Below are 137,563 nucleotides of genomic sequence, written 5' to 3'. Positions count from 1 at the left end.
ATGTGCTTTTCTATTCCTAGCTACTCTATTAGAAATTAAATTCCTCTTTGTGCAAGTATGCCCTCAGACAATATTTAGACTGTACCATATAGTGACCTGGTGCAGATTGCTTGCACAGAATAAATTTTCCCAATTTTGGAGAAGATACTTGTTTTTCCATTTCTTATTTTTCATCTGGTAGTTCAGTTGTTTTTTATTTCTTGTTTGACATTCAAATGCAGTACTGTTTAAGCTGGCTGAAGCAGATGTGACTGTTTCCATCCTCTGTTTCTTCCTCTGTTGCATGGCAGGACTGTTCATGTGGCTACACAGTGAACCAGATCAAGGAACTGGTTTTGGCTGGAGAAAAGATTTTTTGTTTGTTTGTTTTTGCTTAGTCTGCCCTCTGGAATCCCTCCACCTCATGAACAGTTTGATGGCTACTTCTGTACCGGGGGAGTTCTCCCAAAGAGTTACTCTGGCTCAACAGGTTAACATCCAGGATTCAAGGAGCTGCACTGATTTAGCACTTCACCTTCTCCAGTGTTTCCCAGCTTGTGACTATAAACAGTTCCTCCGCTGCCTGCCAGCTTTCATTGTTGGAATAAAATGCAAAGGTGGCTTGTAACCAAGCTGTACTTTCTCCTTCAAAGAAGGAGGCTCTCAGGAAGTTGCATGTAGTCATCTGCTCCTTAATGGATGTAAAATGGATGTAAGTGTACATGTCAGTTGTTGAGAATCCTTAAAAGAAAAGTAGAAGTTGTGGGACTGGTTAAGTAGATCTGGTTTGTGGAGCTGTGCACCATTAATGGTCATTAGTGCTTTGGGTAGTTAGGGTGGAAGATGAGCAAAAATAAGACTTTTAGTTTAATTTCAAGGCTAGATTTTAAACCTGAACAGTGATGAGAAAAGTTGTGTGGGTGAATTCATGTGCCAAAAGTATAACTGATACATACTGATGTTGTGGGCAAAATAAGTAGCAAAGAGCACACAAAATATGATGCATGACTGTACAGAAGACAACATTTGTAAGTAGAGGTAGCACTTTTTTCTTTTAGCTACTGCAGTTGCAAATGTCTAAGTGCTTTAGGGCACAGGTACTGGTTTCTCTGAAGTTCTGTTGCATAGTGTATAGCATAATTGGGGTTGTATAGTAGTTATAAATAGAAAGCCTCCTGAAGATGATCGTGTTTCTTCTATAAGATTTGGAAGTAGATGTCATTGTCTTGTTTGGTTTTTTTTTCCTTCGATGTCCCATAGTCCCCATTAAAAAGGGAGCCAGAGAGCCTTGGACTTTAAGGAATTGGGTAACTGGTCCTCCAGTAATTGTCAAACCAGCAAATCCCAGTGAAACAATACTTTCCTTTGTTTAATTAAAAAGAAACTTGAATCACTGTTCTGTTGTTGGGTTGAATTTATGACTACAATGTATGCTTCAAGGGGAGGCTGCAAGACAAGCTAGTGATGTGATAAATCCCTTGCTAACTCTTTTTGTCAGAGAGTGAATACATATTTAATCTTGCTCTCCATGCTTAAGTGCTGAAATAAATGCTATCTTAAAGTCTTAGAATAATTTTAAGATAGTAATAGGACTCTCTTGAAGCAGGCTGCCGTTCATCTTTATTGCTGAAAATGTCAAGATTTACAGGGTTCTTCATCAGTGGAAAAGTCTGATTAGCAACAAGAGTAAAAAGGAGCTGAATAAGGATGATGGAAAGCAAACCAGAGTACTTGGAACACAAATTAGGCGAAAGAGGGGAAGTCATCCTCCTGCCATTCTGCTTCGTTCAGGTGACACTGTAACCTGCCAAGGCTGATGGGGCTCTTCCAGCCTTTCCCAGGAGAGTAAGGGAGTGACAACAGATTTTTGACTCTAAGGTAAACAAGAGCTGTCAAGAGTGCTGTAGCTTGCAGCACGGGTGATGGTTTAGCCTATGTTCAGAGCACTGCAAATGCATTGGTGCATCATGTCTTAGACTCAGTATTAGGCAGTGAAAATGGTTATTTTAAGTCTGATGTCTCTTGGCTGCACTGACTAATTCTATGGGCATGGATGATTGTCTTTGCTCTTGAAGGCCATCTATGTGTATCACAAATGATGCAAATCAGCCTTGTCCTTGAACAAAATGGTAGAGGTGCATTGTCAGTGGGTTGCACAAATGTCCATGAAGGTACAGCTCAGGTCTTTAATTAACTTGCTTGTTCGGAACATCTGATACCTGATTTGTCTTCATTAAAAAGGACAGATTTTGCCTCAGTTTGCATTCTCACTGAGTCAGAAAAGCAGGTCAAAAACTTGGGTGATAGAAGCTGCGTGTGGTTGGTATCAGTTTTTCTATAGGCTGATAAGCAGAGTGTTCTTAGTGCGGTCTCGCAACTTGCAGATACAAGTTCTCTTGTACATGCAGCACCTAGATGGGCATTTTTGTGCAATCTCACTGTCATGAAAAGAAAAAAAAAATTAAGAGTCCTGTTGCTTTGGTATGATCTGTTTTACACTGACCTGTGATCAGGTCTATGTAAGATACTACATCATGCAAACAGTATGGAGGTTGCTTTGTTCTGGGCTAATTATATTGTTGTGACCACTGGTCCCAGTACTCAAGTATCACCATTAGTATATGTGTGATATAATTGTCTTTCTGTGTGTTAGCTGTGATTGCAAGCAGCTAGTAATTGGACAGTTTCTGGTGAAGTACTTTATAGTCACAAAGTAATCAAATTGACTCTGGTTTTGGTTTTATTTTTGACATAAGAATATAAAAGGTTTTGCTAAGTCAGACCAAGAACAAAGTTTTTATTTTAGCAGGACTTTTTAATTTTAATTTTCTGTATTTAAAAAAAACAAACAAACAAAACCAACCAACAAACCAAACGACCTAACTCTCTCGGCCAAACCATTTAAGTAAGAAAGACTTACTTGTAAAACTGGGAAACAGCCATTGCATTTGTAAAGCTGTATTAATACACAGGTGTATCCAGATAATCTTCATCCGGTATCTGGATGAACCTGTGGGGTTCATATAGGCAAGAATACGTGTTTACATAATGAACATGTTTGCACACTGGCACTGGGAACACTCAAGAGAGTGCTTGACCACAGGGCATAGAGTTTACAAATTATAATCTGTCTGCTGGTTGTTCTGCAGTTCTGCAGATGTTTCGTGCATCTTGGCAGTAAGGTTCATGGCACCAGTAGCTTCACATCTCTAACACGTATATGTATTTATTACTGCTACTTTTGACAGATGCAGGGAAGTGTTCTCAGATGTATCTCTTAGTGCAGTGCCAGTCTGAACAACAAAGATATGTTCTATGTTTCCCAGATCAATCTGTAGCTTTTCTCTATACTTGTTATATAGTGATCATCTTTTTTTCAACATGAGCTGTTAGGGCTGTTGCTGGTATTAACACTTAATGATGCTATTCTTTTTCTTTCACTAGAAATTCTTCTGATACTTCAGAAGATCACATTTTACGTTTTCAGTCATGTTATACTCGCATTTTATAGTCTTCATGTGATCAGCTACTGCATTCACTTTCTTCCCTTTTCAAATTTAGAAACATCTTCTAATAGAATAATTATTTTTTGGTTAATCAGCACATGCATGAGACGCTTTGCTGTGTATGACTGGATTTCATTTCATCTCTGATATAGAAATTCTGGAGGCCATCTGATCCATCATCTGTGATACCCAGCTCTGTCTTTCCGGTGGCTTCTAATTCTGTTATCGGTAAAGCTTATTCCTGCATCCCTCCTGTTTTTATAACAGGACCATTGATGGTCTTTCCCATTTTTGATACTTTACTCCTTTTATGACTAATCGTACAAGAACACTTTAACCTTATTTAAATCTGATTCTCTCTCTTCTGGATATTTTACCCTACCTCAGTGGAGTATCTGGATCTCAGTTCAGACTCCCATAATTGACCTGGCCCTATTTTATCTGTAGTACTTCTTTATTTGCTGTCTCACATCATCATGTTGTACAGGCTCAACAACAAAATCAGTTGTGTTGGAACTTCTACATGAGTTAATAAATGATGTTTGTCCTTTGGGATCTAAAGTTTATACCAGTTTATACCAGCCTTTTGCCAGTGTGTCATGGTTTAAGCCCAGTTGGCAACTCAGCCATGCAAATAGCTCGCTCATTCCCCCCCCTTCCCCCCCCCCCCCCGAGGGATGGGGAGGAGAATCAAAAGAATGTAACTCCCACGGGTTGAGATAAGAACAGTCCAGTAACTAAGGTATAACACAAATCACTGCTGCTACCATCAATAATAATAATGATAAGGGAAATAACAAGGGAAGAGAATACAACCGCTCACCACCTGCCGACTGATACCCAGCCTGACCCGAGCAGTGATCTAAACGTTCTGGGTAACTGCCTCCAGTTTATATAGTGGGCATGACATGCTGTGGTATGGAATACCTCTTTGGCTAGTTTGGGTCAGGTGTCCTGTCTCTTCTTCCTCCTGGCTTCCCCTTCTCCCTGGCAGAGCATGAGACTCAAAAGTCCTTGGTCAGAGTAAACATTACTGAGCAGCAGCTAAAAACATCGATGTTATCAGCGCTGTTCCCAGGCTGAAAGTCAAAAACACAGCACTGCACCAGCTATTAAGAAGGAGAGAAATGACTGCTACTGCTGAACCCAGGACAACGTGTTACTAAAATATGCTCGGACCAAGAGAGAAAGAAAAAATTTCCATGTTGCTCTGCTGCAGCTGCCATGAGCAGATACTCTCAAACAACATTATTTTCTACATAGCAGAGAAGGAAGATCACTGGTGTGTTTGCCTGAGCAGCCCTCAGCTCAGAGATCCCATTTCCATATTAAATATGTCAAATGACAGTGATTCTGTCTTGCCTTTAGCTAGGATCTCAGTGGTTAATTACCCCTACTTTAAATGTATGTGTTTATTCTGGAGTGAGTTTACCTAACTTTGACTTCAAGCCATTTAGCTTTGTTTTTCTTTTCTGCTAAAATAAAAATCACAGCTGTCAACCTGTTTTAACAAAAACATCAGATGGCACTAGTCTGATGCTTTTCAAAGGTTTAAGGATATGATGTGGTATTTGATTTGTAATAGGATTTCTGACTGAATAAAGGAGTACACCTGTGACGTTGTGTGACTGGTATTTGTGGTGCTAATACCCTTTAACTCTTTCACATCTTCCACTTCGGTCTGCACTGATGTCCGATTAATCCATCCATATCTCAGGTTTTTCCTCTGACCCTTTAAAAATATGATTACAATATTAGGGTTTTAATTGTTATCTGAGGCTTCCATAACTCTCAGCATCTTGAATAATCTCTTCAATCATATGTATTTGAAAGAATGGGGAGGTGGAGTCATTTAGATAATAACCTGTAATTATTTTTTGTCCTCTGTTTCATTGCTTTAGAGAAGTGCCAGTCTTTGTTCTTTATTTTCCTCCACTTTAAGTCTAGAGCCAAACCAGATGCTCAGTTTCATTTTAATAATAAATGAAAAACATTTAGTCTTCTGGACAGGGAATTCCCAGTGAGACAAATACACCACTTGCAATTTCTGATAAGTAGGGGTTTTAATCTAGGATTTAACCTAAAAACTGTCCAGTTTCCCATGAAGATACACAGGTAGATTTTGTTTCAACTTGTCTTATTTCCCCACCTAAGAACAGTGTGCCAGTTGAACAATTAAAAACTGTAGGAGATCTCTTTTTTTCATGGAAACGTTGCACTCTGTGAGTAGTACTCTGCTGGAGCTGCTCCTATTACTGTATTTCCTTAGTGTTGGAGAATAGAGAAGGCTGCATGGAGACCTCATAGCAGCCTTCCACTATCTGAAGGGGGCCTATAGGGATGCTGGGGAGGGACTCTTCATTAGGGACTGTAGTGACAGGACAAGGGGTAACAGGTTAAAACTTAAACAGGGGAAGTTTAGATTGGATATAAGGAGGAAATTCTTTCCTGTTAGGGTGTTGAGGCACTGGAATGGGTTGCCCAGGGAGGTTGTGAATACTCCATCCCTGGCAGTGTTCAAGACCAGGTTGGATGAGGCCTTGGGTGATATGGTTTGGTGTGAGGTGTCCCTGCCCATGTCAGGGGGGTTGGAACTTGATGATCTTGAGGTCCTTTCCAACCCTAACTATTCTATGATTCTATGTTAAAAGTCTGTCGTTTTTAGGGTGTAATACAGAGATGGTCAAGCTCAAGCCTTGCATGTAGTGGAGGTTTGCTGCCTATTTACAGTATTCTACTAAGTATTTTCTTTGCCAAGAAGGCACAAACTGTTTGGAGAGTGACTCAGTCGCATCCTCCCTCATCCCCTGGAGAACTGGCAAGGTGGCTGTGCTTTTGAAGAAAGCTCCTTTAGATGACATGGCAAAGTGAGTTCTTGGTTACTTGAGAGTTATTTTTCTAAGTTTGCATAACTTCTCTCACTTATGACTGCTTTAATATGCAAGAATGCTCAAAATAACGTGGTCAGCTCAGGTGAAGGGAAGAAGGAAAGGAAATAAATCACATAATGCATCATTCACTCTCTTAAGACAATGAAGGTGTGGCACAGGAAGGTGTTGAAAGGATCCCTGTCCGGTTGTGCTGCTTTGATGTGTTAACTTTGTATTTTAAATGTTAAATAAATTATGCCTTAGCTTCACAGGCACAAGAGATTGCTGTGATCTGCCAGGGAGTGAGCTCATCAGCAGCATGCTTGTGCAGGGAGGGTATTGCAGCAGCACTACAAGCTGGTGAAGCAAAGAAGGGCAAGAAAAGCAATCCAAGGACCAGGGCTTGTCCTACAAGTCTGCCTGTTAGCAACATCATAAAGTAAATGTGATTCTGCAAGACTTCTTCACTGGAAACCAAGTTCAGCAGCTGTCAAGAACAACTACTTATTTTTAAAAATTGATGTTTGTAACTGTACAGTCACAAAACTTTAGTGGGGCATTTCCTGGCCTAACACCACTGAGGTGTGTATTTAGTTTTCCAGTTTGTGACTGCCCTGTGAAGGAAAAGCCCCTTTCCAGTTACTCTCTCAGTGACACTACACAGGTATTTTACTCCCATATTCTACATTCTGGATTTTAATGCTGGGAAAATAAGGCAGGGAAGCACTGATTTACCCTAAACATAAAATTAAATAAAATCCGGATTATGTTTGCAATGGTTTTTGTTGTGTATTTTTATTCATGTATTTTATTCAAGGGAAAGTATGGGATCATGGAGGCTTGGATGCCTCTCTCTTTCCCTAAATAAAATTCTGTGTTTCTACAAAGAATATAAAATTTGATCAAATGGAAATTTTCTTTGTTTCACCGCCCACCCACACAAATGCATTAACGTTTCAGGAAGAGAAGTGAGCTTTGCTTTCAGAGATGAGAAACTTTGTTCTTGTTATTTAAAATCATCAGTCTGATGAAAATTTGAGTGGTGAAAAGCAAGGTTTCTGTCAGTAACAATTCATTACTGGGCATTTCTCTCACTCCGACATTTCAACAGTTTGATCATGAAGTTTGGAATGTGCTTGATGGGTGTTTGCTATTTAGAGTGGTCTCCAGTCTTCACATCGTGCTTCTTATGTTAGACATAGTAATTAATAACTGCAGTAAGTACATCTTGCAGATAAGCATAAAAAGGTCTTGCCACTTACATGCTTTATCTTAAAAGGCACCATGCCAGCATTTGTGAGAACAAAATCTCTGTCTTGATTATACTTAAGTTTGGAGCTAATCTCATTAAAAGCTTTGGTGCTGCCTGTACTCAATTAGGAGCATATGACCTATTCCTTCTGGTTGTTACGCATGCTTTCAGTGACTGTAAATTTAGTTTTCGAAGTTTCACACTGTCCAAAAAATTTAGTGTTCTCCTATGACTCAGAAGATAATCTGGGAAAGAAAACGCCAAACAAACCAAAAAACTAGTAATTTTTGGCTTATGCAAGGGGCATTCCACCTCAGACTTAATCTATGCTTAATTCAGCCTGCCAGATGCCTTGGGAGGAATACTGCAGCATGAATTTGTTGCAGATGCATTTTATTCATTTAAAGGCTTCAGTCTACAATTTCTGTTGTGTTGAGCATCCTGATATCCAGAGGTGACACTGGCCTTCAGTTCATAGGCAGTGGAATTGCAGCTGTTTGCCTTCAGCTCTGTAATTTTTTTCACCCTGTGTTTCTTTACTTTCTCTCTTGACAGCTGAGCAACTTGATACACTGGAGATGCAACTCCACAGCCGCACATGTTGGCTGAAGCATATGCGCAGTGTGGTTTGGTATCTGAAGGTTCACTAGCCTGTTTTTATCCTCACCCAGTGCCAGAATCATTTCTTCCCCTCTCCAGATACACTGCCTAACATATTAATCTAGATTTTCACTAGAGGTTTCTTTGGGGTTCCCCATTGAATATTCAATTCCCAGCAGTGGGTGTAACTGCCAGTGTTGACAGCTGGTTTTATTTGCAAACGTAGACTGCTCCCTTAGGCACAGTTCCTTTGTTAAGGATGTTTCCAAGCCGTATGGAATTATGCAACAGCCATGAGAGTAACTAACGTCTTATGTCATATTTTAATCCTTTTTCTAATTTCTAATTTGTCCTTACATGTGCTTTTGGAACACCAGTCTTTACACTTACCTGTACGCTGAGCTTACTGTAAGCAGATGAAGTTTGCATCTGTTTCATAGAATGCAAAAAGGCCACTGAGGAGAAAACAACTGGATTTTGAATTGCACTTCAATGTCTCCATGCAGGAAACAGTATCACAGCAAGCACTACTTTTGATAATAAAGGGAGCGTTCATATAGAAGCAGTTTTTTAAAGTTAACCCCCCTCCCCATCTTATTGAGTATAGGGATTCTTTTAAGATGTCATGGATAAAAAAAAAGAGTTAATTTGCCTTTGTAGAATGTACTGTTTATTCTGCTTTTCTGTCAAAAGAGAATGAAAGGATTTACCCCATCTTTATGCTTCACGCTAGCAGTAAAGCTAACCGAATTGTAGGAGGACACATACCTACCTGTCATATACAGCATAGTATTATTAGGTTATTTATTTGTATTATGAACATTTATGATCATCCACTGAGCCTTCAAATATTGCCTTCTGCCATATGAAGCTTAGAAGTTCTCTGAGTGAATAAATAATCTGAAGTGACCATTGCTGTATTCCCAGGATCCAAAACAACCAGCGTCATTCATGTAACTGCAGAGGCTTGCCCAGCTATAACATCCTCAGCTTTCTCTAAAACAGAAGGGGCTTAGCAAAAAGAGAATAATATTCCTGTCAGTTTTAGCAACAGAACTAATCACTAACGAAATGAATGCGGTTGTTTTCCACCAATTCAACTGAAAACAAATTTGAAGTGCCTGCTTAAACCATGCAGCTCCTCTGAAGCAACCATAGGACAGCATTTTCCAAGGGCAGAAACTGTAGCGGGCTATTTTCAGTTCTAAACATAAGCAGTTGTAGTTCCACTGAAATTAGAGCTAAGTTTTATTGCTTTGTGCAAAAGCCCAATTTGATTCCTCGGCTGGAGTTTAAAATTTTCAAAACCGTGAAGATTTGAAGTTGCATTTCTTCTGTGACATTTCCAGCTCGGTAGTAAACTCATAGTGAAGAGGAGGAAAAATAGCAATAGTGGGGTTTTTCACCAGTAAAATTCACATACTGTCAGGTTGGGGGGTTTGTCCTGCATGTTCCAGTGTCAGGAGTACTTTGACCCAATGGCTTCACATACATAGCACTTTTCTTTCATTGCGTGCCTAGTTTTTACTAAAGCTTGAGGTTGGGCCTGTGTTTGAGGGTCAGTAAGCCTGTGTTGAGCTTTGCGCTGGTATGGCTGTGCTAGTACTTGGGCAAGGCAGTCATGCACTGGCAGGGGTATTTTTACAATGTGACTAATTTTAGAGGCACATGAAGCACCATGTAGGTTTAGCTTTGAAACTCCTTTCTTAAACAAAAGCCCATGCTCAGCTTTAATTATTGGTTCTCCTCCCTGATACTTTGTCCTATCATTAAGAAACCAGACTGGTTTCCTTGAGAATTTTCCATGGCATGTTTATGCTCATGATACTTTATTGCTTAAGGCTGGCAAACAATAGTGTTACTACAGTGCAGTACAGTCTCTGTTCTGCCTTTCATAGCTTTGTGGGGTTTTAAGCTTTTTTCACTTCAGATTCTGCATGTGGCTGCTCAGGAGAATGACAGTTTTTTGCTTAAGCATGCTCAGAGGAGATCTATGAATTCAGATGTCAGAATGTTTGAGTTGTGAGAGGCTGGGAATTGAACAAGTATCTGGAGACCTGTGTAGTTTTGATGCTTCACCTCACGCAGGAAAGGGCTGTGCTTCTCATTTGTCTGTCTGATGTTGAGTTCTCCAGAGGGAATCCCTTTTCGAGGCAGAAAAAAGAACTGAAAACTTCTTCATTCTGCAAGTGACCCTGCCACTGCTATGCTGATCAAGAGAAAAATCCTTTCCTCACTTACCCTACTTCTGCGCTAGTGAAAATCCATTTATTTTGAGAAGGATTTTTATTTTTTTTTTTTAATTTCAATCCCTATCTTTAACAAACCAGTCAAACTTGTCAGCCATGGGATTTAGTTTACTCATCTGTGAAATCTGACAGCATGTTTCATCCTTAGCCGAGGAGTGTGGGTGGAGGGGAGTTATTTGTAATGTAAGGGAAAGAAAAAAGTTTGTGCAAAGAATGATGGTTTCTGAGATACTGTTATTAAATATAATCTGATTTGAGTAAAATGCTCGGTATGTCATACGGCTTTGTTTCAATGACTAGTGCATATTTTATGGACATTCCAGCTTTTGAACCCTCCTATCAAGTTACTGGCCCTGCAGCAGTATTCCTAAGTGTGTGCTACAGGAATATTATGTTGCTTATGCAAATGCTGTCAAAGCCATGTGGATATTATTCTGGTTTTGCTAATTGTTTCAGACTACAATGCCAGCATTTGAGAGTGCAGTGATACTACTCAGTGGAATTTCACCGTTCATACCAGCATGAGCTTTTTTCCTTTCATATCTTTTGTACACCTTAGTAGTGTTACTGTATTTTAACTGTGTGTGGTATAGTTGAGTCCTGTCTCTAAATACCAAGTGTGAGATTAGTCACTGGTGTACCACCAGAGCCAGGTTGACATCATGCCTTTAGTGTTTGGAAACAATTAGGTCATTGGTGTGTTTCGCTATTTAAGCTGATGCCTTGGTTGTTAAGTGTCTCCCATAGTTGCTGCTGCATGGAACATAGTGCCAGACTGTGCCAGGTTCTTAAGCAAGACATGAATCACTGAGACACTGTCTTTTCTGCTGTCTTCTCTGGAAGCTCAGTTTCTCAGTCAGCTTCTCAGAATGTTAGCCTGCTGGATTTGGAAGTCATACCTTCCTGATTGGACTTCCCCACTCTTGACTATAAATGTTTGTTTGCAACCTCAGAACTCCATACCTCAGTGGATATATGATAAATGATTTTTGTGTCATTGCCGTAAAGCAAACACAATTACAAAAGAATTATTACTAGTTGTGATTTACAGAGTAGTTGTGTTTCCCCTTTCTTTTCTGTTCATCAGACTTCTCCATGGCAATTAAGTGCCTTATGTGCGTATCTGTGTATCTTTCAAAAATGAAACAACATTTCTATTCTTTAACTGTGCAACAGTAAATAGCAGAGATCAACGGTGCTTGGTGTTTTGCATATACCTATTGAGATTTTCCCTGCACAATTTGCTCTATATAGACTGCAAAAAAGGAGACTTGCTCGTAGTCAGACTGGAAATGTTTAGCAGAGCTAGGGGCTGTATTGCTGCTTCTCACTAGAATTGGCATTAAATTCATCATACAGTCTTCACGAACCTTGCTTACCAAATGAAAAGAATACCTCACACCAACGTGAAAGTAACATCATCACAACACAGACGAAGGAGTTTCAAGTCAGTGCAGGTATTTCTGAGTTAGCACTTGCATTATGTCCCCTTAGGAGTGATGTTCTGCCTGTTGTGGTTTAACCCCAGCCAGCAACAGAGCCCCACATAGCTGCTCACTTCCTCACCCTGAGTGGGATCAGGGAGAGGCTCAGAAGCCTCAAACTCATGGGTTGAGATAGACAATTTAATGGGACAGAAAAGGAATAAGATAATGCTAATAATAATAATGATAAAATAATTAGAATGCACAAACTCCCAGTTTCTTGTGCACCTGCAGCCTGCTCGCTGGCCAGGCATGAGAAGCTGAAATGTCCTTGGCTTAGTATAAACACTGCTTAGCAACAACTAAAACATTGGTGTGTTACCAGCATTGTTCTCAGACTACATCCAAAACACAGCACTGAACCAGCTACCATGAAGAAAATTGACTCCATCCCAGCCAAAACCAGAACACTTGTAAAGTCAAACTTAAAATTCAGGACAGATTTTTCTGCACAGCAACACTGCTATTTGGGTACCTAGAGCTAATAACCAATTGAAATAAAAATCCATTCAGTATTTCCCTAGGCTATTATGTCAGAAATTGTGATTGACTCTAAAGCTATTTTTGTGTATTTTCAGCTGTAATTAGTACTCAGTTACAGAGCAGGCAGCTGGATTTGCAAGAAAGCTGGGTCCCCTGGGTAGTGATACTTGCTAAGGTCATTCAGGTGGATTTGAAGAACATAATAAAGGGTGCAGTAAGAGATTTGAAAGCTTCCTCAACAAAGTATCACTTACATTGCAATATGCCTGCAAGAAATCCTAATCACAGGAGGTTCCCCCCCCCCCCCCCTCCCTTTTTTTTTTTTCAGTTCATACTTCACCATCAGGGCATGCATCTGCCTCTTTGGCTTTGAAATTTGGTTTATTGACATTATCCATGAAAACAGAAAGTCACCTGAGCATAAGATGTAATTTATGCATTTTTTCCAGTTGGTTGCAGTCACGTTGTTCATCACTGAGACAGTCTTGTTTCAAAACCCTGTGACCAACCCGGTCTCTGGGAATAAGCTGGTTTTGTTCTGCTAGCAGCTATTTTCTCCCTGAAATTGCACCAAGTCATCAACTTGAGATAGTGTTAGGACATTGCAACACCAGGGGAGCTGATTTTCAGGCAAAATTTGAAATTTGTGTCCTCACAATTTGTTTCAGTAGTGCTGCAAATGTCATTAGTGTGACCTCATGGCTACGTCTTCAGTTCCTTGAGTGTTTCAGGTAGCTACCTTCAGCTTCTTCCCACATTCACCTCATTTTGTGGGAGTAGTGAATTTCCCTCTTCTGCAGCGTAACTGTGGAATTCTTTTTTTGATGGACAGCATCCTGGTAAATAGTGGATTGTAACCAGCTGGTGTACTAGTCTGAGATGCTTTGATGGCAAAGTAGGTTAAGGGCAGTATTTTCCCCTGTGCTGTTGTTAAGCACATGGATTTGATTTTCAGAGCGCACATTTTACATATGAACACGTGTGTATACGCACATATATGTATGTATATGTACATACATGTGTGTACTTTTTTTCAGCAGGCAGGACCTCTCTTCCCCCCTAAATTCCAAACTTGTCTGTGAAATTAATGATGTCATTGAAACTGTTTTTATTATACTTTTATTTATTGAGATCCAAAGCCTAGAAGAAATGCAGACTTTGTGAAGCTTCCAGTGGCATACTGAGGAAGATGGATATAAGCATGTGGAGTCATGTTGTTTCGATCTATTCTTGTAGGTCATGCAGGTACTCTAAGTCATTACATACTGGTGAAGGGACTCCCATTGCGCTGCCAAGACATGAAAGAATTCCTGGAGGAAGACCATGGACTGCTGCACTCTAAGGTCTCAGAGAGCCAACAGTGCCCGGAGCCATCGACTTCCCCAAGCAGTTCAAGACACAAGAAAACTGCTTTGAACTTGTTTGTATGTTGCAGTGAATCATTTGTGAGAGATGAATTACTTGAAATTTAGCAATTTGTGCTCATCCAAGTGCACAAATGTGACTGGAGATGTGACCATGCCTGGAGTTCCCCAGAGGTACAGCAGTACTATCCTTGGGGTGCACCATGTGGAGCAGAGTCCTGGTGTCCTAGGCAATTCATCTAGTGGATTTGGGCAGTAGAAGAGTCCACACAGCTAATCAGGACAGAGAAGCCTGGGACAAACCACATCTAAGGAAGCAGGACAGGTGAGCCACCAGAAACGTGTTTCTTACCTGTAGTCAGCTGAACAAACAAATATACATCAATCCGTGACATCAGACAATGCTTAAGAACACTGATGTAAAAATGAGGTCTTGGGTGCTCATTTATGGTTCAAGTAGCAGTTTATATATTTATTATAATTATACACAACCTTGACAATCTATATTGCCATTCAAAAATAAATTGAAGTATTGTCAATTTGCACATGGTCTGTCACTAATAAGAATCCCATTTACATACAGAGTAAACTTTTTGCATACTTAAAACACTGCTTTCAATTCTGACACTCCCATCTCTTCCCTCCCCCTCTTCTCTGGAGCTATATTTAGACTAGTAAATGAATGTTTCCAACTATGCAACATTCAGGGACTACCACCTTTTAAAACTCAATTTAATTATATCATTCCAGCACTTTGTGGAGGTGGCCAGTGGGTAAAGCTCCTAAAATAAGATATACAATTAAAATTATTCTTAGATTACACTGCTGCGATTCCTGCTTTTCATTGCTTATTTTCCTTCTAACCAGGAAAGATGGAAAATAGGGTTTAGTATCTGGATCAGGTAGGTCACATGAGCACACTCCTGGTTTAGTATCTGTTAACAGTCACCTTCGCTGTTTTCACTGTTAATTACATGTGTAATAAGTGGCTGAAGCCTTCAAATTTCAACTGTGGAGAATTAAAAATTTGGCTCAGTCAGCCACCATACGCTTTCTCTAGCGACTGAGTTTGTATTTATAGCCCAAATGTTATCTTGGGAGTTGAAATTAAAATTGATGAGGGATTAACTGCTTTTTGTTATGCAACATAGTTTTTACTACCTCTTTTGACAGTGAGTTTGTATCCTCTGGTGCCTGAAAGGCTAGAAAGCTCAGAGGCAGCATAACATTCTTTGATCCAGTTAAGGACAGCTCACAGCTCGTGGTAGCCAATGTAAGCATCCTCAGAACAGGTAAAACTGTGCTGACCCATAACTGAAGTCTGGGGTTCACTTTAGAAGTTAACAATATTATTCTGTGTGGTAACACAGAAATGAAAATCCTGTTTTGAGCGATGAGATTCCTCATGATGTTAATTTATGGGAATTGAATTTAGCTTCTTTTCCTACAGCAGCTGGCTAGGTGCTTTGGATCAGCAAATGCAGCGTATTTGTCAAATGGATCGTGTTTGTGAAAGCCACTGTCTGAGACAAAAATACTCAGGAAGCAAAGTCTCCTGACAGCTCCTTGCCTGTTTCCTGTATTTAACTTAAATGTAATCCTTAACCAGAAAAAAAAACATGAAATATGGAGTATTTAGAACAGTTAACAGGAACAATCTGTAGCAGGTTAGAGTTCAGCACACTGAGATGCTTCAAAAGAATATGAAATAACTTCATTTACTAATCATACCAGTATTTACCAAGAAATAATATCAGTGGACAGATTGAATTATTTAGATTAACAGCCTTCACTTGTAAGTGGAAGAACCAAAAACCTCACCCAGTTCACCATGTACCCTCTGGCTGCCCATGCGGAACACTAGTTTCAGGACCATGTACTTTGCTTTCCCCTCCAGTGCTGACATACCAATGGAGACAAGGGCAACTTCCCCTTCTGCCGTGTCTTCTTGGGATACCAAAGTGGCAATACAGGTTAGGTGCTTCACCCAAAAGACTTGGGGAGATTCAGAATTCATCTGCCTACCTAGGTTTTGCAATCATGCCCCAATGGCAGCATTTAAACAGAGAAAGGAGGACAATGCCAGGGGCAAGCAAGAAAGAGGGTTTTGCATTCAAATTCAGGCCAAACAAGGCAGACAGCTGTACTGGGTTATTTTGAGCATGTAGCACCCTTGTCATTCTAAAGGGAGTATTAACTTCAAGAGACTGTTAAAAATCTATTTAGGTTTTATCTGACTGAAGTTCAAAGAAAACTGCTGCTTAAGCTACTGTAATAAAAAGACATGGAAAGAAAGCCATGAATCAGTTGTGAAAGAGCTTAGCAGCCACTTTAGTAAAGCAAGTAAAATTTAAAGCCATTTCTTGAGCAAGCATTAATGCCCGACAGGAGGGAATCAGCCCTCTTTAAAGCAAAGAGGATGTTAGTGGTAAATAAAACAAAGTATTTATACTGTTTTGTAACTAAGCTTTTACAAACCCAAAACCCAACCCAAAACTGTACCACCTTTACCAATAGTTCTGCTACCCAGTTTTTGTGTGGGATGGAGTGAACATTTTCAAACACTTGAACATATCTTATCCTCTATTAAAATTTCAACTAAGATAATTAGGGACAAATACCTGCTTTTAAAATACACCAGATGCACAGTAACTGCAATTGTGGGTTCCCTAACAAAACCTGTTAGCTTATGTTGCAAGACACTAATTCTGGGGCTGTTGGGGTAGCCACAAGGTACCAACTCACTGAGTCTGATGCACAGAATTGTGCATAGCTTACGTAAGTACTTGAAAACCTTAAATCTGTGCCCTGGTAGGATTTTCTTATTGTAGCAGAGAACAAATTACATATTAACAAGTTATGTGTTCACATGTTCATGTGAAGCTCTGTACAAAGAACAACTTCGCCCTGCCAAATGGAATTCTTCACATGTACGGCAGGAACCAGCTGCAATGAGCAATCTGTGGGCAATACTATCCCTCTTCACCAGGGATTTAGAGACAGAGCAAATGCATAGGGGAAAAAAACCCCACACCACAGAAAGCCCTATTCTAGTAAGAAAACCTTAGATACTGCTTTGTTGTATCTGGTTTTAAGCTTGCTGTGTAATTATTCTAGCCTTTATACCTAAGAATTTCCTCAACTATTTGTAATGTAGTATTAAACATCTGATGATCACAAGCAGAAGAACTACAGTTGACCTTTTATCTACGGGAGGGCTTATGCTGGACATTGCCAGTGTTTGAGCTCTTCTGCCAGGTATCAGCAAATCTACTAGACAAATTAATGTGTAGGAAGCCAATACTTCAGAATGCTGCTCATTATACTGATGTGGTAAATATTCATACTGTTGAAGCCTAAAGGACCAAATGTAGCTCAGTCCTGTACTAACCCCTAGGACAACGGACACTGAAGTACTGTCACCCCCTTCAGTGCCACAGATGTGTGGCTGGAACAGCAAAATTTAGGACTGAGGTTGCAGAGTAGCTGCAGGTCTTCAAGGTGAGTTTTTATTCAAGGGCTTTAAATAGAAAAACTCAGGGTGCCAGACCTTCCACAACTGAATGCACAGAGGAATATTAGAGCAAAGTATGTGCATCTCTGTCACCCAATGTCAATCATGAGGGTACAATTCTAGCACTTGAGCCTGTTTAGCAGTTTTATATACAGCTGTACATGATGCTTCCTTTTCCTGTGAGAATATTTAAGAGTACAGTTCACCTCTACCCACTTTAGCCTGGGTGACAGACTACTCTTTGCAGCATGACCAGCAGCGGAACATGAAGGGCATGTCTGGAGATAAAACGTCTGCCAAAGCTGGAAACAAGAGCACAACCCCTCACTTGTTCACAGTTAACAGGCTTGCACAGAACTGCTACAATAATGCCTGACACCTGAATACATAGGGCAACAGAGTTCAAGTCACTAAAATGTTACATTGCAAATAGTTTTGGTCTCATATGCCAGCTTAGAAACCACTTCAAAGTGGCTGAAGTAGTCTATTACTCTTCTGGTAATAGAAGAGTTGTTTGAAGTCAAAAGTGACTTGCACTGGCAAGTGCTACAGCACCTTGGTGACTTGACAGAAGCATTCAGTATACAGGAACATACACTGGACCATGACAACGTCCCAGATGTGCATCCAACACGTATCAAAGAAAACAGTGACTCAACTGTGTAATACATTACAGACATTTTCATTAGGTCAACTAAATGACCAAAGATAACTGGTAAGCTATGCAAGTTCATCAAGTAGATTCCACCTTTGGGGTAATAATATCCAGTTTTTAAGTTCTTTTGTTTAGCTCCTTGAACAAAAGGTTTATACACCAAGTACTAAGGCTTAGATTAAGCTCTCAGGATATCTTTCAAGTTTGCAACAGCATTTAAGCAAATTCAAAACCAGGGTGCCCATACCCAGCTCACATAACACAATTTTTGTTGTTTCCCCTTCCCAGCACAAGATATAATCAAGATGTAGATTTCATTCCAAACAACAGAAGTGAAATAGTAACATGTGCAGTAAGTCATTTTCAAGGGAAAGCCATCCAACAGTCCTTGTATTTTCTACCCCTTTGTACTATTATCATTAGCATCATCCTATCATAAGCACAGTACATTATGTACAGCAATGTGCACCGAGACCATTCACTTAGTTCAGCATGTGGCAGAGCCATTATGCTGCATTATTTTGTAACTAATATTGGTAGTGGTATGGGAATCTCAAATGTTTAAGCTTGTATTCTGTTTATATGAAAAAGACCAAACAATTCTCATGGTACATCAATGAGATGGACTAGAATGCCAACTAACCTCTATTTTAATGTTTAAATTATAACAATACAGTAACTAGAAAAGGTCAGTGCTTCAAGTGACAAGTCTTGCCACTTCAATTCCAATATTTTTCCAAAATAAAGATGCAATTAGATCTACACTTGAGCATCAGTAGTGCAATACAGTATCCTTTCCTGAATAAAGGGGCTGAGGTTTATCCACAATAAAAGCTTTAAATAAGGTAGATTGTTGCCATTTATATATCAATTCTGTATGTTTGATATAAAATATATTGGGAAAGCTTAAACTGACTTATACAATCTACATTTGGCTAAAGCTCCACATAAGCAGCATCAGTGGAAATGAACATCAGAGATGTACTTAATATAAAACACTTTCAAAACTACTCAGCAACAAATGACAGAAGGTTGACTAAGAATAACTGAACATCCGAAGTGTGTACCAGACAAAAAGAATGGACCCTGTGGTTACTTGCACTATTTTAATTGGGTAAAAGAAATGCAAGATTTAGTCCACTTCCATTTCTCCAGGGGGTTTGGTCTGCGGAGAATTGTCCTTGGTTGGTTCAGGTTTTGTTTCAGTACCGCTCTGTCCGTTCACTGGTCCATTGTGTTCACCATTAGCTTTTGACTGCCCATCACTGGGAGGCTCTATCTTCGGTCTGGGCTTGTATATAATGGGGTTACAGAAGTTATCCAATTCCTAGTTGTAACAGAAGTGAGACAGTAAGTTCATTTGGTGGCACAGGAATCATATTCAACTAAAATGTCCTAAATTTGCTTCTGCTTCTTAATGACCTGGAATTTAATTTTCAAGGACTAGAACTTTTCAGTTATATCAGCTTAAAATAAAACCTTTCAACTAGCTAAAGAGCTGCCAAACTGTTAAAAGCCTGTATGGCAGTGCAATTTCTATTAAGACTGGTGCTGTAACTTGGGCTATTTTAAAAAGGCTTTTAAAGAGGTACTGCTGTAAATCAAGAACCACAGCTGAAGATCAGTAAAACTACTGCTCCCTCTATATGGATCTTTTTAATAGCTTTAAGATCCCTGCAGATATAATATTCTTACTCGATACAGAGGCCAGAATCTCATTTAAGGACAAACTTACTAGAAAGCAAGAAGTACAAGAACTTTTTTACCTTAGATTTTGTCACTATTTCTGCCACTTTGACAACTGGATCCTGAGTTAGACTTAGTTTGTTCTGGGCATTCATTTTGCTGTTCAGCCAATTCATTGCCTCACTAATGTATTTTTCCACCTTCTCCATCTCAGCAGGATCTAAGTGATCATATTTTTCATCCTAAGGAAAGATGTATAGTAATTAATATACGTTTCTCACCCAATTAAGTATTTCATGGACACATAATAAAATAGGGTAACATTGCTACAACCTGATAGAAGTAGTTTTTAAACAAGCTCAGTAGCAGGAGCAACTGCAGAACACCACAGACAGGACTCTATTTTTAGACATTTGAAATGCTGATTTTAAGTACATACTGTTCAAGTGCAGGACAGTAATGAAGCTTTAAAACTGACCATAATAAAGTGACTGTTTAATTTATGTTCTCATGAAGAAGCCATTTTTGCTAGCAGCTCAGAACAGTTCTACAAGTTCTCAGGAGGAAAAGCACAACAGCCATTTTAAAGCAGCTTAACAGATAATCCTATAGGATCCTTTTTAAACACAAAAAACTACAGCCAAACTGAAACACCCATAACAGCTCATACCCCGATGAGTTCGCCCTACCTTATTTTTGTATGCTTCCACTGCTTTCATAAGGAGCTGAATCTTCTTTCCCAGGTCATTTAAAACTTTTGGTCTCTCTGCATGTTCCATGTATCTTTCCTGAATAGGCTGTCCAAATTTCTGGAAACAAGCACAGAGGTCTTGATAAAAAAACAAGTTTACTTTACTCTGGGGTCTAATACTAAAACACAGCACTGGAAGGAAGGCTGCCTTTAAATCCTTTTCTCACCCATTCAAGAGATTAACCTCTGCATTTTACTTTAGAGCCACAAAAAAATCCCAGATGTTTTAACACAAGTGACTCTCCTTGTTTGGCTTCTTATTTTGCAGTTATTTTCACCAAAATTAGCATCTGGAACAAGGCATTCAGAAAAGAAACAAGGCAAGATTTACACAGATGGTTTAATTTTGAAGTAGTTATCCTGGAATGTTCTTGTTTTCTCTTTTTAACTCTTCCCTTGAATACTGGCAACCCAGGCAAGGCAGCAGGTGTCAGGACGTATACTGCTGTTTGCATCAGTTAGTCTTCCCCCAAATGAAATCTGACTCTTCAACCTTTATCATTAGATATTAGACCAAAAATTTAGTTTTATGATACAGGTTTAAAAGACCACTGAAAAAAAGGAAAACCAGAGCATATATTGTGGAGCGCAATTCTGGATACCTGGGAGAGGAGTCAAACTACTCAAAAGCCTCTCTCAGACTGTAGCAAGACTGACAGAGAATTACAACAGCAATTACTTCATTGTCACTAGTGACAGTCTGCTTCATTTTGACTGTTTTCAAATTTGGAGCACACCCGACATTAAAGCTAAATTCTAGTTCCAAATATTCTGTTCATTTCATAACTCAGCTACATTCAGATAAAACCTGAATGTCCATACTTAAAAGTTAAGGGATTTACAAAACTCATGCATGGTGTGCACACACACATCGATCATTAAAAGAGCTTTGGTTACTTAGCCATATGCTTATGTAAATGCCCCCACCCCTAAATAGACACACATTTTTCTAGAAAATATCTTAAAATCCTACTCTTAATTCCTGAAGCTTATCCATGTACACTTGTTTAGGCTGGTCTTCTCCATCTTCATAAAGCCAGTTTTCTGTATCCTCCAACATCAAGGTTAGCTTGTTTGCATCCTGTGAAGCAAGTTAGGGACATGCTATGTCAGAGGAGATCATGACAAATGAGCCTTACCCTCTCAGCACACAAAGAAAGCCCCTGCTCAAAAAAGACTGTTTCATCACTTCAGGGTATTCAAAGTCACAGTGAAAGAAAACAGTGATTAACCTACTTCAAAGCCAAGATTTTACAGTATGATAGGAGAACCCTTACTAATCTGATTTGCAGCTGAAGTTCATGGGAGTTACACAGCTTCAGGACTGATTTTAGAAGAAAGGACATCAACATTCTTGCTTATTATCCTTACAGGGGAAGTACTGCTTCTCAGGTTCTCTGATCACAGGATGAAGACGACTAGACAAATTTGGAAACTATATACATAGTTGAAGGCAAAATTGTTTTAATTGGACTCCACTGGCTATAAACAGAGATGTTTAATTGTTCAGAAATAAAGGATCTTACCTATCCCCATAATTTACCCAAGAGATTGTTTTGAAAGTGGTATGGGAAAGACAGCCTCACACCCTTGAGTTTAGACTGGAAGAGCATCTGTGCTGCTGAACAGGTAATCCAGAGAGCAGACCTTAAAACTGCTGCTGGACATTAGCTGTTTCAGCTGGTGGCTTGTGTACCAGCCACTTTCTTTTAGATGGCTGTTACAGAGGCACAACTGTAGGACATGTGTTCTTTCAATGCTGCTTTTGCAGAGGCCTAGCGTACAGTTTCCTTCATTACCTTTACCTGAAATTTCAGTAACTTACCCTGCTTGAAAGTAGACAAACCACAGAGCTACAGGCACTCCATTTCTGTTCTTTTTAATGCTGTCCACTCACACCATTTAGAAGCTCGTAGTGATCTGTCTTGCTTTCCTACCCCACCACAGGGTTTTTATTTTCCACCTGCATTCTAATCTTTCCTTGCTACTGAAAAACTTCTCAATGAAGAACTCTGCATGTCAGCATGTCAAGTATCAGGTGCAAGCACAGTTTGAACTTAACTTCTGTGAAGTTAATCAATTTTATATTCCAAACATATTTAAGAGATCCCTGCAGCCTCATAACCCATGCTGAGAACTTACAAGTACAAAGGCATTTTTTTTACAGCAGTTGAAACACAGGCAAGTCTTACTTCTTCAGTGATGAATTTCTCAAAGACTCCACACAGCTTGTCTCTGAAGTCATACACATACTCTTCAACAGCGTTCTTAGCATCATTTCTTTCTTTCTCAAGCTTGTCTTGCATCATCATCTTCCCCTAAGGCAAAAAAAAAGCTTACATAAGAATTAAAAGCATTTCAAGTATCAAGCTTAATGATTACTCTCTTGACACTATACCACAGAACTCTGCAGATGCAGCCTGCTACTTCACAGTTACTGATTATAACTTTCACTTTCGTGTAGGTCATACTTACTGCAAGCAGAACTGGAACGGGGTTAAAAAATGAGTTCATATTTGGAAGCTGTCTGGCAAGTGCTTCAACAAACTGATCAAATATTAATAATGATCCGACCACAACAGGCAGGACTCAAAGTAAAGTGCAAGTCTCGACTGTGGTTTGGCAGTCACTAGGAATCATTCTGCCCTACAAAAATTATTTAAGACTTTATTCTTCAGACTGACCATGTTTCAGAAAAGAGCTTATGTTTGTGGGATCTTCACAAACATGATAGCTACACAGTTCAGAAAGGACCTTCCAAAAGGCAAGTTTTCTGCATGTTATAAGACTTCCCTACTGATATAGGACTTCATGGGCAAAAATATGATCTAGTGAAGCACACAGTTTCTGCAGAGCACCAAAAGGTGTAAGTGCTACTCCTGACCAGTATCAGGTCAGTCAGCAACAATTAGCATTCCTGTAACATACTGTGTAGCCTTCACTGGCTGTCTGCCTGCCTGAGGACAGAATTGACACTTTGACAGGCTAATAGGTCAAACTTGGGCAGTTCAGTCTAGTGAAATTGGAGAGTTTCACAAAAAAAAAAAAAAAGGAAAAAGCCCCACCAAAACCCAAAAAAAAACCTAACCAACCAAACTAAAAAAACAAAAACAAAAACCCACCAAAAAAATAAACACAACCAAAAAAAACCCAAACCCAACCAAAACAAACTCCAAAGAATTCTAAATTAGGCAAAAAGTTTATGGCTTCGTATACTTTCTGGATTATTATTTCCAGGGACATTCATTTGAGTACTCATCTGTTTTAAGCTGCTTACCTCATTTTCAATATAGCAATTGATAAGATCTTGTCCCAGCTGTCTATAGAGGCTTGCCTGTATAGGGAGGTCAATACTCTTGACTTTTGTTTTAGCCTTTGGCTGGGATGGATGTTCATGCACGTCTCCAGAAACAACCTGTAGAAACACTTACACTATTAAGAAACTTAAGAATAGAAATATGACCACATTTGTGCTCAAAAAAAAAAGACAAAAATAGTAAGACAGCTACAGATTAATCATACGTAAATGAAGCCCCTAATTAATCCTCTGCTATTCATAATCACCACTACCTTAGTTTTGAACCAATTTGTGGAATTTAGTTTCTTTAAACATTAGGTAAAGAGCTGTTGAGAAAACCTGTTCAACAGCTAAAGACACTGCATATTCTCCTTGATAATGTTTCCCCATATTCAATCTCCATTATAAAACTACATTAAACAAGCTTACTTCAAAGCCTTAGTCACATACTGTGTTGAAAATGAAAGCTCTAAGATAGGATTCTTAACTTAGGCATTTCAATATAGCTGTACTTCTCTCAATAAAGTCCCATCTTTTGCACCTAGGAAGATTAGCAACCACACCAGGCAAAACAAGTCTCAGGGAAGCCACATTACATTTCCTTATCAATACTGAATACAAACTTTTGCTTCTGTTCCTGCATTTTCAGTTTCCTCATCTGCTTGGTTCTGTTGTTCAGCTTGACTTTTCTGAATGCCTTCCTCTTGATCAACCTGCATTTTATCCTAGAAAAAGAGTTACATAACTGAATGCAAGGGTTTGCTGTAAGATTTATGACTGATGTCAAGTACAGTAGATCACAGACAACATATGGACGTACAAGGCAATCTTAAGACTTTCTGAATTACTATGTTTAAACAGGCATTTTGATTTGAGTACTTGTATTCATAGCTTTCCCAAATTACATGAAAGTTCTGTTTTGCCTGTCCACCTTGAAATAATTAAGTTGCCATGTGTCCTTATTATAAAATTACATTAAGCCTTATGAATACTCCACTTTAAACTAGAAATAAATAAAAATGTAAGCAAAGAACATTCTAGAAACATACCGCCACCACAGGCAACAGCAATAGGTTCTCTATGGAACAGACAGAACTTTTACCTCATACCATTTTCAATCTAAACTTTAAAGTTTGTAATCCAAAGCAGAATTTAGTAACTGTTAGCTGCATCTGTCTCATGGGACCATAAAAATTAGTTTCTGTAGTAGCCTCTTGGAGCACAAGACCAACTGTCTTCCTTCCCTGTCACTCAAAATTAACTAAGTTTCACTTAAACTTATCTGTAATTCACCTATGCTTTAGTCTAAATTTAAGGATCTTAAACACATCACCAATTATTGCGCTGAGCACTTGGTTTAGTTTAAGTAATACAATTCCTTGCCATCGTTGCAAAACACTTTTAACAACACAGTCAAATACAAGCCTAAAGTTTTCAGGATGACTCCAATACTTGGGACATCCAGAGTATCAATGACTAAGGAGCTGTAGCCAAGGTCTCAAAGGTCTAAGATTACTTCCATTACAAGGAACTACTGGATTCACAAAATACATACGCATGCAAAATAACTTACTTAGTTCTGCAAGACACAAGAAATAGTTATTTAAGGATTTCAAACTCAAGCACAGGTGCCTGTGTTAATTTTAGCTATATTAACTGATTCAGCAATCTTTTAATGATAAAAGTTGAAATCAAGAAGACTAATTTTACCAGACACACATTGTCACTTCAGAGTAGGAGAAAAAATAAATAGCCTCATATACTGTTCTTACTGTTCACACAGAAGAGGCAACAACTGGAAGGATCTATTTTGCCTACACAGAAAGGCTAAAGCGGGGGGGGGGGAGGGGGAATAATACATATATACACCACAAACCTCCTCCTCAGAGTCGAGGGTATCATCCTCAGTAATGAAAGGTAATTGCTGACAAGCACCATTGTAAAACAGAAGATGTGTTAGTTGAATGCAAGTACTACAGACTGAAAGCCTGAAGATGGAAGTGGTTACTCTTGTACTCAACACACTCATCCTAGTAATGTCCACATGCAGGACACCTACTGCATTACATGCCAGCTGTCACTCTGAACTGTTATTCACTTCCAAACAAGTATCAGAGGCAGAGCACTTGTCCACAAGGAACTGCATCATGTTTGGCATTATAAATACGCTGAACTTCCTGGAAAGCAGTATAGTATTTCAGGAGTTGCTTACACCAATTATGTAATGCTAATTGTGTAACCACTTGCTCCAATTCCTGTAGTATATGCACCTGAAGTGGGAAAAGCTGCTAAGGACATTTTAAAAGATAATTAAAGAAATGCATTCACCCCTTCCTCCAAATAAAGCTGCCCAATGTTTGTTTTCTGTCCAACCTTACTCAAGGGCACACACCCTCAGTATATGCCTGACAGCCTGTGAGGCTGGTCACTCTGCTGAGCGCTTGGCAATCTCCAGGACAGCAGGAATGCGAGGCAGCAGCTTGCCCACTGCTTTATCCTCTTTTTCTCTACACTGTCATCTCTCTCCCCTGTGAGCTGTGACATAACCAGAATCCCAAGCTGTAGGAGGGCACAAGGGAAAAAAAGGAAGGCTGCTGAGGCCATGGCATGCTGCAATATACTCCCTGACACCCAGCACTATAAAGTAAGTTGATCCTCCTAACACTAGAATGAAGAGAAGTTTATCTTGCTAATTTCTCAGTATTAATGACAAAGGTGCTGCACATTTATTTCCAGTAATTTTCCCTTATGAGCTACCAAATCAGTCTGTGAGAACTTAATGTACTTCAGTACTGGTAGAAGTGCCTTTAGTGAATGAAAGGTTACCAAGAACAAGTTTTACACATATACAGAAATACCACATATTTTTACCAAATGAAAATGTAGTACCTGAGGAAAAACAAACCTGCCATTTTATAGCATCACTAAATAACACTAAGACTAGTACAGAGGTGGTAAAGAACACTGAAAAAAAAGGTGTTTTTTGGTTTTTTTTTTAGAATCTGGTTTAACATTCTTTTTTGCTTTTAGTGCCACATGTCACCAGTAGCTTAATAATGTGAAGAAATGTGTTACATAACTGAAACAATAATATAAGGGTGGAGAAGCAATAACTGTCTAAAGCTTTACACTATGATTTAATCTCTTACTATTGGCTCTTGTCAGAATTACAAGGAGTGTAGATATTTACAAGTTTACATACCAGCTCATCATCTCTGCCTTGGTTCTTACTTGATGATTCAGTGTCCATAGGAGTGTCACTGTGATCTCCCTCTATGTTCTGCCTCTCTATTATAGAAGCATTAGCCACACTGAAAAGGCCATGAATATTGACGCGCACTTTAACTTTCACTTTGGAATTGTCACCATCATGTTGGGGACCCACATTCTGAACAGTGAAACGCCCTTGCAAAAAAAACAAACAAAAAGATGGTTTTAATTTTTGTTCAAAAAAATAGTGAAAGAGAAAAAAAGGAAATAAAATATAACTCCTTAAGGGTGTTAATTTACATAGTAACTTCATGTAACTTTAAACTATATTTGGAAGCTTTCTACTTAGTTATCGATTTTACAACATGAACTGTAGCTACATAAACTAGAGCCTGCTTAGTTAAGATGGTTTTGCTTTATCTGTATTTCAGAAAAAAAAACTTAAAACCAAGCTATGACTTTATTAGGTACTCTACTTCTCTGTTCTTCTCTAACCATTGCTCTAAAGAGCCTACTCCATCTTGAACAGGTCCTTTGTCCCCATAAAAAATGTTAACAGAGATAAAAGACTGTATCTGAATTTAGTTAGCACTGATGCACTACACATTTTGGAGCATGAACAGCGCTTATCAAGGCTTCTAGAAGCAGCAAGATTGATACTTCGTCTTGCAACTTCCTGAAAATTTGAGTGTAAACAACACAGACTGCATACACAAAAGAGAATGTTTTTTCCTAAAAACAGACTTATTGCGTAGACAGCTAAATAGGCAGCACCAAGTTTCTATCCAATTCATAAATCAGTAAATAAAATTGTGTATTAAAGACCCTTAGGAATATACTATAACTGCAAGTAAGGTAGTATCAGCTACCAGGAAACTTATATCATCTAACACTTTATAGACTCTACAACAGATGCCTATTGAATTCATCTTGTACATTCAGATTAACGGCATGAGACATGCCAGGTATCTGTCCGAACAGGTAACTATCTAGTCTAACATATCTATTCTCATCTAATTTCTTTGAAAAATCCAGGCTGGAAGGCATACAGCCACCTTATCCATTTTACAGAGGTGGGGAAAAAAAAAAACAAACCAAGAAAACAAAGGCACCCAAAAAGCAGGCAATAGAGCACTACATTCTTCGTACATACATTTTTGGAACTAGAGTGTCTCTAAGGTCTCTTCCAGCCCAAGCCATTCTGTGATTTTTAAAGCATTCAAACAGTGACAATTATTTTTTTTAAGGAACTACCGAAAAAAAATGTCAATACCCTTTGATCAATGCATCTAAACCAAAGCAGCAAAGTTGAGCCTTTCTAAAGAACCTAGGCTGTTCTATAACCTAGGAAATACAGAAGTAATAGATTTTAAACAGGAGAACCACTTTCATTATCAACAGTAGTTCTGTGTAAGGGTTTTATTCAGATGTCCGTACCTATTCTGGAATCAGGATAAGGCACTTCATGTGGATGGGTGTAGTAAGCTTCCAGGTCAAAAGGTTCTTTCTTGTGAAAAGTAATGACTTTTGAGAATGGAGCAGCATGGTTCTTACTGAAGACTTCGCACTCCCTAAAGCATTAAAATATTAAGTATGGTTAAACCACTGAGCATAAAGATGATTAATCAAAATCAAGGGATGTTAATGATCAGCAGTCATATTAACCAAGCAGATACATAGTTTAGTTTGAGTCAGTTTACGACAAGAGTAGCAGGCTGAAGGCCTGTAGTTCCCAAAGCTGGACTAAGCATTCTGTGTCATACTTAAAGATTAAGCAACTCTACACAAACGTTTTTAATTATATTTAATTAAACATATTTCCAATTATTAAGCAATTATTAATAAGCAATTATTAAATATCTTTCTAACTATTAGCTGCAATTCAAAACTTGTAATGCAGGAAAAAAAAAAGAATTGAAACTGTTTGAGTGGATGACAGCTTCAAAGGCTGAAGCCTTGTCTTTTCCATAGCTCAACAGATTTCTTTCTATACACAGACATACTTTCTAGTAGGCACCATATAACTTACCCTGTTCCTTCTTCATAAGATGATTTCCATCTCAACGTTATAGAGTAAGGAACAACATCTGTGATGGAAAATTCACGCACTTTAAAAGCTGGGGAAAGAATTGCACACTAGAAAACAAAGACCAGAATTTTATTATATCCATGTAGTCAAATAAATAGCAGGTACAGTAACTAATACCCAAGTGCAAAAGGGTTACAATTAAAAGAGATCACATGGAGGTCCTGCTTATGACAATTTTTAATAGTAGCTTCTTATGCTTAGTAGAAAGTTAACTAAACTGATTGATATAACTAAAATAATAGTAACAGATGCTACTTCCAGTGACTGTCAGTAAAGATACACAGCAATGGCTGCACAGAAGTGGAGGGCAGTTTGAGTCACCAAATTTAACAGGTCTCTAAAGAGACCATCCTCCTAACAGGAAACAAATTATGCACATGTAATTTATGTTATTATTAGAATGTAACAACCATTTATGACATGGCCACTGTCATCAACTGCTGAAAGAACAAGCAAGATTCTACATCTTATTTCAGCTTCTGGTTAGTTGTATTCATTAGTTCATGATGTTAAAGAAGCAATACTCAAGTTGTATTGCAGTAACTATACCTGCAAGGCACAGCCTCTTGCAACAGCTTCGTCAGCATTTAGCGTGGTGCTTATCTCTTTACAGAAAAAGCTAGAGATCTGCTCCTTCACTGCTGGAATCCTAGTAGCCCCACCTACTATTTCTATACTGTAGATATCTTCACGTTGAAGTTCTAGAAAACAAAGTGCATGGCCTTAAGTTATCAAGACATCAAAAAGCTGTCTTTGGACAACCAAAAAGAGGGTAAGAGTTCTCTTATTATCTTGACACTGTGACAAGTACTGAATATACTCAGTGGCCAACAAGGTATTTAAACTAGGTTTGTCATGACCTTTTTGTCCCTCCTGCAGATTACAAAGTTTTCTGGTTACATAAATCTGGATAATACAGAAGCCAAGCATTAACGAGGACAGCTCTTCTTTAAAATGCATTGTCTTTAAAATGCATCCTCTTCCTGGTTTGCATGAACTCAGGAGTGTGAAATTTATTTTTTTTTTTTTGGCAGCCCTGCACTACTGGACAGTATCTCACCCCTCCCAAACATTAACAACAAAACTAAACCCAAGTATGCCTCATTTTATGTCTGGTTTTATTTCGGTTGCCAATGAAGAAAAGCAAAACCCTTAACTAAAAGTATTTAACAAACATTAGACTGTGCTTGCAGGGTAGCTTTTTAATTTCAAATTCAAGATACGCATATGAAATAATCACAAGCAACTGTCAGTCCTTGAACCACCTCTGCTCAGGAGTTATTCAGGTCCTTTCTTCCTGTATTACCTATCTAGACAAGGAATAAAGATAAGCAGAATTCTTCCCTTCTAGTTGAAGATGCTGAAATTAGGTGTAAACCCTTTTCCTCCAGAAGTCTAACTCTCCTTTACACTATATTAGGCAAAAAATATTAAAAAATAAAATGTTATTTGTACATGCTTCAGATAAATTATTTCAAGAATATGCTGCCAAATTCTCGGGTCAGTGAGGACATGTATGGATCACATATGGAACAGGCTGGCCGGTGATCCGCAGTAAAGAGTAATACTTTTTCCCATCATGGTTTTGAATTGGTTGCTTTGTATTTTTAACTAAAATAACCTTTTGGAGTGCCAACCTTTTCCATTGCATAGGGTGAATGAGGGTCAATAAACCAAGGCTGCAGAGTGGTATGTGCACTAAATGAGGCAGGAACGGGATCATGCATACATGACAAGCATACGAATGGAACTTACATTCAACTTTTCAGTACTTAGCTTTGCAATTCTAATAAATACAAAAATACATTAAAAAGATAATCATTAAAGAGATCTAGGATAACTGGATTACTAGTTATGTTCTTGAACCAAAAGCAGTACCTAAATTAGCTCCTACTTACTAGCTTGCTCCATGGCTGCTCTTAGGGGAGGCTCCACCCTGGACAGAAGGGCAGCACACAACTGCTCAAACTGAGCTCTGCAGGAACAGGGAAAGTGCTTTGCATTACAAGACAGCTTAGAGGCCATGGTTCACTGCACACTTCAGCAAATGTTAACATACAGTACCTGTTCATCTTACTGGAGACATCAAGGTCATTCATGAAGCATTCAATATTGAGTGGAAGGTCAGAAGCATTTGCACTCATAAGCTTCTTGAGTTTTTCACATTCTTGATACAATCGTAGCAGTGCTCGGGGATTCTCTTTTACATTCAGCTTGTATTTTGTCCTGAATTCCTCAGAGAAGTAGTCTACCAAAGCCTCATCAAAATTCCTACCACCTACAAAAGGGTCAAAGGTAGTAGCCAAGACCTGCAACGATGATAAAGAACATATATTAATTAGGCAACATTTGGTTAGAGATAGCTTTCATATAGACACCGGTTTCAGAAGGTCACACCTTTAAAAACAGGTTTGATAGTGAAAAATTCTTTGTGGTTTTCTCACCATCTTCTATGCAGTTGCCAGGCAGAACAGCTGAATTATTGAGTTTCTACCCCCCCAGATAAAATATTATAACATCTACCCTGTTATTTTCTACGATGCTGCAGCCCCTACCCAGTATAATAGCTGACTACAGAAAGGCAGACTACAATAGCTATTTTGTCACGCCATTACTAGTTCTGTGTCATTTACTCAAAGCAGAAAAACTTGCTATCATCTTCTACATGACTTCAGACAACATTCTGCTACCAAAGACAAGTTTATAAAAACATTCAGCTATCAGCAGCTCACAGACAGAAATCTCCAAACCAGGGAGTGAAGACTGTCCCATTTTGCTTCACGTCCTACTGAATTTAGATTCAGAACTGTCACAGATGGCAGGAAAAAAAATATCACAGAACAATTCAGGGAGTTCAACAATTTCCTGTAAGTCAGTTGCACGACAATGCTCATGAGACTACCAGAATATGCAAATATTTCAGTGATACAACTTGGCACAACAACTGTGGAGTATGCTTAATTGTCAAGTGCTTTTCAAAATACACCCCAGGATACATCATTACTGCATTTTCTAAAAATGGGTTTGCTGGAATAGGCAAAACAAAAATTTTTTGTATTCAGCATTTGCTATATACATTTATTCAGTTAAAAAAACTGAACAAACAAAAAACCCCACAAACAAAACAACTTCCACAGAACACTATTCTGAGTACTGTTCAATTAAATACTTCAGGAATATGGGATTTGACTGTACAACTTAAAAATATTACCTTCAGTTTTCCCTTGTTAAAAGCACAGATTGAAACCTGATATGCAGAGTGCCCCATATCTACAAAGACCACATTTCTTGGCTTCTCTTCCAAGGCTGGTAGATCCTGCTTGTATATTCCATATGCTAGTGCAACTGAAAAACACCAGGCCACAGAAGTTAGAGGACAGCTGTGCACATCTGTAAAATATGCACTAAAAGCACTAAAAGAAGACAAACACTACTTACATTTATTCATTCTGCACACCTCCATTACTTTGCTCAAACACAACATAAGGATCAAAAGTCACAAGTTTTAGACCATTATGAGTTGCCACCTTCTTAGTTTTTATTTCTGATTTCTAGCTTTACTTGTAAATTACCTCATTTTCATTCATTTGACATTCAAGTATTTTGTCTAATCTAACATCTTTCCAAGAACAACCACATGCTGCACACCTTCAAAGCACTAACTTAAGTCAGCAGTGTATGTGCCATCATAAATTTAAATTTCTAGATTAAGAGGTTAGCAGATTTGTTACTTTTCCTTCTGCTTAAGAAAGCCTGTTCACATATAAAGCAGCTCATCACAAAGCAAGTTAATATGTTGAAAACATTTTGCACTGACAAAGGGAGGAAACATGTCATGTGAAGGTTTAACACTGCTACAGCATCACCTGGCACTTCAGTTTGGCTTGTAGCCCAATTCACATTATCATCTATGAAATCACAGATTAGCCTTATGCCTACACCCTTCCTTTGAAACACCTGTCAGTGCTTTTTAGCTCAGATTTAAAAAATTCAACTATGCTCAAAAGCATGCTCTCTTGGAAAGTTGGTTGACAATTCCTAAAAGCAAATATTTAAATCAGATAAAAATAAGGTACAGTTTTAAGAGCTCCACCTTTAGTTCCCATGAAGTATAACATACTTCTGTACTCTACCCTGGAACTGACCAAACCCAGAGGAGGGCACTAAACAAATTGCTTTATAGAAACAACAGCTGTGCCAATGCTAGAGCTGAAATGGTTTCCACACATTTAAGCTGCCATGATCCTACAGACTTAATTTGGATATTTTGGAAAGCCTCACAGTTCAAGTCATTTCCAAATACGATCAGCAAGTTTGCTTCCAAAAAAAGCTCCATAAAAACACAGTTTATATAGAAGCAGCTTTTACAGCATACAGATTATGTAGTTCAAAATGAAACTTACACATTTTCCAATTTCCCTTCAATGTATCTCACTTCAAATAAATATTAGCTTATGATAAAAAAAATTCTCTAATAGTTCCATGATTTTTGTTTTACTCCAACACACCCATCTTCCAGTAAGCTCAAAAGAAAAACCTAAAAATCCTCCCCAAACACCACGTTAAATATTTACTGTAATCTGTCAGATGCAGGTTACATCTGATAATACTGTCCTATACTACTATTTAATACAAGTGCTGAGAATCTAGGTCAGGTGCACACCGCAGCTGGATCATGAGGAGATTTTGAAGTTAGCTCAGGCCTTCCCAATATTGCTGCTGCAGCTCCACGGGACAGCAGAGGTAGGTAAAGATACCAGCTCTATTTCAGAAGCAGAGTAGCTGTTTTCAAGTGGTACTGTAGTCAAGTTAGCAAACTCGAACTCTTATTGTCTCCTAAATGCTGAACACCACCCCATCAAAACAGCTGCTGAGTTTCCAGTTCCCAAGCTGGATCGGGCAGTACTAGCTGGGATAGCTTCTTCCCAGGCTCCAAATTGTGTAACACGAATATGACATCACCCTCACAGATTCAACAGCCTGAATGGGTGAAATAAAATAAATGCTGTCCTTTACCTGCAGTAGTTTCATTCATCAACTTCAGACAATTTAATCCTGCAATCTGTGCTGCTGCCATTACAGACCTTCTCTCAGCATCAGTAAAGAAACTGGGTACCTGTTTCCAAAAAATAATTACATAGGATATTGTGAAATATGGACTTTCTAATTTAAAGAAGTTAGACTTACCCATTAAGCAACCCTGTAAATTTCAATACCACAAAAACCTGTTAAAAACTAACCTCAGATTAATAGGCAGTCTGAATGTAACAGCTAGGTAATTTATTTTAGTGCATATTTCAATTAAATACACAACACAACCAAAATTAAATGAGAGGTAGGTTTTTTGTTTGTTTTTTTTTTTTTCTTAAACAAAGCAGATTTAAGCACTGAAAAAAACCCGAAAATATTTTCTCAGGTTCTTCTGATGAGTATTAGCTCTTAAAAATCATTACCAATTTCTGACTGTGCTGCACAAATATTTTCAACACAATACATATTCAAACAGAGCCTAACAATAAGTTGCTGCAGAAGTACTACAGTGGTGCTGGAACTAAACTTATTGCTGTTTCCAGTGGGAAAATCTGTGTTCCAACTGAACCTGTATCCAGTTTTCAGTTATCATCTACCACAATGCCAGCTTACAGTGTACGACATTATTCAGCTCCACCAAAAACAGTCAAAGCATAATCAGAGCTCATTCAGAAACTGGCTGTGATCAGCTAGCATATCTTCAACTCCAGTTAAGCTTAAGACTTAGAAGTATGTTCATAGCGTATTTCGTTAGCTGCCATTGTGGTGCATTACCCAGGATCCTCCCTGTGTGGGGGAGGTACTCTCTGTGTGTTTATATACCATAAGGCAGCAAGGAAAAAGATCAAACCAGATTTCTAACAGCTAAAGTACACAGCTTTCCAATTTCCATGTGTCTGACAGAAGAAATAACCACAATATTTCATGCCCAGACTTCTCACCAGAGAAAGAGCAGAAGTGAACAGTAAAGAGAATGTGAAAAGCAGGCATTTAGAATTTTAGATCAGAAACAAAACCTCATCTACAATCTCCCCTTCCCTACTCCCCCACCATGTGTAAGGACACTAGCTAAAGAAAACCAACCTAAGTAAAGCACCCAAATAAAAAGCCGTTTTTAAACATACAGGTAACTCTGAGCTTTTCAGACTGCCAATACAACCCTCAGAGAAAAAGAGTTCAGGCAACTCTCATATACACTACAACTCATCAGTGTTAAACCACATAACAACAGAGATTTAACACAAATTTGGGAGGTTCTTTGGAACTGTGGAAGCTACGCTTACAGATCCCATTTGTAACAGGAACTGCAGAGACTGGGATTACTTTATATAGCACTTGGAGTCAGCCACTCTGGATCAGCTTAGGTAGCATGTTCTTTCTGAAAACACCCTCTTGATTTAACAGATGTGCCATCTTCTCATACGTGATTACAAAAGTATTCTCATTTTAATAAAGTCCCATTTTCAGGGGGATGCAGTTTCTATCCACTACAGGTATCTCTCACCAGCACACCATGGTGCAACTAATACTGGCTTACATGAACATCTCTGTAAGAAGAATTGCAATATATATATTCCAACTTACTGAAATCACACAGTCTGCCACAGGTTTCTTCAAAGCACTTTCTGAAGTCTCTTTAAGTTTGGCCAATAACATCCCTGTAATTTGTTCAATTGCAAACAGTCTCTCTTCATCTAGATATCTCACCTGAAACAGAGAATTGCAATTCTGTAATAAAACATCTCAACTGAACAACTCTTTTCCTGACAGGCCACCATCTCTCCAGCAATCCCAAGCACTCCTGTGAAGGGAAACCCATAAAGATGAGCAGCAGCTATATTTACCCTGGCAATTAGTATGATATGAGGAGGTATACAGAACAAAAGCTCACTTTCTGTGGTGAATTGCTTTCTCCTAGGGCTTTGAAGTACACTAAGTGGGAATGATTGGGAGATACGCTGCAGCAGTGCAATCCTGGTCCAAATTAAAATTGTAAAACATAGACACATTCAGAAACTGAAGCCAGAAAGCCTGAACTTTGAGAAGAGCAGTTTCCAGCTACTCAGTTTGGAGTAAAATGAAAAATAGCTTACTCAGATTACATCCTGTTCTCCTGAAACTTGGTCTCTGCATGTTCCCAAGACCTAAACTCAGGTGACACTAAAAACCATACACTGTGGACATAATTCAGGGTCACTGGAGTAAGTTAAAGTGAAAAGCTACCAATGTGACTGCAGAAAGCTAACAGAATTGGTGAGAAACCTCGATGGCCATCTCTGAGAAAGTACAGTACTCGAGCACATGTTACTTCAGAGAATAAGATACTCTTCATCTCTTAGTAACAGCAGATTTATAACTCTGTCAATTTTCCTGAAGATAAATGAAACAAACTTAACCTTTCTTGGGGTGAGGGATATTAACATTTTATAGTATACCTACATGGGAGACAATGCAATTTTTTCACACTACTTGATTACTAAGAACAAGTATGTAATACAAAATAAGTACTCTAGCTCTTCCTGAACATTTAAAGAAGAGAATTAAGTTGCAAGAAGTGAGAAGCACAGCAAAACCATGCTAAGGCAAGCTCTGTGGAAAATAAAAGGTGTTACTGTACTGGTTATCACTTGAGACTTCTTTTCAAAATGATAGGAATATATCGAGTTTTCTTAAGGAAATGTAAGTCAGTTCAAAAAGGAAGTTAAGTGACAAAGGTCAGAAGTGCTCATCTCTACCACTCAAGATACTCTGCACAAACTCACCTTTACTCCTACGGAGCCATTTGGCATCTTCTGAAGCTCATAGGGAAGCCTAGCCCTTTCAGCTTCTATGTAAGGATCTTCAAATGCTCTTCCATGCAGTTTTTTGAAGCCATGCAATGTGTTTTTTACATTTGTGACAATCTGTGGAAAAGATACTTTAATTACCCATGACATAACCAGACATGCATAGAAGACCATCCAGAAAGGAACTCTTGTTATGTTGGGCTTACTGCACCTCCTGAAAACCCATGTCAAGGGCCACACACTTACTGGAATAGAAAGAGTGGGGGGAGACAAAGCAGCATCTTCTTTTAATTTATGGTCTCCATTGAAAAAAAAAATAAAAATCAAATTTACTTCCCTCTTTAATATCCATTAGCTTGCTACCATCAATTTTCACAACTTTTTATTTTAGAGGAGTTTTCTGATACAGTATGCAATATTTGAGACCACGTTACGTACTGTTGCAGTGGCTGTATGCAAGAACAAATGAGGCTATTACCTACATTAACCTTAAACAAAGGTTCAAACAACGAAGTCATTTAATTTCCTTTTAAGTTCTCCTCTAATTCAGATCCCATCTGGACATAAACCCTCCTGACAACTCAGTGTTTCAACCTCGTTACTTTAAGCACAGACTTTTAAGTAAAGAAAGGACCAGAAAAAAATCCCAATAAGCACAGCATTAATGCACTCAAAGGCAATTATTCCAGGATAATCTTCTCCAAGATAACCTAGTTTACTAGTCTAAATAAACTGGGAAGAGTACTGACAGGACACCTTCCCACTACCAGAGTACAGGGCTTGAGCTCAGATAAAGAGTGTAAAGTTTCTCTGAATGGAAGTGATACACTGTTGGCATGTACTGACTGCTCATGGTACCAGCGGTAAGGTTCTATTACTTTGATATCCTCCAGGCAAATTTACAGTTGCCTACACACTACACTAAGGGGAGGAAGTCCTCAGGGTGCAAACATGATGCACAGAAAGAGGGCAAGACCCAATCTAGTTTCAGTGTGTAGGTTTACATATTTTCCTTCCAGAGGAAGGTTTTCCCAGGTTGCAAGTGAATTTACAGAAGATCAGAGAAACTTTAGTTCTGTTCAAGGTCCCAAATTGAGACAGTAAGGTAGTATGATTCACCCCCTTTACATTAGTGCAGATACAAGTTGCTGCTTAACTGCCATTTTCAACTTCAACTTTTCTAAAACATAAGCACATGAACTCCTCACCCCAGTAGGGAATTAATTATGAACTCTCCTCTCACTGTCAAAAGTATGCAAGACAAAACAAGTATCTTTTAACAGAGCTTTTTGTTTCTTCCCATTTTTTACTCTGACAAAAAAAATACAGAATACAGTTTCAATTTTAATACAAGGAACATACTTGCTGAAGCAGTAACTAATTCTGTAACATGTACACTTATCATAGACATTTACTTTCAATGAGAAAAACATCAAATTCATCCATTTTCTTCCCATGGTTCAACAGCAAATAAGTCAATAAGCAACAGAAGAGATTTCGATCCATTTACCTGGCTCTTTGCTGCATTCCCAATGGCCCGGGTCTTGGATCCTAAAGATATACATGCTCTAAGTAAAAACAAGGAAAAGAAATTCAGCATTAAGAGAAAACATAATGAAATAATTCCACAGTAGTTTAAAACATTCACAAAAATTAAAGTAGCAGAACATAAATGTGGTATTTAATAATAGTATTTTATGAAGCGCCAGTTGAGTTTTCTTGACTCAACAACCACATTCCTACTGTAAGAGCCACTGGCAACAATAATCAGGGAAAACAAAAACAACACAAAAAAGAACATGTAAGCTCAGTTCTACAAACTGTTGAGTGCTTCCCATGACTGAAGGCTACCAGGAACAAACTGCAAATAGGCAAAAGTCTGCGAACAGCTCCCAGCAACAGGCGGCTTGGGAAGCTGCATAGTGCACAGCCTCTTGCAGCTTCACAGGTACTACTGAGCATCTCTCTCAGCCTTGCCTCTGGCTTTAGCAAAGGCTATCCCAGGTCCACACCTTCATTTCACTGGTATGAAATACAACTTGAAATACAAATCCCCAGAAGGGAACTGATCTGGCTAAGACCATTCAGCAGTAAATAAGAGATGCAACCCGGATTTAATGTTCAAATTTAATTATTTAATGAATGCATAAAGGTCACCACAGTAGATTGCTTCCTGCCTCCCCTCCATCATCTCTACAATGAGGGCACTGTATGTAATTTGAAAGTATTATCTAGCAACCTCTTCTGCTGTAACACCACACTGAACAGACAAAACCTTCTCCAGACTGAACTGCTGCAAACAGACAATGCACTGCCCTACATTTGCAAATATGCAGTTCAGCTTTCACAAACAGTTTTTACAATTTTTAATGTCACTTAACACTATAGTTATCAATTATGCTTATTAATAAGAAAAGTCAGGTAACAGGAAATTAAGAAAGGAGCAAATGGTTTACAAGTAATTTATTTTATGGATAATGTGCTAATACTATTCTATCACACCTTTTCAGTGTTGGAATTTGAATCTGTCGACAAACAGCATCACTTGCAAATACCCTTATGCAGAGGATGAAGCACCAAGTCAGCCCACTGACATTCCTGCCATGGTTTACTTCAATCACTGAATTCCAGTACAGGGGAATGGTGGTTTCTTCCTTCCTTGGCTGGGAAGCAGAGATGTCAAAAAATAAAACATGCTCTCTTTGGCTCTGAAGACTTCAATTATATCCATGGCAGTCCTTTAGGAAGCACATCCAGCACAAGGATACACATGCCTCAACTGGCCTGTCTCCCCCACTACTACCCTCAACCTGCTCTAAAGTGAGCTTTGGAACAGTACACAGACTTTTCTAAAGTAGCAGCTCTTCAGCTAAAGGACATTTCAGTACTCTTCAGCATTGTTTTGGAGAAGCCACTACCATGTCATTTTACTTAGTTTGTGATTACACTAATTACACACTATCTGAAAAAAGTTACTGAAGAATTATGAGCTTATTGATGATCAACTGTTTTTTCACAAAACCACAGTGGTGAGGCACAGCACCTGAAAGGGCCATTTGCCACTAGTTTAACAGACCAGGTGTTATAGAAACACATGAAACAGACTAGCTGGAGTTCCCAGTTCTGAAAAAGCCAAGCATCAGTTCTCATCCAAAGAGACACTATGGCCAAAGCCCTCAAAAAGCGCAAGGTCTACTGAAATGGAAGGTCTAATGGCAGAATCTTTTTCCTTTCTAATTACCTGTGCTAAAACTTTAAAGATTACACATTTTAAGGAATGCTAACTATCCCATACCTTAGATTACAGAACGTAGGTTTTAGGCAAGATGAACATTTTAACAACTGGAATGCTGGATTTATGAATTACTAGTGCTGTATTAAATTGTGAAAATATAAATCTTCACTGCTTTAGTCTGTAGCACTGAAGTGTGCTTATACTACTGCTGTACTGTTGACAGGTACCTGAACCAGCTCAGAAACTGGAAGCCAGCTGCACTAATTTGTTCTGCCCAGAAAGAGCAATCAGCCTGACAGAGCACAGCCAGGACTGCCTTATCTTTAGGGCCTAACTCAGTTTACATGGGTTAATAGCAACACACTGCACTTGAAAATGTACTCATCAGGAGCTAGTTCAGGTGTTTTTATGCCATGCTACACAGCCACAACAAATCTTAATGCTTTGTATTTCTGGGAGTAAGTCCCAAATGTTTGTGACATATCTAATCAATGCTAACTATTTGTTAACATTAAATATCTAAATGACATAAGTGCCTCTATAGGAACACATAAATAAAGAGTTCATTTACTGTGTCACTGTGTGTAGTAAGCATAAAAGTTTGATCTGCCTACATCAGTCAAATCCTGTTTGAAGCAAGGTTTAGTTACTATGATAAACTTTTACAGCAGTAATAAACCTGCTATATTTCCATTAACTTCTTTAGTTTCCCTCAAGACAACAGCATTAAAAAGGAAGCTCCTCATTCTCCTATAGTGCATTTTGGAGAAAGAAAAGAAAAAAGCCAGGAAAAAAGTCACTTCAAGGGAGATAACTACTGCCTTTAAGTATCTGTGCACCCCAGATGCTATCCTGCTAACTGTGCTTTTAAACCCATTTCATAACCACTTTGCAAATATTTTGAAAGTATAACTGCTCCAGCATTACTGGGAGAAATACTAAATGCAGAGAAACCTGTGTGGAGCCTCCCTGCAAAGAATGCACTCCAAAAGTACCTAAGAATTGGAAGTGCTCTTCATCATACAGGGGCAGAAAACTGCAGCTGCCTGAAGATTCTTGAAGCAACAATTTCAGGGGCTTCCTTGCACAGAAACTTGGAAGGTGCGAGAACTTTGGCTCTTAAAGGATGCACAAAGATAATGCCTTCTTGTGAATTAAGGTGACGGTATATATATATTTTAAGTAGTAATTAAAGATATGCCTAATACAGAAAACATGCATTTTAGCATTCGACTTTGTTCTTTTAGAAAAGAACTTTTCAGAAAGCAAATAAGCCCTACATTTCTCCAAGATCAAAGAGAAAGCAATGCTAAAGTTGTATAGCCTCACATAGCAGAAAACAGCGTTCTACTGTTGTCTACAAATTCTTTTTAGAAAAGCACCATCCAAACCCCATTTTTATGAGCATTATACGAATTCCTGACTTCTCGAAAATTACGCACAGATGGAGCTCCAAAACCCCTAGACGTATCCCATAGAAACAAAGAATCTCCACCTACTCCTGCGTATCCCATCATCACGGCCGCTGCCCGCTGCCCCCCCTTCCTTGCAAGACCTCGGTTTTCCACGGCCAACAAACGCAGAACGGTGCGAGTAAGAACAGGTTTACGGAGAATCATCGCGCCACTTCCCCGTTTCCCACAGAATTAACGTCCTCCTCCCTCCTACCCTGTCTCACATTCACTCCATCATAAAATTGTTAATGAAAATGCTCCAAGCCCCGACAACGGCTCTAGAGTTGGGGAAACACACGCTCTTATCCACATCGACAATAAACTAAAAGTATTAAAAGGGTAGAAAACAACTCCCCATAAATCCACTGTGCCCCGAGAGCCGTGTGGCACATCCAGCACACCGCGGTCCTTCAAGGACACAGAGGAGTCAAAAGCTGGAGGCGGGGGGGGGGGAAGGGAATTGCTCTTCGGGCAGTCGCCTGCCCCGACACACGCGTTTCTGCGCCTACTGAGCACACTGCCCGTGTGACCGGGAGCGGGGCGGCCGGCGAGAAGGGCCGCACACAGCTCCCGACCGATCGCCAGGCCTCAACCACTGACAGGTCCGGGCGCCGGCCAGCAGAACCCCTCTCCTCGCCCGCAGAGGAAGCAGGAGCGGCTGCCGCCTCAGCACGGTCAAGACCAAGCGAGGAGCGTCCACGAGCCGCGGAGAGAGCAAGGCCTTGCGGGGATACACGCGGCTCCGCCCGGTCGCTCCAGGAACCCAGGACGCCGGGGAAAGGATTGGGGGAGGCGGGGAGAAAGGGCGATTGGGTATGCCGCTGAGGCAACGAGAGCGAAAAGTGTCCGGAGGCGGCCCAGGAGCGCCGATACTCACGGGGTGCAGCGGTCACTGTACTCATTGGCGATAGTCTCGATACCGCCGCTGCGAGCGACGCCGATGTAGCAGTTGAGGAAGCCGAGATCAAAGCCGACCACGGACATGGCTGCACCTGGGCACTCCCCGCCGGCCTGCGACTGTAGCGGCAGCGGCTCCGGTCTAAGGTGCTGGAACGCAGCTCCTCACCCTCCTCTCTCCCTACTGCGGAGCACCGGCCACCAACCGGCAGTTACCGTCCTCTGCGCACGCGCGCTGAGCCGGCCGGCGGGGAATCTGCCGGGCGCCGGGCGCGACTTCGGCACTTTCCGGAAGCGCTCGGGTTGCGGCCGCGGCGGGCGAAGCGCATTCGAGAAAGATCTGGAAAGGGAGGGACTAAGGCGTTATCTAGAGAGACACCCCGTACGCAGACGTCACCGCTGCGGCGGGCCACGCCCCCGCCCCCATTTAAAGGGCCCGGCGGGCGCGCGTAGCACTTGAGGTGACGGTGATCCGTAAGGATGTGCCTGTGGGTGGGTACTGCTGCCCGCCTTGACCAACTACATGTAAGCGCTGGTTGCAACACAGTATAATTTAATGTGCTTATAGCAATTCAGAGCAATTAGTGCTGGGAGATTATTAAACCGGTTAATACAACCGTCCTCGGCAGCTGGAGCTGCCCGCAGGAGTGGGGCTGGCCAGTTTTCTCTCACCTGGTGGTCCCTGGCCAAGGCCTTGCAGCTCGCCCTGAGGTGAGGGGCGGGGCATTGACCCGGTGGCCTGGAGGAGGCAGTTGGAAATTCCCAGGGCTTCAAGGCATGGGCTTAACCCCGCATTGAAAAGCCTAGAGAGCATTGCGTATAAGTCCCATGTCCAAAACAGGTGGGGATTGCTGCAGGTGCCAGGGAGAGGCGGAGGCTTCCAACCTTCAAGCTGTGTCTTTCTCCCATAGAAGAGCTGTCCCAAATTTGTGCCTACATATCCCAGAAGCACACTCACCTTTGTAATTTTTCTTTCTTAGGAAAAAAAAGATGTCATGAAACTTGAGTTACCTCTACTGCAGCTGCCCCATTTTTTATGGGTATCATTTTTACAGCAGGCTGAATCTCTACAAGACATATGCTGGAAAAGCTCTGTAAGTATGTATTTGCTTCTAAAAATGCCATTCTGAATTTCACACAGTGATGACATCTTTCTGACACAGCATGTGACATTGCTGCACAATTTGGTTCTTCTGGAGAGGCTAAAAATAAGCATTCAGCCACTAAACTGGATTCATATTTCGGTCAAGAGTTTTAGTTGTCTCTCCATTTGCTACTGTTTCAATGGTCTAGTGCAGGACTAGAATTTTCCTAGTGAAGATGACAGATGCCATTTCCCTCTCAAACCTGCAGGAGTAAGACAAGCCGCTGCTAGAGAGTTATTTGTAACATGACTGCTGTTTATCAGTACAAGCAATGAACCACCTCATTTTCCTTACTAGTATTAGGATATGAAAGGTAAACCAGGTTCAGTCCCATCTGCAGTAGCTAAGGAGACAAATCCAAACTCAGGGTTCTGCTCTGCTTCTTCAGTCCCTGTTACAAAACCAGTTCTCAGTAATTCAGGGTATTGCAGCATCCCACTTTTGTGGCATCACCGAAGGCTAACTCCTGACAGAAAAGAAACCTTGGGCCAAGAGATCGTATGCAAATGCTCTTGTGTAGCTATGCAACATTACTAAGCCAGACCCAGCAGAAATTGTGCAACCTTGCAGCCATCGCTGCAGAAGCACTGGCGTGTCTCACATCTCAGTAGAATAAATCAGACTGTGTGCAGCTTCCTACTGCCACTGCAGAGTTATTTCTGGCAGCCAAGCCAGCTGGTTTCAAGCAGCAGACAGGAGCGCAGATGTGTGTAGACTTTCACGATAGCAACAAGAAAGCGCCAACAGACTTTATTTGCTTTGTCAACAGTAAGACTGGGATGAATTGGAGGTGAGATTGTAAGCAGGATAAGCCAGTAAAGTCTTTCATGAAAGTCTTGCGTGTGTGCTTCCCTGCCGTATTGATTGCCCAGCCTGTGAGTATGAACAAAACATGGTCAAGCCACATCAGCCACAGACTTGCCTGAGCGTATCCCCCCAGTCGTCTACTGTCACTGTAGCAATCTCAGAATTGGGGTTGTCTGAGTCTTTCCAGTTCTTGGCATGTTGGTCACATCTGCATTTTTAGCAGCTAAAAGAGATTTGTACTAAAGGAACTAAGGTTTTTTTTTTGTGAAACTTCACTGGTTGTGGAGAAATGTTAGGAATGCTGCTAGCCTCAGTTTCTTTGAACATAAGCATTTTAATAAAGGCTGCCTAAATGCTCTGTTTGGTCCCCAAGATACCAATATTCCACAAGGTTTGGTTTCTGTTTTCTTTCCCCATTGAAAATTATTAGGTAAGAAATACAAATAGGAGTCTCCTCATTTACGTACACTGCAATATTGAGAAGAATTCTCAACCATTTTAAACTTTCTAAAGAAATAATGTATTGAGTGTTCTGTGTAGGTGTGTGGGTCTCTACGTTTCTGTGCTGTTTCTGCTTAAAATGCTGCCAGCCAGGCTAATGTTCTCAGTGGTGTTTGAGTGATGGAACAGAGAGAAAAGTGAGTTGCTGTATTTCCTAATGCAAACTTAAAAACAACCAACCAAATATAACCTCCTTTGCTGTCTTGACTTGTGCTTTAGAATACCATGAAAACACAAGCTAGAAATAGGTTTTCTTTATAGTGTGGTTCAGGTAGAAGCGGTAGCAAGCTGATGCCTATGCATTTTTAACAGTGGGCTCTGCTGACAGGCTAGGGGTACTGCTGTTTACAAACTATACTCAGGTACATGCCATGATTTGAAAGTCAAGATACGTAACATTTAGTGTGAATAAAGCCAGAGCATTGAGAATTCTAAACAAGAGGCAAATATTTTCTTGGCTGCATTTCTTGAATGAAGTGAAAACAGTGGTCTTTAGTTCCCTGAAAACAAATTATTTAATTTAGTACATTCTTAGTAACAAAAACACCAAATGATTTCTTTAAGGTATTGTTTGCATAACATTTAAACTAAAAATATGCTATGCAAACAATGAGGATTCTAAAATGGACACTCAACAAACAAATGTTCACTCACTGTTTTAATCAGATCCTGGACTCCCTGAAACATTGTAGTTAAAAACATCCTTAATTTTGTCATAAAGGACTAGCAAAGGACATTGGAGGGTGCTCCACATAAGAAAGCATTAAGCCCCTCTCATGTGCGTATATTCATAAAGCAGTCAGTGGTTCCTTTATATTGACATTCAGTTCCCCCTCTCTGCACGCAAATAACAAGGACAAATCGTCACTGCACTGAGAAGGAAACTCAGATGCCTAGCAAAATTTATCTTTCTTTAGTAAAGAGCACTAGAGAACTTTTCCCTAATGTTTCTCATACTGCAAAAGTGTGATCTTTTACCTAATAAATATTCATCTGATGTAGTGCTCTGTTAGTTGGTTCCTATAGCTAAATTTAGAAGGGCTGTGATCCTTCTTCCAATGCTGCTTTTAAGCTTTACTGGGCCAGTAGAAGGCTTAGGAATTAAATGAGGTCACCCCAGCCAGTCCTAAGGGTGCTCTAAATTGTTTCAATGCTATTAAAATTTCCACAGCTCATTTTTTTCCTTCTTTAGTACCACTGAAATATTTTTACACCTTGTGGAGTTCAGTTCATTAGTAATCAATAGAGTCCTCTAAAAATTGTTAAGGTCTTGACTAGCACAATAACATTTATGTTATTGGAAGGTTAAGATGAAGCACAGTTCAGTTTTCATCTAGCCCACCTTGTTTCTGAGCATTAATTTGCCTGACAAATAAAAACAAAGCAGAAGGGAGGGTTTGTTGGGTAGAGATCTCAGCACTATCTTCACTAAAACTTGCTTCAGGTGCTTACAGATGAAGGAACTAATGGGTGACAAGCAGTGAATGCTCACATGCACACAACATCATCATTTCTGTACAAGTTAGAGCTAAGGAACTTAACCCTCCCTTCAGCTTTTCTCAAGCACAGTGGGAGTGACAACCAGGCCAGCTGCTTTAAGTCTTGAAAATCTCAGCAGTGGGCCAGAGACAGCCCAGAGGAACCATGTGTGGCCATGCTCTGCACAGCAGAGTGCTTGGAATGGGTTGCCCAGAGAAGCTGTGGCTAACACATCCCTAGCAGTGCTCAAGGCCATGTTGGATGGGGCTTGGAGCAAACTGCTCTAGTGGAAGGTGTCCCCGCCCATGGTAGGGGGTTGGAACTGGATGAGCTTTAAGGTCCCTTCAAACCCAGACCACTCTGGGATTCTATGAAATATGCCCACTCTGGAAGCTGGCATAGTGAAAACAGCAAATCTTTCAGATACTCTTGAGTAACCCCACAGCTCTGACAAAGCATTTTTTTTGTAGATGTACTTGGTAAACTGTCAAACAATTCCTTTTCTGGAACTGCAGTCTCTTCAGGATCCAACACCTATGTTAGGAACTGGCACTGTTTCTTGTCTTTGCTAGTGAAAAACACGTACACTTTTTTTCTTTTTTTGGAGTGGTTAACTAAAATCCCTCTCTTCATGTGAAATTCGGCTGAAGACACTAGTTTTTACTTATTTTTTTTTTAACTTAAATCAGCTACACTGTAAGCTGAATCCACCTGTAATGTCAAAGTAAGGTTTTAGACTGTCTATAATGTCAGAAACATAACCTTGCCTACTTTAGGCCTTTGTGATGTTCTCTGCAGCTAATAACATGATGTTTGAAATTTCTGATGAAGCAAGTCTCATGTTTTATAATGTCCTCTGTTAGGAATTAAGGTATGAGATCACTACAGATTTCCTGAATTTAATGCATATAGGAAATAAATCTGTGGTAAATACTCACATGAATCAATATAAATAAGCATAGTAACATAGCTAAAAAACATTTTAAATATGTTGGTTTGAATTGACATGATATATGCAAATTAAAAGATACTTGGTTGTTACTGCTTAGTTGAGAAATCAATTTTGCTGAAGGCAGTAACTGTGCTTATTATTTCAGGAAGTTACTCCATCTGGCAAATACACTTTCAAGGAATAAAAGGTGCTATATTTAATTCAGGGCTTGCTCTTGAATCAGAAGCAGCATCATTATAAGAAATTGATAAAAATCATACTAATCAGCTTTATTTGTACCTGAAACTTCAGAACAACATGAGACACCACATGAAATATATTTATACATCCACAACATATATTCGTCCTCTCATTCTCACCTTTTGCGCTAGTAAACCCATTATCTTACTCCAGATGATTAGAATTTATGTTTTTAATAATCTTGATACTATCCACTATCCTAATGGAAAGTTGATTACCAGAAATACAGGCAATTCTTTGTGAAGGTCTCAAGAGGCACAGGACTTGGGAATAAAGACAGCATTAACTGTGGGCCTGCTGCTGATTAAGCAGATAAAGCGGAATCTGAAGACAGTGAAATCATATTTAGTCTGAAAAAAAGAATTCTAATGGTGCTAATGGTCTTTGCTCACTGTGAGCTTCAAGGTTCCTGTTATTTAGGACAGATTACCAGTGGTATGCAGGCATTATGCAATAATCCCAATATCCCTTGGGGTATTTTTGAAAGCATCTAAACAAGTTCTATGCCAACATATATTATGCTTTTCTTTAGAGTTTCTGGAATATCAAGAGAAAAGATACTCTTGAAACAAAATGTAGAGACACTTCTTTGGAACTCACAAGTCCTTTCTAGTACCAGATGGCACAGCGTCCTTAGGGATGCAGGGGACAAGGTCCTGATTTTTCAGTAGTGTATTTGCGGGGTTTTTATTTTGTGTTTGAGGATGATCTTCATAGCAAGAATTTTTATTCTGAAGTGTACTTCTGAACTACCTAGTAAACTTACCTGCTGCAACAAGATCCAACATTAATTGCTCATAACGCAGTGTAATAGCAATCACATGCTCAGAAGTAATTCTCAGCTTGTACTGAGCTTTGAAGATCACTGATCCTACCTCACACCTGGGGAGCAGCTGTGTGCCACAAAGGCTGTTCTTACGACCCCATTAGCTGAGATAATAAAGGATATTATTCTACCCACAAACTTGTCTTACTCCAGATATCTGGCTTCTGAGTGGGAAAAAGAAAACAGATCCTGTTTTTCTACTAAAAGCTCTCACCAAGCTGTGAACATACTTTTACCAGGCTCCCACAATATTATTACTTCATTTTACTTCTTGTCTTTCTGGAGATGTTTCCACTTTTCTCAGTAGAGTCTCATCTGCTGTAAGGCTAGGCAGGGCTTCAGTTACCACAACCAACTTCTAAAATCTCAGAAGTAATTTTCAGAAAAGGGTTGCAAGCTAGACCGTACGTGCATCATCATGTCTCCTGACAAAGAAGAAGACAGCATTCTGGAGGATGTAGTCACAACTTGAGCAATGAAAAAAGAAAGAATCAATGGAGTTTCTTTTGGGTTTGGCAATAATGAATCCAAAATAAACCAAAAATGGACACCTGTACAAATTCTATAAAATGTTTGCCAAATCCAGGGCATCTTTAGTATAATTTTGATAATTTCTCTCAATTCTACTGTAAAATGATTTGGCTCTTCAGCCATATATTCTATTGACCACAAGTAACTGTCAAGACAAAAGCTGTAACTAACATTCTCACTAGTTCCCAATTGTCCTGGTTTCAGCCGTAACAGTTATTTTTCTTCTAATAGCTGCTGCAGTGCTGTGTTTTGGCTTCAGTCTGAGAACAATGTTGATAAACCACCAATGTTTCTGGTTGATGCTAAGTAATGCTTACTCCGATCAAGGACTTTTCACTCTCATGCTCTGCCAGTGAGAAGGGGCAGGAGAAGCCAGGAGAGAGCAGAGACAGGACACCTGACCCAAACTAGTCGAAGGGGTGTATTCCATCCACAGCACCTCATGCCCAGTATATAAACTGGGGGGGTTACCTGGAAGGGCAAATTGATGCTTAGTTTGGGGTGGGTATCGGTTGGTGGGTGGTGAGCAATTGTATTGTGCATCACCTGTGTTTTCTGAACTTACCTGTCTTCTTTTGTTGTTTCCTATTATTATTGGTATTCTATTATCACTTTATTTTACCTTAGTTATTAAATTGTCCTTATCTCAACCCATGGGGTTTATATTCTTTCAACTTTCTTCCCCATACCAGCTAATGGAGGAGGGGAAGGGGAGGGATGAGCAAGTGGCTGCATGGTGCCAAGTTACTGGCTGGGCTTAAACCATGACACTAACAAGTATTTCAAATACCGTGACAAAGATTTTAAATGTGTGCATTTTCACTTTTAACTTTAATGGTGGCAAAACATCCAAAATAGGAGGCTTGGAATACAATGATTCTCTGCACTGAAACACCAAAACCCCAATGCAGGCCAGGAAAGTCCATCTCTGTTTCCAGTTTTAACAATACAGTCACCAAGTCCTTGAACTGTTGCTCACCAGCACCTAATGTAAAAGAAATTTATGCACACTGTCAGACATTACAGAAGATCTTTTAGTACAAACTACTTCACGTGACTGAAACGTAAACAGCACAGACAATTGTTTTGGCCACTTATGAAGAAAGCATAAAGAAATACAGCCACATGGATGGATGAAGACAGTTTATTCAGATAGTGGTATCCAGTTTCTGAAGCACTTTCAGGTCGAGTAACTGCTATTCCAGTTTTGTCCTCATTCAGCAGAATGCTTATGTATGAATTCTCCTGCTCTTTCTCCAGAAAGACTTTTTTTTTTTCCCCTGTGTAATACCATGCTTTCACTTCCTCCACACACATTCTTACTCATTTATTAGAATTTCTCATTTCAGCACTTTGCTGTAGTCGATCACAAGCCCTAAGCTGTGACGAACTTAAAAAAATCCACTTATATCCATAGATTTTTCATATGTTTCTGCATACAATGGGTAACTTCACCCAAGCTCTTATCATTCTTTCTCTACAGCTGAAAACACAGCAAGCAATAAGCTAGTCTTTGAAGGAAGAATTACAAACTGTACACCTTCTTGTACTGAAGATACAATGAAAATATTAATTCAGCACAAGTACAGGGCACAAAAAGCAATGGGTAAACTCAAGCTGCCAATTCCTAGGACAACCTTGCGCAGCACAGACAGCAACTAAAGTCACCTTGTCCCATTGCAGGTGCACTAGGAAAGCCAACAACAATACAGAGATTTCTCTCTCTGCTGCAGGGCCTTACAGGCACTGTTTTAGGGACATTAGTTTTATCTTTGAATGAATGAAACATATATCCAAAGACATATGCTTTACCAAAAATCTTTGTTGAAAATCTTCACTTGATAACACAGAGTGGTCATTAGCTCTTTAAATGATACCACATAAAACCGTAAGTTAGCAAAAAATAAACTCCTCTAGTTTTTGGCATCCACAATTGGCAAAATTCAGGTAAATTTTTCTATATAGAATCTAAAAATAACAGTCTTAAAGTAAGACCTATGCTGGAGTATTTCAAAATTTCCACTTCTGAAGATTCTCTGGCTATTCTTATATTTATTAAAAATGTATTTGTAAGCCATTTTCTTTTTTCAACTTTGGGATTATTGTGTGCTCTTGTGACCCAGATAGCTGATAACATCTTTTGCATCTGTAATCATCCAGTCCTTCACATGGATCTCCCTGATAGAACTGTGCATCAATTCTCCATGATGAGGGAATGAGAAAACATAAAAATCAATATACTTACTTTCACTGTGGCCCATACTGTTCATCAAATAAAAAAAAAAAGCCTACCACAGCAGAAGAAACATTTTGCATCACATTTGTAGGTGGTGATCACAGCTATGATGCTTAAATGCTTTGATGATTAAATGCTGTGATGATTAAATAGCATTTCAGGTACACTGTGTATAGTAAATGCAGACTGTGTAGATGTACCCCAAATCAATTTTTATTTGCTGGTTCAGTAACAGCAGTGATGTAGCTGTAGTAGCGTGGAGTCCAGCGTAGCTTAACTGCACTAATATTTTATCAGCTGTACAGAAGGCTTTGCAACCTGCCCTAGCTCATGTTGCTGTATGAACAGTTGCTAGTTGTAGAAGCAGCAGAGGGGGCAGCTGCAACCTCAAGATGCTTGGCTGTGCCCATACTACCTTCAATACAGTGTCTGGTGCGTAGATGTAAACTATCTTCTTTAACAGAAAGTCCCATGTACTTTACAGTCTAAAGGTTTTAGTAATTATTATTTGTTTTAAAGATAATCCAGCTAAGCAAAATCTAACACAAATACCTATAATGTCTTCCCATGTCCCACCCTGTACAGAACATATAAGAAAGCATCCAAAGACTCTGAGCTTTAGGAGTGGAATTCCTACATTGCTAAATGCTGTACTTCTGAAGAAATTAATCTTGAGTGCTACTCATGGAAGGTTTCTAAGATTTTAGTCACAAGCTCATACACATGTAAACCATCTGGTAACACTTCTAGGAGATGGCAAGGAGATTTGAAGAACTATAAACACTGTTATTTACATCATGCATGTTTTCCACTGGAAGGAAAGAAGGAGAACAGCAACCTTAAACTCTTTACATACAAAATGACTGTAATGGAAGATGGACCACTTAAGAATTGGCTTGCAATACAAGGAGATTAATCAAACTTTAATGACTGACAGCATTCCTTGTGGTCAGCACCACCCAAAAAGCCTGTGGCAAAAAGTTTCTGACATTGCAGGAAAAAACTGCCAACAAGAGAAAGCACAAAACACTGGACTTTTGTTTAAATTATCAAAACCAAACCAAAGAAATCCTAAACCAGATAACCTAAGAAAGAGAACAAATAAAGCAGATTTTCAGATAATTTCACATCACAACAAATTAAATAGGAAGCACTTATTTTCCATTCTGCTGATATGAGTTAATTTTATGTAATTTGTCAAATGCCAATATCAACATTTCATGTTCCAAGACCAAGATTTCTTGTAATTAATTCCATGGATGTATTTCTCTGTATCTCCTAAGAATCCATCCAAATTAGGGAACTTGTCCTAAGTACACAAAATTGCAAAGTAGGGCAGCATAGCCCAAAACCTTAATTGCCTTTTGAACTGTAGCCTAATCCTGCTCCCTTTCTGGTGCACTGTACTAAACTTAAATGTTCTTAAAATGCTTTAATCATTGGTAAACAACATTTCTAGCTTTACATGTAGCAAGAAATCAGTTTTCAATGTGAAGCATCACTTATCTACAGCAGTAATATGCACTGTATTATCTGTAAGTTTTTTGAACACTTGCAAACTAATGTTTATCACAAAAATACTATGAAAAAAAATAAAATGAGAGACTCCTGGTTGAGGGACACAACCCAAGAACTTCATCCATTAGAATAAAAGCAGCTGTAATTTCACGTGAGTGAAATTACAAACATAGAATTCATAGAATCACAAAATGGTTTGGATTGGAAAGGACCTTAAGATCATCTAGTTCCAATCCCCTGCCATGGGCAGGGACACCTCACACTAGACCATGTCACCCAAGTCTCTGTCCAACCTGGCCTTGAACACTGCCAGGGATGGAGCATTTACCAGTTCTTTGGGCAACCTGTTCTGGTGCCTCACCACCCTCACAGTAAAGAACTTATTTAATCTAAACTTCTGTTTAAGTTTGGAGACTAGAGTACCAGTTAATGCAATATATGAAAAGGCAGTCAGGCTTTTTGACAAAGCCCAGTGTCTGAATCCAGGATTTTTAGTATCTATCTTAATACTTGCACCAATTAACTCCAAAATAATTATACATCCTGAACACAACTTTGAAAATTCTGACTGCAGTTAGGTACGCACATCTCACAGAACTATTGAAGATCAAAGCCCAGATTTCATTACCTTCGATAGCAAGATTTACAGTAACCCATGTTTGTGCTTTCTCGTTATAAAATAAGCCATTACAAAATTTCATCTGTACTACTACTGATTACCAGTCATACTCACAGAATTGCACAGCTCCTGACCACATCTAGTTTACTAAACAGAACTAATACACAAGACATTATTTACCTGTTTTTCTTTATCCACTTTGGATGCAAAAAAATCTGTTTGCATTTGTCCTTAAAAGCAAAGTTTAGAGCCTGTGTTGGGAAAGTCTGTGTGACATTTGCAAATTGCCATGCCAAACACAGAAAAATCCTATAGAAAAAGAAACATCTTTAACATTTCCAAAGTTTATACTACACCAAGTATATTATACGATATTCCTTCTATTGTTTCTACTTCAGTATGAGCTGTAACGAAGGTCAAACGCATTCCTTTTCAGGTCCTTTATATTTCAGGCATTTGGTACTTGAAATCTGGATTAATTCTGACACTTACTAAAAGGTACGTGCATTATGTGTTAGCATGACAAAATCTAAAACTGCAAGTGAAACCATCAATAATGCTGAGAACTATGTAAGATTTTCAACTTCCTGACCTCATACATTTTTAAGACTAGGGATACCTATGGCAAGTGCAGAACAGAAGAATATTTCAGAGAACTGTGTAGAAGTTTTCCTGCAGTAGTCTCCTATTTCTTTATTGCTTCCATAGGGGGTGCTCACACTCCATACTAAAAAAAAAAACAACAAACAATGAACGGTGTATACAGGTGTTAAACTTGGTAGTGCTTCTGTAATGATATTCTTCTTAAAAATTAATGAAAGGATCCCTTTGGACTCAAGGATAAGAAGCTAGATGAAGCTGAGGAGGTAGTGCAGGAGCAAATCTGATGTGGATTATGAGAAAATATGGCAACGTTAGACTTTGCTAAACAGTGAGTCTTAATGCTACCGTTTTAACTCCTTTAGTAGCTTCTGTGTAGTAGTAGGAACAGTAGTATCTGTTCCTTTTAACATTCATTCTAGACACTGATTCACAGTGTCTGTAATCTTGCTGAAAACTAAAAAGCTACAAGATTTGTATCCAAGATACCTGATAAAAGTCTGTGTTCTGTGGGAAATGAAATCCTGTCATCCTTTGGAGCTTTTTTTAAAACATACTCTTGAAAAAATCTGCCAAATAGAGTGTCTGCTCAGTTGACTAACAAAGTAACCACTGAAAATGTCCTTCAGTATAGTATCAACATGATTAATGCAAATTTTGCAATGCTTTGTTTTTGAACTACATTGCTTTGAGTATAAAAGTTTTACCGTATTCAGATGCCCTTAACACTGTTTAAGGTACGGTTTCTTGTGAAGGAGCAAGCCCATCTGAATAGCTCATGGGTTCCGAAGGAGTCCCAGCTTCCTTCGGTTGTTCTTTTCTTCACACGCAGCTGTGCATTCACACTGTTTCTTCTGCATTGACTCAGTTGTGTGTTTGACCCAGCTGAATTCAACCCAGTACGCTAGCAGCAGACTGGGCAGTCTGACTAAACACAAGGATCTAGATAAAAGTTAGCTGTCTTCTTTTTAAAACACTTAAATAATCTTTTTTTTAGCACTGAAATCATATAACCCAGCATTTAAAAAATTGAAACGAGACAAATCTGAGCAAAACCACCCTTTTCCATACAGAAACGCTTCTGTGCACAAACACATTTTCAAGTTCTGTAAAAGGTGTTAAACTGGGTAAAAGCAGTGCAGCAGAGACTGCTCACTTTCCTATGTGCCTTCCTCCATCTACTACGATATCTAATACTAGACTTCTAAAAGGTGCTGTTCAGGTGTCATCCATACCAATACATATTTTTATTTTTCAAACAGAATAAATCTCGCATCACTTGATTTACAGATGAGGAACAAATCTAAGGCACTATTGACATAACTCAGTTTTGTAGATTTCAAGTTGAAATTCTGCTTTTCATTTTCTAGGAATCATCAATGTTGGAGAAGGCTAATTTAATAAAATCTTCAATCATAGAATCATAGAAGGGTTTGGGTTGGAAAGGACCTTAAGATCAAGTTCCAACCCCCCTGCCATGGGCAGGGACACCTCACACTAAAACATGCCACCCAAGGCTCTGTCCAACCTGGCCTTGAACACCACCAGGGATGGAGCATTCACAACTTCCTTGGGCAAATACAATGGCCAGTGGCTTAGGAACTTCATTTGCCAGCTCCTTCAGGACCTGCGGATGGATTTCATCAGGTCCCATGGACTTGTGTACATTCAGGTTCTTAAGATGATCTCGAATCAGATCTTCTCCTACAGTGGGCCTAAGGTCTTCATTCTCACAGTCCCTGCATCTGCCTTCCAAGACTTGGGTGGTGCATTTGCCAGTGAAGACTGAGGCAAAGAAGTCACCAAGAATCTCAGCCTTCTCCAAATCCAGGGTAGCCAGTTCTCTTAGCTTCTGGACAGAGCCCACCTTGTCCCTAGTCTGTCTTTTATTCACAATGTACCTATAGAATCCCTTCCTGTTATCTTTCACATCCCTAACCAAGTTTAATTCTAACTGGGCCTTAGCTTTCCTGACTTGGTCCCTACCTTCCCAGACAACATCCCTGTATTCTTCCCAGGCTGCCTGTCCTTGCTTTCACCTTTTATACGCCTCTTTTTTCCAAGTTTCCTCAGCAACTCCTTATCCATCCAAGGTGGTCTCCTGGCCCCCCTGCTGCACTTCCTTCTAGTTGGGACACAACACTCCTGAGCTTGTAGCAGGTGATCCTTGAATATCAACCAACAGTCTTAGGCATCTCTGCTCTCTAGGGCTATATCCCACGGAACCTTACTAAGCAGCTTCCTGAAGAGGCCAAAGTCTGCTCTTCTGAAGTCCAGGGCAGTGAGCTTGCTGCATGCTCTTCTCACTGTCCTGAGGATCTCAAACTTGACCATCTCATGATTGCTACTACCAAGGCTGCCCTGGAGCATCACATTTCCAACCAGCCCCTCCCTGCTGGTGAGCACAATGTCAAGCATAGCACCTCTCCTTATTGGCTCCTCTATTACTTGCAGAAGGAAGTTGTCTTCCACACAGTATCATATGCTTTAACTTCAGACCTAAGACTTTTACTACTGCTTGGATTTAAAGCAACTGTGGGTGATTCAAGGCAAGCTGTGAATCAGTCTGGGGGAGTGGGCTGTTATAAGCATTGGATTGACTATTTTAGAAGTACTCTAAACAGTGTAATTTACTAGTGAAAACAAAATCTACAGATTTGATCATGAGAGCCAATGGGGCTGCCTTTACTTCCCTAAATACTTGAATTTTTTGATCCCATTGTTTAAAAAGCAATTTTAGTCATACATTTTATGAAAAGCACTCAGAAAAAGTAAGTAAAATGAGCAGAAAGGAACCTGATAAAATGCTGTGCAGATGACCAGATCTAAATGTGCTGGCGGGGGGCAAAAAGACACCCAAAAATCTCTCATTTTAAGCTAAACTTTGGTTAAAAAAAAAAAACATTTTAACAATTTATAGGAAAGCTGAATTTTGTAGAAGACTTCTGATTTTGCAAACATCTTGCCTTATACAGATGCAACCTCATTTTTTGTAAATCCAGCTGCAAACTGTGGAAGATCTAGCTAAACAAACAGTGTTTAAATAAGAAAATGTGTTAAGTAAAAAACTAGAAGAGTGCTTTACTAGTCTTTAACAAATATATAATTTTTATTACGAAATTTTGAATATAAAATAAGCCATCTCCATGCTTAAAACCCTCATCCTCCCTGCCCCATTTTCTTTTATAACTTCAAAATTATGTTTTAACAAATATAACCATTATTTATATCACAAGTTAAAACTCATGAAGTCAAGTAAAACATCAAGCACACTATAGTCCTTGAGTGTGCAGGAGACCATACTGTCAAAACCAGTAAGCCATTAGCGCTGGGCAGCCAACTGCCACGAATTGTCTAAAAGATTTCTTTCTGTTTTGATTACCACAGTGTTACTGAAAACATTTGCTATTTTTCATGCCCTTAGGGGAACAATGTTTTAATTAATTGGAATACTTTTTTTCCCTCCATCACCAATTGCCAGATATTCAGAGAGCACTTTCGGGATATCAGCTTATCATGTTACATTTCATATTATACACTGAACAGCATTGAATGTACAAATTATGCAATGTTTTCATCTAATAAAGTTATAATAAAGTTATGCTCAGGATAAATAATTCACCAGTATATAAAAATAAGAACTCTGGTTCTCTGAATTCTTTTTAAGTATTCAGTTGATGAGATCATCAGAATCATCACTGAAGTTTTACCTGTGTCCTACCACAAGGTAGATTTATGTTTTTTAAAAGCATTTCAAGGATGTGGGCACCACAATTAAGTAGTTTTTCTTTATATTGAAGTACTTTCAAGAGACGACAACATCATGAGGTGGGCTGAGTGTTCAGGAAGCTCATCTATGTCACTAAACCAAAGGACAGTTTAAAGGCCAGTTCAACAGCAGCTTCTGTGACTGAGTCATGGAAACAGACATAACACTCCTGAGGTTTGGGATGCAGAATGCGTCTCCTGGGGAAAAAAAGAAAGTATTAAAACAAAATTATCGTATGTGTCAGCTTTTTCTCCTTAACTGTTTGATATATTCTGGTTGTACTCTGAGGTGTCAGTAAGATGTTAAAAACAACTACTGTGTAACACAGGAAATACCTGTGCCTCTCCTTCATCACCTTACTTCTTTCAATACATGAGATTTCTAAATTCAAGTTATTCTCTGCTCAGGTTTCTCATGACTGCATGTGTATGGAAGAAACTTCAGGTTTTCAGGACCTATTTGTATGGTAACTAGTTGGTGTGCTTGCAGTAATCCACATTTCCAGGTTGCAAGCTGCAAAAGGGTATCTGGGAGCAAGCCCCAGTATTCACATATTTACTCATTTTTAGACTTAATACATCTGGGTAGATACATTCCCACAGGTTAATCTAGTAAGCTCTTTCAGGGGAAGAGCTAAGATAGGAAAGTTGGTAATACAAACTGCAGTTCTGGACATTCCCGGTGAGAAACAATTGTTTTTCTTTTTAAACATCTGACTTGAAGGCAAACAGGTTGAACAAAAGCTCTGTCAAAGAATTTTTATTCCTGGCTAATATAATTACCTGTGGATGACATTTCCTCGCCTTGTAGCAGAAAAAAAGTTCTTAGGCCACATTCAGAAATGTATTTTGCTGTTTTCTGACTTTCCTATTTGGGCAATAGTTGAACTAGTAGAAAATTATAACCCAATGAATTAATCAAGTGTCATCATTTATCTTGCTTTCAGCCCTTGCCTATACTGAATTTCTTTTCATATGGTGAAATCACAACTTCCATTTAACTGGGCATTTTAATTTTTTTTCTCTATTTATCTAGTAGGAATACCAAATAAAGAAGATAAATGTAGAAAAGAAAGCGTGCTGTTGACTGACACTCCTGATATGATGGTCTACTTACTGCAGCTAAAATGTAGATAACACAAAATACAGTAGATGGAGGAAAGAGCAACATAGAAGCACTGGCTACAGAATAGGGCTTATTGGCCTGGACTTACAAAATTACAAGCTCTGATTCATTCTGAGTTGCAAAGAAATGATACATACTACTTTCTCATTACACCTGACTTTAATTGCTTCAAAAATGTATTATTTTTAGTATTTAATGCCTAGGGCAGTATGCTGTTCAAATAAGGCTTAGCTATGTAGCAGTAACTATATGCATCATTAATAAATATCACGTAAAATCAAGTTTAAATAACACCATGAACCACAATGATAATGGCAGAACTTTGAAAACACCCTTTCTAAAATATCTCCAAGACTGGTAGATTGGTTTAATCTTCCCAATGGAAAAAAAACCCCAACAACTAACCAACCACTACAGTTGCTCACCTTCCTTCTTTGTATTACTGAAATCAGCGCTGTGTGTGGAGGAGAGACAGGTGGGAGTGACTTGCAGGGAATGGAGAGGTGAGGAGGTGCATGAGGAGCACAAGGGAAGGGTCTGAAGAGGGTAATGAGAGCGCTCCCACATGTCTGCATTAGCACAGCGCAGCACGACAGAAGCTGCCAGCTGTGATGTTAACACGCTGGTGTGGTGCTCCCGAGTTAACCAACACGTCTATGCTTTACAGTGGGTGCAACAGCACACCAGTGCAACTTCCCAAATACCAAATCAAAGCCACCTCACTGGGCTCAAGTGTTTCTGTGGTGTGCTGCAGTTAAATTAATTCTCAAAGAATACAGCAGTATGTTCAAAATGGAAAAACTCTGGGAAAAATAAGATTCGCCTTTAAACTCACCCCACAACCCAGTAATTCACTGTTGGTGGTGGTTTCTTCTGATCAGTCCAGTTTTCAGGAGAGCACTCAAACAAAAGTCCGTGTTCTGTTATCAGATCTAGGTCCTCGGCTGCCTTACTGAATTCTGAAATCCCACTGCCTGCTTTTAGTTTATTCTGTAAAACAATTGGAGAAATGCTAGCATAGATTGAAATATTTTTACATAAACACTAGCAAATATAACTGTGATTTCTTCAGGAATCTCTAATAAATGATATTGCTCTCAAAAAGCCAGACTCAAAAGGTAGAACTAACATGTTTACATGATTCTTTTTTCCAGTTTTGTTACTTTGGCATTAACAGGCTTTCCATTGTTATACATTGGAGGTAGACACATGCTCCCCCATTTTTTTTTTTCCTTCTAGCTGAACAGTTTCTCTAATAAGACATCTGAGATAACACAGGTTCTTTATAAAAGCGTGTTACAACAGCTAAAGGTCTTATTTTTATTTCTCTGTGTGCCTCCCTAATTATGAACTGTGATAGTAAAAGTCTACTGAATAAACTTGGCCAGGCAGGAATTTTTTGTAAATAAACAGTTGAAGCACTTTGCTTAAGTGCGTAAGACGTACAGAAAATCAAGACATTTTTGTTTAAAGACATTTGAGTTTTTAGGACTATATTTTGTACAAAGCTTTTGAATAAACCTTGCAAAAGTGGTTTTTAAGTGAACTCCTGGTACCTCTTTGGTGAGGATCAAACTGCATGCACAAAAATCATTTTACTCTCTGGCCCTGGCTTGGTGCTCAATAGTCCTGTGAATCCAGTAAGGCCATGGTGTCTTTCACCAGGAAGGTGAAAGGGAAAAAAGACCAGAATGAACATGGAGATAAACAGAGAAGGAATTCTTTCAGAATTTCAGACACTTGTTACTAGTTTAACTCTTCTCCCACTTAAATCAAGGGAAGTTTATTACTGTTTTGTAAATGTCTATGTAATAATGAAAATAACAAGCTTTAAATTTTTTCTTTTTTGAAGCATGATAAGTAGGATGAGATTATGGAAACAGGAGTGGAAATCCCTTTGAAACAAATCTGTTTTAAGAGTGTTGCTAAACCAGGGCATCTCTGGGTCTGCCAATGAAACTTCTGTTCCAAACAGCTGCTTCAAAGGTGAAAGAAAGGGTGAAAGGGTTTTTCTTGAGGAAGAAAAACCCCACAAAAACCCAATCCCATTCCCCCTCCCCCCGGAAGATCTGGAAAAGACAGCAGAAACATCACAACTATCTTAATTTCTCAAAAATGGTAGAAGAAGTAGTGACATGAACCTCAGAATTTGAGAAACAAAATGACTAATATTCCCCTGAGAAAATATCTTTTTCTAAATTTCTCTAAACATGCTTTGGATTGAATTCATAAAGTATATTCTAAATGACTGCTAGTTCATAGAGTGGAAGAAATTTCAAGATAGACAACTTAACCTTTCCTGTATCTTTCCTTAGTACGTAAAATGGTTTCAAACCCTGTTCTTGCCAATAGTGCTACTGTAAAAGACTTCAGGAATATGTTAGTACTCAGTCTGATAATCTTCACCACCAAAACCATGGGGTTGTTGCCATGCAATTTCCAAGCTTACATTTGTTTATGTTTTAGCACATCTTAATATTACGCTATTCATACTGAAAATATTGAAGAAAAATTATATATTAAGGGGGGATATCTGACAGGACTACAAGAGTCTATATTTTCATATACATTAAAACTTCTTTTCTTCTGATTTTATTTAGGAGTAAGAAAATACTAAGGTGATGATGAAGGAAATGAGGCCAGGGCTGCTTAATACCTATAGTGACATATTTTTTAGGGTTTAAGACTACAGACCTTGTTTTTGCTCAATTTAAAATTTCTTCAAAATTTCTGTACACATTTAAAAGTTAAATTGTGAATCTTCAAGTCTCAGAAAGTGAGGCAAAGCCAATTATTGATCAGTTTACAATATTTTTGCATTATTGGCACAATTTTACAAATCCTAAACTATAACAATATTTAGCTGATGTCAAAGAATAAGCAGTATTATTGTACATTTATATATTTGACCTTCTTGTGCAGTATGAACAAGGAAAACTTCTATTGATTCTTTCACATTCTCCTCATGCAACCTGCCAATTTCAGTATTAATTGTTAGAGCCAACCTGCAAAAACTGCCCCAAATTTCTCAAAAAGAAAAACTTTGTTCTGCAACACATGTTCATCATGTGGTGATTTTCTGATTTTCAGAGCAAAATGAACCCAGCTGCTGCCTACTGTACTCGCTTCTTAAGCCTCCAGGAAAACATGTGCTGAGATAGCTGTGGCCAAAACAGAAGTTTTGACTTTCAGGCGTGAGTTTTTCACTTTTTATGATCTATCCTTAATAGTTGAATGATTTCTTTCTTCAGATTTTTTGGTTTGAACTGTAAACTGTCTATCTAACAGTTATAACCAAAGCACTTTGGTGGTAAGAAGTATTTGTGCATTTTGTCTGCTTGCTTTTGCGTTTGTACATCATCCAACAAAAGTGCCCAGAATAATGGCTCAATGCCAAAGTTCTCAGCCAAACCTCAGGGTTGTAAGAAGTTAACAAAACAATTCACCAAATTCCCTATTTTTCTAACACTTAAAAATTCCTAGAGGATCTACAAGGCACATCAGTCTAATGAGAAGTAACGTTTTTGGTAACTTCAAGAAAACATTAAGAAAAAAATATACTGCTGTTTGCAAATGATGTTCATTCAGTTTGTACTATTACTTCCTGTTTCTCGTTTAGTTTACTTGGATCGTCACTTTAGGATCTAAAAATTACAACTGATAAGCAATTATTCCAACTGATAAACAGTACTCCATTTAGGTTTGTAGTTAATTATTTCTCTTTTACAAAATAACTAAACAGGACACAAATTTAGCAGGGACAAAATGTTATCCTAATTTGGCTGATGTCAGTAAAAATTAACTCTGCAAGTAACAACACAGACTTTTAGCAAAACAGTGTACATTGAACACAAAGTGTTTGAGCTGAAGGGAGTATCTCATAAATGGATTCTTATACCTATTGTTTAGATTTCTGCATTACTACTACCACCTTACTCTAGACGGATTGTTGGGAGTAAAGTCAAACACAAAGCAATACAGGTGTTGACATCCGATCTGTCCATTTTTAAGTCTAATCTAAGTACCCACATAAAGCTCTGGCAGCTGGGATCAGACTTCAGCCCAAGCCAAGAGCAAGTCTTGGACTAGTGTCTTCAGAAAGGGAAACAGCCTCACTATTCTGGCATCCCACCTAATCTAAAATCCAAGAGATCTGGCAGCATAATTAAGAGGAATCAGTGGTTATAGCCAGACTTCTTTTAGACCAATATCCCCATGAACAAAGGATTACAGACATTAGTGTATGGTGAACCTGTAAGCAATCTTGAGTAGTATTAGAGACCAAAGACACCAAGAATGACCATCTCATTATCAGAAGCCCTCTTGAGGTCACTGTTCAGACACTGACTGCACAGTGAGGGAAGACTGCACTGTCACTGCTCACGTTTAACATTTTCTGTGAAAAAAGAGGGACTAAATTTCCTTTTGCTGCCAATCTGAAATCCTGTCCCAGCATTAAAATGGCTAAAACCCCTCTCTTACTACTTACAGGTCTTGAAATCAGAGTGTGAAACTTTTAGCTAAGTTACAAACAAGAGTCCTAATATGATACTGAGTAAAAAAATACTATACTGGAGACATGGACTACTTATTTTGAGGGCATCTTTAGCAGGAAAGAGTGCCATAATTGCATGCAAATTTGGTTGGATGGTCAGAGAAAGAACCTGCCCATAATTAAAAATATCAGGAGCTTTAAAAACAACCACACACATGCAAATACACCTGTTAATGAGCTACTTAAATAATGAAGTGAAATACTGTGTTGAAATACTGTGTTGAGATTGTAAATAGAAAACCAGAAAACAAAGCTTCCATACTTCTTTCCTCATGGACTGCTGAAAAATGTCTCGAATTGAAAGACAGCAACGATAGAAATTCTCAATTAACTGACGGTGGATGGAGCCACCGAGCCGTGCTACTTCTTTGTGAGTTGGAGTGATAAAGATTCCTTGCATCGTTTCCAAGGAGAGATAATGGAAGAGGGTATTCTCAGGACCAGATGTCAACCTTAAAATTAAACATAAAAATAAATAGGAGTATTCATTTAATAATAAAATATTTTTGAAAGAAATTTCAGTTAAACAAAATATACTTTTGTTTCTTAAGACAAATTGTTTTTCTGGTAACTGCAGTACAGTACAAAAATGGAAACAGACATTCAAAAGGTGCTTATTTCTACATGAAGGAAATCCTGGTAATCTGGACTGTTAATACTCAATTTAAAAATAAAGCAAAAAACTATGGTACAAGGTAGGTATTGCATGTGTGTTCTCAAAAATTCTCACCAAAAACAAAGAAAAGGAGAAATAAAAGCTCTTTTTTGGGGGAGTGGGGCAGGGAAGCAAACCTTTCTTTGGAGCTCAAACAAAACCCCAGAGCAGACTGTGCTGTCACAAGCAACAAGTGAGACCTGGGAAGATCATGGATTTTTTGTCCTATGTAAAACTATGTAGAGATACCAGGGAGGCAAGAAGGTGCATGTATGGTCCAAAACCTCTTATATTTGAACTTCCGAGGTCACATATGTATAGACAAGTACATACATTCTATTGACATATTCTTGAAAAATAGTGGTCTTTTCTAATTAAGATCTCCATTTAAGAACTTCACTTTTGAGAATCCTTGCATAGCAAACTTTTGGTTAGAATAAAACGACACAGGAATTTCAGTGATCTGTGCATATTTAAAAAAGATCCAAGTCTGGCCTTAAAAATGAAATATTTAAAAAAGTCATTTCTTACTTGACAGCATTAAGAAGTTCTGTATCTTTCTCTGAAAGGTTCTTTTTGAGGCTTCCTAAATTAAATGGATTTGGTAGGGTATGTTTTTTTTTAGTGGCCTGAAAAAAAGCATAGATATGAACTAAGAGAGGAAAAAGCGGCAAACAGAAGAACAGAATCAAACAAACAAATCACCTGCTCAGAAAAAAAAAACAGCATTTTCTTTTTTAAAGGCCTAAACAGTTAATTTATATAAGTGTATTTTGCAGCCTATTTTAGACTAAAATGGGTTAGAAGCATGCACAACTGTGCAGCACTTTGTTCTGGTAACTTATTATTAACACTATTATTATTTTTGGGGTATTCCCCAATCATTTCTGCTGCTTCCAATGCAACTATGCCCACTTTGACTTGTGACAACCCCCCCTCAAATTTACAAGCAATGATAAAATAAAGCAATGTGATGGCTTTGAGGCTGACCCAAAGCTTCCCAAAGCAACAGAAGTATTTCCTACTGAATTCAGGGCTCTTTAATTTAGTCTTAAGAGTTACTTGAGTGAGTTTTCAAAAGAACTGCCACCTCTCCCAAGCCCACCAGAACTTTATGGATACACTTTGTCTTTGTTCTCAGACCTGATCCGCTGCAGACTGTGGATTACTGCTTTCATCTTCCGCAGGACCTTCATTACCATGGTCAGGTCCTCCACTGCTCCTCGTCGGGCTGGGCTTACGTGTCATTAAAGATGAGTCACCAAACAGGGTCCTTTTGCTTGCTGGAGTGGTTCCTGATTTCAAAGTATTTTGTAGCTTGCTGAGCATGGGTGAGGTGGTCAAGTTCTCGGATTTGTCACGTGTTGCAGGAAGGAACCAGTCAGCACAAGATAAAGGTGGAATGGAAGGAGAATCTAGCCTTTCCTCTATGCTGGCATCTATTCCTTCCAGTTGAAGTATAGTGGCTTTAACCTGATCTACATATACACAGTCTGGTCCTGGATTCCCAATTGCTTTTGAAGCACAGCCTCCCGCCTCTAGCAGGACACACAGCATAAAGTATCTCTGTAAATATGGAAGTAGCAGTATTAGAGTTTGGTTTACACTTAGCCTTTGGAGAATTTATACTCAAACTTGCAAGTTTTACAGATATAGAAATAGTGCTACTTTCTGAGAGGTTCTATCCCACAAGACAGCTACAATAGAAATATTTTGTAAAGTTACTGAATAAAATGCATGAAAGTGTTGATCTTACTGAACAACAGACAACACACAACAGCCGAAGAGAGCACTGGAGAACAGACACACTGCAGATGTTAACTTACCAAGCCAACTATCAGTAAAAAGTATCTTGCTTCAGGTTCCCTGTATGCTGTAATAGCAGAAACTTCACATGGCTGGATATGATGATGTGGAAATACTTCCCGCCATATCACTAACTGACTGATCTTCTGTTCTGCTGCCAAGGGTAACAGACAATAGTGCCGACAATATAAACCTATGTCAGTAAGATCTTCCTTTGGCAAGTGATTACCAATCAAGTAACCCTTAATTGAACACAGAAAAGGAAGTGTATTCAGTAAGAAATACAGCATCACCACTTATCACTTAAGAGTGCTTTTCGCATAGAGATATCCACACTCCACATGCATTGAGACTGTAAACTTTCTGGCAGAGACTGTCTTTTTGGTGTACCTTGTACAACAGATAACAATAAGCTTTTGAACCACATCTGAAGAATCAGAATACTGTAATATAAAGAAAACATCAGCATATATGCAAGTTCCCAAAGGCAAGCTGCGAAACACTATTTTTAACAACTTGCAAACCAGCTACAGAGTTAAGCTGCTTTAATTCTCATTTAATTCCCTCTCCAAAAATACTAAGTTATCACTGGAATTAATAAAATTTCCAAAGAAGATATATAGTATAAAACCATTTCTAGCACTAAGGGTGTTATAGTTAAAAAGCTGCCATGGTAGATACTGATCAGTTCCATCTGTGCCAACTGCTTAGTTCCATAACGCTACAGCATAAAGAGCAACAGCATGATAAAATCCTTAAAATGTAATTTTCTTAAAGGAAAGGTTGTTACCTTCCTATTTATATTGTTAAATATACTGTCTATATTTAATAACAATACATAAATCTACAAATGAGGCCCAAGTGAAAAAAGCTGTCAATACAATTCCTCAAGTCTCTGATTTAAAGATAGATTAAGGATAGATCACCTGTTACCTTTATTAAAGAAATGGCAATGAACCAAAAAATTCCTATTAGAATCTCATACAGTCTCTCTTGAATTGACTCTTACTACTTTCTTACTACCGTCTCTCCTTGGATCATAACCTGCAAAATTCCCATGAGACAGTTTCAAACAAGCATTTTGTTCTTATCATACAGCACCTACCACTTTCTGACACTGATTTTTTTCTGTTATGGTGTTTGAGTTGTAGGTCTCATACTAGAAATACATATTTAAAGCCATCATACATTTTTTCTCATATTTGTGAGGGTCTTAAAAGAGTTATTCCATGACTGCCTTAGATTTCCAGACACATTTTCTAAATCTTTAGGCCTTAATCACTGATACTACCTTGTAGAAAAGACAAGAGCCCATAATCATATATAATCTTCTCATGTCATAATAATCTTCAGACTGTGGGGAAGAAAGCATAGTATCATTTTTAATTCAGAATTTTTGCTTTAGTTACCAAATGCAAGTCACCTAATTCCAGTCAACTGTCATCAGAATCCCATGTAGTACTTTCATTTTTGACCTCCTCTTATCAGTGCAACAGTTAATACTGAACGGTTCAGTGAATTACTAAGTTTTTACCCTCCATTGTCAATTTTCATGTCACTACTATCTTCTCTAAAAATTTCCAGCTCAAAAATAACAGATTTCCTATTTAGATCTACTCTGTCCATAAGCTATTTTTGTTAGGATATGCTATTTCTGAGTTCTTAACAACAAAACAGGTGAAACGTAACTATCGACACCAGAGGCCCTCCTAGAGTAAAATTTCCAAGTCAAAGCGTTCAGCCCCCCTGCCGCCCCCCAAATTTGATGTTTTACCCGAAATATACCCATTCCTTGGATCTTTTCATCTAGAAGTCCAGTACTCTCAGATTAGTAAACTACCTTTAGGTGGATATAGCGTATTTTACATCAAGTGGGTGCAATCAATTTCTGTCCCATGAACCACAACTTATGAACATTGCTTTCTGTAAATAATCATCCAAGTTGTTTAGCACAGTGGGTTTACTTATTTTTTTCATTTCTTTTGCAAGATGGACTGTATGTCTGCCTACCTTGTATTTTAGGTTTTAAGAGTCATTAAGTAACTTTTTGTAATTAAGAATATATGTGTCCCAAATTGTTATGCTATATATGTGATCAAAAAAGTATCCTTATGCTCAATTCTAACACGCCTATGAAGAATATAAATTTAGAATAACTATTCTGGAATGTGAGTTCCAGAAAGCTCATATTTGATTAAGAAGAGTGGATTAATTTGGAATTAGTACTTTTTTAAACTACTGAACATGACACCAAGGCAAAGAGATCCTGTACAAGGCAAACAACAAAAATAAAATGTTTACCAGCTCTGCAAAGTCAGCTGCTTCCAGGTCACTCAGTGCTGTGTCAATCTCCATCTGAAATAATTTAAGCAGTGAATTTTAGTAGAGATTTCCCACACATGAGCTTACAGTAACAGCATGCTGTGCACCATCCTGCTAGTCTCAGAAGATGATGATTCATGAGTACAAAGTGAATGGATGAAAATTTGCACACACTTTTCAGCAGTAATATCCAGTATCAGGAACACCTCAATTCATCAGATTAAAGAAAAATCCTTCTTAATGGCTGTGTGTTTCCCTCTTGAAGCTGTAACATTTCTCTGCTTGTGTGCCTGCTGAACCCATGGTTTAGTATAAAGGAGATGTTACTCCTACTTTCAGAGTGCTTTAAAATATGAGGGCTAGAGAAAGCTCTGAAATCTGGCAAGCTATTGTAGCCAACTGAGTTATTAGAAAAATCTTTTTCAAATGGATGTAGTTTTTGTCTCTATGGAAACTGCCAAAACTTTCTCACACATTATCTTTGTTCTACTGAAAACGCTTTGAACTGGCTTATTTCTGTAACTACAAGAGCTGTTGGTTAATATAGGTTTTACTAAAAGTACTTTCCTTTAAACAATATGGTCTTAGGCACTGAAAGACGTTCCTGCCATAAATGTGCTTCTTAGTGAAAAGAGCCTAAAATCCATCATTACAGACTTCTTGGGATGTATTAACAGGGTGCCTCTAATTGAAATACAGCCAGTTTTCAAACAGAGAAATGTCAGAGAGGCTGTTGGCAGTTGACAACTAACCAGTCTCAACTTTTTCTCAGTTAAAATATAAACAGCCTTCTGCCCAACAAAGAACTGACACTTCTAGTTTTATATTCCTTAGAGAATATAAAGATCTTCACTAAAACTTGACTGGAACTTTCATCTTCTGCAACGACAAATTTTTATGGGGAAAGGAGATGATCTCAGACAATTTTGGAAAGCAGTATCTGTATCATAAATATCAACTACATTGTTTGAGAAACAACCTGTGAGAAACAACCTAAACTAGAGAACAAAGTGTAGCAGAGTGTTTCTATAGAAACTTGAAAGAAGGACGCACAGAGGAAAATAAAATTGATCACTAAAACGTGCAAGAAAAAATGTCATTTTCTGCATAGGACAAAAATGCTGACAACGGTTTGAGGTGGATTAAGTTGTATTTCAAATGTAAACTAGGTTGCTGACTGATCACATTCTACAACAACGTGTTGCATAAACATTCTCTTCATATGTGAATAACACATTTTGGTTATGGAGCAAGGATTTTGCAAGTGAGTGGATGGACATGTTACAGGACTATGTGAATACCTCTACATCTGTCACCTGGATAGCAGATTTAGCTCTGGAGTTATGACATGAACTTTTCTGAGATAGTTGTAGGTACTTCTGTACATATTTAATAGGGTGCTCATACATGCATATTATAAAAGCAGAAGTTTAAAATCGTCACAAACATACTGGCCTCAAGCACATTCAAGCATCCTATGGGTCAAGGTAGAAAGAACTAAATCATTCTCAGTGTGCTGCTCAAGGTAAAGGAGAAGACAATCCATATATTGGAGAAAAGAGAGAGACGACTACACCAGCAGACAGAAATCTGTTTGGTAACAAGCAAGCTCTGCATCTGTCAGTGCTGCAATGTCCATGGCAACTTGCATTACTGAACATTAGCAAACCTGAAATAACTGCAAATCCTGACAACAGTAGAGTTGAAACCACTTCATCCCTTCTCCTTGAAAAACACTTTTGAAATCTGTACACAAGGCCTTATTAAATGGAAAAATCTGAAAACTAGGAAAGTCCTAATTAATATTATCCTCAAAGACCCTATCAGTTAAAGAACATGCCACTGAAGAAGGTAATTTTTAACATCCAAACTCTGTCCTTTTGCAGACCCATTCTGAAAAGCACTTTCAATTTTCCACCATACAGCCTCTTTCAGTTGGTTTAATGTTCATTTCTTTTGTTGTTGCTGATGAAATAAGCTTGGATAATGGAGTTTATTGTCAGCTCAGATTAGAATCATTGTCAAATACTTACAGCTAGCCTTAACTATGCTGTCTACAAACTTACAAATAGTTTGGGTGTATCCATGAAGGAAAACTCTTGTGTTTAAAATTTCCCAGCTGTTTCATTTGCACTACATCATGGGAAATACTCATTAAAAACCAAACTCCACCATGACAAGACTAACATATTCTAAGCATCATTCCATCTTAGTGATTTTTTTTTTCCCCTATGAATTTTTTAAAAAAATGCTATACATGTATTGAATCAAATATAATATGCACTCTTCACGTGATATAGAAAATAACTTCCTAGTTGTAGAGTTGAAAATACTTTAAAATCACAAAGGCAAAAATGAATCCTAAATTCACTAACATTCAAGAGGATGGAAAATGGAAATGCATTGAATCTTTCTTCCATTGACTTGAAAAACTGCACCTCTTACAGTGTCAAACAAATGATGTATGGATATTTATTTTGATTCTGTAACAGCCATTTAAATTATAAGTTACACAAGGGCTTCTGGAGTAATATTTTCTAACTGGAAAAAAACCTTAGATGGTCAAAATCGAACATAAAGCTACATGCCAGGGCCTGCTTTCCCTATGGCATATGCTGGTTGGTAGAGAGGTGTGTGTATATATATTTTACATAAAATTAATTTTTTTGTCATCATGTTCTCTTCCTAGGTAACAAGTCACCAAAGTATGCTCATAATAGCAATCTGCTTCTTGTGAGAATGACTGTGTAATTTCAAACTGAAATAAAGGATCCAGTAGAAAGAGGGGTGGTCTGGGATGGGCAAAGGGTTTCAGCAAATTACATGCTAACAGCAGAGACACCTGCATCAATTTTCTGGCCTCTCATATACAAATTTTTCTAGAAAGCTCTGAAAAAACACATTACCTTGACTTCCTGAGGCAATGTCAGCCAGCGCAAGCCTGGGAGACTGTTTAAGAATAACGCACTGCAAGTATCATAGTGTTGAGTGCTGGGGCTGGCATTTGACTTGAGTCTTGCAGGCTGAAGCGCCCGCTGGAAGAACAGGTTGAAAAAATGATCCAGGCGAGAAACATTTTCCACCTGGCAAAAAGCACTGAACAAACATGAACTCCAAGTTAGAATAACAGAGAAACTTGTAGCTTGTCTATATAACCTGCTGTGCTTAAAGAGGCTCTCTACAGCATGATACTACATTTGGATTCAGGGTTTTTTTTAAACAGTCATTTTAAACATGAAAAAACCCAGTAGGCTAATCCAAGCAGTACCTACAACCAAAGGAAAAGCTAAAGCAGCACAGTATAATAGCAGGTATCTTAGAGCAACTTAAGATGCAACAACGATCGGTTTCATCCTTTTGGAAATTATTCTTTTTCTTTCTCTGTGGCACACAGACGTTAACCCCAAACTGAATGCAAGCATGTGAATAGCCTACCTTGGCCATTAGGTTACAGTCAGACTGAACGTTTTCTGTGTGTTTTCCAAATGCAGAGACAGACAAGTCACTCTGCCAAATGAGGTTCTAAAGTCTGGTGCATTTACTTTCTTAAAAACAAACCACTGATTCATACTTGTGTTTTACAAAGTGCTTTAACACAAAGGGTCACATTTGCAGAGTGTTGCTGACATCCAGTGACTTCGATTATGTGAATGATTTAAACTAATCAAGGACAAAACTTTCTGAATCAACAGACTGTTTTAAAAAGTGTCTTAATGTGTGTTAAGACTGAAACAAAAAGGCAAGGAGAACAGAATCTTGGGTTTTGTGCAAGTATAAAGGAACATGCAAAGAAACTCCATGTAAACATTACCACTGCTAGCTGTCTTCAGTGAGCATCAATGAAAAATTAGTGACTTAAAATGCTTTTGAAAGAACTCACCTGTCTAAAGAACTGTACATGAATTTCAAAGTCCTGACAACATCTTCAATCATGTTCCTCAGCTGAGCAAGTGGAACACTAAAAAAAAAAAAAAAAAGCAATTCAAATGTACAGCTAAGTTTATAATATCTTTACTATGAATAAGCATAGGCATCTCCTGAAGAGCTCTATTCTTAACTAATAATGTAGTGCAAACAAAAAATTCTTCATTAGACTCAGTGAGAGATTTCCTTTGAGTGACTTGCCCATAATGACACAGATGGTAGTAAAGCTGGGAGGGGAAGGGAAATCCTAGAACACATAAAAATATAATATTACTGCTGTTATTCAGTAGTGTCTAATCAAGACTTTACCAAACACTGACAATCACTGTTTTTTTAGACTACACCTACTTCTGAGATCTAATGACACCTTATTCCTTCTAGACGAAATGAAAAAGAAACTGTAACAGTGAATATATAAAAGATGTGAATAAGGTAAATCAAAAAAGTGGAATCACGGGAATAGGAACTAGTTATAGTAAAAAGAGTACATTGTAAGCCCTCTCTTTCTTGCTTTTTTGATAGAAGAGTACAATTTGAGGACACACAATAGGAAATGAAATGAAAAGGAAAACAAAGCAGCTTATTTGAAACTCACTTTTCTTCAGGAAGACCAATTACAAGCAACTTGTCAGCTTCTTTCCAGTAAACAACCTGAACCAGTTTTTCGCATAAGAAAAGGGAGGAACTAGAAAAATTAAACGAGAAGTACTTCTGTTAACACTATGAAGCTACAAAACACGACCTTTATGAGCCAGAATGTTTTATATGTATTTTATATGCAGACTTAACGCTCGTCTATAATCACATGCATACAAGAAGTGGCCTAGGTAATGATGTTACTAAAGAACTTGAAGTCTCTCTGGTTTTGGTTCCAAACAGATCATACCAGTGTTAACAATGTTTTCAAGTGAACTACCGTTACTGAAGCGCCACAGTCATCTTCTGAATCACTCAGATGCTCTCTAAAGGTCTTCCTGCCTCGCTTTTAACACAATCAACTTACAAAATTAATGTCATTTCAGATCACAGTGAGGTAACTAGAGGTACTAATGAAGGTTCTGAACATAGCAGTCACTCACAAAATCATTTAAAAAGACTCCACGTTTTGCAAACAAGACCAAGAGGTATTTGAACATATTACCTGAGTGATAAACATAAGCTTGAACTCTCATGCTACCTCCTTGTATAGAAAATTGCTCCATGAAGCACAGCAATCCCAGAAAGACCAACAGAACTTTCATTTGAACCACAGAGTGAATTAGAACATGAAACTGAATTAGACCCAAGGTTCAAATTAGCAGTAAATCATATATTATGCACCAGGTTATCACATTAAATGTACTGGTTGCTGCTAAAAACGAGGTCTATAAATATCTCAAACACTAAATTTATAGTAAACCCCCACCTTTCTTACTTTCACCTTAGAAATTTTAAATAACAACATGACACTGCTGCAAAGTGAAAAAAGTGTAACAAGCTTAAGCTTGAAAGATTCAGGAACTTAATTTTTAGGATATGGCTCCATGAATAACTTTCTTCACTCATACAGTAAAACTGATGGTGCTAAATAAAACAACAGTGTTATTTCATTAGGTAAGAAATACCTTAGTATTTCTGCAGGTCACCAAAACATTCCTCTCCTTCATGTTACCAAAAGTGCTTTCCAAACAATGCAAATACTACAAAGAAATAAACATCCCCACCCCAAAAGTTACACCATACATATGCAGACACAGTAATGATAATTTACTCTTAGAAATCGGATTGCAGCTGTTGCAGAATTTCCAGTCTCCATACTACAGTGCCACAGAATCCCAGCTTAGATAAGGGTGCTTTAAGAGATTTAAGGAAGGATCTAAAACCAATTTCACTGAACTAAAAATCCTAGTCATTGCCACCCATGAGAAATTCCTCTAAATCAACGTACATCCTGGCTGAGCAGCCCAACTTCAGGCACGCTGTTCTAGTTAAAATATTCTTGCCCAACAGGTAGAGTCACTCTTTTTTTGTCTGGAACTGGATGCACAACCCATGTGTGGTTTTCTGTACACATATGTATAAAATAATAAGAGTAGTAGCACATTACATTTCAAATATTTTTACCTGATAATCTGGGTACCGGTAACACTTTCCAGTATGTCAGACAGTGTGAGAAATATTCCTCTCACACTTTTCAGTTTTTGGGATGCTTCTGATACAGGGTACTGATAAAGGATTTCTTGCTGTGAAGAAAGTTAGCTGTTACTTAAGCAAAACAAAACCAAAGTCACCAAAAGAACCCAACCCAAAACTAAAAAAAAAACCTCAAACAATCAAAATGTTCCTCCACATTTATTACTTTCTGCTAAATTGTGACATGCCAGAAATAATACATGCAGTATTAAGCATATCCAGTGCAGAGTACAGTAAATTATCTTTCTACATAAACAAAAGAAACACAGACATGATTAACTTTCCTATTTATGTCACTAAGCACATCCAGCCAGTGCCAATACCCGTTAGAAAATTTTCCTTCATCAAGATTAAAAGAATATAAAGTTTAATTACAGAAGGACCTGGCAAACTTTGCATTCTTACCCAATTTAATTAGCTCTATTTTCAAATACTCATTAGTAACAAGGATCTTTTTTTCTTGAATGAATCCCTCAGATGGAAAAAACCCTGCCATTTCCTAATTACAGCACTACAAAGGGCTAGAAACAGCTTTTCTTTCTCCTCACTATGAGCTGGGGCCTTTACACAAATTCATTTCCCAGGGAAAGAAAAGACAACTGTAACAAAAGGTCATTGCTGTATCATAGATATACATTAATGAGTTAGCAAGGTTCAGCACACATCACCATGCAAGATCAACTGTCTTCAAAGCAAGGCGAAAGTTCATAGGACAATAACAATGGAATTAATACATAAGAAGTAGCTAATTTCTTCAAAAGTATAAACCCTCCTTCAATCAAAAAAACCTCAAACCTGGACAGGCTGTCTGAACTAATGCCTTATCAAATAGCTTCGCTTTTTTATTTTATCCATTTCTCAAACTGAGTCTAAAGAGCATTTTAAAAAATGTGTTAGTGCAGTCCTGACAACATAAGAAATGGCTAAAAGAAACCGTCAAAAGGGTGCCAACCAGCTAAAAACCTATAATCTTCAAACACACTTCACTGACAATAGTCTTTAAACTGCATGTTAAGTACAATTAAAAAAGAAACAGTAGATGAAAGACAACTGTGTAGTCTTAAAGATTAATTCAGAAATTATAAAACCAGAGAGAAAAGCTATAGGAAGTACAAGTCAGTGTCTGCATGAACCAAGCTATCTTAACAGCTATTTGCTAATAATTTGCAAGTATGCTAAATTCATACTTCCAGAAAATACTATCACGTAGGAGGAACAGGAACATCATTCATTTTAAAACATGGCATTACCAAAATGAGTTCAAACATATAAAGATGTGTAGTTTGTATGCTGGTACAAACAGCACACATTATAACTGTAATATCTACCTTGAACTAACACATACAAAAGACAAGATAACCATACTCACTGAAACTATTATCATATGGGACACCCCCACATCCCAAATGATTTCTAATACTGCTTTCCTTTACAATTGAATAGTTAGAGCTCACAACTCTTAGAGCTCATTAACTCTATTTTTAGGTGCCAAAAGCTCACAAGTGGAAGAATTAGTTACTAGCTTTAGTTGCCATTGCTTACATGGATGTGATCCACATACCCTGTCTCCCTTGGACATGGATAAAGCAGCTTAGTAAAGGATCATTGTATTTTTATTGCGCAATATGGCATAGGCGTATAGTATCTTCACTGCTAATTTGAAGTACTGCTGTAAACTAAATCTGGAACAGGACATCTACTGGATAAAAGTCTATTACCGCTCACCAAATAAAATTAAAGACAACTGCCTTGAAGAAGGCAGCATTCTTTTGTTCAGAAATGTTAAAAAAAGAGCTTGACTGCACCAGCGAAGCATCTCTCAACATTAGAGACCATCTGGGGCTCCCTAGCTGCCAGGACTTCTTAAGAAACAATTGTTCCATGGTATGAAGGGAGAACAAGTGCATTACAATCCCTCTTTTACCTCCGCTCAACATTCATGGTTAATCCTGTTTCTTGGGAGAGTGTAAAGCAATAATGGGGCAAGAAAGCAGGGCTCCTGCTTTCTCTTCCTGCATTTACTCCGAAGTGCAGGAATTGCAATTAGGCATTTGCATATCTATCACCTACCAACAGAGGAGCCAGAGGCCCTGAAATACATATTTTTAGTATTTCATAAAGTTCATGTGGCCAAGAAAACACTGGTCTTTAGGTCTACAACAACCATCCGTAGCTGTTCTAGCCACATAACATAGCAGTCTTGCACTGCAAACTTACAACTGAAAAAAAAGAGAATTATTTGCAATAATGTAAGTTCACTTTCATAAAGCATCTTGGGTTTATTTAACTCACAGTTAAATGAGCTCTTTTCATTTTTATTATAGGGAAACACCAAAGCAGAAAAATACCACAGTATCACAATTTAATGGGAGCAGTCTTCAGGTGGGGAAAAGCACAGAATGACCTTGCCTTGCTGCAAAGCTATTAAAAAAAGAAGTAGTAATTATGACAAACACCTGTGTAAACTTATTCTGCTGAAGGTACCTCCCATGAAAAAATGTAGTCTCTTAAATGGGATTGGAAAGGGCTGCAAACCAAAGCTTACAGTGTAGTATCTTGCTGTAATATATAATGAAGCATATGCTACCTTAAAAATATTACATTAAGAGCATGATTTATATTGTAAAATCAAGTATACCAGAGATAGGAAGTACTGGATTTATGGCTGCCTAATAAGCTTTAATTATACACATTCATCTGTCTGCCTTGTCCTCTGCATAAGACAGGCATCTTTCAGAAAAAATGTAATACTCAAGACAACCTCATGCTGTGGATGTACGAAAGGGCTGAATTAAAGTTGCACAAGTAGCCACAAATCTGCCATTTCCTAGCTTTCAACTACTTGATTCTGCAAACTTCCCAACAGTTTTTATATGATATCATGACAGTTTTCTATGACATCATGTAATTTTCTAGGGTTCTCCTCCCCAGCCCTGTCTCTAAAAAATTAAACTCCATTATGTGTGGTTGAAACACATTTTCTGTATTACACAATGCTAAAAGAGCAATACAGACTTCTCTCTCTTGAAAAATTAACAAAAAAAAGACATCTCAAAGAGGGGATGGACACTGACTGGATTTAAGGATTAATTTCAGGGAAGTGAAAGGAAAATGTCTTTTTTCTGCTTCTCACTCCATCACTCTTCCTGCCACCCCAGTCCCTGGGGACTGGCAAAACTTGTCTTTCGTTTGATGTCTTCATATCAAATAATGTATCAAATAATATCACTAGTGCAGTATGATAAATCTAAGTTGAACTGACAGAAGGGGAGAAGAGTTTTATTCCAAATGTCTGTTCCCCAAAAGTCCACTTTGTCCATTTGTCATTCTCAGCGGGGGTAAGAAGCCAAACTAAGCCCTCCCCTCTGTTCTGTGTCCCTGCATTCTGAATGGAGTATTTGTAGCTATGGCTACATCACAAACAACATCTACACAAAAACTTACAATGGGTTATACCTACACTGGCAGTATTCTCCTGAACAACATGAAAAGGAAAGAGATGTGAAAGGAAGCTTTACAGGACAAAGGAAAAGAACTCCAGTAGCTCAAAAATGTCACTCAAGTGAAAATCCACAGTTGGTTGCGAACAGTAAACATAGGAGAGTCCTCTACAAAAAGGCACATCAGCATTTCAAAACAGGAGGAGCTAGGCAGACTATGTATGTGGCCTGCCAACAGCTCCTGCTGGGGAAAATTTTTTTGATTAGGCAGATTTCATAGTTTGAGAGGCGTATTGAAAACAGCTCAGTGAGCATCTAAGAGACAATCATGACCTTCTTAATTGATCTCTGCTTTGCCTGTTAACACCTCAAGGCTCTTCATGTACAGATATTCAGCACCAAAGAGATTTCAAATCCGGAGTCTGTAAACAGTGATGGTAATTCCCACCCACCCCAGAATTTCAAGCCTTATTTCTGTCAAAGTGGACACTTTATGGACTATTCATGACTCAAAATGATAAGATTTATTTTCATTTCATATCAAAAGGTGTAGCAGTTGCTGTTGTCAGCTGTTACCTTTCATCTTCAGTTTTATTTAGTTGGCCACATACCTCATCCTTAGATGTTTCAGAGTCCAGTTTCAGTGTGAGGAACATAACAATATGAGGCACTTCTTGCAGAGCCTGTTGATGGTCCATGCTATCTTCTCCCCACAAAAGCCGAACCAGATTGTTCATACTTGACTGTGCCCGTTTATACCTTTGCTGAGAAGTTTCTTCAGGCTCAAATATTGATGTTTCAAATGTAAGTTTAACCTATTAAGATAATTAATTATTGTGAAAATGAGGCTCTCACAATTATGTTCTAATCCCAGATGGAATAAATGCAGTTTGAGCCCTTAAGTTTTCTTAGTCTTACTGACAAAGATGTAAGCATTCAAAAATTCCTGCTGTTTGAAGAAAACCAGATAAATATTCAGTGTTACAGAGCCACCTACTATTAAGAAGAAAGGCAGCTATCACATGTTCTATGAACCATATGAGTAAGCATGTGGTTTGGTGTGTTTTCATACTTAATTCTTATGGGTTTGAGAATGGAAAAATACACTTACTGCTCTGCGGTTCGTTTGAACACAAAACCTATTACCATGCTTTGGAAATACACACGTTATTTGACTTCTTTCAGAATGTCAGCACTTCGAAGTATTTATCCGCAGGGCTCTTTCATGAACATTGCTTTGCTATTCGAGTGCACTGACAGGTACATTTGCACAGGGAAATCAATTTACATTAGACTGGAAGTCTGCTAATTTGTAGCACTCAGCAGCAATTCTTTCCATGTGCCCATATTTCAGTAGATTATTTTTTTTTTTTAAACTGTAAAGTCAGCAAGTAAGTTCTGCTGCTGTATTTGACAACTGTACACAACTAGCAAGAAGCATAAAAATTATTTACAGCACTTGCTGCATTCTGTCTTCAGATGGAAAAAAATGCAAAGCACAGAGAATTCGCTCTTAAAATAACAAAGTGCCGATAATCAAGCTTACTTTGTCAAAAAATTACTTGTTTAGTGTTCTTTATTTCACAAATAAAGTGACCACTAGGAATTTTAGTCTGTATTTCGGGGGTCACAAGCAACACAATGTCCACACTTGGCATGGAAATTTGCTTTACAGACCTCCTTTTTATGAGCGCTGTCTTACAAAAATTATGTTTGGTAGGTGTTCCAGCAGTGGTGAAATAAAAAGAGTCTTTTTTTTTTTTTTTTTTTTTTTAATGAACACTTAATTCTAAGTATGAAAGGATTTGTGAGAAATACCTTGCTCTTGACTGATCATGAAATTGTAATGTTCAGAAAGAATAAACTGATTTATTTTCTTGGATGATAACTTTAGTTTTCATCATTGCTCAAAGTGAGTAAAAATGCATCTATTTGGACTAAGCAGGCACACTCTCAGTTCCCTCCTTCGTATGCTTTTACTCAAGATTTTTGTCTGCCTTGAAGTACCCTTAACATGCCTACTGACTGGGAAGTTCTAAACATAATACATCACACTAAATCCTGCTTCTTTCTAAAGCTGGTGACAGTTTAGCCTAATGATTGATGCAACAAAAAAGGTTTATATTTTCCCAGTTGCAGCGAATTTGAAAAGCCCAAGCAGAGGTAATTTATACATTTAAATACAGACAATTTACATTTTCATAACTGTGAGCAGTGCCAACAAGAAATAATAATGCTTTAAAACACCCACTGCCTGTCAACCTAGATCAGACAGAAGTGCCATCATCAGCTCTTCCAGTTACAACATTTACGGGATCGGCTGCTGCCTTCCCACTTCACTCCCTCCCAACACTTCTCATTAATCTTTTCTTCTCCCATTTTGGCTGCTGTCAGCTTGTTCCTCTTTTCCCATTCCCTGTAACAGCAGTGCATTCAATGCTTCTCTCATGCCATGTGCTACCATTTTCTTCTCTGACAGTAACTCATCCCTTGCTTCCTCCTCATTATTTCAGTTTTGATTAATTACACTGCATATTAACAGGACTCAAGGAGCAGAAACACCCAGCTAAAAGCAGTGGCTTTATTAAGTCCCAGTAACTTGATCATTCACAGTTTTATAGATGTATGTTTTCTCCTCTGGCATTCAGTGACTCAGTTCTCTTTCTCTGTCACGCCATCTGCATGTATTTCAGAGGATTTTCCTCATACCCTGTGTAATTTCTTGCAGATTTCCTCAAGGCTCAATAGTTACTTCTCTTAACTTCTACATCTTGTCTGTGGACACTCATTCATGACACTTAGGCTACAGCCTCTACACTAATGACGCACAGATGTAATTCTTGCTGCAGTCTATCTTTGAGTCCCTTGATTAAAAATAAAGCAACCCAAACTGAATCTGTCTTGTCTTAGAGACACAACCAGATAGCTGTCCAAGCAAGAGCTCAAAACAAATGGGGACAAAACGAACTTTAACTCTTCCTCCTCCTGCAGGCATCCATGTTGCCTCCCACCCCTCTGTGGACAATACTGCCCCACTCAGACGGGAAATCGCTGTGTTTTGAGAAATATCTCTCTCCACAATTTGACAAGTTCCTTTCCAAATCTTGATTCTAATAGCTTGAAACATGACATTTTCTGTTCCTCTCTACTATTGCACAAGTTCTAATCTATTTCCTGCCTTAAAAAAATACTGTAAAAAAAAAAAATCTAAGGTGGAAAATACTGCAATAGAAAATTACTGAGAAACTACATTTCTATGTATCCTAACACCCCCCTCCCCCCCCCACTTTTTTAAGATGGTGGAGAAATCAGTCTTCATCCTGAGCAGTACACTGGATCTGATTAGATATAACTACTAAAGTATCCTTCTGTAAATGCTGATGATGAAGTCTTTCACAACTTTGATTTCATTTCACCTAAAGAAAATCAGTTCCATGCACAGCAGAAAATGGAAAAGGAAAGGAAATGAAGAATGGGAGAAGCACAAAATGTATTAGTATTCTAACTCTATGCAGCATGCACACTATGACATTAGAACAGTTGTAAAAAAGAATTTAATCAACCTGAAAGAAGGCGCTGATGAAGGGACAGTAACAGCAAACTATGAGGTACACGGATGGAAATTTTTCTACTTAGGAAAGATGCGACAGAAGCAGAACATGACAGAGCTTTCTGAAGTCAAGGAATGATAAATGGAAGTTAACTACTCATAATGCAGGAACCTGGGAGTATGAAATGTACTTCATTAGATGGCAGCCTGAAAAACAAGGAAAACATACGTAACACAAATCAGTTCTGTAAATCACAGCTACAGGATGCTGTGAAGATCAAAGGAATTTTAAGAACTAGATTAAAAAAGGAGAAGGTACAAACTTGTATGTGATCCAACAAGTCGCTATTGACTGCTGTAACTATTGACTGCTGTAAGCTGGAAAAGTAGGATGGGAAGGTCACTCTGTATTTAATTTCATAGAATTACACAACAGTTTGGGTTGTAAGAGACCTTAAAGCTCACCCAGTTCCAAACCCCTGCCACAGCTTCTCTTGGCAACCTGTGCCAGTGCCTCACCACTAAAGTCATTCCCCTATGTCCTGTCACTAAATGCCTCTCCATCACCCCTGTGGGCCTCATTTAGGTATTGGAAGGCTGCTACAGTTTGTTTCTTAATGATTTTTACTTATACGTTTGCCCCTATAAGAAAACAGAAGACGAAGCTGTGACACTCTTGGTCTGACGCCAAAAGGCGTACTTTCTGTATATCAGCAAGAAAGCTGTATGTCTTAGAATATGGATTTTATTACAGCCAGAGCTGGTGGCATTGCCTGCCTTTTAAGACTGCCTGCAATTTCCTGTTGTTAAGTCTCTGTTTTCCATATGCTTATGGTTTGCACAACTCTTAACTCAAAATTTCAAGCTGAAATTTCTGATTCTGAATGTCTGCCTTAGGCTGAGTATTTTCAGAAAGTTTTGGGTAAAATGGTTCTGCAACTTCTAAGTGTAAGGGTAAGGAAAAATATATTATTTGAAATATCTTCCTTTTCCTATGCTGTCTTCTCTGTCTTGTGGTGTTAGGAAACAGCAGCTGTTTTGATGACTGGAATTTAAAACTGTATAGACTGCAGCATATCACTTTATCTTGCATGCCTAGAAGCTAGTCTACCTAAACTGAGGTAAGGTTAACAATATTCTGGAAATATAATAATGAGAGATGTTATGCCACATACTGCAACTGAGATAATCTAGGTAGTCAGTTTCTGAAATTACTTCCAGTAATTTTTAATACTGAGCCCAGAAAAGCACTTCACTTATGTAAATAACTTCTGACTGCAGTAAAACTGCTTTAAACTGCATTTTCTTTGATATTTTGCAACATGTGATGCATGAGAATACATTAACAATTTTGCTTGTATAAAGGCCATCTTTATTACTAATTCTTAGAAAGAACTACCCTCTCTTTCTTCAGCAGCAGTGTTCTACACTGCAAAACCCTCTCAGAGCTATGTATTTAAATTCTTCACTGGTGTATTTCAGCAATCAGTCTGGCTTGACTCAAACTGCACAGTAAAAAAAAAAGAATAATTGCACTTTAATAAAAGGCTTTGGAAAGCCAACATGACAAACAGTTACACATTTCAAGTAATCGCTGTCTACTTGACAGATTTACTGACAATGTAAACATTAATGCTACATTAAGAGTAACTACTGTATAAAGGGTTGCACTGCATTTTAGCAACAAATAATAGGTATACTCTAATCTAGCAAAGATACAATTACATAAACTATATAACCTCTGCTTTTTTAATCATTCTGTATTTAATAACAGTTACAACAACTCCATATTTGGTCAAATACAGGCAAGACAAGGTTTTTCTACCACGGAGCTCTGCCAATACCTGACCACAACTCTGGTAGCTTAGGCAAGCTTTGTACTGTCAAACATCTTGGAAAGCTTCCTGACCTGACATACTAATAATCATACTGCAGTTGCAGATGTAGTTCTACAGGCACTATGTGAGTTGTGAATGGAAGCATTTTTAAAAAAACTTGTTCTCATTTCTGGAAAGTAAAAGATTTCTATTATTATCATCACCTCATATATTCTACCTGAAAAAAAACTACCATGAGCTTACAGGCATACTGTAAGAGACATGATAATTTTAACCTGCTCAATCTCCTAAATTGCAACTTTTACTCTACCTTCCTTAAATCCAGGAAGTGGATTTAAGCAGAGTAATTCAAAAGACTTAATTTTATGCTACTAACAACCAAGGTAATTAATACTCTCCTGGTTTAATTCTGAACTAGCTATCTAATTCTTTATTACTTAATTCTTCATCATAGCTCCAATTCAGCTAGAAGAAAAAGATACGTGCAGAAGGTTTAGGGGAAGGAACACTATTCATCAGGTCAGGTTTTGGTTTTTTTTTTCCTATCAATTTTTAATCCTGAGTTCTATCAATCTTTATTACTCTTCAGTTTTGAAAGATCTTAAAGAGCATTTAATCTAAAAGCTCTTTAAATATCCAAGAATTTATTTTTCTATTTAAATAAGAAAGCAGTACTAGTTTTTCCATTTAAATGCTCTTAAATATCTTTAATAGCACTACTTATTAATCCAGGCTTCATTTTACTCTCCTGTGGTCTGTAAGCTCTTCTATTGATGATGAGATATTTATTTTATGAAGTATTTTCATAGCAACTATTACCATTTTAAGAATGGTAATTGACAAAAACAGCCACTACTATCCTGCAGTTGACATATTTTTAAGCTAGACATGAGTATCTTGTTTCAGACATGCTGCCGCCAGACTGCACATCTCCAGCACTATTCATTACCCACCAGGAGCAAGACATCATAGTATTAGATAACCTTGTCCTTCTTTTGAACACTCTGCTCTCAGCGAATGAACAACTCTCAAAACAACCATTCTTGACATTTTTACCCAGAACTACAAGTTATCACTGGTTAAAAGTTTGTGCAGGTTTCGAAGGAGTTATTTCCCTGTATTCAACAACAAGTAATTGATTTTGATGCAAGTGGCAATGTAATAATCAAATTGTTTTCTGAGCAGAAAAAGTAACAAAACTTACTTTTCCACACAGGTATGCACTAGTTAGCACAGAGAAACATAAATACTCAGAATCCTGCACGCACAGAATCCCTTGATACTCTCACTGGGCAAAAAAAATCAGGTGTTATAGTTAGTCTAAACCTACAAGTATGCTGCTACCTCTCGTACAATGCTGCACGTACTTTCTGACTCTGCTGATGACAGAGCATGTAACTGCTGGACTATGCCTGATGTCTCTTAATGGGACACTGGCTCGAGTCACTTACTTGCACTTACTTATTTTTCACAAAACTTACCAGAATTAAACTCCGAAATTTCTATTCTAAGTTTGACTGAAGTCAACCAAGGTGTTCAAAGAGTGGATGAAGAAGTTCTGAGAAAAAGACCACCTAAATTCTGTTTCCTATAGAAAAAGGGTTAGATACAATATCAGTTTTTACAGAGGACAGTTGGAGTAAAAGTTCAACTACTGTACCTGCATAGGACCTGGAATGCAAGACAGAACCCTTTCTATGTTTTCAGAATTCACATCAACATCATTTACAGCAACTAGAGCATCTCCTGGAGATAAAAAAAAGACAAAAAGCATGAGAAAATTAGATGGTATTACACAATACAAATCCAAGTGTTTTGTCTTAAAAATATGACATTCAAACTATCATAAATGTCCTTTTGTTACATGTAGATGGTTCCTATGTGAAACATTTAGTATGTTTAGAAACAGTCTATTACCTCAATGCTTTTAAGGCCTTACTGCCACACTAGTATCATTTACATGAGTAACTGTCAAAGCCTCCCCCCTCCATCCAGGCTTACGTCACTGGTGTTATTTGATCAGAAAAAAAAACAACTTCACTCATCAAGTTATGCCCAAGATTTACTTTTTTTCCCTCCAAAACCACCCGTTTACTTGCCAATCCTTCTCCACTGCTATCTCCGCTGAAACACTACTGTTTCCAAAAGCACACCAAAACTCACCCCTTCCTGTAGCAGCTTACAAGTTCTAGGCCATGATTAACAGAATTAATAGTATATTAATTCTCAAGAAGGTAGCCAAGAAACACTACATGACAAAAAGAAAAACACAATACCTGGATGCACTAGGAAAAGCATATCCTTTGAATGTATGTGAGTATAAGACCTGAGAGAATCCCATCCAGAGTACTTCTTACAATTCTATTCATCTGTGCGCAATAAAAATGCAATCACATGTGATGAGATACATGGAAGTAATACTGCAGTGACCAGGGAAATGGAAAACCCATGTATACTGGTTAAAGATGGGGTGAGTAATGGCTAGGTGCAGAAGCAGCTAGAGTAGAAAGCAGAGGGTTCTGTAGTCTCAAAACAGAGTATTTCTCCAGCCACCTGGGACTGAATACCTAACACTTTAAGCCTTGACTTGGCAACAAAAATGTGCTCAACTGCAGAAATAAAGCACTGAACAACTGTAAGGTTCAGTACATATTTCAGGTTTTCTTGGGAGACTTGCTCAGCTCAGACTAACTCAGGGATGAAAATAACATGCATAGTAAGGAAAAGCAGAATCTGTGTCTCTACGGCCTCTCAATTTCCTGAGAATCTCGTAACGACAATAGAAGCTGAAAGTTTAGAAGAATTCTGATTATTTATTATTATTCCATCTTCTACCTTGTTAAATACTATCAAATACAACTGGAATTCTTCCCAGGTACTAGGCTGATAGCTCAAAATTGGTGTAACACACAATTAAGGCCAATGAGATAAAGAATATTCTTCGTGACTAACTATCACGACAAAAAATAAAAGCAAAATCTCCCACCAAATGCAAGCAACAATCCTCTTTAATACACTGGGTAACAACCAACTGCTCACTGTTATTTTACATTGAAGGAAAATTCATTCCTACTCTTTCTTACAGCAAAACCAAGAAAAAAAAATGGTTAAATTTTATTACACACAAAAATGTTATCACTCCTTGCAATTAATTGCTTTTTTTCTATTTCAAGTATTAGTAGCTCTGTATTAGCTCAAGTATTCGTAGCTGAACCTCTCCATTTCTTGATGCACAGCAAAGTTTTAGCCTATCAAATCTTCAACACAACAATAATTCAAAGACAGGAAAACTGAAAGTTAACCAGCATTTAAGAGCAATTCAGTAAGTCCATGCCAGAGCCCCAGGGCTTGAAAATCAGTAATCAAAAGCAAAGCATTCAAGCTACTCTAATACAAAGAAAAATTATAAACAGAATTACTATGTCCTTTGTTGAAGAACACTGTATTAAAGATCATCATTCATAACTACCAGAGAAAGCATAAATTGCTCTTGTACTCATCTGGAGCACTGTTTAAACTTAAGTGGCTTGTGCTCTGTTTGCTTTACTAGAGACCTTAACAGTTCTGTTGCAAAGACAACAGTCATCTAATTCACAAAGCCATTCAAAGGAGCTGCACATATTCTGCAAGGCACGCACTTCAGAGCTTACAGAGGTGTTTTTGAACTGCATCTCCCAGGGTGGATTACATAAGGACACTTTGAAAGGAATCAGTATTTACAAGTTATATACTCAAAGTGTTTTATTTATTCAAGTCTTAATGTACCTAGGTAAAACTTGAATTGCAGCAGTAAATATTTATATTGCCTTCTATTTGTAAAAATGTAATTGTGTACCATAAATGGAACAGCTTTCCCAAAGACACAGAGCCACTTTTTCCCCCAAGCCAAAGCAGCGCTGGTAAGGCTGCCTTCAGTTTGCCAGAAAATGCTGTATCACTACTAAAGAACTGCAACTTGATGTACAACTGAGACAATGTTGTCATTATACTGGTAAACTGTAGTTAGCAGTACAGACTTTCCAGAATTGGAGGTGGGAGATAGTGATGGGGTGCTTCTGTGATTTTTTTTTGGTGATTTTTTGCAAAACACAAGAGCATTCAAGGACTAGAGACTATGAAGTAACAGAATGAAAAGCATCATTGACACAATAGGAAGTATGTAAATGATGAACACAGGATATCTTGAAGCAGAACATGACCGCAGGATCTACCCAGTGTGATAATTAATGCCAGTGAACAAGTTTAAATATGTAAGTGTTCTTTTGTTACTTTCACATGTACTTGCTTTGAGAATTGTTTTTTCCCCTTCAGTAGTGTGAAAAGCTTACAGAAAGTGAGGCCGACTTCAGACATTAAGTCTGTAAAAAGAATAGCACAAATGTGTAAATTTTAGTCTAATACCACTTAATGCTTAATCTATTTAGGTTACATAAAATGAGAGTGAACAGTGTTTTCAGTTGTTGCTCTATCTTGATGGTTTGCAGAGTTAAGCCCAATTTTCTTAAACTAAAACATTACTGAATTTCAGATGTAGAGAGACATTTCACTAGTGGAGAGAAAAAATGTTGTACAGATAGTACTGCTAATACACTTTTCAGTTATTTTTGTGCTCTATGGGTGGGTGAAAACCCACCTCCAACTACTTTTCTTAAGCAGGGACATCAAAGTGAACTCTTTGCTGAAGTAGATGTATATACTGACATAGACAAGAAGCAGACATTTGTATAAACTGTCATTTTCAAGCCTGATGTAAAATAATTTTTTTTTATTTTTCAACAATACAGTTGTATACAAAAATTTGATTGTACAAAATGGCACTTGACGTGCTCCTATGGGCTTGCAATTCTACTAGCAGTAAGATCACTATTTTCTGTCAGGAAAGTCACCAGCATATATGTCAAAAGGTGAAGAAAATTAGAACAAAGTCTCACTCAATTCCATTTTTAGAAACACTGTGAGCAACAGCAAGAGGAAATAAATTTTCTTCAGACAGCTCCAGGATATCAGACCTTGAGTCAATAGATTTATCTTTAGAAAAAAACATGTCCTTCTCTTTAAGCAATAAAGCATGCTTTTTTCTTTTGAATCCCCTTATAATGAATAATCAGGCTTTTGCATTCTGTTACTTACTATAAGAATATTTTCAGTCCACAAAAAAACCCTGTAAGATGTCTATATACATTCTCCACACAATGCCAAGCAGAACTGAATTTTACTAGACTGATGGAACTGAAGAGAGACGAGAGGCAGAGTTGTTTCCTATTTTCTTTGCTGTCTTTCCATCTTCTCATTAGAAAAGACTGGTCCCATCCACTACAGTAGTAGTTAAGAACAGTGTCTATTATCTCAAACACCGAGTTTGCACACAGCTGATAAAATTATTCCTCTTTTTTTTTTTTAAGACAAAGTTTAGAAGAGTCTGTGGGGCTGCTGGCATCCCTAAAACGTTTATTCCAGAACTGCCTGACACTTTGCCAGGACATACAGGACTTAGATTTGTTAAATATCCATACCCTAAAGATAAATCTGCAAACACCATTTCTGAAAGTAGAGCCTCTTTGCACTAAGCCAGAGGATGCTGCCTGATAAGTTAATACTGCTTCCATACTGGGAGACAACCAAAGACACTTTTTTCATTAAATCCTGATACTTGGTTTCCTCTGTTCTTGGTAGTGCCTTGGTGGAAGTACTTGCAAACGTTCACATACTCCTTTCCAAAAAAGGCAAAGAACACATTCCTCTGAAGAAAGCCAGATCAATTACTTGCTTTATATGTTAGCAGGCTGCTTTCACCCAAACCAATGCTGTTATGCTTCAAGAGGAGATTAAAAGAACATAAACAACATCCCAAACTCCACAGTGAGAACACAGCAACGCTTAAGCAAACTGTGTATTTCTTGCTTGCATGCCCAACCTCTCTACTTTGGAGAGCTTCTTCTACAAGTACACTGTATATGGCAATTCCTAATGAAAATCTCTAACTCTCCTAGTATTTAGGTATTTTCAAGGATGTTTTTCTGACAGGACTTTTAGTTCTATGGTCTGCAAAGGACAAAACCAGCATTTACTTTGACTGTTGGAAGATGACTGCAAGATGCTTAATTTTTTTAAATTGATTACTGTTTTAAACCAGTGGTCTATGCTATAGAAATGTAACTGATATACTTGGCTTTGTTTACCAAAAGCCAAGTTTACCAGTGATGTTCTTGATCATCAAAACTTCAGAACTGCAAGGGCAACATCTGTGTTTTTCTATTGAAACAAAGTTTACTTCTTAAACATATTTTTACTCAGGGAAGACAAATAATCCTCCCACATAACACACTACATTGGATTAGAAACCCACAGAAAATGACTTGTCAGTAAATGAGGGTGGGATTGGACCTTTCAACTGAACCTCTCAACAACAGCCTGCATCTTTGGCGTACTTGCTCAGAACTGGGTTATTTCAGCCCATCTTCACAGCCATCCAAGATTAATCCCTACCTCTGTGTAGTTTTCACACTTTTTTGAGTAGCATACCAACTGATCAGGAGAGAGAATTCATGCAAACTCTTCAGATACTCAGTGACGAGAGCAGTAAGAGCAGAAGGTAATTTCGAAGAGGGTAACAACAGGATGCTCTGCAAAAGAGCTTGCCTGTATTTTCAGCGTCACTGGAATTACTTTTTCGTTTTCACTATAGTAAAGATGATGATCAGCAATATTTAGAAGTATCCCTTGCTGTGAATGGGATCCATTTCAATTTGAAGGGGGGAGGAGAGAGGGAAAAGTTATAATGGCGTTTCCTATCACAACCCTTATTTGTCTGGAGCTAAAAGTGATTACTTAGTGGAGCTTTTTATCTTTGAAGATACACTTGAACATGAGACGCCAGATTTTTATATGGCAGACCAAGCTTTGCATACTGTTAATAATGAACTCCAGCAAGAAAAAAGTTTTGCCAAAAATACAAAAGACATTTAAAAGCCATGAGATAAAAGTAACTGTATTTCATCCTAACCAAAATGAAAGTGACAGCAAGGACTTAAAAATCAAGGAGGGCTTTTTTTGTTCTGAAAATTTAAGATGGATACTGAACCGCTAAATATAAGGGGGGGGAAAGGGAAGGAAAAGGAGCTGATAAACACCACATGGATAGCATGGATAGAATGGCATCTTTCTAGAGAGCTACAAAGAGGCAGGGTTTTTTTAGCCTGCAAAACTGTTGTATTTACTTTCATATGGTCAGTGCCTGCATTCTACTTGGTTAATGAAGTACAGCAACAAGGCTTACAACTTCCATATGCAATCTTAAAACAAAAAATTAAAGTGTAGTGCACAAATAATAAACAGATGTTTTAAGTGTTCAAAGCTATAAGGGATACACATTTCAGAATAAACTGAAGAAGCCACCTGAGGAGAGTGATTACTGGGGGGGGGGGGGGGAACAGTTATTTTTACTAAAATATGTTAAAGCAATAACCACTTTGTACTGTTTATTCAGAATGAAGAAAAATGACGAGATTTTAGTCTCCCAGTTCAACCTTGGTAGCCATTTAAGTGGCTACTGTACTTATCATTTGCAGATTAACTAATTTGCCACTGAAAACACAAAGTAATCAGCAACTTGGCTATCATTTAAAATCAACAAACCCAAGTCTTGGGAAAAATAATCAGGAGAGCTCAAATTTTAAAGACAGAAGAATTAAAACACTTGGTTGGGTGCAACTGGCAGTTTTGGTAGCAGAGTACTGCAGGAGGGACCTGCATGGCAGGAGGTCATGAGCTGCCCTGTACTGCTCAGTCAGTTCTGAAGCTGCTGTAAGCAGCTCACTGTGTACCAAAACATCCCCTAGCCAGGGGAGCCATGTCACCTCTGCCCAAAGGTATTCAAGAAAAGAGCAGCAGTCACTGGGGGGAGGGCTGCAGCCCACGGAGAGGAACTACACCTCAAGGGCAAGGGTACCTGAGCCTGCAGGGAAAGGGGAAAGAGATGTGTTTGGCTGAAGCTGAGCCTAAAGAAGGCAGGGAAAGAGGCTTTTTTTTTAAATGTGTTTGGGGTCTTGGTTTCATTTTCTCAATACCCAGAACAGTGAAGTTTTATATTAATTGGCAAAACCATAAATTCTGTAACAACACTGAGTCAAGATCGTTTGCCTGCAGTGCGTACTGCAAACTGGTCACTGGGAAGACTGTGACATGTCATTGCAAAGCATGGATTTTAAAAATACACTTAGGATTTGCTTCACAAAGGTCTATACTACAAAACATTAAAAATGGTATGCACCATTGAAGATTACTAAAATATTAAAATGCAAAACATCAACAGGTTAATATCTATGCATATGCTGTTCAGTGAAGATGAAAATGTTATAACCAAACCAGCCAGCAGTCATCATGCCATACTGATCAGGTATTCCTCATCTGTTATGGCTCAAAAGCTGCTGACTTTTGTGCAAATACTTGTTTTGGAGTGACCACAGAAATACTCTTTACCATTTCCACAATTCACAATAGGATTCCTAAAAACTTACTGTTATATACAACAAACAAAGCTCTACTTGTATTTTTCTTGAACTTTCTGTTCAAATTCAGATCCTGTGAGGACGTGAGGAAGCTATCCATTGAACTAGTTACTTCTAAATTAGGCTCTGGGTGTATACCGTAGCCATCCAGCTCTCTGATGTGCAATACAGAAGTAGTAAACCAGTTTTTTTGACAGGAACAGATTTTTCATTTATTTTTTTTTTAAACTGGACATTCTCTATGCAGACAGCACTGAAACCTGAGCATATAATTTATGCAAAGCATCCCTATTTCTAGACACCACATAAAAATTCCAGAGTACTCAGTGTTCACTACAGATACACAATTTGAAGTATTTTTATATGGAAATTATACATTTTATACTGTTGGCACAGAACACAGCTAATTTTCTCAGTTAAGAGATCAGTAACTAGGGTATCCTTTAAAGTATCTGTTTCCGCTGTGCAAAAACAAGGCAATGCAAGTCAGTGATAGCCTAGGACATATTAATCTGCTAGACTCTTTAGATTAATTTAAATGTTCTTCTATTTAAAATAAAACAGGAACCCCACAGTTTTTATCCTCACTGCTCCGGTAAGCATTAAGTGCTATAGCTGAAGAACCATCTCCATTTAGAAGTTTAGCTTTATCCCCTGGATCTGGTATTTGCCTACACTGTTTTGACTTTACACTTCTTCATACAAACATGCAGTTATATACGAATTTGTGTCCCAAAATTAACTTAAAGGTTATAAATAAATTCCCACTCCTGCACCAATCAGATTAAATACCATAAGCAGATCAAGATGAAACTCCATGTCTTCTCCCCCTCAGTCTGCACCCCCCACTTTTCGACTAATCAGTTCTTTCTGGTAAAATTTGAAAGTTATCCAATTTTCCCTCTGGAGTATTCTTTAGCATCCCTACCAAAAACACGTGCTATAAGAATCAGCTACTCAAAGCACGATTTGCCTTTTTACACACACAACACTGGAATTTCAAAAGCACTCATGCTGACTTTGTGGGATTTGCGCTACTATGGTATTAAGTTTTTCATGATCTTGTAACCAACATCACATCTTTGCTCTCTCTCTCTCTGAGGGACCAAATTCAAGGGTAATTAAACAACCTTTCACCCTTTACAGATGTAGGATAGCTGTCTCACATGTACCATTTCCGAGGCTGGGGTCTTGTAAGTGCCAAGTCCCTTTAATGGCCTCTTGATACTGGAAGTGGAAGTATTTCTGCTCCTTCACTACCAGCCACAGGAGTTCACTCCCATCTGTTATTCACACTTGGGTGCTTGTCAGACCTTCCATGACCCAGGTTAACTTACTACACCAGCAAAAACTGGACAGGCAGTTTTTCTTCTGCATTAGTTTTCTGACAGGTTATTTAGTTGCATCGGCTCATGGAAGTGTCTGATGAGCCAAACAAACACAGAGGGGAGCTGCTACACTAACTCACTGCCTCCTCAAACTGCAGCCCCACTAGGTATTTGGAGGCTACCTGATCACAACTGCTGAAGCAACAGCTGTTATACCTGCTAAACAGAAGAATAGCCAATCAAGGCTGTCCAGAAAGTTTGTAACATGAATATATCTTAGTATTTTTTTCCTTATTTCTATAGTACAAAATCCATATAAAGCATATACAGTAAAGCTTTTTATTTAAGGGAGATGGTACAGGACAGAATGAAAACAAAATACAGTATTTAGAAAACTACAGCTTTTCTCCAGTCCTGCTTACCTACTGAGCAAATTCTGCATTAAATTAAAGGTGGTGCTGGTGGGGGGAGCAGCTGCTCCAAGTTCAAGCTGCTCACTCTCTGTACACTTAAAAGGATAGTCATACCACAGTAACACCTTCTAGTTTCTGTCACGTTTTTAAAACCACTAACACAGTAAAACTGAATAGGTAACAAAACATCAGATGCAATGACATTTACTTAAAATAATTCCTCAAGAACTGCCATAATATTTGTAATCAATTGCTTATGTCTCAGGAATATTTAAGTTACTGCCTCAAAAACTAAATCCAACCAAACCCCCAAAATCTTTATTTTAAAGGAAGAGTGCAGAAGTTAACTACTCATTCAGTTACTTACCAATCAAGATTTGACCTGTTTTCATTGCTGAACTACCTGGCACCAATCCATGTACTACAAGCTTCTCTTCACCGATTCCTCTGGTGACTTTATCCTTCTTGCCGTGTTTTTCTGTTCTTCTGCTGCTCCACGAAGACTGATGGACAATCCCTACTAAGGCCTCCAAAAGCCTGTGCTGCTCATCTTCTCCAGCACTCTGCAGTTTTCTGGGATTTACATAAACATACACATCTTTGTACTTTTGCTGAACAGTGACACCCATTTTCTGACCGGATTGGTGTTTCAAGATGGAAGTAAGACCAGTGGAATGCACACTGCAGCTTCCACTGCCTTTCTTACCAGAATGCTTTGGTAAAAGATTCTTCTTTTTTAACATTTTGGTCAATTTCTTCAGTTCGTACTTTCTTTCTTTTCGTGATCCCTCTTGAATAACTTCAGCTTCATTTTCACGAAACCTGACATGATTCACTGCCGGCATTTCTGGACAGCTGTTCTGAAGCAGAGTTTCTTCTTCACTTTCACTCAATTCTAAATAAAATAATTCCCCATTTTTCTGCACACCATCCAACCATTCAGGCTCAAGGTCACTGGGAAAGAAAGGAGAATGATCAGTGATACCTCTGATAAGCAAGACTGCAATGCAGAATACGGAGAGTGTATAAAAAAATATAAAGGGGTAAAAAGCTGCATCCTGAATATTGAAAGCTTAAATGCTTTAACTTTGCCATCAGGGCAAGAGCTCTTCTTGTACAAATGATGGATACAGCAAAGAAAATCATCTCTCACAGATGTTAAAATAGTTTCTTCAAATGTCTTAAAGGAAAACATCCACTGCAGAAAGCAATATTCCCTTTTCTGAAAACAAACAAGAACCCAGCCCCAAACCATTTCTTACACATACAAGTTTTAATTACTAATAACATTCATGGGCATGATGGGACTTTCTCTTTGAGAAAAAAAATGTCATCTTGGTTGTTCTCTCCCATTATTTTTTCCCTTATTCATTTGTAAGGCAGATTGTACTGCAAGCCCTTTGGACAGACAAGATTAACATTTCAAAATCACCTCATTATAACAAAAACAAGCAAACAAACCCAAGACCAAGATCTAGGCTACACTTTTTAAAAGACAAGTTCAAACCAGCATACTCAAGCTTAGATGCAAAAATGCACAACAAAAAATTAAAGAGGCAGCACTGCTATAGAAAAAACTTTAGCAGCTGGAATGGATCACGAAGTCACTTGTAACGAGCTGCTGCAATGAAAAGGCAACTACAGGATGTCTTAACAGGAGTAGCATCTGCACAGCACACCAAATTTTTTGTCCTAATTTGGCAATGGCAGCATGTCAACCATGTCCAGTTTTGGATAGTGCATTTTAAGAAAGATGTAATAACTGGAACAAGCCCAGAGCACAGAAACAAATAGTAAGTAGTTTATAAACATGTTTTAAAGGGAAGGAGACTGAAGAAAATCATACTCCTCTGGCTGAGAAAAAAAAAAACAAACAAGAAAGGATAGCTGAGAGACAACAGGCCGAGTGGTCCACTCCCCCACCCTAAGACGAACCACAGAGAAAATTACTTAGAGAAGAGTGAGATCAGTAACGGTCAAAGCAGAACTATTTAGTGCTTTAATTTACTGAAGTATTTAAGCCAAGAATTACAAAAGCTTTTTGATCACACACACACACAAAAAAAAAAACAAAACAAAAAACAAAAAACAGTGTTAGGAGGCAATGTAAGGAACACCTGGGGTGTTCCTTACACCCCAGAAGGTTTTTCAGGCACAGACAAGACCAATTCATTCTTCCTGACTGATGACCAGATGACAAATAGGTCTTCCTTTCTAGCAATCTGAAACCACACTGAGAAAAATCAAATGAGGGAGAACTAGAATGAAGACTTACATCATAACTATTATCATTAATAGTGTAAAATAATAGACATACTTTAGACTAGAACAAGCTAATTCTACTAAATAAAGGATGTAAATTTTGTTTAAAACTGGTATGTAACTAAAATAGAGCATGAATTTTAATACACAGATAAATGATACGGCTTCAGAGTTTATCTGAACAAACAATATTATACAAAGACACTGCACCATAGCACCTTTAAGGGTTCAAAAAGAGGATCTGGCTGGATTAAGAATGTAGAAAACATTGGCATTACGCTCTTCCTGGAACTCCAGTGACTTGGAGAAGTCTAGGGATGCTACAGACAGGAACAGACATCATGTACTTCCTCTTCATTTATTAATTACTTTGCCCAAGTTGATAGTTTTAGAAGAAGAGCTACCACTTGTGGTAATTTGATGGTCATGGGTAAGTCAGAGTTTCCTCTTACTCAATGTCTTAAGTGCCTTACTAAAGAAAGTATCAGAATTATAACAACACCTAAAGGCTGGTCTACATTCATAACTGATTTAAACAAAGTTAAAAAAAAAAAATTTCCCCCCCCCCCCCAAATCTCTATTCCCATTTCTCTTCCCTTGTGCCAAGACAAGCACCTACATAATAACCTGAGCTTCTGCATATATCAGTTGAAGGATATAAAAATCTGGAAAATCCACATTCCTCTAAGAGCAGTTTCACTGCTCCTACACAGGAATTTCTTTGTGATAAACATCTGAAAAACTGTGCCAACTGAAATCATCCACGTATGTAAGAAATACATAGTAGAAACAAAGAATCCAACTTCTGATTCTTAAGTAATAGAAGACTATTCTCCCCCAAAGAAACTCAAAAGCAATAAACAACCTCTATTAGCCTTGTTTTACAGCAAGCAACAACAAACCAAGGGTTAACTGTATGATTAAATTTCACCCATATGATACTTTGCAGAAGATCATCATCTTTATCTTTCCCAACCTCTGCCTATGCAATGACAAAGTATAGCTTCAGATTGCAGCATCTATTTGCAATGTGCAAAGCCGCCATCCTCTAAATAGCTAAGGCTTCCTAAAGGGGTTCTGACCCATCACTGTTAGTGAATGTTAAACTCTGTTAAAAGACAAAACTGTAAAAAAAAAAAAAAAGCAAAGCCAAACACAGAAACATGCTATTTTCACAAAGGCATTCACTTCACAGCTGTCTGAAAATAGGCCTTGCACAAAATCACAGGGCTGACATATCCCTGTTTCTACCCTGGCGTGAATGTTCTGTGGCATATCCTGGTTTGTCCACATTTGCTGTGGTCTGAAGCAGCACAGTTTCAACTGCTGGAAGTTTATTCTGGAAGTCAATAACTTTTACTTCAGAAAACTCTTCCTAAGGTGTTGTTGCTATCTTCAATTTAATCAAATATGGCTGGCTGCAAAATGACAGATCATCTATAGAGCCATTATCTTGAAACAACTAACAGTCCTATCTTTGTGTCTGTTACTTCACAAAATTGCACTCTTTCTCCTTCCCTTCTCATGACAAATCACATCTTAACCTCTTGCTCCTGTACTTAGATGGCTGGAGTCTTACAGGTTCAACAGAAGAAATGGGACCTAAAACTAAAGCTTCACAGTTCTGTTGGTGCAGAGATAAAAAAAGATGAATTTCAATATATCCAATGGTATTACACGTCATGTTCCATGTTGAAAACCATGGAAGACAGCTTTATCCCCTGAACACACTTAAAAAACCCACCAATAAATAGGCATTTTTGATGAAAGAAAAAAACCCTAATGCACACAAAAGGAAAAAAAAAGGGAGGGGGGGAGAAGAAAGGCAAATAAATAAATAAGGCATGGCTTCAGGCAGAAATGTAACAGCTGAGTTCTTACTTATAAACATAGGAACAAAATATGGTGGGTGTACATCCAACAGTTTTGTCCCTCTGAGCTACAAGTATGGGACCACTACAACACAAAACACATTCTCAAACACACTTCAAAACTCTCCCATTTAAATCTTCTTGTTCTTTTTCACTGCATTATACAATGAAAGTGACATGCCAAATAAAACGCCATTGAATAGACTTTGAAACGCACATTTGAGCTGTCAAGCAAAGTTCTTTAATGCAAGGAACAGAGAGTTTTATATGAAACTAAAAACCAAACAAAATCCCCCGTGATTGCATAAATTACTTTAAATACACATCAGCATTAGAGAGTTCTCTTCTCACCTCTCATTTCCCAAAAGACAGGCCATTTAAATAGTAGCCCCTCAAATACTAACACATTTATAATACAGGAGCTAAGTTCCCTTGTCCCTTCCAGGCAGCGCCCACCTGGGTGGCAGCAAGCAGCCCAGGGGATACAGGTTGCCCCGTTACTGTCAGCGCTGCACCACAGAGACACGGTCTGGAAAAGCAAACCGTACTCTCCACTAGTACAACGACACAGACAACAAACAGTGACAGAGTCCCGCTGCGCCGCAACCCAAGGGCCCCCTTTCCTGCGTGTGGAAAGACCCAGCCCGCTTCCTCCCTCCCTCCACCGGCCCCGCCCCAGTGGCTCCGCAGCTCGCCCTCGGCTGCCCCGCCCTTACTCGGAGCTGGCGGACAGCGAGGTGGCGCAGGAGCCACCGTCAGTGCTGCTGCCGCCGCTGCCCGCAGGCTCAACGTCTTCTACACTCGACGGCTCCATCCTCTCAGCAGCTCCGCTCCCGCCGTTTCCCCCCGGACGCCATGACACCCGCACCCCAGCGAACCGAGGTCACGTGATATGTGGCGTGCCTTTCCCATTGGCGGCCCCGACCCGGCTGTGTGGAGACGGAGTGGGAAGCCTGGAGCCGTGTCTCGTTGAACGGTGGCGGCGGCTCCTCCGGGACGCTGCCTCGGAGCACGGGGCTCCGATGAGCACCAGTTACCGCTGCGCTGCTCGGGGGGGGGGGGGTGTTCAGTGCAGCATCACCTGCCTCCGCTAGCTGGCAGTGATAATAAACACTTGGCAGTACCCAACCACCTCGTTTACTTCCTCGTAACAAACAGCTGCCCCTTGAAAATCCTCCACTGGGCCAATGTGAAACATAAAATGGAGCACAGACTATTTCATTGTGTGATACCAAGGTCTGAGCAACAGTCCCATAAAAGAGACTAGTGATGAAATTCACGGTCCTCAATGCCTCAAAACATTGCTTATAAGGAAAAAAAAAAAAAAGATTCGGAGGAGGAAACATGAGGTAAATAGTAATTTTCATCAAGTCTGCTGGTTAGCAATGCACTACTGTGCTTTACACTATAGTCTTTTTAAGGACTGGTGAGGCACTACGGTAACTTCTCTTTGAGGTAGCCAAGAGAGCAGTTAGGTCAGGGAGGAGAAGCAAGGATATAAGACCGACCCAAACAAGCTACATGATCTGGCACCTTAAAGCACTCGATGCAGCCTACGAATGAGAAATCATGGACAGTCGAGAGAGGAAAAAAAACTGTTTTCAGGACTTAAATTACATCCCTGAAAAACAAGCCCATGACAACCCTGCAGACAACTTGCTGTGTAGCTGTGTCAGTAAACCCATCAGGACACGCATGGTGAACGAGGAAAGGGATGGAGAATAATTGTTGGAACATTTTTAATGTGTTCGGTTTAATCTCTGCTCAGCGGGATATATGCACAGCTTCAGCAGAGAGGTTTTATGCTACTGCGGCACTATTGTGAAAAACTAGGGACTATGGTATTGTTTATTAAGATTTATGCTGAGCCTGATGTAAAGATTAGACAACAAAAAGAAAAGATAACCGTGGTCGCTTGTGCAGATTAAACCAGACACCGCTTGCGCAAGTTTTGAGGAAACATCTGCAAGTTTTGAGGAAATATCTGCAAGTTTTGAGGAAATATCTGCAAGATGTTCTAAAAAAAACTGGCAGACATATGGGTGGGGGCAACTATTGCTTTGCTTAAGTGCTTTACTTGCATAAATTGACACCAAAATTACTTACAAACCGCAAGACGCTTACTAAGGGCTTTTGCAAAATAATTCTAAAAATTATTGCACAGCAAGTTGAAGACCATATATGGAAAAGGATATCTAAAGGTAACCGAGGAGGACTTCAAGCCTTCAGCCTCAAGCAACTGGGGCATGCGCAGAGTACTCCGTTGAAGATACGAATGCGGAACTGGAGGACTGATAAAAAGGGACTGTTAGAACTGTTCAGCACGGCAGTTGCCGGAGCGCAGACTCCCCTGTCGTCCAGCGCTGTCTTTGCTCATATTCTACTTGCTATAATTAATAAAATTTCAATTGGATTATGATCCGTTGTGGTCCCAATTTATAACAATTTCTTGGTGCCGTGACTCGGATAAGGAACGGTGGGCTTTGGTCCTCCGGGGAGGCGCCCCGCGACATTTCGCGGCCCCGCGACCAACAGCTCACCCCAACCTTACCGACGAACCTAAATTCTAGAATAATGAGCAAAGGAGAAACCGGTAAAATCCCATAAAATTCTGTGCACAGGAGTCCGGACGAAGACGCAGGACGCGTAAGTATATTGCGAAATTTTTCGTGGGTTTGCCGTTCGGGCGGGATTGGGTTTCCTGGAATATAACAAATGAGAGGTTCGATATACTGAACCAAGCGAGTGTGGACCCTTAAGTACTGCGTTTTCCATCTCCCGCGAGGGACTGGGCCAGGAACAAGGGGAGTGACTGAGTGTGTGTTTGTGGATATTCCAGAAGATGGGGGCGAAGGGCAGCAAGCCTTCGGCTCCCATGGGAAGGGTACCTACTGTACCTAAGAATACCCCTCTGGCATATATCTTAGATAATTGGAGATATTTCCCTGGAACCCAAGGGAAAGATAAGCAGAAGATGATAGAATATTGTACTAAGATATGGGGAGGGAAGAAGATTTTTAAAAATGTCTTTTGGCCAGTCTATGGGTCAGAAGAAGATTGGGTAAGACAGCTATTAAACCTCTGGGTTAATAGTAAAAAAACCCTTAACCCAGAGGAGAGTCAATATGCAGAAGTCTGGCTGGAAAAACCAGGAACTAGACTTTATACATTGAATGAACTGAAAACTAAATTAAAGAAAAAGAAGGAAGAATTGGATGAAACCCTTCTGACCCCCCCTCCTTATATTCCTCCTCCTGCTCCCACAGCCCCTCCAGAGGCCCCCAGAGCATCCACTCCCCCACCAGAGTCGGAACAAGAGTCTCCCCCTCCTCCTAGACGCGTAACTAGAAGTCAAAAAGGGGCAGCTCAGATGTACCCTCTAAGGGAAATACCCATGGGGGGACCTCAACCTGTGATCGGATATATTTCCGTACCTTTAAATTCGGCTGACCTACGAGATTTTAAAAGAACCGAGATGGGAAACTTAATTGAGGACCCACTCGGAGTGGCAGAAAGATTAGATCAATTTTTGGGACCAAACCTTTATACTTGGGATGAGATGCAATCTATCCTTGGTCAATTATTTACTACTGAGGAAAGAGATATGATCAGACGAGCAGGAATGAGACTGTGGGATGCTCAACATGTCCAGGGACCCCAAGCAGATATTAAATGGCCACTCCAAAGACCTAATTGGGATAATCAAGATCCGGTACACAGAACTCATATGCAGGATCTGAGAACTATAGTAATTCAGGGAATTAGAGAAGCAGTACCCCGTGGCCAGAATATCAATAAAGCATTTAATGAAATGCAAAAGAAAGATGAAAGCCCTACTGAGTGGCTAGAACGACTGAGGAAAGCCCTTCAGCTGTACTCTGGGGTAAATCCAGACGACCCTTTAGGGCAAGTGCTCCTCAAAACTCAGTTTGTGGCAAAATCATGGGAAGATATCAGAAAGAAGATTGAAAAGTTAGAAGACTGGCAGAATAGAGGGCTGGATGAATTACTGAGAGAAGCTCAGAAAGTTTATGTAAGGCGGGAAGAAGAGAGCAGCAAGCGACAAGTAAAAATGATGGTAGCAGTGGTCAGAGAGGATCGCAAAGGGCGAACTGGTGAACACAGATCTGCTGGAACGAAACAAGGGAATGTAGTAGTAGAGAAGGAACAGAGATATTGTTTTTACTGTGGAAAGAAGGGACATATAAAGAAGAATTGCAGACAAAGGATCAGGGATGAGGAAATGTTGAAAACAGAATAGGGGAGTCAGGGGCTCTATATCTTAGGGGACCGGAGTCATCATGAGCCCTTGATAAAATTAAGAATAGGTCCCCATAAACAAGAGTTCACCTTTTTAGTAGACACTGGGGCTGAAAAATCAACTATTAAGCAAATACCTGAGGGATGTAAAGTTTCCCCTGAAAAAGTACAAGTAATTGGGGCGAAAGGAGAACCCTTTAAAGTAAGCAAAATCAAAAATGTAGTATTCGAAACTGAAAATAAATTTGGAATAGGTGAACTCTTGCTCGTCCCTGAAGCAGAATTTAATCTGTTAGGACGAGATTTAATTGTTGAATTGCAATTAGAAATTAAAGTAAAAAATAATGAACTAACAGTGTCTACTTATCCTTTGACCGTGGATGATCAAAAACAAATTAACCCCGATGTCTGGTACTCTCCGGATACAATAAGTAGACTGGAAATCCCACCAATTAAGATCCAGATTTCCGAACCCCACATACCTGTGAGGGTGAAACAATATCCCATCTCCCTAGAAGGACGGAGAGGATTAAAACCAGAAATCGATCGATTGTTGGCAAAAGGAGTCTTAGAGCCTTGTATGTCACCCTTTAATACTCCCATTCTGCCTGTAAAGAAACCAAATGGGAAGTATCGGCTCGTACATGATTTAAGAGAAATAAACAAAAGAACTATTACCCGGTTCCCTGTAGTAGCAAACCCATACACATTGTTAAGTAAACTAGGACCCCATAATTCCTGGTATAGTGTAATTGATTTAAAGGATGCTTTTTGGGCCTGTCCACTGGCAGAGGAATGTCGTGATTATTTTGCTTTTGAATGGGAGGACATAGAGACAGGCCGTAGACAACAATTGAGATGGACCGTGCTTCCTCAAGGGTTTACGGAGTCCCCTAATTTGTTTGGACAAGCCCTGGAAGAGCTCTTAAAGGAATACCAGGTCCAAATGGGAAACGTGTTGTTACAATATGTAGATGATCTACTCATAGCAGGGAATAATAAGGAGGATGTAAGAAAAGAAAGCATTCGACTCCTAAACTTTCTTGCACAAAAAGGACTACAGGTATCACAGGAAAAGTTACAATTTGTGGAGGAAAAGGTGAAGTATTTGGGACATTATTTGTTTAATGGCAAGAAGATATTGGATCCAGAACGCATTAAAGGAATTCTGGAATTACCTATGCCTGTCACTAAGAGGCAAATTAGGCAGGCATTAGGGCTATTTGGGTATTGTAGGCAGTGGATAGAGAACTACAGCTTTAAAGTTAAATTCTTATATGAACAACTGTCTAAAGACAAACTACCCAAATGGACCCCACAAGATCAAGAGCAGTTTGCCAATCTCAAAAGGGAACTAAGCCAAGCACCGGTTTTAAGCTTACCAGATTTAAAGCGGCCATTCCATTTATTTGTTAACATACATGAAGGTACGGCATTCGGAGTATTAACTCAGGAATGGGCCGGACAAAAGAAACCGGTGGCATATCTATCAAAGCTGTTGGATCCTGTGAGCAGGGGTTGGCCAAGTTGTTTACAAATCATTGTTGCTGCTGCCTTATTACTTGAGGAAACAAATCGCATTACCTTTAATGGAGAGGTTGTCTTATATGCGCCTCATAACATCCGGGGAGTGTTACAACAAAAAGCAGAAAAATGGCTTACAGATAGCCGATTATTAAAATATGAGGGAATACTTATAGAGTCCCCTAAACTATCTTTGAAAACTATTGGAGCAGTTAACCCCGCTGAATTTTTGTACCCAGGAGAAGGTAATGAATTATTGCACAATTGTTTTCAAACAATTGAACAACAGACACGCATTAGGCCAGATTTAGAAGAAGAAGAACTACAATGTGGAGAAGTATTATTTATAGACGGGTCATCACGAATAGTGACAGGTAAACGATTATCTGGATATGCCATTGTTAAGTTGGAAAAAGGGGAATTTAGGACAATAGAATCAGGCCCCCTGAGTGCTAGCTGGTCGGCTCAAGCCTGTGAGCTGTATGCATTGTGGAAAGCATTAGTGTCACTAAAAGGAAAGGATGGAACTATATATACAGACTCACGCTATGCGTTCGGAGTAGTGCACACTTTTGGAAAAATATGGGAGGAAAGAGGTTTTGTTAACTCACAGGGAAAAGAACTAATACACCCGGAATTAATTCGGAGAGTTCTGGGGGCATTGAAAATGCCAAATAAAATAGCAGTTGTACATATAAAGGGACACCAGCGAGGTACAAGTTATCAAGTTAGGGGAAATAATGCAGCTGATACAGAAGCAAAACGAGTGGCAGGCAATTATAGTATGATTTTGACTATGCAACAAGTACCTGTTAATAAGAATTTGAGTTTTGAGTCTGCAGAAAAGGAAAAACTAGAACAAATGGGAGCTAAGGAACAAGATGGGAAGTACATATTGCCAGATGGGAGAGAAGTCTTGCCGAAAGGCATAGCACTCGAAATATTTTCAAAAATACACAGTAAAACACACTGGGGAACACAGGCGTTAGTTGATCATTTCAATCAACAGTTTGCCTGTATAGGCGTATATAATATAGCAAAGACAGTTATGGCAGCCTGCGAGACCTGTCAAAAGGTTAATCGAAACAACATGAGACAAAGACCTCTTGGAGGACGTTCCCCAGCATACAGACCTTTCTCACACATACAAGTAGATTTTACTGAACTACCTAGGGCAGGGCGTTATAAATATTTATTAGTTATGGTGGATCATTTAACACATTATGTTGAGGCTTTTCCTACCTCCAGGGCTACTGCTAACCAAGTTACTAAAGTGTTACTTGAACACATTATACCTCGATATGGAGTACCTGAAGTAATCGACTCGGACAGAGGAACACACTTTGTGTCAAAAATTGTTAGAGATCTAACAGAAAGCTTGGGTATTAAGTGGGAATACCATACACCATGGCATCCACAGAGTTCGGGAAAAGTTGAAAGGATGAATGGGGAAATCAAAACTATCCTAACTAAATTAATGATAGAAACCAAATTATCATGGATTAAGTGCCTACCCATGGCTCTATTGATTCTCAGAACTCGACCCCGAGCAGATGTGGGAATATCAGCATTTGAAATGGTGTATGGAATGCCCTATAGAATTGAAAGCCCACAGACAAATATTTTAATTCGAGACCGTGCGATTAATGACTATATTTTACAATTAGCAGAACACCGTAATAAGCTTTGGGAACGGGGACTGATTGTACAACGACCGCCGTTGGACTTAAAAATTCACAATCTTGAACCTGGAGATTGGGTATTGGTTAAAACGTGGAAAGAAGAAACCCTAAAACCTAACTGGGAGGGACCCTATCTTGTTTTACTTACAACAGAAACAGCTGTCCGGACTGCTGAGCGCGGATGGACTCATGCCAGTCGCATTAAAGGCCCAGTGACGAAACCCCACTGGAAAGTAATCAGTGCACCAGGTGATACCAAGATAATATTAAGAAGATAAAGTTATGATAGAGACTTGGTTTGATTATTTTAAAGCTTTACCCTTTGGAGTTAAGTGTGTGATTTGTTTTGCAATTGCTGTTATAATGTCTTTAATAGTGTATTACCTGTGGAAACATACCAAGTGCGGTCGTAAGAATTGTTGAATACCCATGCAACCTGATATAGACTATAGAGACCCCACGGGAATAAGGAACAATTATATACAAAACCTACGATTAAGGTGTAGCAACCCACAGTGTGATTGTTATCCATTTGTATGTTTTAAATGCAAGGTATGCCAGGACAAATGGTGGGTGCACTGTTATGAGGGGTACCCTCCGAACGGAGTCTGTGAACAGTGCTATAAATTTGAAAGATCATTAACCGATTGGAAATTAAAACAATTTGAACAAAGACGAGAAATTGTAAAAGGATTCCCCCAATGGTGGGATATTTTTACTAAGGGAATACACCCCCAATATTATTGTTACCACTCAAATCAACCAGTCCCTTTTGTGACTGAAATCGTGGCTGTCCAGTGCCGGAGGGAAGTACTAACCGTGTCTTGCTTGGCCCCATTAATTAAGGCTGTAAAGTGGGAAGCCTATGTAAGCAGGCAAAAAGCCCGAAACAGCTATTCTCCTGAAGAATTCCCTTGCTGCCGAGAAGATGGTACACCCCGTGGCTCGAAGCAACCGAGTCGACGGGCGAGGCAGAAGAGAAACAAACCGTGGAGAAAAGAGCCAGAAAAATGGGATGCAGAAGCAGCCATGGCCGAACTTCCCCAGGACTGGTAAGAATATATTTAAATTGGCAAGATTGACAAACACCCTTTTTCCTGGTATACCATTAGTCTTGATATTGATAATAACCCAGGCAAAAGGGGAAAACCCACATGAACCATTTAAGTGGGAACTAGTATCTTGGGAAGGAACGAGAACAATAGCCACTTTTAGCGACCCAGGGCCACCTGAATTCATAGTGGAACTTTGTGAATTAATACCAATACCTTGTGAAAAGGGGCCTCCATTTTATATATGCCCGGCCTCTGGACCAACTTACTGTAATTATCCCGGACATTACTATTGTGGGTATTGGGGATGTGAGACAATAGCCTCAGGCTGGTCAGTAAATACTCCTGATAAATATCTAAAAGCAACCTGGACTCCTAACGGATGTGTACCTGAAGGCATAGGTGTAGATCTTACAGGTCTACGTGACGAATATGTATCTTCACGTGACAGGGAAATCTGTACCTACATCAAATTTCAAGTATTAAATCCCCAAGATGACAAGTGGTTAATAGGACGAACATGGGGAATACGTATCTATGCAGGAATTCCCAAAGACAGGGGAGGGCACTTTCTCATAAGAAAAGTTAAAATACCACATGATCCACTCCCTGTTGGGCCGAATAAAGTATTGAATCCACCCACTTTTCCTAAGGAAAAGTTTGTCTCCACAAGTGTTAACTCCCTATCTGTAACAGACGCGGTGACTGAGTCTTCTGTAGTTAGGGATTCAGGAAAGTCAAAATTCAAAGACCCTTTATGGGATTTAATGCAAGCCTCTTATCGTGCCCTTAATGAAAGCAAACCAGATCTAACTAAGGAATGCTGGTTATGTTACAATGTTGGACCACCATATTTTGAGGCAATTGGGAAAGTAGGGAAGATTCAATGGTCTAGTGGTTCAAACCCACAAGAATGCCCATGGGATGACCAGAGAAACCATACGCAAGGCATTACTATTCAATTAGTAACAGGCCAAGGAAAATGTATAGGTACAGTGCCCAAAAAGTATCAGCCTTTGTGCAACCAAACAGTCACTATAGAAAAACACACTATAGAGAAACACAAGAATAAAAATGACAAATGGGCTATCCCGACACCAGGAGCTAAATGGGTTTGTTCAGACATCGGAGTAACGCCTTGCCTATCCCTAAAGGTGTTTGATAAATCTCAGTTTTGCGTACAGGTGATTATTGTTCCTCGTCTGATCTATCACACCTCTGAGGAGGTGTTACACCATTTTGAAGGAGACCTGAATAGACAAAAACGAGAGCCAATTACAATGGTAACCTTAGCTACACTGCTGATAGCGGGCGGAGTTGGAGCAGGCACAGGCATAGCCTCCCTAGTAAAAGGTAAGGAATTACAAAGTTTACAGATGGCTGTAGATGAGGATTTAGCAAAAATAGAACAATCTATCCAAAATTTAGCCACTTCAGTAAAGTCTTTATCAGAAGTAGTACTGCAAAATAGAAGAGGATTAGATCTGTTGTTCTTAAAGGAGGGAGGGTTATGTGTAGCTCTCAATGAAGAATGTTGTTCTTTTGCTGACCATACGGGAGTAGTCCAGGACACCATGTCTGAACTCCGGAAAAGGTTAGATCAACGTAAAAAAGATCGTGAGACGGGCAGGTCATGGTATGAGAACTGGTTTAATGTTTCACCCTGGCTAACCACTTTGTTATCTACTTTAGCAGGACCGCTTATTATGCTAATCTTAGGACTTGTATTTGGACCTTGTATATTGCGTTATATTTTACATTTTATTAAGGAAAGGCTTGACATAGCCAAATTGCTTATTCTAACTACAAAATTCGAAACAAAGTATAAGAAGGTATCTATCAATGAAGAGGAAGAATACTGTGAATGTACTATGCCACGAAAATGCTATGAATGTAACTGCGAGGTATTACCTTGTGAATGTTATGATAAGTGTTGGGAGTGTGGGAACAAATTAGCTTACAGTACTGAGAATGAAAATGAAAGTAACATCTAATAAACAATAATAGGATAAAAAGAAAAAGGGGGGATTGTGAAAAACTAGGGACTATGGTATTGTTTATTAAGATTTATGCTGAGCCTGATGTAAAGATTAGACAACAAAAAGAAAAGATAACCGTGGTCGCTTGTGCAGATTAAACCAGACACCGCTTGCGCAAGTTTTGAGGAAACATCTGCAAGTTTTGAGGAAATATCTGCAAGTTTTGAGGAAATATCTGCAAGATGTTCTAAAAAAAACTGGCAGACATATGGGTGGGGGCAACTATTGCTTTGCTTAAGTGCTTTACTTGCATAAATTGACACCAAAATTACTTACAAACCGCAAGACGCTTACTAAGGGCTTTTGCAAAATAATTCTAAAAATTATTGCACAGCAAGTTGAAGACCATATATGGAAAAGGATATCTAAAGGTAACCGAGGAGGACTTCAAGCCTTCAGCCTCAAGCAACTGGGGCATGCGCAGAGTACTCCGTTGAAGATACGAATGCGGAACTGGAGGACTGATAAAAAGGGACTGTTAGAACTGTTCAGCACGGCAGTTGCCGGAGCGCAGACTCCCCTGTCGTCCAGCGCTGTCTTTGCTCATATTCTACTTGCTATAATTAATAAAATTTCAATTGGATTATGATCCGTTGTGGTCCCAATTTATAACACTATGTAGGAGGCATAGAAATCTGGTATGAAATTTCTGTGCTTAAAACTGTTTTAGGGAAGCGTTCATTAATAAGTGTTATTTCAAGTGAATTAACAGACAGAAATGTTTTTACTCATTCCCATGTGCTTAAGGCTTCAACTGGAGTCACCTGTATTAAATTTTGTGGCCATTCTGAAGTGCTTGTAAAAGATCTGATTTTACAGATAAATCGCTGTTGTGTGGATTTTAAGACTAAAATCGTATCTAAAGGAGGAGACAGAAACATTCCCTACCTAAAGAAAAAAAAGTGTTTGTTCTAATATGGTTTCACTCAGTTTAGGACAGGATATGGTAGATATTTTTTTTCCTATCTGAGCTGGCAGCCATCATTTCACACAGATTATATAATCCACGAATGATAGACAATTCTTTTAAGAAAAGAGAGCTCTGTGGTTGTTTCCAAGTGTCAGAACACAAGATACGCACCAGCTTTTGTTCTTTCTATTGATTCCAGAAGAACAGGTGGAAAAAATATTTTAAAGTACCCTCACTTCCCAGATAATATACCTTGTGAAAACAAAACAGTCTGCATGAACAGCATTTCCCAAAGAGCCTGACGTGTTATGATTTTCTAAGAGGAATACTGCAGGAGTTAGAATTTTAATAGAGGTAGGTGAGATACAGTCCCACCCTCCCTAATTCTGCTTCTATTTGCAAGCATTTTTGATACACTGAACAGCACACTAAAGTGGTTCTGTAGAGAAGTGATAGTCTGTGCCAGATGGTCCCGTGTTAGTTATGTTAAATTTCACTGAGTTCAAGAGTTGGCTAATTGCTTCCAGTTGTTTGCTTTGTGAGTGAGAAAAACAGGCTCTCTAAAAAGGAGGTGGCAGTATTACACTACTTGCTATTTTCTAGGGATAACCGTATCATGAAGGAAAGGACAATGGAAGATCCTAGTCCTCTGGGAGGTAGTTGGGAGTCACCTAAATGTTCTTCTGAAATAAATGTGGAATTTTTGCTGCTGTGGGAACAATTAAAGATTGCAAGACATATCTCACACAGCAGGATTTTATTTTAGTGAAGGCACAGATTTTCCCACACAACCCCTCCTGAGAGGAAAGCCTCTCATTTATTGTGCATAAATATTAGAAAAAGGCTTGAAATAATTTGTCTTCTGGCAGATTCTTTACACTTAGTCCAAAAGTTGGGCTGATGCTTCTCACTAAGGAACTCTCAATGCGAGGTTGCTGTTATCAACAAGCAGATGGTAAAAATTTGCCACAAGGCATTATTGGCATCAATACTGCTACTCACCTTTACTGGACAACTGGTTAATGAGCATTTAAAAGTGGATAATTAAAACACTCTCTTTTGCCTTAAGGTTGTTCTGATCAGCTGTTCCTGCAAGGAACTAAATCCATGTGTGGAAATTCATTTCAGAACAAGAGTTCCTTTTTACTTTTTTGGCTTAACATGCTTCAAGAATCTAGTGCATTTTAAAAATAACACTCTGCCTTGATCCACACTGATATTCAGGAAGAGATCATAGTTAAAAGATGACAGTATAGGACACACCAGAAAGATACACAGGTCCTTTCTAATAAAGGAGGAAAGTAAGTAGAGCATAACTCTACTTTTTAGCACTGTTCCGTGGATACTTGAGAATCCCTACTCCAATCACTGTCCAATTTAAGCTACTAGCATTTTTCATATTGTTACATACTGAAAGCTGATTTTTTTGACTCGATAATGAAGAAACAAGGCTGGAGTTACAGTCTTTCCTAGCAGCTTGATGAAAGAGCACAGGGAAATTTAGGATTAGTATTTATGACTAACTTGTCATGTTTGTACAATCAGGCGTGATCTTAGCAATCTTACTGGGACCCATGATTCACTGATGATGTGCTAGACTGATTTCACTGATTCACAATCAGCAGGCGTGGATGTAGCTGAGCTCTTCCCAACATGGCTGAAAACAGGGGCAGCGTTACACCTCTGGTACACTGAGGCAAACTAACACTCCCTCTGCTGTAAGTGAATGCTACCTGATAATTAGGAGTGCCTGGTTTATGCCTGTGAGGTGCCAATGCACTAGCCAGGAACTATATCAGATCTCTCATTTTTCATCAATCTCCCCTTCTTCATCAGGGTCATTTCCCCTGCTTAATGCCAGCATGGGTGAGGATGAGCATAGAGTGCAGTGCTGCAAACAGGGAGAGTTCAACTTCCAGCTTTCTAGATCTTTTGTACAGTGCAGGCACTGTAAACAGGCCACGGTACTACTGCAAGACAAATCCCACTGGATAAAGCTGGACTGTAGTTGAATCTAACTTATACTGGCTGGATCTAAGCATCCCTTTGCTTTTCTCCCTCTCCTTCCAAACTTCAAATTACAGCTCTTCATTACTGATAAAGAAATAAGAATTGACTTCTTATTGTTTCATTGTTTTCCAAGCAGATAGTATTTTCTGAAAGGCTCCACCAACAACTGGACAGACAGAACATGAGATGTTACAGATTTAACATGATATATCACAAGCAGATAAAACTAAGAGGAAAATATTTTCATGTCTATGTAACAGGTCTGTTCCTTGCAGCTAACACATGATTTACTCAAACAACTAAAGAAAAACTAAGAAAAAAATTGGATTGCTAAAGAGTGACATTACGAACTTTTCAGCCATTGATTCCTACTGACTTTTTTATTCCTCCAGTGCACAACATCAGAAAAATGAGACAGAAGTTTCTCTTTTTTAGAGATTAATGACAGCCATACAGCTTTCCCCTACTCCGTCAAAGTCTTTTTTTTTAAGAGACAAAAGGCACATTTCACAGGCATTCCTTCATAAATAAGATTTTGTGATTACAAGGTTTACATAAAACTACATGAATTAAGATTGAGATTAAAAAAGATCTTCTCACAACTTTTCTCACATTACTGCATAGAGACATGCAATATTGCAAGATGGTATGATTGAATAGTGATGCTGGACTGTCATTTTTATTGGGTTATTTACATATAAACAGACTAAATGGAGAATAAAGGCTACCTTCAGACCAAAGGAACAGAAATCATTTGAGAAAACACTCCAGTGCTCACTATGTAAAATATACTGTTCTGACTTTCCAGGCTTTCTGTATGAACTTCCCTCTATGCAATTGCATGAGGGAAAGTATTTTACAAGAAGAACACAGAACCAACAGAAGACAGTCAGGAAGCATTTGGGAAGATGAGCTCAACCCATCCCATTCTTTTGGAAAACAGCCTTACAGCGCTGAGTTCCCTCTAACATGAAAAGCAGCTGTTATTTCAAGTAAGATTTTTTTTTTCCTACTGTTTTTACTTCATTGTAAATCTACAGGGCTTTTTTAGGATCACCTGCTCTGCATAGCAAGCATGTCAAGCATGAAAGAGAACCATTATTTGCAGTCAGTCAACATACAAGTGTTTCGAGTATGATAGAACCATACTACACTGAGAATATACTAATATAAGCAGTACCATGGGTCAGCATGTTTTTAATCCTCCTTTGAAGTGGAACATTCTCAGTTAAGTCACTGACAAACATATTGCACAGGGCTTCAGAGGGTCTCCTGTAAGCAACCGAGCACATTTACTGCTTATAAAGCAGCTTCAGAGTGGAATGCAGGAACAGGCCGATTCCGGTGTGCCCACCTTGCTGTACTCAGCGTTTTCATCCTCAATGTTCACAGGAATGGATTTTAAGTGACTATTCAGTTTGATGCTTTGAGCTGGAGAGAAGCTGAGTTAATAGTTGCTAGTTCCCATAGCAAGAGCTGTTTGGAGTTAGCACTAAAAGAAAGCATACTTCTTTGGGTGAGAGATAAATCAGTGCAGCCGAGAAAACACATTAGGAAATGAACACTTTACAGAACAACTGGAGATGCGCTTCTCTTGGGCACTGCTGAATGGGATGGGGTTTTCCTTGACAAGTTTAAGTGGCTCTCGCCTAGCACAAAGAAAATGGCACTGACTGTGGGCACGGTCTTATAGTTGAGATGTCTTTGTAGGGGGACACCGTGGAGAATTGCACGTTAGGGACGGTGAAGCATGGCAGGAAGAAGCTGCTTCTCATGCAGCCTGCCTCTTGCGTTGCCCATAGTAAATTTGTGTGCACTTAGGATTTCTTTTCTCTCCCCCTAAAGAGGGTTCTAAGAGGTCTAAGTCATTACGGAATTGACGCTGCCGAGTTTCCTTCTGTCAGCCCGTTTCCTTGAGCGCGTTAGAGCTCCAGCAGTAGTCCTGCCTTGGGGCTGCAGGGCACCTTTCCAGGGGGCATGCGGGTCCCCGCTGCTCAGGGAGCGACGGAGGGAAACCCGCTGGCGAGTAGGTGCCCGGCTGGCAGCCCCCCTTCCCGTCCCATGAGCACAGGGGCGGCTCCGGCTCTCGCCGTCCGCCACCCCCCGCCCGCGCCCCGCCGGCGCCCGGGGAAGGTGAGAGGCGGCTGCACCCGGCCCCGCTCACTTCCCGCCTCCACAATAGAAGGCACCCGCGGGGAGCCCCGCGGGCTTCGCTACCGGCCCCCTGGGAGGCAGACCGCGGTTACCCCCAGCAGCGACGCCCGCGGAGCAGAAGCCACCTCCCCGTCCTCGCCACTGACCTGTGCAGCAGGACGCTCTGCACCGAGTCCAGGTCTTCCAGGTTCCTAGTGACGGGCCGCGGGATGCTGTACCTGCCCGCCCCGAACATCGCCTGCCCCGCGGCCCCGGAGTGCGGGCGGCCGTAGGCAGGTGCGAGCCCTTCAACCCGCCCGCCTCCGCCGCGCCTCCCGCGGGGTCCGAAAACCCACCGGCGCCACGCCGCGGGGCTCGGGGGAAGCGCGTCTCACGCCGCTGGGGGCCGGGCGTGCGGTGGGGAGATGGTGGGACCGGTCCCGAAGAGATCGGGGTCTGCTGCGCCAGCCCCCCCGCGGGATCTGATCCAGGCTTCTTGCCAGCCGCCGAAGGGGGCTGCCTTACACTTGCGCGGTATTGCTTCTCAGGAACTAGCAAACCCTCAAAACACAAGTTTCATGTAAACGCAGTGAAATCATTCGTAACTGCGGCCGTAGTTTGTTTTCCCAGAGCTCCATCCCCAGCTCCCATTATGTGAGACGAGTTTTCCCCGCCTACTGTCCTGTTGACTAAAATAATGGATTTGCCCAGTTGATTCTATTTCCTTAAGTATTAATACGAAAAATTATCACTCCCACAAAATATCACCCAGTATTTGTTTCCCTTTTTCACAATACAGTAATTAACAAGTGCTTTCAGATCATTACTGAGTTACAGAACTCCCTACTGGTTTCCCATCTGTAAAATTCCGGCACAATACATTGAATGATTAGGGATGTGAGTGCGTAAAAGTGGTGTGACCCATATCTTCATTTTTATTTCTTACCCACGGATTGCCATAATTTATTTTCTCTGCTCCCTTTTACAAAGAAATGTGTTTTCTCTAATGTTCAGAATTTTTCATGATGTGGTTATCGATCTCCTCCAAATTATATGTAATTTAAGATCAATAGTTAATGAAGTATTGCAATCAGTTATTAAAAGCGTCAGGTTTAGTTTCAAGTCATCGTGTCTGAGAATTCTAGCAACACATCAATGAAGTTGTTTACCGGAAAGACCCATAAGGGGAGGACAATTAGCATAATACAGAATGGACAACAAATTGGAAGCCATTGAATATTTTAGCACCCGACTCCATGTGATGTTGGCCATTACATGGAATAAAAGCTTCAGCTTTCTTGAAGGCTTTGACTTGAGTAGACAGTGGCAACAGCTCGGTTTGGAAGGGGTGAATGCAGAATCACCACGAGTCTGTGGCTGGGATTCTCACTAAGTAGTGTGTCTCTAATATTTAGATGTGTTGACATTTTTCCTTTGGCAAATTTTGCTTGCTTGCTTTCTATGGTGCAGCTAGAAATTTTAAGAGAAGGACAGTCTCCTCTAAACTTTACTCCTATCAAAGACATGGGAGCCACCACCAGCCACTGAGGTGAGTAACAGAAGCAGTACTATCAAGGATTATGACCATAAAACCTTTGTGAAGATCTGTAGTGCCAGGGCTATGGTGGCAGGGAAACTTAAGGTGTGCCAGGGAAATTGAAGGATTTTGTGTGTCTAACGAGCAATGGAGAGTAGCTGGAGGGGTTTGAGGTGTACAGTATCAAAATAAGCATAATGCTTCCGCAGTGGGCACTGAGTGAAGAACTTCTAGCCAGACCTTTTAGTGCTGTGTGTGTTTTCCTTATGCAAATGAGAGGCAAAAGTCCCTACACATGCATACTGAAACTATAAATTTTAGGCTAGAATTTCATGCAGATCTGGCACTTCAGCAGTTTATCTGGATGGCTTTGACTTGCATCAGTCCTGTACAATGTGGTTTTCAGAACAGCATTATGTCACAGCAGCAGGGCAAAACGCTGTAGAGGTTTACTTCGTTATTTTTTTTTTCAATCTTAGTACTATTTTTATGCCCTGAGAGAGCAGAGATGTGTAATTTTGGCCACAACAGGGGTGTGTTTTCCCAGCTTGCTTAGGACAGCACAAAACCCATCTCTAGGGTTGGCGTTTGTTGGTAGAAAACAACAAAACCCTCAAACATTACCATCGAAATCACAGTGCATTGCCAGAAGGCTTTTCCAAGATGCATGTCAGCTTTTCTTTGTCCCTGGCTTCTTTCTCAGGGGAGGTTTTTTGGTGCTCCTTTCAACTACTGACCTAATGCTGAGCTTAATGATATCTGGTACTAATACGATACTCTTACATGGGTTTCACATCGATTGTGAAGATCTTTATTAGAATTATTTACAGCTCAGCAAAACTAGAACATGTAAACATAAATAAAGAGGGCCTCAAAATGTGCCAAATGAAGAAAGGTGATTTAGGTTTTGTGCAGCTTTTGAAATAGCAGATCCAACAACACCATGCTGCTGATAAAACAGACAAAATTGCTACTTTTAATATCAAATAGAATGTTTTCCTAGGTATGAATTGCAACTTCTAACATGTTTAGTATGCCTAGGCTTAATGTTTGTGGATGACAACTGGGAAATGAAAAGGAGCAGAAAATCAAAAGTGATACTTTCAGAGCCGTATATTTTTTCCTGAATGTATTTGTTACTTTAACCACACAGAAGAGAGAGTACTGAGCTAGCATTAATCTTCTAACTCAGCTTCTGCAAATCCCCCAGCCCTTGACATTTACAAAAATTATTTTAGTTAAGTCTTACAGATTGAAGTTTCACTAAAAGACAAAGTGCCATTTCATTGTATTTTCTGCAGGATTTTAGTGTGGGTGCAGTAGGCCATAGCAAAAGGAATGTCACCATTCCATTTGAAGTCTGTCCGCTCTTGTATTTAACTTTGACTTATAGAGAACATGGCATTAGAGCATATTTCCTGAATCCAATGAAATACATGCAACTGGAGAAAGACTAAAAGGTTCTGCAGTGCAGAGAAAGAAAACCTTTAGTGACTGGGGAAGAAGGAAATGTAACCAGGTTAAAACCAGATCAATGATAAAAAACCCCCACAAACAAAAAACAGGCACCCTGCACACCAAATAACTGTAGTATGCCTGGGCTCCCCTTCCATTTGTGGTGCTTTTCCTGCCAGTTGAACTGCCTTATGAAAGCCCTCTGCTTTGCTGAAGAACAGTTTCTAATGTAAAATGAAGAAAAAAAAATTAAAGTATTGTGAGGCTGTGATATATGACAGAGATCTCTTTCTGAGATCGTAATGTGTTTTTTTTTTTCTTAAAGAAGCAGTTGTTAGGCTCTGAATTATGAAACTATTTCCTATGCTGACAGGGTGAGAAGTTTCTGAATCATAATCCCCTTTTGGAAAAGGCTAAAAAAGGTAGTAAAGCTACTTTTGCTATACTAGAAGACCTTTGACTTCCTTGATTTGGCTAGTAAGTTTTATCATGCCTAGGAATCAAAGACTAACCCACTTTCACTGGCTGCACAACATGGAAATCCAGTTATCATTATTTCACTTTTATGATTTGTCATTTATATCATTAGCCATGAGATGGTCCTTCCACTGAATTTTGGAAGGGGAAATATTAGATAATTATTTATCAGTCCCCTCCTCTTGAGGCAACACATACTTCCTAGTCCAATACCCTGGCAGTAGCTAACTGGGGGCTGTTGTTTGCCAAGTATTGGGTTAAGTATGAGGCTTGAATGAAAGTGAATTGACTGTGATTCCAACTGAACAAGACCAAAGGCATGAGAAGATTGTAAGAATTTAATGGAAATTAGGAGTGCTGAGCAGGGAGGCTTTGTTTTATAAAACAAAGGCAGGTATTTGTTTTATGGATCATTCTTGCCTGTGACATTTTTTGTCCTGGTGATAAATTTGAATAAAAAGTTGCTTTTTTTCTGTGAGTGGTTTGTTCCCCCCCCCCCCCCCCGCTTGTAAAGGAGACCACGTCTTAATGTACTCAGCGTCCAAAGTAAGGGCTAAGGCAAATTGTTGTTTGAGTGCAAGTCCTGGCTGTTCTATCTTTCCTCACCCGTTTGCTTCTGAAGCTGCCCCTGTTTGAGAGGCAGCAGAACAGCCACTGAGAATGCATCTTACCAGCTGCAATTCATACTCCAACGTATTAACTTAAACCCCTGTCTACTTCCATTTATTTTGTTATGCCTAGCTATGAACTCTGACAGCTGAGTGTCAAGTTCACATATCTGTTGCAGGATATGATGAACCACATTTTTTACTAATCTGAAAATACAGAGATTTGACATCCTAAGGATTTTTATTTATTTATTTTTTTTTTAATCTGACAGGGCCATGTGTAGTTTACCTTTTACTTTTAAAAGGATGTTGTTTATCTTTGGAAGTAGTAGGTAAGCAGGGCTCCACATTGCCACAAAGGATGAAAACTCATAAAAGAAACTGCTCAATTGACACTGGCTTGGCCTGTGTTGTGTTATATTACCTTCTCTGGTAAGTGGGTTCATTAACAAATCTGCTTCCACTGTCTTAAAACTGAAAAATAACAGCAAAGATTAGTCAAAAGCAGTGATCTACATTAGTGAATATAGTTCTTCAGAATCATGACCCATAAAGAACAAATATGTGTAAATTCTGCCATTCTGTGTAGAAACATTCTTCAAGCCTATAATGGTTTATTTCTAGTATTACTTGATCTTCTCCTGATTAATAATGGAGAGTGATGGCAATTTTGTGCACTGAGTATTTGTTCTCAGATAACAGGGTAGGCTCTCACCAGAAGATGCATACTAAGGCTGCTGCTGCTTGTCTGTTGCTGTGTGTAAATGCTTGAGGGATGGAGTTTGTAGGGTATTTTGCCATGATGATTCCAGGCTCTGCCTCTTTTCTACAACCAGCTATCAGGGTTACAGGATGTAGAGGCAATATTATACTTTTCACTTCTGACAGGGTCAAATATGGACATCCAGCTCTGGATTTGCTTTTCATTCTAATCGAGGCTAGATGCATACTAAAAAAAAAAACCAACAGCAAAACAATGAAAAAAAACAAACCCCCAAGCTCACCAAACAGTGATTTTGTTGTTACTGCATCAGTAACTCTTTTCTGCCTCTATCTTGATTCCCCAAGCTGTTGTCCTCCTGTTAGATCCCTTGTATTGTACCAGCTCTGCACTACAGAGAGCAGGATGTTTAGCACAGCCATGCTGGGTTTAATGATCTGTCCTTCTTTAGTGCAGGGGCACTAAACACTATGCGCAGTTGTCAAGTCTGCCTTCAGTTCAGCCTTCTAGCAGCAAGAGAGAAGATCCAGTTTATCTGTCAAACAAATTTGCTGTAATTCTGAGATCTCTGCAAAGCCAGCCACAAAAGGCAATGCTTTTGACAACCTGAAGGACTCAGCAATACAAGAACCCCTGGAAGTAAGACTTAATAGTCCATGAGTAAATCATTAGCCCAAAGAGTGATGAACTGAAGAGCAGCATAGGATGGTGTCACTCATTTCATATCAGTCTCTCAGTTCCTCTGTGCAAAGGCTTTCCAGTATGCAGAACAGTGGGAGTAGGGTGGCAACATGTGCCTACTTCATGACCTTTAAAATAATTCTCTGGGTTCTTATTACTTCCTTTAAGAAAGTTTTTGGTACAAATGAGGAGTTTAAATTCATTAAAAAAGCTAGCCTAAAAATTATTAGATTATTGATTTATTGCAAAGTCTCATAAAACATAATTAGATTTTGTTAAATTGAAGCTGGTAAAGTTCTTGTAAATTTGTCTATAAATATGGTTTGTGACCATCTGGTCTTCTGAGAAATAGATGAGAGCCATAAAAAGGGGCAACTTATGTTTTATATGAACATCTGGGCAAAGTATAAGAATGTCTGGCAAACATGCTAAATTAAAAATAAATCCTTGAACTTTGACCTCAGGTTTATTTTCTAGAATTGATTTAAGGCTCCCTCTGCCTCTTATCCCCACCTTCTGAACCTGTCTAGTTTCTGGAGGCAATGACTTCGTTCACTCCTTCCATCTTCTTTTCTTCCTTCAAGCTTCGTTCACTCCTTCCATCTTCTTTTCTTCCTTCAAGCAGCAAGTAGGCCTGTTTGCCTGTCTCACCCAAGGCAAGCAGTATGGTGTTGCATTGTGGTTTTGTTTGCAAAAACTTCTTTTGAGTGTTTGTTCTTGATTTTTTGTTGTTTTTACAAAAGTAGTTTTTTTTTTTTTTTGCAAGTCCAGCTCCCAGAGACGTGAAAATTATTTTGAAGAATATTGTTCCTGTAACTAATCCTATTGGTTTCAAAGTAGAACATGAAAATTCAACATTATTGATTCTACTGAGAAGGCAAAAACATATTTTTATATTTTTTTCAGATCTCATAATTAAAACCTAATGGTTAATGGTCTGACTTACGGTAATTGATATTTGGGGCTGACACTGCAGTATATCATTGACAGCAACCCCCGGCAAAAGCCGTTCTGTCATATATTCATGTAATAGCAATGCTGAGATTGCATTTCAGTATTATTTAACTCTAAAGGAAAGGAAAATCCTGGAACATTGATTAGACAGCCTGTCTGTAATTTAAAAAAATCACGTACTTGGTATGTGCCATCTCACAGGCAGCACTTTTGGATTAAAGCGAATTTTGTTTTTTTTGTGAGAGACTCTCAAGAAAGCATATGTAGAGTTTTTTATGGATTAAACAATTTATGTAACCAGTTTACTCATGAGGTGAGTAGGATTATTTTAAAGGCTAAAGTCCTTTTTAATTTTCCTATCAGGTGTGCTGAGTATCCTCTGCTTCTTAAATGTGTAAATCAGTGTAAACACTGAAGGCAGTCACAATTGACTTCTGGCTTAAGAAAACATGCTTTTCTCACTCATTTAGCCTTCATCAGAGGTTGTTCTTTTCGCATGTAAATATTTTAGTAGCTCGGAAGTTTTAAAAAAAGCAGAATAGCACCACCTGGTGCTGAGCAGAGTTTTTACGATCATTTCCAATCACTTTCTGGACATTATTGATGTATAAATAAACTACCACCTTTCAGAATCACTACTTGAGGTCAAATGATTAAGGACTTAACGTTTTCACTGTCTCTATGCTTCCTGACCCTTCTTTCTTATAGGCTCTTATTTTTCTAAATATTTATTATTTACAGAGTTTTAGGGACATTAAAACATGTTCTTGAACTTAAAAATTCTGGGCATGTGTAAAAAGTTATCAATTAAAATCTGATTTCTAGACTTTTCCTCAGCTGGTGTAGATTTAAGGATGATGAAGAACTACACCCAAAAGTGAACTTCATTGCTCTTTTTCTTTGTTTCTGATTATTTCTGCCCTTCCTCATGGTGCTTGGAATTGAAAGCATAATTGAGGTTAAGACCTACATACTGAAAATACTTCAGATGCCTAAAACCTGTCAGAATCAATGGGAAGTTCAGTGCCTGAGGGTGTATCCCCAAGAACTCAATTTCTAGGCATTATATATTTATTTCTGCAAATAAAAGAATTAAAGATAGCATCTTGTATTTAAGTCATCTGTTTCCTGATTGATATTTATACAGTCCTCCGTTGAAGCCCATGAAAAGTATAAAAATTCCTTTGTATGTGACATCCCAGGAGGAAGCCTAACTTCCAGCTGCATCTCGAAGCTACCTCGAATTACAGGTTAGATTTCAGTCTCCAGCTGCGCTGTCACTCTTAAGGCTTTCTGATTCTGAGGACTGCACAAACAATAAAAGGAAACTGACATCTCAGCATTAAAACTAAAAAAAAAGAAATTCCTTTCCCCACAGCTTAGCTATGTTTCTCCTAACCTACCTTTCCCTTTAGCAGTAAATAAAACCTCTTGGGAAAAACACTGAGCCTAGTTTTATTCCTGCTGAAACTGTTGAATGCTGAAGCTATTGAATGACAAATTGCCATAAAACTTTATATATTGCCAAAAGGGTTAACTGGTGGTGACTGTTACTTTACTTACTGTGAAGAGCATGTTGCAGTTTAACATTCATTCCTCCTTGGTGACCGATAGTAACATTATGATCACTTTGTCCATTAAACATCACTTTTTGTGTCACTGTTTTGATTATGTTACTTTTCAAAGATGCTTGTCTAGAATTATTTTAAAGTAAGAAAATTATTTTCATAAACTCAATACATTTGTAAAATAAACACTGATACATTCATAAAATAAAGAAGCCAGTAGCTAGGTAAATTTGTATGTGATTCTGGGACATGAATGATTACTTATGAGTTTGTCACTAGATTAGTTTGGATTTTTTTTTATTTGTTTTCATTGTATGTGTTTGAAGTATTAAAACCATCTAAAATTGGTATTTTTTCAGATTAATGAGGCAGAACTAAGCAGCTTTATGATCTGAAATTGCTGACCAGGAAGTTCATCTTAGGAGTTACTGAGGGCATATCTTCATGAGTGCCCACAGCAGGAGGGTACAGATCTCTCAGCTGCCAAACCAAAAAACTTACACAATAAAAGTTATACTGTATGAGATACCTCTTTGACCCTAAAAATATGATCAAAGCTGGTTAGCTTGGGCATAGGGCTGTAATGATACATTACTGCTGCGGCACAACGTATCAGGAAATCAAAGCATTCACAGCTCTAAAAATAAGTGTTATTTTTTGAAATTGCTAACTAGTTGATGAAATCTTAGTGTAGTGTAACTTTAGTTTCTTCTGGTCTCTGAAACCTCAGCCATTTGTTTGCCATCTATCTTATCAAGTCACTTTGATCTGACAGTCTCCTACATCCTCAGTTTTTTTCTGTACAGCAGGTGCACTTGGTCATCTTGATCCAGTGCATAGATTCGCAGAGCTGAAAGACTGTGGCACTGCAGAGACAAAGCTGTCTAACCCTGTTCCCAACCCCCTGGAAGATCCACTCCTTAGCTATAGGTAGTGTCATGGCTTCTTTCTCACTGCGTGACTGTTGATACATCACATTTCTTGTGCTGGCATGTCATGAATGCATGGGTTATCCGGTAAACAGGGTCTTTGCAAGAGAAGTCAGGAGGCCTGCTATTCACAGTTTTAATTTCAAACACCAAAAAAATTCTGCAGCCTAGCTCAGTTGAGGACAGTGCTTCTATGAAACTTCTATGTTTCATGGTATGGCTGTATTTACAATTGGTTTGTTTTCAGTATCTACAGAGGGACTTACAAATACAACTAACCAACCATGCTAACAAATTTGCAGTCTATAAATTTTGATTTGCAAGCAAGAAACACTAGAGGGCATTGCAAGTTCTGTGCACATACTTCTGATAACTTCACAGTGCTCTGCTTTTAACTGCAGTCTTCTCAACGTGATTAACAAATATGAGATTACTAACATGCTGGAAAAAGCTGTGGAGACCATATGCAGACTGAAAAAAATCCCAACCCCTTCTGGCACTTAAATAACAATTATTGCTTTGGGCATCAAGCACATGCAGCATACACAATGCAAACCGACATAAGATGTTTTACATGGGTTTCTCTGAAAATCAAAGCGAACAGTATTAGGTACAGTCATTTGCGAAAAAGGAGTTGTAGAATTTGGTGCTGGCAGCTGGTAGGGTTATATATTCCAGCCTATCTCTGGTCTGAGAAACAGAATATTTCTGTTTCTCCCGCATGCATTGTATAAATTTGTTCAAACTAACAAAAATACAGATAATTTTACTGGGGTCTCTTTTAAGTGAGTTTTAAACTGCATGTTTTCTTATAAAGAGAGAAGGAAAGTAAAGACAGAATGAGCATACACAAAGGGAGGATTTTAGGAGTAGTTCAGTAGTCAGTCGTCAGTGACAGGAGCAGAATTTGCAAGATGGTTCTTTGATTTTCCTGCAACAAATGCAAGCTCTTCAGAAACTTCTTTGCCCTGTAATTCAGGATGCCACTGATCTTTCTTCCTGGAAATAATAGTGCAGGAAAAATTCCAAGGAGTTCTTGAGACAGAACTGTGTGTGTAGGTTACGACAGAGGAGTATCTTCTGGTGAGGAGAAGGGTTACTTACCCTCCCTTATGTTTATATCTGTTTTAGATGGCTGTATGTGTCTGTATATGGCAGGGAAAATGCTGCCTCAATGTCTGACAGAATGATGCAAAGTGATGCACCCTTGTCCTGCTTCTCTGATTCATATCAGTTCTGCGAAACTCCATCATCACAGGCCAGAGGCCAAAATATTGACATTTATTGCTGGTTTACTTGTATGTAGTTCTGTGTTTAATCAAAAATTATTAAGTGTGAGCTTTTTCCTTAGTCATTTTGTGTATTGTTAAACTACCTAGCCCATGTAGCTCTGACATCTGTCACACCTGAACTGTTCTTAGGAATTTTAGAGACTTCTATATCAAGGGACACTGTAGCTGTCATTCAAGGTCTGTTGTGGTAAATTGAGACATAGTATTACTCTCTCTGAGCCACGCTGTTGCGGGGTTTCTGGCATGTTAGTGGCACAGATGAAGTAAAACATGGAACAAGTATTTGCAGCCAGGTTGAAGAGGCAGATGCATAACTGGACCCTAGCCATAATTAATTAGAGTAAAACGTTTTATATTGACTCTTGCTGCTCTCTAACCTGATTATAATAGCTTCATTGTCACTAGGAAAAGATGTGTAATGAGTTGAACAGTAAAGTTATAGTGTACATAATGCAGATGTAATTATAGTTTTAGATGATTAAGATAAAGCCTCATTTCCTTTTCAGGAGAATCTTAAGACAGGGCCTTTAATGCTGGAATCTGCAAAATATTTGTATATCTTTAACGTGCGCAAAAGACCTGTCTGACCGCCTGATAATATTCAGTAGTTTATTGAGGGAGGAAAAAGGGAAGCTTTTGCGAAACCACATCAGCGTATTGCCAAACAGGAAAGCAATATGAGAACTCCACGGTGTGTTGAGGAAGACTGGCATGATCTGTATAGTGAGAAAGAAAAATCTTCTGTTAATTTGGGACTTGAAAGAGATTGACTTAAAACTGTCTGTAATATCTGGTAATTGCTGCACAAACCAGCTTAAGTTCAGCTAGAGCTCTCTTAAGCACAAGTGGTTTATATGAAGAAAAGCTCAACTGCATTACAGCAGGGCACATATCTTCAATTTGAAACAGCATGCCAAAATAATACCAGTGCATTCCAGAAACATTTATAAAGGCAGGACTAATGCAGCTCTCCTTTATTAATGCCCAGTTATGTCAAGATGCGTAACAGGCCTTGGTGATTATAATAAATCAGTGACGAGGTATGCAATAAAGGCTGTGCTGTAGCTTAGGGTTATGTTTTCTGATGGGTAACCTATGGAGTCAGACTATGAATTTACCGGTGATCACTAGAAGAGTAAGGTGTAATCATATTGTTTAGATTATGCACTATTTCCATCCTAAAGTAAACTATAAAGCGCACCTGTTTTTTTTTCCTGAAGCATTATTCGAAGCATTTAGACTATTTCTGTTGGTATTACGAGTGGATATTGTTTTTTAAAATGCTTCTAAATAAAAAAAAAGTCATTTAGTATATGAACACTTTAAAACTCCCTGATCTTACTAGCTCTGGAACCTTTTGTTTAATTGACAAGTACCACAGTAGTGCTGTGCATGCCTTCGGTTATTTATTTCTTAAAATACCCAGTTTTCTTCTTTATCTCACTGTACACATGTATTGAGAACAGAGGGAAATAGGTAAAGATCTGTGAAAACAGCCACTGGTGGGTGCAATTAAAAAGACATTCTTAAACCTGGAGAACTGGCTTCTCAGCTTTAAGGTCTGCCATGAAGAAAGAAAACTTTGTAATTTATGTTTCTTCGGTTCCGTACTAAGTAAAATTTTGGAATCTGTGCAAGTTTTTAAACAGTAGATCAGAATCTGACTAACAGATAGGGCTTGTAGAAGGATTTTTCTGATTTCATCCTAAGCATTGAGGAATGGAGTGAGAGAGAAAGATCAGGATGTACTTTTGCACCCCCAAAAGAACATAAAAATACTAACAAGTTACTTTTCAGAATCCTTTTGAGCTGTGGTTGTACCCTGATCCCTTTTATCATTCAGCAGGGCAACAGAGGCAGCTCTTTCAGCTCTGGAAAGGGAGAACAGTAAGAATTGCCCTCTAGACGGTTATGGAATTCTGCAAAGGTTAAGGAATTTTGTTTCTGGAGGGAATCCCAGTTTGGTCTTCTTCACAAAAGAGGCCAATAGTAACAGCAGGGTGTTACTGGTTAAAGGCTGAAAAATGCAGACAATGCCATTTTACAAAGGACTAAAGAAAAAATTTCTGTTGTGCAGTTTGAATCTATATTAGAGTGAGCATTTAAAAATGGTACTTATTTCATTAATTAAAATTAATTATTTTTATTTTTACAAATCATTATACCTAACAACAACTTACAGTATCCCTGAGCTCTAAATAATATTTCTGTATATGAAAAGTTTTGTTTTTATCTGAAGTAAAATAAAAAATTCCAGCTTGTGCTTTGCACTCAGTATTAATGTTTTGTCAAGTACAGGTTTTAATGGAGCAAATTCTGCTTAATCTGCAGATCTGAACAGCAAGCAGTCCCAGCTAGCTGCTTCCCCAGAAATCATGGGAACTTTGCTTGAGTACCGAGCCAGGAGAGAGGCCAAGAAACAACTGGCTGCAAATTGTTTTGTATATTGTCATTCAACAAGAATTGCCTGGAATTATTTTACACCTCATATGTTAACGTTTATTTTTGCAATACAAATGACAGTAACGAGTTCCTGATATCCTTTCTCTGTGCTGTGGGTCATTAAGCAAGATTTGAAACAGCGACTTTCACTGCTGTTGCGTGGATCGGTGCTTTCTGAGCAAAAGAAAGAATTATCTGCCTGGTAGAAGTGTTAAGATGGTTTCCTCTGGAAGAACTCAAAACATGTGTCTTTTTTACCTAATTATGTAAAATTATCCTAAACCTCCCAAAATAAGCTAACCCTCCTTCTCACCTCTAGACTATTTTATTTTAGTAAAACAACATGAAGATACCTCTATCTTGCCTAGCAGTGAATTAAAAATGAGAAGTGTTGTTTCTTTGTTTTTTTTTTTTAACTAACTCCACTTATTCCAAAGACTTTTCATGCCAGTTCAGCAGGAATAAAAGATGATGAGCATCCTGCAAAAGCAGCGTGCTTGTTAATAGTGAAAATGCCCATGGAATACTTCTGTTACATGCCTAATCCCATATTATTTAATATTTATTTGTTGTCAGAAAAAACACATCAAACTTATTTGTACCTCTGTTGAAGCCAAGGGCAAGTGTTTTATTGTTGCAGTGGAAGTTTTGGGAGCACAAGCACAGACCTTTGTAATGGAATATGCCTAACATATCAGAAGTTATTTGTGCTGCATAGGACACTAATAGTAGTATCTTGCCAGAAGAAAGCGATGGACATAGTGCTCCCTTTATTTAAGCACCTTAGCTGTATTAAATGATCCAGCTCCACAGTTTTCAGATCTATAAATGAGGCTAAGGGAAAACAAAATGTTTGCTTATGCTCCTCAATACCAGGGAATATCATGCAGGAGATCTGATTCCCACTCCCATGTTCTCATCGTTAGTTATGGCTACTCTATCTGGGTATGTTCACCTTTTCCCACTGGAAATTCTGACTAGCTTTTGAAGCAATTTTCTCTCTCTAACATTTTGTCTATGAGGCCAGGGATGCACTATGTCCTACTATTGATTTACACATATGCTATCCCTAGTTGCTGGCTGGCATTCTAACTCTTATAAAAAGGCAGTTTAAGAACTCCTAAGAAAATAGAGAACAGTACTTTTACCTTCCTGCCCTTATACAGTTAAGAATAATAAACTCATTAGTGTTATGAAGTATGTTTTATAATTGCTGAGCCTATCACTGTTAAAGCTATGAAGCATATATAGAAAACATAGAAAAATGATAGATTATGATTTTTTTCAATTGTATTAAGTATACAGACCATATTTGGGATATTAGTGCACAATCAGTTCCAGTTAATTTGAGCATTTTATGTGTGGGATTGGGATCTGTGCTTCCATTGTAGATATTTTGTTTTCACATTTATTTTAAGTTGTTTTCTATCAAATAGCAATACGTATTTTTAAACCAGAAAGTTACAAGGGTACTCTCAAGTGTTTATGAAATAATCACAAAAGTTCTCAGATATGTATATAAAAATTTCTGTATTTCCTCCACCAAAATAAGTATAAAGCATTACATTTTATACTACTATACTATAGAAATCTCTCTTTTTCCAGTGGGAAAAGTTATATCTGAATTCTGTGACCTAATGAGGTATGAGCTGAGTGAGGCAGAACAACTTGTACAAATTCTACAGATGAAGAATTGATGCATCTTGTGTAGCAAGTAAGTTTAAGGAATGGCATCTCTCTGCTCTAGACATTCTTTATGTTGAGCTCACTCAGTATATCATTGTAATAAAATACTCCTTTAGCTATGAGAGACAACATGTAATCAAGACGTGAGATGCTATTAGATAGCAAAATATAAAACAAGCATTAAAAGACAGCAATGAGACAGAATGACAAACTTTTACATTATGCTATGTGTTTTAATTCCTTCCTCCAGTGAGGATTTTGTAGATATTTTAAGATGTTCAACCTCTTCCCTCAGTTTTTCTAAGGAATTGTGAAAGTTCTGCTTTCTCTTGGTCTAGATGTCTTTCTGATCAGCGACAGACAGTGAAGTCTAATCTTCGGAATTATTTTGGCACTTAGTATTGAAGCCATTAAAAATTAAAACACTGAAATAAAACTGATAAAAGGCAGAGAGGCACAGATACACTTCAGTTTTGAAGTGGGGGCAGGCTAAGCTCTTTTGTCCCGATACTGGGATGTGGAAGCTGCTGAAGAGAAGGAGAAAGATGCATCTCTGACTGCACAGCCATGTACTCTGAAGTTGCTGAGGGAGCCCTGCTAAAACAGTGTGAATTGCCACAGCTGTGCCAGATCACCTTAGCTCTGTGCTTCTTTTACCTCCACACCGATTGAGACCCTGGAGAACACTGGGCAGACTGGGCTCACAGTTATCTAGTGGTGACTGCAGTTGTGTTCCCTATTTTGGCCACGATGTTTCATAGGTTTAGTCATTCTAGTATGGACAGAGCAAGAGATTTCTATTTTTATTTTTAATTCTAGAATACTCCTCTGCATCTTTCAGTCTGTTCTACATACCACTGTCCTTTTCATTTCTCTGTTTTACTGACATGCCAAGCCAAATAATGTTTTTGGTCAAACCATCATTTCCAGTCTTAGGGTAACTATATCAGGGGATACAAATTCCTCCATTTCCCTGGATAAACAGTTCAAGTAGTTAATCACAATTAAAAATCTGTGCCCTGTGTCCAGTTTATGTTTGTCTTCATTCAGCTTCAGCCATTGTCCATGCCATGGCTTTTTTGTTAAACAGCTTAACCCATCTTGATTAACTTGAATGGGAAGAAATTTTTTAAGATTTGAAGTAGCATTTCCTATGGATTAGCCCCTATAGACTGAGTGTGGAAGCAGGACATGCTGGTCTTCAAAATAACTGGAAATCCTTTTTATTTTCAAATTTATGTAAATTTAAAGTTTTCGTCAGAATGCAAAGAAAAAATTAATGACTTTCCCACAATGGGGGATGTGGTCACCATTGACAGTAGGTTGCAAAAGTCAATTTAGATGATTTATTACACGCCAAGTTTTATTTTGTGATGTTTCACATCTTGTACTGGCCACATTTTGAGTTGTTTCAGCATGTCCACAGGCACTGGATTTGATTTTTTAAGGGATAAATACAGTTCTCAGTTTTTACAAGTTCATATATTCATTTTCCTGATGCTGTAGTAATCATAATGAGTACATTTAAAAATATATATACAGCATTTCATTACATAAGCACTTATATCTCCCCAGTGTGCCTCTCAGATGTGGAGAGCTGTTGGCATGCAATGGAATCCTGTAACCTTTCAACATTATCTAATGAGAAAAAAAAAAAAGAATCAAAACACCAGAACACATTATGGATTTTTATTATTTGGAGATGCCCATAATTGCTTTGTATTGAAAACATACACACCCTATTCCAACTATGCTCTCCAGAGATCTGGAACAAGAATCCCCCTTGATAACTTTTAGTTATAATTCTCTGAGTGCTGGTGCTTTTGTTTTAAATTACCCATCCATCCAGTCGTTACTTTTTGCAGATTTTAATGTTATATGCAATAGTTAAAAATGCTTTAATTTTACATTTTATTATTCAATAAAGCTCTCCATCTGGCCAGGTTCCTCCTGTGTAAACATTCTGACACTTTTGTTTAGAAGATATATCAGCATGTGGAAGGCAATGGCCAATGAAACCTCCATTATCTCTGTTTGACAGGGAATGCTTTGAAAGGCTGTGTATTTTTAATGAATAGGACAAATCAAAGACAGAATAACATCTTGGGCCTTTGTACACAACAAAAAGGGCATATTTATTGACTCATTAACTCTAAATGCCAGATTGCTGTGTTGGCAGTCAGCAGTCTCAAATGTTCCATCACCTACAGGGAGTATTAAATATCGAATAAACAGTTCAGTATAAATTGAGGGGCCATTTTTCTATCAATATAGTGGGTGGGTCTATTAAGTTAATTTATTAACAGTGAAACTCCAGTCACAAAACTTTAGCTGAAATTCCAGACCATAACTCATAATTTTATAGCTTTCTATTCTAGACTATTCCTTCCTCCCCAAACCTTGAACGTATTTCTTTCTACTAAAAAATAAGATGCCTTTTTTCCCCCATCCCCTCTCCATTGACCCTTCTTCCAGGCTCAGTATTGATTCCTTTTCTTCCCTCACTTCCTTTGCAGAGTTTTTAACAGCTTGTCTCCCTCCGTTCTATTCACTTCTTGCACTGTGCTACTGGCACATCTTCATTCCTTGTTGTTCTAACACTCAGTATTTGCCCTTCCCATTTCTCATTTTATCTTTTACTAGAGCTCCCCTTTCTTGCACATTAAGATGACTCTTGAGAGTACCAGGCTAATAACAGGTCCTATTAAATATTGTGCTCTGTGTTCTTCCCAGTTGTCCACTGCTAAATATTTTATAGTTTCTTTTCAGTGTAAATGACCAGAGGAATAAAAATATCCTTAGCTTTGTTTGCTGGAGCATTTAATCTCCCAGTAGAAGTCACAGTTGGAAAATATTTCCTCTATGCCATCCCTATCTTTCTTCTCTGATTTCAAAAGATGGAGTCTGTGGGGGGTTCTACTATCCAGATTTATCAACAAGAGGGATAGCATTTCACTAAATTTGTATATGATTTAGAAGCATGTCTATATGTATATAGCTAACACAGCAGTATGCCTTATTGTAACACTTCCCTTGTCTTTGCAAGCCTCTACCACATGCTATTCTCACTTGTTATGTCTCCTATTCAACATCCAATCTGATTCAATAGGCCAAAGATGTGCTGTGTTTGGATAGTGTATAGCAATTCAGCTTCCTACAGTTTAAGGCAGTTAGGTGCTATTACATAAAACAAAGAATAACTATGATTTACAGTGTCCCATATTAACCTAAACTGTTCCTATCCTTCCTTGTAGTTTGCAGTCTCTAATATGGGTGCATAGACACCCTAAACTTTCCCAGTGATGTTCATTGTAGTGCAATATCATTAGTTCTTAATTTGTCAGGCTGTTTTTATGGTTGAGCTGTCCTGAAAGTAGCTCCATAGGGTATGGTTATTGTGTATGCAAAAGAAAACCCTTATCATAATTGTATTATTACTGAAATACAATGGCCATATATTTATTTTACAAAATATATTTGATCTCTTTTGGCTCCACTGGGATATTGGATCTAATTCTTTATGTATACAGAAAGGCTGATCATGCCTAAATTTGAATTACATAAATAATCCTAATTTCCTGATAAACAAAGGAGAAAAAACATTAGCTCGCAAATTTTCAGGCTCTCAGCCTGTTTGGGTTGGATGATTTTCCGGATGTTTTTAAACTGACCATGGAGAGCTATTGATTTGTATATGCAGAGTAATGAGACCTTAAATAATTTTAAGATGCAAGTTGTTCCTAATTAGAACTGATCACACTTTCTGACACTTGAATGTTTACAATTCGACTGGGACAAGATAATCTTGAGAGGAAATGTGACTGGCAGATTTATGTGGTGAATACTGTACCTTTACATGTGTTGGCAAGTGTAGGGGAGAAGGGGTCAAGACCCTATATTGTGCATCACGTAACAATTTGTCATAATATGGCTTGCTCTCATCAGACTAGAATTAAAATCTTCAGTCTGAAGAACTAGGGAATGAAAAACTTCAGTAATTTGACTTCTTCCATTGCTAAATATTTTTGCTCCATCAATTTAATCCCACAGAATTTTCAAGGACCTTATGAGAAATTACTGGGACAAATATGGATATAACTTAGCAGAACAACAGCAATTAACAGTCTGTAGGATACCCTATACCAAAGGCTTCAGGAAAATCTATCCCACAGTTGACCCTATGATGTCAGCAGCCACTCCATGTGTTCAAGGGTACTCAGCTCTAACACTTATTTGATCGCAGGCCAGGCCTGCTGATTACTGAATGTCAAAGAAAACAAGAATAACTGAGCAGATAACACAAACTTGTGTGGAGGAGGGATTGTTGCTTAGAGAGTTCAAAAAGAATATTTTGGATGTGAGTCAAGAAAAAGTTGAGATTATTTGGAAAAGAGTGTAAGGCGAAGGGATATGCCAGTGAAAAGGTCAAAAAGGAAGTTTAAGGAAGAAACAACATGTCTTAGATATTTGAGAACCTTGAATTAACACACTAAAGCTTGATATTGTTGCAAAGAACCAGCAGCTTTCTCAATCAAATCCTATCAGGATATTGTGTTTACAGCTGGTATGACTAACAAATTCTGAAGTCCTTGCTCAGATACAGGAAGTATTGAATAAAACTCATACTACAAGGTAGTTCTTACTGAGCTGCATCAGAAGAGTAAGATAGGTGAAAGTAGATACCAAATGTAGCTACAACAATGGATATTTTTGGTTAAGTGACTGAAAACAAAGAATTCACTCAGAATAACTCTGGAAAGTGGTCATTCAGATAAGTGCTTTTCAGTTGTGCTCTTTGGGAAATATTTTCAGCACACATCTTATGCAAAGGAATGTAAAAAACTATCAAACGTGTCTCAAGACAACAAAAGAAATGCATTTGAAGAGACTGTCAATCTTGAGATCAACCCTGCAAGTTTAGAGATTGACTATATTAAAAAGGCTTTAAGAAAATTATCTCTAAGTGTACCTCTGAAATTCTACTCACTTTAAAATGTCAGCTGCTGTAACTCATTGTCACTTTCAGAGCTGCAAGCCTTGGGGCTTGTTCTTTCACCAGTTCAGTAACAGCATCTTGTGCCCTTGTTCAGAAAATGAAATCCGAGGTTTTCATCTTTTCCTCATTCAAGGATTTCTTCATCAAAAAGTCCACAATGACGATGCTGGTGCCATAGGAATGACCTAAAATTTAGCTTGGCCTGATTTGACATTGTGGAGATCATTTATTGTTCTCCAGAAGAGCTCGGTCAGTTCAGTTGACTCTTCTAGACCTGCCTATTTCAGACTAATTTTGCAAGGAACCAACATATTATTTGCTTACTGTGACTTAGTTACATTTCAGTAAGTTTGTATTTGGATTGAAGTGAGAGTGACAGGAAGAACAGTTTTTCTGTTGAAATCTATCAGTTACAATAATCTCTCATTTGATGTACTTAGAGGATCCCTCTTCACTTGTCATTGCTTATTCAAGACCCACTCACATAAGCTTCAACTGAGATGTTACTTGATACCTGTAAGCATGCAGATCAAGGAATTTTCTTGTATTTAGTAGTAGTCCTGTGGCTAGGGAGCTTGAAGATGGAGCAAATGAAGTATAGAAATAGAGATGGATGACATTTCTATCCCTATCTTCATTTGCCCCTGAGCCATCTGTCTTCTAAGACCATGCTCATATACTACACTGGAGCATGGCAATATTGTACCTCCATAAAGGTACTGTTGTAGCAACTGTATAAGTTTCTGTAAGATACATAAACGTGCACTGAGTCAGAACAACTGAGAAAATAATTCTCTGGCTTGGTGATCAGAACTCTTAGTTGATGAGCAAACCAGTTTGTGTTCCAAAGATTCCTTAAAACATATTTGGTACAGTTAGCTATTTCAATAGGATAATTTCAAGGGATTCTGAACATGCAGCTGAAAAGCCACTATTTAAAAATCAGCAATCCTGTTTCAGACTAAAACAAAATGAGAGATTCCAAGACATTCTTTTTACTAGGTTTTATAACTATTTTAACTGCAATAACAGGGAAAAAATCCCCAGGTTTCTCTCTTTGAATGGCATTGCTGGAGAAATTCCTTTTAAAAATTAAAGCAAAGTAGAAGAGAGTCTTTCTTCTGCATGGTCCTGTTGGCATTATCCTTGCAACATACAAAAGAAGAAAGTCAGTAGCAATGCCATTTCTGTTTGAAATGCATTAAATGTAAGAATAGCAACCTTCACTTTTTGTTTTTTAAGGAAAAGCATTGTGAAGTTACAGAAATAATTGTTAAAAAAGCATATTTATCAGGTTTTCTTTACAATTTGCCTTCTTAGCATACATAGCTGTATCATGTATTAATATACATCTTAAAACTCACCCTCAACTGTGTGTCTGGGGTGCCTCTGAATGTGGCAAAGGGCACCTCTTGGTTTTAAGCCCATACGAGCTCTTTCAGTGTAAAAGCACAGCTGGCTCACCTCAGTCACTGCCTTCCCCTCTGCTTATTCCTGGGCTGAAAGACTTTTTCCTGTTCCCTGGCAGCACCTTAGCCTTGTCTGTTTGCTTTTATAAATTTGCTTCTGCATCTACAGTCAATTAATGATGCTAATTGATTGTAGATGCAGATTTTGGGGTTTTCTGCCATGTTGTTCACAGGTTTCTTTCCTGATCCTTCACGTACACAGGTCTTTGCATGATTTCTACTGAAGATTTTAAGATGATACATGAGATACTAGGGTTCCCCTCCCCAGATCATCATATTTACAATATAAAAGCTAAGTAAGTGGACTGAGGTAATAAGAAGGAAATTCGAAGTGGTGCTTATTTGTGATTTTATATTGCTACTGTCCCAATGAAGAGAGTTTGACTCAAATATGGCATGGATGATATTCTGTGGTGCACTATGAAACATCACTCAACTCAACTAATGTGCTCCCATATTTTCCCCATCTTTTCTACAGTTGCTATTAACAGGGAGGTGTAGAGTACTTGAAGGTACAGCTGATTTTATATGGTGTAGATCATCAGTATTTAGAGCTCTGACTTTACGGAAAGCAGAAATGCACTTCAATGCCATGCTCATAGTGTATGGATTGGAGAAAAAGGTGAAGGTAGGAGCACTGTAAACCAGATTGGAACCAAACTGGGCCCCAGGAAGACCAGAAGGGGAAGAATTACAGTGTGAGAAAATAGGCATCACAATTTTCTTACATAAACATCCTAGTTATTACTCAGTTGTTGACTGGTACTCCCTCTTGATTTCATTCCATCATGTATCTCGCGGAGAAGACTATTGTACAGCAGAACTGTATTTTTCATGTAAAAATTGTACCACTCACTAAGAATGATTTATATGCACAATGCGGTGGGATAGACTTCAGCCATGTTATCTTTGAACATTTTATTCCTTAAGGGACTGAGAAAGATTTTCATTTTCTGATCTGGTATCAGAAGATTATAATTTTCAGTAGAAGTTCAGTTAGATAAATTTGTTGTAAGAATAAAATATATCCCTATTGTATCAGTACTGATAAGAATGAGGAAGTTAAATGACTAAATGAAAATATAAAATCCAGTGATTTGGACAGGCAAACCAATAATAGCATAGTTTTAGTTGGACATTATTTGGGACTATGTGTGGTTTTGCATTCATGAGTACTGTTTTCTTTGAATTTCAGCCCCTGAGGCTGCTTATTTTTTTTTTTTTTTTTTTTTTGTTAGTGATTCCCACAGGGAAACTGAAAGAAATGAGGTAATTGCACTATTTCCCACCTAGGGGTGACTTTGATGCAGAGTATATCAAGTAAAATACAAATGTGATGCAGAGCATACTCCCAGATTTTACATTTCTGAATGCCCTGAAAAAAACATCACTGGCCACCTGACAGGACAGGGAGGAATTCTCTTTAGAAATGGAGTCTGCCTTTGTCTCTGTGATTTAAAAAATATAGGGCCCAGATTGCTGCTTGGGTCAGGCTGGGTATCGGTCGCTGGTCGGTGAGCGATTGTATTGTGCATCGCTGCTGTTTATTGGTTTTTTTCTTTCCCCTTTTAGTTTTATATTCTCTCCCCTTGTTATTTCCCTAATCACTATTATTATTATCAGTTAATATAAACTATAATATAAATAACTGCTATGGCTGAAACCAGGATATTGATAGAGTCTCTATTGTTAAAGCTACATTATGATATGAGAGTATATACTGTCTTAGGGGACTAACTTACCTTTGGATGTATTACTCACAAATGACAGCTTTTGTACCCTTACGTAATGTGGTAGGAGAGTCTTTTCTGATTTGAAAGTAAGTGTCCTGGGTTCAGCAGTAGCAGTCATGTTTCTCCTTCTTGGTAGCTGGTGCAGTGCTGTGTTTTGACTTTCAGCTCGGGAACAGAGCTGATAACAATGATGTTTTGGTTTGGCCAAGGACTTTGTGAGCCTCATGCTCTGCCAGGGAGGAGGGGAAGCCAGGAGGAAGCAGAGACAGGACACCTGACCCAAACTGACCAAAGAGGTATTCCATACCACAGCACGTCATGCCCAGGATGGAACTGGGAGTTAGCCCAGAAGGCCTGGGACTGCGGGGTTGGAGGAGGTATCGGTCAGAGCTTGGTTGGGCTCGGGGGGCGAGTTATCGATCGACTCGTGGTGAGATGTCGTATTCTCTTCCCTTGTTATTTCCTTTATCATTGTTATTATTGGTGGTAGCAGTAGTGATTTGTGTTATACCTTAGTTACTAAACTGTTCTTATCTCAACCTGTGGGAGTTGAATTCTTTTCGATTCTCCTCTCCGTCCCTCTGGGAGTAGGGGGAGGGAAAGAAGGGGAGGAGTGAGTGAACGAGCTGTCTGGCTAGGGTTTAAACCACAACAGTAAGAAAGCACCTCAAAGCACCTCAAACAGTGTTTATGTGTGCCCAGACCAGCAACCACATGTGTAAAGAACAATCAGCACTGTATCTGATTTTCCTCAGATGTTCCTTATGATTTTCTAAACAATGAGTTACAATTATTTGTTTTTGTAATTAAATTTTGTTGAGGATTTTACAGTACAGGACAAAGCCTTGTGAAATTGTGGGGCAAAGGAACTGCAACTCAAAAGGCAGTTCTATAAAGAACTTACAGGTTTGGCAGAAGAAAAGAGGCTTGGACTGTAAAAGGTCATGTTCCTTAACTCTTATAATTGCTTAGATTCTTCAAGAGCATTTTCTGATTGACAGTGTAAACTGCTATAGGGAAGACCATAGGCTAAATACAGATTGCCCTACTGATGCAAAACTGAGAGTCCTTGAAGTACAGTACCAACTTGGCTAAGAGAATACCAGAAATGAGAAGGGATTAACACTGCTTTCTCCTAGCATCTTGTTTAGCCAGCTTCAAAACTGATGACCAGATATTGCATGATAGTTTTGTGAAGTTTTGTATGTTGCTTGTTGACTGAAATACAGACTGGGCTTTCTAGGATGGACAACAGATTCTTGAAGAATGAATGGGTTGTCTGTAAGTATTAACAGAGGTTGGAGTCAGAGGAAGGGAAGCAGTTGATTGCTCTCATGCTTTGCTTTGTTGTCATTCTCTGCCCATACTCATGCTTTTCCTAATACAATCTTCACTATGAGATGAACCGTATTTTAAATTCCATTTTGGTGTGCTTCATCGATAACATGACTTGTTACTTCCACACCTCCCTGTGTCAAACCAGGTGGTCCTACACTGGACATTTGTGTGACAGCATCCTGCTTCCCACCTATGATAATAAATAGGGTACATAAAATCTGTCACTTGTGAACTTTTTTATTTTGGAAGCTTCTGACCAACATCTGGATAAAATTATTCAAAAACATATTCCTTCAGATGGAATATTTTTATCTAAACAGTGTTATGTGCCATGAATGCAGATGAACTAGTATTAGTCAGTTACACTGATTAACAACAACATGAAAATGAAACTATCCATCAGTTTGTTTGTTTGATATATGTGCATAGGCTAAACTCATCACATAAGTAGTTACTAAATTATGCCTATAATTTTTACCTCATTTTTGTGCAGATATTCTAATCAGATTGAGATTTCTTTTTTTTGGTACTAAAACAGAGACTAATATAACAATGACTATGAGTCAGATACCTCAAGTGTAAGTATCCAGTGTTGTTTTAGCTGTTTTGAGGTATCCCATCTGGTCTCCAGCTGCTGCTATAGAAGGGCAGCTTTTCCAGCTCTTTATTTGTTGTGTGGCAGA

The 137,563-nt window shown here is 38.8% G+C and overlaps 2 protein-coding genes and 2 long non-coding RNA genes across 8 annotated transcripts; 2 read left to right on the top strand and 2 right to left on the bottom strand.

Annotated features, from left to right (window-relative positions):
- Positions 1-17,964: 17,964 nt before the first annotated feature.
- HSPA4L (heat shock protein family A (Hsp70) member 4 like) lies at positions 17,965-42,616 on the bottom strand. 2 transcript variants are annotated; one of them, XM_061472186.1, is made up of 19 exons: positions 42,374-42,616; positions 38,318-38,375; positions 36,784-36,924; positions 35,606-35,728; positions 34,007-34,106; positions 32,202-32,335; positions 31,055-31,299; positions 30,889-30,965; positions 29,540-29,691; positions 28,931-29,037; positions 28,339-28,472; positions 26,894-27,096; positions 24,315-24,416; positions 23,671-23,808; positions 22,586-22,711; positions 21,367-21,474; positions 20,332-20,451; positions 19,723-19,884; positions 17,965-19,283 (listed from the first exon to the last, which is right to left on the bottom strand). In XM_061472186.1, exons 1-19 carry the CDS (start codon positions 42,478-42,480, stop codon positions 19,089-19,091), a joined length of 2,532 nt encoding a protein of 843 aa, XP_061328170.1. In that variant the 5' UTR covers positions 42,481-42,616; the 3' UTR covers positions 17,965-19,088. The 2 variants fall into 2 exon arrangements, with proteins under 2 accessions (XP_061328170.1, XP_061328171.1); XM_061472187.1 differs by lacking the exon at positions 24,315-24,416.
- A 156-nt stretch (positions 42,617-42,772) lies between these two features.
- Positions 42,773-45,477, top strand: LOC133278927 (uncharacterized). 3 transcript variants are annotated; one of them, XR_009746728.1, is made up of 3 exons: positions 42,773-42,881; positions 43,374-44,413; positions 44,886-45,477. It is a non-coding gene; the product is annotated as an uncharacterized LOC133278927 (long non-coding RNA). The 3 variants fall into 3 exon arrangements; XR_009746727.1 differs by lacking the exon at positions 42,773-42,881 and having other exon boundaries at positions 43,156-43,487; positions 44,308-44,413; XR_009746726.1 differs by lacking the exon at positions 42,773-42,881 and having other exon boundaries at positions 43,156-44,413.
- An 11,460-nt stretch (positions 45,478-56,937) lies between these two features.
- Positions 56,938-113,411, bottom strand: INTU (inturned planar cell polarity protein). Of its 2 annotated transcripts, none has more exons than XM_061472185.1 (16): positions 113,162-113,411; positions 93,619-94,205; positions 84,664-84,749; positions 78,227-78,430; positions 74,107-74,225; positions 72,599-72,688; positions 71,960-72,037; positions 70,986-71,175; positions 68,059-68,112; positions 67,049-67,111; positions 65,778-65,999; positions 65,095-65,517; positions 64,483-64,580; positions 63,559-63,748; positions 59,577-59,731; positions 56,938-57,813 (listed from the first exon to the last, which is right to left on the bottom strand). In XM_061472185.1, the coding sequence occupies exons 1-16, from the start codon at positions 113,248-113,250 to the stop codon at positions 57,702-57,704; spliced, it is 2,760 nt and encodes a 919-aa protein (XP_061328169.1). In that variant the 5' UTR covers positions 113,251-113,411; the 3' UTR covers positions 56,938-57,701. The 2 variants fall into 2 exon arrangements, with proteins under 2 accessions (XP_061328169.1, XP_061328168.1); XM_061472184.1 differs by lacking the exon at positions 113,162-113,411 and adding an exon at positions 98,101-98,250.
- Positions 113,412-113,975: 564 nt separating this feature from the next.
- Positions 113,976-122,384, top strand: LOC133279038 (uncharacterized). The gene is made up of 3 exons (XR_009746757.1): positions 113,976-114,543; positions 118,244-118,431; positions 121,355-122,384. It is a non-coding gene; the product is annotated as an uncharacterized LOC133279038 (long non-coding RNA).
- The last annotated feature ends 15,179 nt before the right edge of the window (positions 122,385-137,563 follow it).

Source organism: Pezoporus flaviventris, unplaced genomic scaffold (genome assembly GCF_033815535.1).
Source record: "Pezoporus flaviventris isolate CSIRO_AGI_PZ_B2104156 unplaced genomic scaffold, CSIRO_AGI_Pfla_v1 ptg000070l, whole genome shotgun sequence".
NCBI lineage: Eukaryota > Metazoa > Chordata > Aves > Psittaciformes > Psittacidae > Pezoporus > Pezoporus flaviventris.
The sequence above is the reverse complement of the archived record's forward strand: the minus strand, read 5'-3'. Positions and strand labels throughout refer to the sequence as shown.

What these genes read in the sequence shown, in the direction of transcription:
- HSPA4L (XM_061472186.1), bottom strand. Translation starts at nt 42,480, where the DNA reads ATGTCCGTGGTCGGCTTTGATCTCGGCTTCCTCAACTGCTACATCGGC. An exon ending in GGAATGCAGCAAAGAGCCAG is followed by an intron (nt 36,925 to 38,317) that starts GTAAATGGATCG and finishes TCTTTTCCACAG; the next exon opens with ATTGTCACAAATGTAAAAAA. An exon ending in TGGAAGCATACAAAAATAAG is followed by an intron (nt 19,885 to 20,331) that starts GTAGGGCGAACT and finishes ATCTTTCCTTAG; the next exon opens with GATGAAAAATATGATCACTT.
- INTU (XM_061472184.1), bottom strand. Translation starts at nt 98,198, where the DNA reads ATGGAGCCGTCGAGTGTAGAAGACGTTGAGCCTGCGGGCAGCGGCGGC. An exon ending in TCGCTGTCCGCCAGCTCCGA is followed by an intron (nt 94,206 to 98,100) that starts GTAAGGGCGGGG and finishes TTTCTTTCCCAG; the next exon opens with TGACCTTGAGCCTGAATGGT. An exon ending in AACAGGTCAAATCTTGATTG is followed by an intron (nt 84,750 to 93,618) that starts GTAAGTAACTGA and finishes TTTTATCTCCAG; the next exon opens with GAGATGCTCTAGTTGCTGTA.